Source organism: Cervus canadensis, chromosome 29 (assembly GCF_019320065.1).
Source record: "Cervus canadensis isolate Bull #8, Minnesota chromosome 29, ASM1932006v1, whole genome shotgun sequence".
In the NCBI taxonomy this organism is placed as follows: domain Eukaryota; kingdom Metazoa; phylum Chordata; class Mammalia; order Artiodactyla; family Cervidae; genus Cervus; species Cervus canadensis.
Genome location: NC_057414.1, coordinates 39,065,359 through 39,194,407, shown reverse-complemented (window position 1 = coordinate 39,194,407; position 129,049 = coordinate 39,065,359). Strand labels below are relative to the sequence as shown.

The window sequence follows — 129,049 nt, the reverse complement described above, 5'->3', positions numbered from 1 at the left end:
TTTCCATACAAATTGTAAATTATTTGTTCTAGTTCTGTGAAAATACCATTGGTAGCTCTTTAGGGATTGCATTGAATCTATCGATTGCTTTGGGTAGTATAGTCATTTTGACAATATTGATTCTTCCAGTCCATGAACATGGTATATTTCTCCATCTATTTGTGTCCTCTTTGATTTCTTTCATCAGTGTTTTATAGTTTTCTATGTATAGGTCTTTTGTTTCTTTAGGTAGATATACTCCTAAGTATTTTATTCCTTTTGTTGCAATGGTGAATGGTATTATTTCCTTAATTTCTCTTTCTGTTTTCTCATTGTTAGTGTATAGGAATGCAAGGGATTTCTGTGTGTTAATTTTATATACTGCAACTTTACTATATTCCATTGAATTAGCTGTAGTAATTTCCCTGGATAGAGTCTTTAGGGTTTTCTATGTAAGAGGATCATGTCATCTGCAAACAGTGAGAGTTTCTCTTCTTCTTTTCCTATCTGGATTCCTTTTACTTCTTTTTCTGCTCTGATTGCTGTGGCCAAAACTTCCAACACTATGTTGAATAGTAGTGGTGAGAGTGGGCACCCTTGTCTTGTTCCTGATTTCAGGGGAAATGCTTTCAATTTTTCACCATTGAGGGTGATGCTTGCTGTGGGTTTGTCATATATAGCTTTTATTATGTTGAGGTATGTTCCTTCTATTCCTGCTTTTTGGAGAGTTTTAAGCATAAATGAGTGTTGAATTTTGTCAAAGGCTTTCTCTGCATCTATTGAGATAATCATATGGTTTTTATCTTTCAATTTGTTAATGTGGTGTATTACATTGATTGATTTGCGGATATTAAAGAATCCTTGCATTCCTGGGATAAAGCCCACTTGGTCATGATGTATGATTTTTTTAATATGTTGTTGGATTCTGTTTGCTAGAATTTTGTTAAGGATTTTTGCATCTATGTTCATCAGTGATATTGGCCTGTAGTTTTCTTTTTTTGTGGCATCTTTGTCTGGTTTTGGAATTAGGGTGATGGTGGCCTCATAGATGAAGTTTGGCAATTTAAGTTCTCTGCATTTTGGAAGAGTTGAGTAAGATAGGTATTAGGTCTCTTCTCAAATTTTGGTAGAATTCAGCTGTGAAGCCATCTGGTCCTTGGCCTTTTGTTTGCTGGAAGATTTTGATTACAGTTTTCGATTTCCTTGCTTGTGATGGGTCTGTTAAGATCTTCTATTTCTTCCTGGTTCAGTTTTGGAAAGTTATACTTTTCTAAGAATTTGTCCATTTCATCCAAGTTGTCCATTTTATTGGCATAGAGCTGCTAGTAGTAGTCTCTTATGATCCTTTGTATTTCAGTGTTGTCTGTTGTGATCTCTCCATTTTCATTTCTAATCTTGTTAATTTGGTTCTTCTCTCTTTGCTTCTTAATGAGTCTTGCTAATGGTTTGTCAATTTTGTTTATTAAAAAAAAACAGCTTTTAGCTTTGTTGATTTTTGCTATGGTCTCTTTAGTTTCTTTTGCATTTATTTCTGCCCTAATTTTTAAGATTTCTTTCCTTCTGCTAACCCTGGGGTTCTTCATTTCTTCCTTCTCTAATTGCTTTAGGTGTAGAGTTAGGTTATTTATTTGGCTTTTTTCTGGTTTCTTGATGTAAGCCTGTAATGCTATGAACCTTCCCCTTAGCACTGCTTTTACAATATCCTATAGGTTTTGGGTTGTTGTGTTTTCATTTTCATTCGTTTCTATACATATTTTGATTTCTTTTTTGATTTCTTCTATGATTTGTTGGTTATTCAGAAGCGTGTTATTTAGCCTCCCATATGTTTTGAATTCTTTTTAACATTTTTTTTCTGTATTGAGATTCTAATCTTACTGCACTGTGGTCCAGAAAGATGACTGCAATGATTTCAATTTTTTTGAAATTTTCCAAGACCAGAATTTATTGGCCCAGGATGTGATCTAATTTCGGAGAAGGTTCCGTGTCTTGAGAAGTGAAGTTGATTGTTTGGGGTGATGTCTACTAGATATCAATTAGTCCACTGGATCCTTGTGTCTTCAAGGTTGTGTTTCCTTGTTAATTTTTCTGCTTTATTTGATCTATCCATAAGTTGTGAGTGGTCATTAATCTCCCACATTATTGTGTTAGTATTAATTTCCTCTTTCATACTCATTAGCATTTGCCATACATATTGCGGTGCTCCTATGTTGGGTGCATATATACTTATAATTGTTATATCTTCTTCTTGCATTAATCCTTTGATCATTATGTAGTGTCCTTCTTTGTCTCTTTTCACATCCTTTATTTGAAAGTCTATTTTATCTGATATGAGTATTGCGACTCCTGCTTTCTTTTGGTCTCCGTTTGCATGAAATATTTTTTCCCAGCCTTCACTTTTAGTCTGTATGTGTCTCTTGCTTTGAGGTGGGTCTTTTGTAGACAGCATATATAGGGGTCTTATTTTTGTATCCATTCAGCCAATCTTTGTCTTTTGGTTGGGGCATTCAACCCATTTACATTTAAAGTAATTATTGATAGGTGTGGTCCCATTGCCATTTACTTTGTTGTTTTGGGTTCACGTTTATACAACCTTTCTGCATTTCCTATCTAGAGAAGATCCTTTAGCATTTGTTGAAGAGCTGGTTTGGTGGTGCTGAATTCTCTCAGCTTTTGCTTATCTGTAAAGCTTTTAAATTCTCCTTCATATCTGAATGAGATCCTTGCTGGGTACAGTAATCTAGGTTGTAGGTTATTCTCTTTCATTACTTTCAGTACGTCCTGCCATTCCCTTCTGGCCTGGAGGGTTTCTATTGATAGATCAGCTGTTTTCCTTATGGGAATCCCTTTGTGTGTTATTTGTTGTTTCTCCCTTGCTGCTTTTAATATTTGTTGTGTTTGATCTTTGTTAATTTGATTAATATGTGTCTTGGGGTGTTTCGCCTTGGGTTTATCCTGTTTGGGACTCTCTGGGTTTCTTGGACTTGGGTGGCTATTTCCTTCCCCATTTTAGGGAAGTTTTCAGCTATTATCTCCTCGAGTATTTTCTCATGGCCTTTCTTTTTGTCTTCTTCTTCTGGGATTCCTATGATTCGAATGTTGGGGCATTTCACATTGTCCCAGACTCCCTGAGGTTGTCCTCATGTCTTTTGATCCTTTTTTCTTTTTTCCTCTCTGCTTCATTTATTTCCACCATTTTATCTTCTACCTCACTTATCCTATCTTCTCTCTCCATTATTCTACTCTTGGTTCCCTCCAGAGTGTTTTTGATCTCATTCATTGCATTATTCATTTTTAATTGACTCTTTTTTATTTCTTCTAGGTCTTTATTAAACATTTCTTGCATCTTTTCAGTCTTTGTCTCCAGGCTATTTATCTGTAACTCCATTTTGTTTTCAAGATTTTGGATCATTTTTATTATCATTATTCTAAATTCTTTTTCATGTAGATTCCCTATCTCCTCCTCTTTTGTTTGACTTGGTGGGCATTTTTCATGTTCCTTTACCTGTTGGGTATTTCTCTGCCTTTTCATCTTGTTTAGATTGCTGTGTCTGGAGTGGGCTTTCTGTATTCTGGAGGTCTGTGGTTCCTTTTTATTGTGGAGGTTTTACCCAGTGGGTGGGGTTAGACGATTGGCTTGTCAAGGTTTCCTGGTTAGGAAAGTTTGCGTCGGTGTTCTGGTGTGTGGAACTTGATTTCTTCTCTCTGGAGAGCAATGGAGTGCCCAGTAATGAGTTTTGAGATGGGTCTGTGTGTTAGGTGTCATCCTGGGCAGCCTGTATGTTGACATTTAGGGCTATGTTCCTGCGTTGCTGGAGAATTTGCTTGGTATGTCTTGCTCTAAAACTTATTGGCTCTTGGGTGGTGGTTGGTTTCAGTGTAGGTATGGAGGGTTTTGGACGGTCACTTATTACTTAAAGTTCCATGTAGTCAGGAGTTTTCTGGTGTTCTCCAGTTTTGGGCTTAAGTCTCCTGCCTCTGGATTTTAGTTTTATTCTTCCTGTAGTCTCAGGACTTCTCCAACTATACAGCACTGATAATAAAACTTCTAGGTTAATGGTGAAAAGATTCTCCCCCGTTAGGGACACCCAGAGAGGTTCACAGAGTTACATGAAGAAGAGGAGAGGGAGGAGGGAGATAGTGATGAGCAGGAGGAGAAAAAGGGGGACCCAAGAGGAGAGAGACAGATCTACACAGTTGTCTGTTCCCAGAGTGTTCTCCGTAGCCCAGACACCCACAAAGATTCACAGAATTGGATTGGGAAGAGAAGGGGAAAGGAGGAAATAGAGGTGTTCTGAGGTAGAAAACAGAGAGTCAAGATTGGGAGAGAATAATCAACACACTCCTGAATAAAAATGGGAACTGAATATTGGATTCTTAAATGTTCACAATTTATATCATATATTGAAAAACAAAAATTAAAAATCTAGAGTAGAGATTAGACTCTTAAAAATACTATATTAAAAACAAAAACCAAAACACACACACACAAAAATTTTTAAAATATATATGAAGTTCAGTTTAAAAAATAGGGCTTCTCTCTCTCTCTCTTTTTTTTTTTTTTTTTGGTAAGGTTATAGTGTATTGAAAATGAAAATTAAGGAGTAGTAGAGGAATAATAGAGGACTTTAAAAGAAGTAAGAGAAAAAGAAAAATAGAAAATAGAATAGACAAAGGAGAAAAAAAGAAAAAAAAAAAAGAATTTTCCCTAATTAAAAAAATCATAAAAATCTATGAAAATGAATGTTAAGGAGTAATGGGGGAGTAATAGGGAATTTTAAAGGAAAATAAAAGAGAAAAAATAAAAAAATAAAAAATAAAAAATAAATTTTTTATTTTTTCTTAGTTAAAAAAAAAAAAAGTAAAAATATATCTAGGAATTTCTCTGGAGCTGTTGCGGTCAGTGTCGGTTTGGCTCAGTTTCAGATATCTCCTCCTTCCAGCTTACACTTCTCGATATCTACAGGCCTCTTCCGGTGTAATCGGTGTTTTCAAAGGGATTTCAATCTGTTGCACCGCTCTCTTCTGAAGCGGTTCCCTTTGTTTATTTGGCTTCTGTTTGCCGGTTTCTTCAGAGCCTCATTTCCGCCCTGACACAGGCGGGCGGAGGTGGACTCTTATTCAGGTAGCTAATTCTGTCGCCCTGCTGGGAGGGGCTGGTGCTGTGGGGAGGGGCTGGCGCTGCTTTCTCGGTCTGTGCTGCTCAGGATCCCGGCTGCTCTATATGGAGCCTGCTGTGCGCTGCGTGCAGCTCCAGTCCTCGGGTGTTCCACAAAAGCGCGGAACAAAAGGCTGCGTCCGCTCTTGTGCCTTCCCCGTCAGAGCGGTCCAGGCAGCCAGGAGCTTGGCAGGCGCACTCTCCCCAGGTGCGGCGCGCCCACTACCTTCCGCGGTCCCAATCTCGGTTTCCGCCGGCGCCAGTCGGGTGCGTGCGCCTTCTGCCCTCTGCGTCCCCAGCCCCAGTCCCCGCCCGCGCCGGTCGGGTGCCTGCGCCCTGTGTCTTGCCTGCGACCTGCTCCCGCCTCCGGCGGGTCTGGGCCGCTCCGCAGTCTGCGAGCTCTTCTCTGGACTTTCTCGGTCCCTTAGTTCTGCGAACGGCCGGCAGCATGTTCGGGCCGGTTAATTTTCTCTCTCTTCCCTGCTCTCCCACAGTTCAAGTTGGCAACTCACAAAAGCTCCCTCCGATTGTCCTCAGGGCACTCAGGCCCGGACCCTACCCCAAGCAATGCCGCCCACTCCTCTCCGTGCAGCCCCCACTTGCTGGTGGCGGATGCGGGTGTCTGGGGTACTTTTCTGCTGAGAGTTGCTTTTAGGCACGTAATCTGTGGGTTTTATTTATTGTTTCCCTCCCAGTCAGGTTGCCCTCCTAGATTCAAACATTTCCCCCAGGCCTGCCAGTGCGAGGGTTTCCCGGTGTCTGGAAACGTCCTCTAAAGACTCCCTTCCCGGACGGATCTCCGTCCGTAGCTCTTTTGTCTCACTTTTTATCTTTTATATTTTGTCCTACCTCCTTTCGAAGACAATGGGCTGCTTTTCTGGGCGCCTGATGACCTCAGCTAGCGATCAGAAGTTGTTTTGTGAAGTTTGCTCTGCGTTCAGTTATTCTTTTGATGAATTTGTAGGAGAGAAAGTGGTCTCCCGGTCCTACTCCTCTGCCATCTTGGCTCCTCCCCTTCGACTTTGGCTATTTAAAAACCTTGTATAAGTGGAATTATGCTGTATTTACCTTTCAGTAATCAGATTATTTCAGGTATCATAGTGTCTATATGCTTATACACATTGTCCCAGTGTCAGGATTTACTTCTTTGGTATGCACAGATAATATTGCATCTAAGCAAGACTTAAACACAGACTTGGGACTCTAAAAATCTTCAGAAGAAAAAGATAGGGAAAATCTTCTTTGACATTATTGTTGGCAATGATTTCTAGGATTTGGCATGAACATCACAGGCAACAAGACCAAAAATAGAAAAGTGGGACTACATCAAACTTGAAAACTTCTAAAAAACAAATGAAATAATCAACAAAATGAAAAAGTATACATGCTCTTTGTTAGGGTGAAGTCCCCTTCTACTGCCCATTTCTCATCTATTTTCTAAAAGAGTTTGTGAAGGATTCATGTTAATTCCTTTGAAATGTTTGGTAGAGTTCACCAGTGAAGCTAAATGAGCTTGAGCTTCTCTTTGTGGGGAGTTTTAAAATTACTAACTCACCTTTATAGTCTTATTTAGATTTTCTATTCCTTCTTCATGTCAGTTTTGGTAAATTTTGTCTTTCTAGGAATTTGTCCATTTCATTAAAGTTACCCTTTTCTTCCTTCTGATGAATATTCCTTCCAATCAGTCCTGAATATTCATTGGAAGAACTGATGCTGAAGCGGAAACTGCAATACTTTGGCCACCTGATGCAAAGAACTGACTCATTGGAAAAGACCCTGATGCTGGGAAAGATTGAAGGCAGGAGGAGAAGGGGATGACAGAGGACGAGATGGTTGGATGGCATCACTGACTCAATGGACATGAGTTTGAGTAAACTCTGGGAGTTGGTGATGGACAGGGAGGCCTGGTGTGCCGCAGTCCATGGGGTCACAAAGAGTTGGACACGACTGAGTGACTGAACTGAACTGATTCCACTATTGTTTAGTTATTAGTTTTTACTGATTGTGATTTCTGTCATTTCATTCATCTAAAAATGTTTCACATACTTCTCACACATTTTTTTTTCTTTTGAGGGACATATATGAACCCTTGGTTAATTTAACACTGAGCAGTTAGAGTTTTTGATATTTACCTTAGTGCAGGCTGGCATATGCTAGTTTTTGAGTAGTGACCTCCAAGTTTTGCCTCATGTAAGCATTACGTTCTTAAAAATGAATGTACTTTGCAGCAGATCAAGCATGTTTGTGACTTGCACTGAACCCTTATGGGGCTACCTAGAAGGGTCACTGTAATGAAATTTGAGCTCTCAAGAAATTACTATCAGTTCATTCATCCTGCAATTCATTTATTCAGTAAGTGTTTCTTTTGTTAACTTTGCACCCAGTATTGTAGTAAATAACAAAAATTAAATAGCAATAATGGCTTTCAAAAATTGTGCAAGGCACAAATAAATACTTTTCCTTATTAAAAAAAGAAATTTTAAAGGCAAAAATAAAATATAAGATGAGGGAAGTGAACAGGAAGCAGAGAAACACATACAGTTGGTAGTAAGAAAGAGGAAGAAGATGAAGAGGGAGAAATTGTGAAACCATGTTCCATAGGATTAATGGAAGCTGGCACTTAACAGAACTCATTGAACATGTCTTACAGAGTAGCAGATAAGGGAACAGTTTCTTAGGAAACCCTCTACTTGTAACCTGCCTTTACTAGTTAAGCCTACTTTAGTTTTTTTTTTTTTTTTTTTTGCTTGTCTCTAACTACAAACCCTCCCAGCTTCATGAACCGTATGTAAGTTATCATCAGACTTCTAACCACCCTTATTGACAATACTTCTGATGTATGAATCACCATAGTCATGGGGGCTTAAGTTGTTTTCCAAAAATTTGGAGTCAGCTCCTATCCAATACCCACCTGGCTTCCCAGGTGATGTTAGTAGTAAAGAATCCACCTACCAATGCAGGAGACTGAAGAGACTCGAGGGTTCGATCCCTGGGTCAGGAAGATCCCCTGGAGGAGGGCATGGCAACCCACTCCAGTATTCTTGCCTGGAGAATCCCATGGATAGAGGAGCCTGGAAGGCTTCAGTCCATAGAGTCACACAGAGTTGGACACGACTGAAGTGGCTTGGGCACGCCCTGCCCAATACACCTGCCCAAAACTAGTTGAGCCCACTGACCCTAAACATGGGCCTACAGAGAAATGAATTACCTCACATTTTCCCAACCTCCAATTACCTTTCCAAATGCCTGAGACCACCCCTCTTCTTTGTATCATAAATATCTCAGGTCTCTGGCCTTTGCGGATGCAGATCTGAGGTTTGTTCTGCTGTGTCCTCACTTAGCTACCTCACAAATAACACTTTCTCTGTGGCAAACTTCAGTGACTGAGTGTTTGACTTGTTCTGCAGTGGGCAAACAAGCCTGGACTGATTACAGATTTGGCGAGCAATCCAGGAGATATGTCTAGACAGCCCTTTTGCCCATGGTTCTTTGGCCCCTTGCCAGTATTGATAGCCTATGGATGAGTCCAAGTAGCTGCCTGGTACACACTGCTCAATATTTCCCTCAGGCCCAAAAAGATTGATGTTTTCAAGTGATTTAGGCATATCCCAGACAGCTCGGTGCTTTTAGGAATAAAAAATTATCTAATATCCCAGAAGCTGAGTCACAATGCTCAGCATCCATCGAACATTACCAGGTACGTAAAGTTATAGGAAAATAGGATACATGATGAGGATAGAAACTATAAATGAAGAAAAAAGATAAACTGAATAGACTTACATCTGTTACATAAAATAAACTTACAGTTAAACATCCTCCCACAAAGAAAACTACAGGTATCTTCACTGGAAATTTTACCAATTATTTAAGAAAGATGTATAACCCATTTTACCCAAACTCCTTCAGGAGTAGAAGAGAAAAAAAATGTTTTTCTAACATTCATTCTATGTGGGCACCATTGTTCTGATCACGGAATTATATTCCAAGAAATTGTGTGTGTGTGTGCGTGTATGCTTAGTTGCTCAGTTGTGTCCGACTCTGACTCCATGGACCATAGCCCACCAGGCTCCTCTGTCCATGGGATTTCTCTGGCAAGAATACTGGAGTGGGTAGTCATTCCTTTCTCCAGGGGATTTTCCCAACCCAGGGACTGAACTCATGTCTCCTGTTTAATTGAAAATTAATGCCATGATTGTAAATGGGATTCATTTTAGAGTATATTTTCTTGTTAGTATGTAAAGATAAAGGAAAACTCCCTTTTTTTTTTCTTCATGTTTTTATTTTCCTCACCAGTCATCTCATGAAATCCACTTAAAATTTTGTCACTTTTATGCAGAAATCTTTTTCATTTGCTTCTCTTGAGACTTTTTTGCTGTAAAAACAAAAAACAGAAGCAAATCAACCAACAAATTAGCAAATAGAAAGAAACACTAAAAAACAGAAAAAAATAAGTTGGATGCCCTCCCTGCACAAGTACAAACTGATCCTCTGACCGTCAGCTTCTTATAATCCAGTAAAATCCATGAGAGATTGACACTGATGCTGTAAAGGCTGTTGACAAGAAAGCAAATTTGAAGGATGCTACTCTCACTTGTCTCTTTAGATCTCCGGCCAATGACATCTTTGGAAAGTCAAGAGGCAAATGGGAAATGTTAACCCCATTTGTTATGCATTGAAATGTGTCCCTTCAAAAATTCATATGTTATTTAAAGAGTTGTGTTAATAAAAGAAAAAGTTTCTTAAAAATACATCTGTTGAATGTACAGAACAGACTTTTGGACTCTGTGGGAGAAGGCGAGGGTGGGATGTTTCGAGAGAACAGCATCAAAACATGTATATTATCTAGGGTGAAACAGATCACAGCCCAGGTTGGATGCATGAGACAAGTGCTCGGGCCTGTTGCACTGGGAAGACCCAGAGGGATCGGGTAGGGAGGGAGGTGTGAGGGGGAATCGGGATGGGGAATACATGTAAATCCATGGCTGATTCATGTCAATGTATGACAAAAACCACTACAATATTGTAAAGTAATTAGCCTCCAACTAATAAATGGAAAAAAAAATAAAAAGATAAAAAAAAATATATCTGTTGAATCATCACATTGTACACCTTTTAAAAATCCCACTGTATATCCTAAATAAGCAATTTTAATTTGTCAATTATATGTCAATAAAGCTGGAAATAAAAAAGATCATATATTCAAGTTTTAACTCTCAGTGTCTAAGAATGTGACATTATCATATTTGGAAGCATGGTTCTTGCAGTTACATTTAATTAAGATGAGGTCATCCTGGAGTAGGTTATGTCTCTAAATCAATTTGACTGGTGTCATTATACAAAGAGGATATTTGGACATAGAGGCATACCAGGGAGGTGCCATGTGAAGATTGGAGTTATGGTGCCACGATCCAAGGAACTACCAGAAGCCAGGAGAGACCTGAACCAGACCCTCTCCTAGAGCATTCAGAGGGGGCATGGCCCTGCCAACAACTTGAGCTTGGACTTCCAAGCTCCCAAACTAAGAAAATACATTTCTGTTGTGTGATTCACTCAGTTTGTGGAACTTGATTATAGAAGCCTGATGTCGCAAAGATACCATATTTCTCACATTAAAATACTTTTACTAGCTTCTTTTTCCTCCTATCCTTGATACTTTCCCTGAAGTATAGTGACAAAATTTGCCTGAATCTTAGAGGCTCATAAACAATATTAATTTCTTTATTACTGTTTCTTTTTTTTACTATAGTATGATTCATTTGTTTTAAACTATAATAAATACCAACAATTTCATACCAAGAAAGAAGTATAAATAATCATTGTAATAACATAATTTCTACAGCTTGTTCCATTTTTAATGATAATTAATTTTTCTCTCAAAGTTGTTGAATCTCTCTTGCTCAGAGAAAGAGATCTCATCTAGTTAGTTGAAATGCCTTAATTCAAATTAGGAAAATTGTTTTATAAAACAAAAAATCCAAATTTCTTCATGAGGTTAGAACTCATTAATTGCAAACAATAAAATATATGATGTTGGAAACACATACATTTAAATATGAGTTATTTTCATATCCTGGATCTATTTGACTCTGGGCACTGAATGATACAGCATAGAATGACTAACACCTTGTACTCAAACGAGAAAGGGAAACAATAAAGAAATGACTGAAACCTCAAAGAGTTCAGTTCATTACTTCTAACCAGTAGTGAAACTCTGTGAAATAATGCTTGTTATTATTTTTTTAAGTTGTTGCTTTGGTCCTCTGTCCCCCTCTGACTGTCAGCCATTTCAGATGGTTTTCCTAATCTCAAATGCATACAGTGAGATTTCTCTAAAGTGCTGTTTACACTTACTATTTCTTGTTTTTATTTATTTTTTTAATTTTTTTATTTTTTATTAGTTGGAGGCTAATTACTTCACAACATTTCAGTGGGTTTTGTCTTACTGTTTCTAAAGTGGAAACAGTAAGTGTTTCCACTTCCTCATCTCTCATTATTTATTCAATCTTCTCAGACTTCTGTCCATGTTTTTCCACTGAGATAAGACTTGTCTAGCTAAATAGTTTGGTCAAGTCATTGTTGATATAGCCTGACACTCCCAGTCTTTCTGTATGAGTGATCATGCCTCTTGATTAAAATTTCCTCTTTATATCTCAGGCTCTTGTGGATCCCTGAGTTGGGAAGATCCCCTAGAGAAGGGAATGGCTACTCCAGTATTCTTGCCTGGAGAATGCCATGCACAAAGGAGCCTGGAGGGCTACAGTCGACGGAGTCACAAAGAGTCAGATACAACTGAGCAACTAATATTTTCTTTCTTGTGGATCTGAGTATCATTAAATACCATCATGAGGGCAGGTAGGATATGCCATCACAATAGAGCTAATTATCATCTCTTTAGGACTAAAGCTGCCAATGAGAACAAGGTAGAGGGGATCTCTGCAGTCTAGACTGGAACTTGTAATGGATAGACATCGCACCACTCATGAAGGCAATGGCCCGAGATCGAAGTATTCCAGGCAAGGCTTGCCTTCCCCAGGGATCTGAAGGACCCCTGCGGTGTGTTGCCTTTCTCACCCACAGATCGAAAGCACCCAGTCCCTCCCAGGAGATGGTAGAAGGTTTACTCACGTATTTTCCACATCCTGGATAGTGTCAGACAGAGGCATATTTCTGGTTTCAGGTTGGAAAGGCACAGCAAGACCAGCAATGATGGGAAAGACTCCATAGAAGATCCAGGGCAGGGTGGGTAGATACACCTCTAGGGTCATCAGGAGAGGAGCCAGTGCTGACCCATACCTACTAACCATCGCATCTAATCCAAAAGCTTTTGCCCTAAGGGATAAATAAGAATATATAATAATCCAGTAAAAATCCACATATGTAACTTATGATCTGTTTTTTGATGTGATTATGTAACACAATAAAACATAATTATTATATATGCATGGGCTTTATGAAAAACACTTGATTTTGTGATTTGCTCTGTGATTTTCTGTCCTTGATAAGATCAAGATGTGTTAGACCCATTTTCATCATTTTAAACAAATGCATTGAAATACTGCTTAGTATAGTACATGGCACTAAGTCATCTTTTTCAATAAACTTGATGATAATTATCTTTGGTATATTAAAACATCACTTTTTAGAAAATCCATATCCAAATCAACAGTAATTAAAATTAAATCCACTTTTCGTTTTTATTTCCTAATATTTTTGGTACTTCACATTTCTTTTTTAGGCATTTATTTTGTCTTTATTTTTATGAATATTAAAATATTTACATCTTATATAAAAATTCTGTATCCTATTTTCATTCATTATTATTTTTTTAACTGAAGGAAAATTTCTTTAAAATGTTGTATTGGTTTAGGCCATACAACAACACAAATCAGCTATAATTATACATATATCCTCTCCCTCTTGAGTCTCCTTCCCTTCCCCTCATCCCACCCCTCTAGATAATCAGAGAACACCAGGTCGGGTTCCCTGTGTTATATAGAAGCTTCTCACCAGATACCTATTTTACACACAGTCGTGTATGTATGTTTATGCTATGTTCTCCATTTGTCCCACTCTCTCCTTCCTCTACTGTGTCCACGTCTGTTCTCTTATGTCTGCATCTCCATTCCTTCCATGCAAGGAGGTTTATCAATACCGTTTTTCTAGATTCCATACATATGCCTTAATATATGATATTTGTCTTTCTCTTTCTAACTTAGTTCACTCTGTATAACAGGCTCTAGGTTCATCCACCTCACTAGAACTGGCTGATTCGGTATTTTGTATTTCTGTTTTACACTCATAACTGGAACTTACAGATGGTAAACTAACTACCTTCTTATATGTGGAATTAGAACATTTTCCTGGTCCCTTCCCTAAACCACAAATTTTATTAAACTATAGGACAGTATATATCAAGCTTTAACCAGGCTTCCAGAGGTATATAAAGTCTTATACCTGAGAAGAGTGGGCATGAGTTCATCGCAGTGGACACAGTAGCTGGTGACTGCAGCAGCAACACAGCTGATTCCCACACTTGCCAAAGTCACACGCAGAGTCTGCATTTCTGGAGACGGGAGGATCAGTGAGGTTAAGACAACTGTGTTGAAACAATCAGCAGCCAGCAAGTTTAGCCAAGACCAACAGCTCTATAATAGACTATTTGAATGCTTGAAACAGGTTGTAGAAAATATTACAATAGCAGAGATCATGGAGTCTTTTATAATCTGAGAGATATAAAATTATCAACATAGGTAATAAAATGTACACAAAATGGTCTGGATTAATTATAGCAAATCTCTCTGCATATCTGAGATTTGCCAGTGAACAGGAAGAAAAGGTGAGTCTGGCAGAAATTTGCATCTACTTATTCTGTCCAGTACTTTTTATATTTTTATTGCAGAAGGTAGGACCATCATGTGGACAATTACTGAGTAAAGACTCAGCTCTAAAGTTAAGGACTTAACAATTAAAGTGTAGAATTTAAAGTGACCAGTCATCCTGGGTTCTTTGGGATTTAGGAGGTCTTAGCAATGTGGGATTTTCATTGAAAAAAATCAGAAAACTCTTAGGCAAACCTCAGTGAGTCGGTTGACCTAGTGTAGAAATAGCATTGCCATGGGTATGGCACCGGAGAGTAATAGGAAGACAGAACTGCTCTGTTAGTGGAAAGGCTAAAGAGAACCCCGGTCTACATCAATGTTAGACATGAGGAACCAAGAAAGGAAACTTCTGTTTGGATAATGGGACCACTAAAAAAAACTTTAGAGAAACAGTTCTCTGCACAGTATAAAAAGAAATCTGGTTATGACTTTATAATATTGTAAAGAACGCTCTTGTAAGGGAGTAAGCTCGTGTCATGAGTGACATTCTGAGGAGCAGAGCCTGCCCATCTCTAATGCTGTGCAATACATTCCTGCACTAGGAGACGGTGAAGTATTGTGCCCATTATGGTTCTCCTAATCAACACATATTTTCATTCTATTAACTTATAAAGTAATCTAACACGGAATGGACAGGGATTTTAATCTGCTTAAATCCTGTTCCTGCTGTTTACTCCTTCATTCCTTGGAAAAAGGAGTCTTGTGTGTTGTTTTTTTTTTTCCATTTCCTGGGAGACTACTATAAGCAAGAGCTGTAGTCATGGTGACTTAACAGTCCACTCACATGTGTATACTAGAGATGGGAAAGTGGACCACTCATCAAAGGTGCTAACGAAGAGTACAAACAAAGGGGTGACCGTAATATCTCGTCACCTGGGATATAAGTGCAAACCTCAGCCCTCCCTCTATACTTGTTATTAAAAGTGTGAATGGACAAAGGGCAAGTGAACAAGTGCTTCCTAGGGAAATAATCTGGAATGCTACCAGTTTATAGACACTTCCATGATCTGATGAAGATTGAATATATGCCTTATTTGCCCTTCACTGACCTTTGTTTTTTTTCCCAAAAAAATATTAACAGAAAATCTCATAAATCATCAGATTGGTTTGGGGGAATACTTAGCTCAAAATATGAACCTCTCTTTATTTTTTTATTTTTATTTTTTTTCATTTATTTTTGTTAGTTGGAGGCTAATTACTTTACAATATTGTAGTGGTTTTTGCCATACATTGACATGAATCAGCCATGGATTTACATGTGTTCTCCATCCTGAAACCCCTTCCCACCTCCCTCCCCATCCCATCCCTCTGGGTCATCCCAGTGCACCAGCCCCGAGCATTTGTCTTATGCATCCAACCTGGACTGGCGATCTGTTTCACCTTGATAGTATACTTGTTTCAATGCTATTCTGAACCTCTCTTTAAACCTAATTTCAGACAAGTGTGACCAGTTACAGTCCCTGAAGGATGGGGAAAAGACCCTTCCCTTCCCCAAAGTCCAGTCTCCTCTCACCTTGGGGCACAAACGTGTTGGCCAAAATGGAAAGTCCCACCAGGAACAAGAAAAGCATCTGCGTTGGTCGACGGCCCTTGTAATTCAGTACTACCAGTGCAAGACATCGGGCTAAGGTGGTGAGAGCTCCAAAGATGACCTGGAACAGGAATATATTGCTTCCAAAGTGCTGTAGGTTCATAGAGATGCCATAAAGGGGTACTGTGACAGCAAACCTGCAGTGAGCAAAAGAAGAAAGACACAAGCCATAAGAGTTAGAGCCCAGGTGCTGCAGTTGATGATTATATCCACCCAGGCGGCTACAGAATAGTCTCAACCTAGTTTCTTCAATTTTAGATGGTAAAGTTGCCATAAATAATTACATGGCTATAGATGAAAACAATATTCCTTTTGTCCTTTCTGGAGTCTCTAAGCAAAGAGCTGACAGTAAAAATATAATGTGACTCAATCGCCAAACTGGAGGTACAGAGAATTTGAAAATATAAGCATTAAAATGAAAAATTTAGGGAAATAACTTCTTTTTGAGGGTTATCTGTATGCAGAGAGTCCTCCCTTTCTTTCCCCAAAGCCCATACTGTAAAGCACTTCCCTTTTCTCAACTAGTGACTGAAATTGCAAAGCTACCTGTGTCCCCTTGACTTGGCAGCATAGTATCCTGGTGTCCAAACACAATTCTGGGTAATTTAAAGTTCATATCAAACTTCATGGGGCTAAAAGAAAATGTAAGGATGCAGGAAGGCAAACATGCACCAACTGTACCATCAGAAATGGAATCAAAGATTCCCGGTGAGGATCTACCTTTTCACCAAGGAGCATCTGAGGGAATGGAATCCACTTTAAGGATCTACTTCACCAGAGAGATCTAGACTTAGACATTGCAAGAGAAGAAACCACTAGAGCAATTGCAAACAGGTCTTCTCTTGACCATTATCTGTACTTTTCCCTTCCTTTCTGATCATCTATGATTCAGAAATGTAAGTTCATGTCCTAGCGGATATGAAAAGTTCAAAAAAGCACAAAGTAGTTAAGTGAATCAGCAGTCTACTGAGATATGTCTGGGAAGAGATAAAATATACTTTTCAATAGTCACTTTCTTAAGTTTGGCAGTGGGTATATACTGTCCTGTGTGCTTTTTTTGGTCCATGTGTATACATCTTCAAACATTCAGGATCTAAAATTTCTCCTCCTGACTCTACCAAACCATTCCCTCAAGAGATAACAAACAAGACTTTCACAGAAGGCCATGTGCTAACACACACACAAAAGGTATCCAGATTGTAAACAAAAGTCCATCAATATTGAAGTACATATAAACATTGTAGTGTATTCATGGAATGGAAAACAAAAACACTAGGGAGGAAAATAATCTACTGTTACATGCCACTGAATGCGTGAATCTACATGAGTGAGCATGAGACTCGGGCTGTTCCAGAACCGTTTATAATTTACATTATGTGAAGGTCGAGATCAGGACACACTCGTCTATAGTGAAGGAGAGCAGAACAGCTGCTAAGTTTTGTTTGGCAAAGGAGAGGGTGGTTGAGGAGAGTATAGGAGTAGTGCTGGTGGTGGTGGTGGGGGACTCCATGGGATTTACGATTTTCTATCTTGATCTGTATGTTGGTTACATTTTTACATACTGACGTACTCATTTATTTACATATATATTCCTGATCTCTTCATGTTTCTGTTTGCAACACTTGCATCAATGAAAACTGAAAGAAAAAATAAAGACAATTAAGTAGGCAAATCTGTACTGCAATAGAAGTTCTCAACATCAATCTCCAGTGAGGAGACTGATAGTGTGATATGACATAATGAACTGTTCATAATATAATCAGCTCCATGTGAGTCTTATTTGCTGTGTTTTCCTCATCTTTTTAAAATTTTTTATTAAAGGATAACTGCTTTACAGAATTTTGTCGTTTTCTGTCAAACCTCAACATGAATCAGACATAGGTCTACATATCCCCTCCCTTTTGAACCTCCCTCCCATTTCCCACCACACCCCACCCCACCCATCCAGGTTGATACAGAGCCCTTGTCTGAGTCTCCTGAGCCATACAGCAAATGCCCGTTGGCTATTTTGCATATGGTAATGAAAGTTTCCATGTTACTCTTTCCATACATCTCATCGTCTCCTTCCCTCTCCCACTGTCTATAAGTCTATTCTCTATGTCTGTTTCTCCATTGCTGCCCTGTAAATAAACTGTTCAGTACCATTTTTTTAGATTCTGTATATATGTGTTAGAATATGATATTTATCTTTTTCTTTCTGACTCACTTCACTCTGTATAGTAGGTTCTAAGTTCATCTACCTCATCAGAACTGACTCAAATGCATTCCATTTTATGGCTGAGTAACATTCAATTGTGTATATGTACCACAACTTCTTTATCCATTCGTGATGGACATCTAGGCTGCTTCCATGTTCTAGCTATTGTAAATAGTGCTGCAGTGGACAATGAGATACATGTGTCTTTTTCAATTTTGGTTTCCTCAGGGTATATGCCTAGGAGTGGGATTGCTGGGTCATATGGAGGTTTTATTCCTAGTTTTTTTTAAGGAATCTTCATACCATCTTCCATAGTGGCTGTATCAATTTGCATTCCCACCAACAGTGAAAGAGTGTTCCCTTTTCTCCACACCCTCTCCAGCATCTGTGGTTTGTAGACTTTGTGATGATGGCCGTTCTGATTGATGTGAGGTGATATGATACTTCCTTGTAGTTTTAGTTTACATTTCTCTACTAATGAGCAATGTTGAGGATTTTTCACGTGTTTGTTAGCATCTGTATGTCTTTGGAGAACTGTCTGTTAGGTCTTTTCCCCACTTTTTGATTGGGTTGTTTGTTTTTCTGGCATTGAGTTGTATGAGTTGTGTGTATATTTTGGAAAATAATCTTTTGCTAGTTGTTTTATTACCTATTATTTTCTCCCATTCTAGGCTTGCCTTTTCACCTTGCTTATAGTTTCCTTTGCTGTGAAGAAGCTTTTAATCTTAATCAGGTCCCACTTGTTTACTTTTGTTTTTATTTCCATTACTCTAGGAGATGGGTCATAGAGGATCTTGCTTTGATTTATGTCATCGATTGTTCTGCCTATGTTTTCCTCTAAGAGTTTTATAGTTTCTAGCTCTACATTTAGGTCTTTAATCCATTTTGAGTTTATCTTTGTGTATGGTATTAGGAAGTGTTCTAATTTCATTCTTTTACATGTAGCTGTCCAGTTTTCCCAGCACCATTTATTGAAGAGGTTGTCTTTGCATTCATTGTATATTCTTACCTCTTTTGTAAAAAATAAGGTACCTATAGATGCATGGGTTTATTTATGGGCTTTCTGTCTTGTTCCATTGGTCTAGATTTCTGTTTCTATTCCAGTACCATACTGTCTTGATGATTGTAGCTTTGTAGTATAATCTGAATTCAGGAAGGTTGATTTCCTCCAGCTCCATTCTTCTTTCTCAAGACTGCCTTGGCTATTCAGGGACTTTTGTGTTGAATTGTGTAACTTTTTGTTCTAGTTCTGTGAAAAATGTCATTGATAATTTGATAGGGATGGCATTGAATCTGTAGATTACATTTGGTAGTATAGTCATTTTCACAATATTGATTCTTCCTACCCAGGAACATGGAATATCTCTCCACCTGTTTACATAGTCTTTGATTTCTTTCATTAGTGTCTTATAATTTTCTGTGTACAGTTACTTTGTCTCCTTAGTAAGTTTATTCCTAGATATTTAATTCTTTTTGTTGCAATGGTGAATGGGATTGATTCCTTAATTTCTCTTTCTGGTTTTTCAATGTTAGTATATAGAAGTGCAAGTGATTTATATATCATGCAACTTTGCTAAATTCACTGATTAGCTCTAGTGATTTTCTGATAGGTTTAGGGTTTTTCTTTAGGGTTTTTCTATGTACAGTATCATGTCAGCTGCAAACAGTGAGAGTTTTACTACTTCTTTTCCAATCTGGATTCCTTTTCTTTCTTTTTCTTCTCCGATTGCTGTAGCTAGGGTTTCCAGAACTATTGAATGATAGTGGTGAAAGTGAACTTCTTTGTCTTGTTCCTGATCTTAGGGGGAATGCTGTCAGTTTTTCACCATTGAGAATAATGTTTGCTGTAGGCCTATCATATATAGCCTTTACTATGGTGAGGTAAGTTCCTTCTATGCCCATGTTTTTAAGAGTTTTAATCATAAATGGGTGCTGAATTTTGTCAAAGGCTTTTTCTGCATCTACTGAGGTTGTCATATGGTTTTATCTTTCAATTTGTTAATATAGCATATCATATTGATTGATTTGCATATAGTGAAGAATCCTTGCATTCCTGGAATAAACCCAACGTGACCAAGGTGTATGAGCTTTTTGATGTATTGCTGAATTCTGTTTGCTGAAATTTTTAAAAGGATTTTTGCATCTATGTTCATCAGTGATTTTGGCCTGTAGTTTTCTTTTTTGTGTGTTATCTTTGTCTGGTTTTGGTATCAGGGTGATGTTGGGCTCGTAGTATGACTTCGAAAGTGTTCCTTCCTCTGCAATTTTTTGACAAGAGTTTTAGAAGGATAGGCAGTAGCTCTTCTCTAAATGTTTGATAGAATTGTCCTGTGAAGCCATCTGGCCCTGGGCTTTTGTTTTTTGGGAGATTTTTTATCACAGCTTCAATTTCAGTGCTTGTAATTGGGTTGTTCATAATTTTTATTTCTTCCTGGTTCAGTCTTGGAAGATTGAACTTTTCTAAGAATCTGCCTGTTTCTTCCAGGTTATCCATTTTATTGCCATATAGTTGCTCATAATAATTTCTTATAATCCTTTGTATTTCTGCACTGTCTGTTGTAACCTCTTCTTTTTCATTTCTAATTTTATTGATTTGATTATCCTCTCTTTTTTTCCTGATGAGGCTAGCTAAAGCCTTGTCAATCTTGTTTATCTTCTTAAAGAGCAAGCTTTTAATTTTATTATTCTTTACTATTGTTTCCTTCATTTCTTTTTCGTTTATTTCTGCTCTGATCTTTGTGATTTCTTTTCTTCTACTAATTTTGGGGTTTTGTTCTTCTTTTTCCAGTTGTTCTAGGTGTAAAGTTAGATTGTCTATTCAATTTTTTTCTTGTTTCTTGAGTGAGGATTGTATTGCTATAAACTTCCCTCTTAGCAGTGCTTTTGCTGTATCCCATAGGTTTTAAGTTGTCATGTTTTCATTGTCATTTGTTTCCAGAAATTTTTTGATTTCCCTTTTGATTTATTCAGTAACCTGTTGGTTATTTAGAAACATGTTGTTTAATCTCCATGTGTTTGTGTTTCTTACCGTTTTTTCTTTTTTTTCTGGTAATTGATATCTAGTCTCACAGCATTGTCATCAGAGAAGATGCTTGATACAATTTCAATCTTCTTAAATTTACTGAGATTTGATTTGTGACAGAAGATGTGGTCCATCCTGGAGAATGTTCTGTGTGCACTTGAGAAGAAGGTGTATTCTTCTGCACTTGGATGGAATGTCCTGAAGATATCCAAAAGAATCTACAGAACAAGTCAAAATGTAAGAACAATAAACGTTTTTCTTGAGTAACTGCTGTCAGAGTCCTTTCCCTCGCTGGGAGTCACAGTCCACCTCAGCTCCCTAGGATGTCCTCCAACACTGTGCTGATCTCTTGACCTGCTGTGGGGGCAGCTCAGATTCTAATCTGGTCCTACTTCTATGTGTTCCTACTTCCAAGGTCCACAGCTATCAGAACTAGAGCATTTTCTTTGGTGAGAGCTCTCAACAACCTTTTATATACTCCATAGGCACAGAGTCCACCTAGTTGATCGTGTGGATTTAATCTGCAGCTTGTACAGCTGGTGGGAAGGTTTGGGGGCTTCTTCCTTAGCCACACTGCCCCTGGGTTTCGTTTGTGGTTTCATTTCCACCTCTACATGTGGGTCATCCACCGGGGTTTGCTTCCGAGGTTGCCCTGAAGGACTTGGGTTTGTCCCGGTGAGGGCTAGGTGTGGAGGTGGTGCAGCTGCTTGGATCACAGGGCTTCAGGCAGCACCAGGTACTCAGGGAAGTTGGCAGCTAGGGCAGCAGGAAATATAATGATCTGGAAGGGTATGGCAACCAGTATTGGCCAATATGCTCCAGTATTCTTGCCTGGAGAACCACCCTCCCTGACAGGGAAGCCTGGCAGGCCACAGTCTACAGGGTCATAAAGAGTTGGAGTGATCTTGTGTGCATAGACGCAAGACTTTTTTTGCCTGTGGCGGCTCTGCCCCAGTGAGAGTTGAGCGTGAAGGTTGCGCAGCTGCTTGGCTTTCAGGGACCCTGATGGCACCAAATGTGCAGGGACACGGACTGCCTCTGCTGCAGGAGTTATGGCCCTATCAGAGTCTTTCTTCGAGCCTCTTGTAGCTGGCGATCAGCAGGCCACTTTGGTCATTCTTTCTTCGTAGCTCCGCCCATTCAGGCCCTTGGAGGGCTACCTTGCCTGGGTCCTTCTCTCTTGTTCTGTGCATCAGGCACATAGAGGGGCCCCCCTGGCTGGAGTCCTACTCTGTAGATCGGCACATCAGTCACTGAAAGGAGAACCCTGGGTGAGGTCCTGCTCTAGTTCAGTGCGTCAGGCATTTGATGGGCAGCCTCTCTATTGTTCAGCTGCCTGGTGTGTGGGGAGAGAGAGGCTATGGTGATGGCTCCACCCCCTACGCGTGACTCAGCATTATTGCCTTGCTTCCATGGCTTTCCGGCGTTCCTCCACAGGCATTTCCCACCACAATCCACCCCCTGCCTCACCTCCTCTCAATCTGTTTCTCCACAGTCAACAGCAGCCCTCGCCCTGGGATCTCTCCACAATCCCCAAACTCCAGCTCCCAGCCACTATGCCTTCCAGGGGACCTACATCCCTGTCCAGAGTATGTATGGCTGCAGCAAGGACTGTCTGATTCCCATTCTATTTAGGCGGCCACAGATCAGCTGTTTCACTCTCAGCCTTAAATGTTTCTCCTCTGACTCAGACAATGGCCCCCTTGTGGGGACTGGACCCCTGCTTTAGTTTCCCCTCCCACAAAGGGAGGGCAGGTCCAGTCCTACTAATACTCCTATTTTTCCCCCTAGTTCCTTCATCCTACCGAGTTTTGCATGGTTCTATATATTCTTTTCCTCTGGTCAGGTACTCCTGCCTGCTCTTAACTGGTATTCTGCATGCAGTTCTATGTCTGAAGGTGTATTCCTGATGTATCCATGGAGAGAGATGTACTCCACGTCCACCTACTCGTTCAACATCTTGTTCTCTCTTCCTCATCTTTTAACCACAAATAAGCCCTCCCTTTCACAACACTGTCATAACCTTTTGTAATAAACAGATTCATGTTCCCATTCAAGTTGTCATACATTGTGGGTAGCCCACCTCACAAAGAGGAGGAGACAGGTCCTTTTACGCAGGTTGGGTGTGCGGAACAAGTCAAACACAGTAGTTTTGGTCTGTGCTCCCTCCAGTTCCTCCTGCATGGTCGTTCTCAAACCCTTGAACAAAAGCAATCAAGTATCATTTGCTAGCATAGTGCCAGGTATTGTGATGAGTGCCAGGAGGATAGGAGAGACGCGAGTCCTTTCTTTCTAGTGTAGCATATTCAGGTATGACCTAAATCAAATCCCTTATGATTATATAGTGGAGGTGACAGATAGATTCAAGGGATTAGATCTGATATACAGCATGCCTGAAGAATTATGGATGGAGGTTCATAATATTGTAAGGAGGTGGTGACCAAAACCATCCCAAAGAAAAAGAAATGCAAGAAGACAAAGTGGTTGTCTGAGGAGGCTTCACAAATAGCTGAGAAAAGAAGAGAAGTGAAAGGCAAAGGAGAAAGGGAACGATATACCCATCTGAATGCAAAGCTCCAGAGAATAGCATAGAGTGATAAGGAAGCCTTTTTAAGTGAACAATGCAAAGAAACAGAGGAAAATGGAATGGGAAGGATTAGAGATCTCTTCAGGAAAATTGGAGATACCAAGGGAACATTTCTTGCAAAGATGGGTGCAGTAAAGGACAGAAATGGCAAGGACCTAACAGAAGCAGAAGAAACTAAGAAGAGGTGGCATGACTACACAGAACTACACAAAAAATGTCTGAAGGACCCAGATAACCATGATGGTGTGTTTACTCACCTAGAGTGAGACGTCCTGAAGTGTGAAGTCAAGTGGACCTTAGGAGCATTATTACAAACAAAGCTGGTGGAGGTGATGGAATTCCAGTTGAGCTGTTTAAAATCCTAAAAGATGATGTTGCTAAAATGCCTCACTCAATATGTCAGTAAATTTGTAAAACTCAACAGTGACCATGGGACTGGAAAAGGTCAGTTTTCATTCCAATCCCAAAGAAAGGCAATGCCAAAGAATGTTCAAGCTACTGCACAATTACACTCATTTCACATGCTACAAGGTGATTCTCAAAATCCTTCAAGCTAGGCTTCAAAATACACAAACTGAGAACTTCCAGATGTACAAACTGGATTTAGAAAAGGCAGAGGAACCAGAGATCAAATTGCCAACATGGGCTGGATCATAGAAAAGGCGAGGAAATTCCAGAAAAACACCTGCTTCTGCTTCATTTACTATGCTAAAGCCTTTGACTGTGTGGATCACAACAAATTGTGGAAAATTCTTCAAGAAATGGGTATACCATTCCACTTTACTGGCCTCCTGAGAAACCTACAGGCAGGGCAAGAAGCAACGGAATGGACATGGAACTAAGAACTGGTTCAAAACTGGGAAAGGAGTACATCAAGGCTATACATTGTGACCCTGCTTATTTAAATTACATGCAGAGTACATCATGCAAACACCAGGCTATAAGGCTCACAAGCTGGAATCAAGATAGCCAGGAGAAATATCAACAACCTCAGATATGCAGAAGATACAACTCTAATGGCAGAAAGTGAAGAGGAACTAAAAAGCCTCTTGATGAGGGTGAAAGGGGAGAGTGAAAAAGCTGGCTTAAAACTCATCATTCAAAAAACTAAGATCATGGCATCCAGTCCCATCACTTCATGACAAATAGTTGGGGAAAAGGGGGAAAAGTGGAAACAGTGGCAAATTTTATTCTCTTGGCTCTAAAATCACTATAGATGGTGACTGCAGCCATGAAATTAAAAGACACTTGCTCCTTGGATGAAAAGCTATGACAAACCTCGACAGTCCATTAAAAAGCAGAGATATCACTTTGCTGACAAAGGTCCGTATAGTCAAAGCTATGGTTTTGTAGTTGTGTATAGATGTGAAAGTTGGATCATAAAGAAGGCTGCACACCAAAAAATTGATGTTTTTGAATTGCATGCTAGAGACTCTTGAGAGTCCCTTGGGCAGCAAGGAGATCAAACCAGTCAGTCCTAAAGGAAATCAACCCTGAATATTCATTGGAAGGACTGATGCTGAAGTTCCAATACTTGGCCACCTGCTGCAAAGAGCTGACTCATTGGAAAACACCCTGATGCTGGGAAAGACTGAGGGCAGGAGGAGAAGGGGGCTATAGAAAATGAGATGATTGGATGGCATGACTCAATGGAGATGGGTTTGAGCAAACTCCGGGAGATAGTGAGGGATAGGGAAGACTGGCGAGGTGCAGTCCATGGGGTCACAAAGAGTTGAACATGACTTAGCAACTGAACAATATTACACATGCAATCACAGGTGTTGATATGATGGAGTAGGTAAGGAGTTAAGGGATATTCCAGGAAATTAAATGGCAACCATTAAATTTTGAAAATGAGAGCCACCTAGGGGTTAGGGCATCCTGGAGAGTACATAGGATATACTGTCAGATCAGGAAGTGAGCTAAAGGAAGAAGTTTTGTACAGTGCTCAAAGCTTCTTTTCTATGAGCTATATGGCCTTTATGGCCATAAAGAACCAGGGAATTTGTATTCTCAACTACTGCCCTTGTTAGGAAAGCAGCTTGCTTATCTCATTAGGAGAAGGCAGGTGTCAGTTTATGACTCCCATTCAGCCCGGTAACCACCTTCCCTTTCTGCTCACCTCCATGTTCAGGGTTGCCTCGGCATTCTTCATTTCATTTCTGCGTGCAACTTTCTTAAGTTCCCTTAATCCTTCATCTATTTTATTGGTGATAATCAGCCACCGTGCAGATTCCACCAGCCACCTAATGAAAGAAGGGCCCACAAGTGCAGTCAGTTCTCTCTTGCTTATTTGTCATATGGTTAATTACTTCATATGCTTTTTGCCTTCAATCCAATATTCACCACTTCAAGTATTGGGTTAGGAAAAGGAGCTCATGTTTTGTTACAGACTGCTAGGAAAATACAAGAATGACCACTTTATGTAGTACATCTAAGAGATGTTCTACATGCAAAGGATCATAGAGTTTGCAGTAAAATTGCCTCTCTGCTTACCCAGCAGAAGGTTTTCCAAGAGGCCTATGAAGCTTAAGTCTGAGAGTCCCTCACTTGCATAATTCCCTTCAAAACTAAGCATGAGATCCAGCACATTTGTGCATATAGTATATATTCATAATATATATTATCTTGAAAAAAGAAGCCCCCAAATGCGTTTCAGTTCAGTTCAGTCGCTCAGTCAAGTCCGACACTTTGCAACCCCATGGACTGCAGCATGCTAGGCTTCCCTGTCCATCACCAACTCCCAGAACCTGCTCAAACTCACGTCCATCGAGTTGGTGATGCCATCCAACCATGTACGCTTTTAGGCCAACAAATATTGTCAATACTCCTGCCACTTCCAGCAATGTCGGTGGAATGCAAATGTAGGGAAGCCTGGTGTGCTGCAGTCCATGAGGTCATAAAGAGTTGGACACCACTGAGTGACTGAACAACAACAGCTACATAAGTGGGGGTCACTTATTTACATCTGCCCCAGTTTCCTTATCAATAAACAGAGACAATAAACACACCTTCCTGGTTAAGAGGATAGAATGCCTTAGCAGATGAGTCTGATGTGGATTATCCTTTTTATTTCTCTCTCTTTGTACTCATGTCACCTTACTAAATCCATAGCAATCTTTCTGGGATCTACTGAATATGACTCTCCCTAGAATGGTCTTAAGTGTAGGGATGAGATTATCCATAAATAAAAGTTCATTAAAATTACTTAAGGAAAGACAGAGTGATGAACACATATGTAAATCATCCAATCTGCATGTCATTTTCTCTTCTGGAGAAATTAAACTGCTATTTTGTTAAATTGCTCTATGAATATATTTTCTGCCTCATAGAAAATCATCAAGAACTTGATTGTATCATATTCATTCCAAAGCCAAAAAATTGAAGCTTTATCTTTCAAAAATATTTAAGTATATATTTTATATTAAAAAAATAATGGAATAACTCAATGACTCAACACTAGATAACACTTAGGAAGCAAAATGGCAGAAAATACCTGGAACTCCCAGGCAGAAAGCTCATTGTTATTCTGTGTTCTGCTTCTCAAATCTCAAATTGAACAAAGTAAGCAGATGAAAGACCCTGGTTTAGGCAGAAACAATAAGAAAGGGTTCAGGGAATAAGAAAATCAATATATCCCAATTCAGCAAGCATTTTCACCCCAGGTTCCCTTAAAACACAGTGAGAGAGATGCTCATACCTTGAGGAGAAAGAGAAGACAAAGAAAGGTACAGACACCACCAGCTGCAGGGTGCGCCACTCTCGAAAGACAAAAGCCAGTCCTCCCAGCATCATCTGTCCAATACTAACAGCACAAGTTATCAGCATTATTACCATGGCTTTAGACTGGGACCTTGTCCACTCTGCAACTAAAGGAAAATCCAATTCGAATATTAATGTCATCTAAGGGTGAAATTTCAAGATCAAATTCAAAGCTTGGAAAATGAAGAAGAACAAAACTGTTGACTTACTGAGCATCCAGTTATTTGTTATGATGGCCACAGCAGAGCAGCCTGACCAGAAGCGTAGCAAGCAGTAAATGAGGAAGGTGGGAGCAAAGGCTGTGCAGGTCCCAGAGATGGCGAACTGGAGCAAACTGCACCTGAGAATCAACTTCCGCCCAAACCTAAGAAACAGAGAGTCAGCTTAGATTATGGAGGTAGTGATAATTTGTGGTGAAAAATTAAAAAGACATACTCTGAAGTTTAGAGAATGTTTTAATAAGTGATTCTTTGTATCTGGAAGCTTGAGTACACAAAAACCAGGTCAACAATGGGAATTGCTTCAAGGTGACACTCCTTGTTACCTAAATAAGTAGGTATAATGTTATAACACATAAACAAGTGTTATAATGTTTTGTACATTACCAAAACTTCATCGCCCAGTCACCAGGAGACCCAACCTAGGGATCAAACCCAGATTTCCTGCAATGCAGGTAGATTCTTTACCATCTGAGCCAGCAGGGAAGCCCATAAAAAAAACTACAGCGTTGGAAATTATAATATACTATAAGCACTCATTGTACTAACTTATGTGTTTAGCAGAGTAGAGAATCTCTGTAGTGTGTAGTGCTGCGGCCAGCACAGCAGGTAGGGATGGAAAGTGGATGCACAGTTTGGAAAAAAGAAACTAGAGATAGAATTAAAGTTTTAAAGATGGGACTGGGGGACTCAAGACCTCTTGGGTCAAGAGCCCTGTTCTTCAGAGTCACATCACTTTTATTTAGTGTCTTGGCAAGCAGAAAGTATCTATTGTGTTACAATGAAGTCAGCTTCCTGTGTTCCTGGTCACATCTCCCATTTTATTGATTACTATAAACTATCTTTGTTATTTTCTTGTACAAGGGCTACCACCTAGCTGGAGGTCATAGACTCGCATATGCCTTGGGAAAACATCTTAGTGTGTGCACAAGCAGTGTTCTGAACTTGCGGTGATCCGGTGTTCCAAGGTCCACACTATGTTTTTCCTTAGTGTAGCAGGGTATGACAGCCCCAACTGATCAACCCGATGTACTTTAATTTGGGTTATACTATACTGCTATATTTTGCTTTTATTCTTTTCCCATGGTGATTTTCTCATGGCTTAGCCAGAGCAACAGGCAGCTGGCTGTTAACCCCTGCAGTGTAGGACACAAGAGGGCTAAAAGTTACTTTGGTCTCTAGCACCAGACAGGTTAAGATGCAACTGATGCAAAAGATCAGTGAAACAATGCATCGAAGTTGTTCAGGTTTATGTAAGAGTCACACTAAATTTCCATGTATTTGTAAAAATTCCGGTTTTCCTTCTGCTTCTGTTTTCTAATTTCACTCTGTTGTAATCACAGAAAATATTTTTTTAAAAGGTTTTTAAAATAACATTTGTTTCTTAAAAGTTAACACGTGCAAAAGAAGTGAAAAAAACTAAGTCATTCATATTCACAAGCAGTTTACCATTTAATGTGTTCTTCTAGGTCTCATTTGTGTATTTTCACAACTAAGCATCCGTTTTTATGTGATTAAGATCATACAGTTATGTATCATGCTATTTCACACATCTTGAATATTTGTCATTAACCAAAAATACACTGTGCTTAGTCGCTCAGTCATGCCCAACTCTTTGCAACCCCATGGACTGTAGCCCAATAGGCTCCTCTGTCCATGGGGATTCTCCAGGCAAGAATACTGGAGTGGGTTGCCATGCCCTCCTTCAGGGGATCTTCCTAACCTAGGGATCAAACCCAGGTCTCCCACATTGCAAGCGGGTTCTTTACCGTCTGAGCCACCACTCAATCTTTAAGGAAAAAAGCATAATCCTGCCTTTCTTGGTGACAAAAATTTCAGAGAAGACAAAAATGGTGACAGGCCTCTAGACAAAGATATTGGCAGAGCTATGATTGAAATACTACATTCATTTCATGTTCAGTTAAAAATGAGACATAAAGCAACAGAGTACACAAAGTATAGTGCTTTCTAAGAGGATTCATTCTCCAAACTCAGCTATTAAATTATTAGCAAGGAGGTGTGTTTTCATTGAATTAGTTACTTAACAATGCTTTCCTGTAGTACAGCCAGGAGACACACACATCAGTGGTTATCATCAAAATACAAATATGAACACATCCATAAACAGCCTTCCCTCTGTATTTCCTTCTGCCCCTCTGCTGCCAACCTAAATTAATAAGTCGTGACTCGCATTTCTCAGAGATGGTTTAGCAATTCCACGTCTAAGATGTTGCCTTTTATTTTTATGAATTAGAACAAAAATATTTACAGATTGGTTAACTCACTAGTCCTACTTTTTATCATACATGGTCACCTCAGGATATCTAAAAAGCCTAGAAATCTTGCAAAATTTTCTGATTTTTGGCTTTGAGCCCCATACATGATCAAGTCCGGAGAATGCTCCATGAACTGAATGTGTATTCTTTCATCAAGAAGGGATGAAAGAATCCATGTCTGTTAGCTCTAGTAGTTTGTAGTGCTGCTCAAGTCTTGTATTTCCTTACTATTCTTTGGCTTAGATGTTTAATCCATTACTAAAACTGAAGTATTGACATTCTCAGCTATGAATAGAGAATTACTTTGCCCTTCAGTTATGTCAGTGATTGTTTTATATATTCCAAGGTTCTTTTCTTTAATGCATTGCTATGATTCAGTCTGTAAGATGTGTCTGACTCTTCTCAACTGCAGCATGAACTGCAGCATGCCAAGTTGCCTTGCGCTTCACTATCTCCTAGAGTTTTCTCAAAGTACTCAAAGCAACCTACAGATTCAATGCAATCCCTATCAAATTATCAGTGGCATTTTTCACAGAACAAGAACCTCCTGTCTTGGAGCACCTTCCTCTTCTTCCACTTGGTAACTCCTTCTCAACTTTATAAATGAAGTTTATGGTAGTTCACCTCTAAGTATTATTCTGAAATTCCCCTCAGATGTTATGGAGATGACATTTCTGTGTTGAGTACAGAGAGCCCAGTGGCAGCAAAATGGCATCCATCAGAATGAGTCTAATTCTACATTTCCATCTGTAACTTCCTGGGAACCATGGCAACCCACAGTGTGAATTGCGCATTGGAACTCAGGAGTGACTTCCCTATGAAACAATCATAAACTGTGAAAACACACACTGGAAGGGCAGCAGTGATTGGGAGACACTCACCTGTCTGAGAGATGGCCGTATATGAAGGCTCCCAGCTGCATTCCAGCCATGAACACAAACTGAACCACTGATTTCTGTGACTGGTGATCACATACGAGGTCCCACTGGAAGAGAAGGAGACCAGAACAGAGGAGCTTCTCAGCATTTTAAAGCCCTCAGTGAGTACATTCTGCTTTGCTTTCCTACATTTACTCACCTATACTATTTAAGTCCCAGTTTAAGTATGGCTTTTCTAGAAATTCTCAACTCAATCTTTCAGATTTTATCAGAACCAATCTTTATATTCATTTAGCACTGCATACCTCAGTGATTCTCAATCTTTTCCATACACTGAAAATAGCTGAGTTTTTTTTTTTTTTTTTTTTTATCACTGATATCTGGATCACATCTAGAGTGAAATACAGATTTGTTTCTCTGACAATTAGTCAGGAAATGGAATTTTTAAAAGTTAATAGAAGTACTTCCAATTACAATTAGACTGAGAACATGCAACTAAAAATAATTTTTCACACATTATATCAAACATGTACTTATCTAAACATCAACCTCTTCATTAAATTTTGTTTGGTGACAGTAAAATTCATATCCAGTTTGCTGATTTCCTCACTCTCAATTGTAATTAAAAATGAAGTGAAAGTGTTAGTCACTTAGTTGTGTCCAACTATTTGTGACCCCATGCACCAGGTTCCACTGTCTGTGGAATTTTCCAGGCAAGCATACTGGAGTGGGTAGCCATTCCCTTCTCCAGGGGGCCTTCCTGACCCAGGGATCAAACCCAGGTCTCCTGCATTACAGGCAGATTCTTTACCGTCTGAGCCACAAGGGAAGCTGTGATTGTAATGTAAGTTCTTGGCAATTTAAAAAGATAAACAACCACTGAAAGAATAAAAGAGAACTCATTACATTATCTTCTCAGTAACTGAAGATTTGAATAGAGTCTATTTTATGTTATTATAAACACCCACACCAAGTACTCAGAAGAGGAAAATGGGGCCTTACCTCACTCACGACGGTGGAGGAGAACAAGCTGTGGTCATACACCCAGCCATCCACACAGGGCTCCGTGTCCAGGTCAGTCATGTTGGGGAAGGTCCCATTCAGGTGAAGGAGCTGCCACTGCGGGTGGAGGAAGCGACGACACTTCTCTGGCTGTAAGTTCGAATCCACTGGGATGGAGATTCTCAGGAGGACATCAGGGCTGAGGATTCCAGTGGCATTGTCCAGGATGTAGACCCAGCAGCGATGACCAGGAATGGCGGCAGTGAAGTTCTCCAACAGTATATGACAGGCTGCTATCCCAACAAGAGGAAGAGCTAAAACCATCTGAAGGATCTGGAATTTTCCCAGGCCACCAACTTCATTAAGGAGCTCCTCAAAAGCCATCGTGAAGAGGCAAAGGGAGGGAAATTTTTCCTTTCATTAATTCACATGGAATCCATGTGACCTCACACCAGTTTGTCATCAACGGTTCTCGTCACTTCGCCGCTGTAAGAGAGCATGGAAGCAGTTTCCTCAGACCTTCTGGAATCACGAGGTATTGGCTTTTTAGTAACGTCATAAAGAAAATTATTTACCAAAGATTCCTCTATCTGATGAACACTAAATCTGTTTAAAGGTTTACTCACTTAATGTGCTTGTCCTCAGTGATTCTGTAAAATCAACACTGGACTTTGACATGAACATGGTTTTAAATAATCTAAAGTAAACCTGCTACACAGTCTTCAGTCATTTCTGGAAAATAAAATTTGAGAGATACAGAAGGGAACTGCTCTATGGATTTTCCGTGGAAAGTACAGAAAGTCAGTGTTTTTCTTGTTTATACTGACTTTAGGCTATAATAATTAACAAAATATAATGCCTTGTTTCTAATTAAAGCAAAGTGAGTTGTGATACAATTGCTACCTTTTGGCCACTGCTATTGTGCTTCAGTTTCAATCACACTAGGAATGCACAATGATTTTTTAAATCCTTCAAATAAAGATACAGAAGAAAGACAGTGCTAAGATCACCTAAGGGTTTATCTTCTGAGGTTTTCACTTACAGGATATATTAAGGGTCTTTTGTGTGCTACCGGTCAGAACCCTGATGAACTGATTATTTTATCAAAATGTGCCTGGCCTCGTTATCTCTAGTAATGCTCCACTATACCTACATGAGTATATATTTACTCACTTTAATATAACAATTCCAAGTTTCGTATACTTACAGTTTACAAGCTACAACTTTCCAATCCTTTATGTTTTAAAATGTTTTTATTCATTTATTTATTTTTGGCTGTGCTGGGTCTTCACTGCTGCCCTTGGGCTTTCTCTAAGCTGTGGTGAGCAGGGGCTACTCTTCAGAGTGATGTGTGGGCTTTTCACTGTGGTGGCTTCTCTAGGAGCACAGTCTCTAGGGCTTCAGCAGTCTCAGCACAGGAGTTCAGTCGTTGTGGTGCTTGGGCTTGCTCCACAGCATGTGGAAACTTCTTGGCCCAGGGATTGAATCCATGCCCCCCTGTATTGGCAGACGGCTTCCAATCCACTGTACCACTAGGGAAGTTCCCCATTTATACTTTTTTTTTTTTTTTAAATTTTTATTTATTTTATATTTTTTGGTTGTGCTGTGTCTTCATTGCTGCGTGCTGGCTTTCTCTGGTTGCAGCAAGCAGGAGCTATTCTTCATTGAGGTGCATGGGCTTCTCGTTGTGGAGGCTTTTCTTGTTGGGGAGCACAGGCTCTAGGCTCAAGGGCTTCAGTAGTTGCAACACTCGGGCAGGCTCAGTAGTTGCGGCACACAGATTTAGTTGTTCTGCGGCATGTGGAATCTTCCCGGATCAGGGATCGAACTCGCGTCCTTTGCATTGGCAGGTGAATTCTTATCCACTGTACAACCAGGGAAGCCCCCCATTTATACTTTTAATTGAAATGTTTATTGATATTATTGAAGATTCATTGCAGGAGCAAGAAAAATATAATGTACGTGCACTTCACTCAGTTTCCCCCAATAAATATATTTATAAAATGATAATATGATAATCACAGCTAACATATTGACAGGTACACTGTCTCCTGATCTTATTCAGGTTTTCCCAGTTTTTCCTGTACTTATATTTGTGTGTTCTTGTACTTAGTACCATAGCTTTATCATCTGTATATCTTCCTGTGCCCATCACCACAGTCAGGATACTAAAGAATTCCCTCTCCACAGGAATCCTGAATTTTGTACTATTAGAAATATGCCTCCTCCCCTTGCTCCCGTCATTCCCTTTCCTCCCTTTGTCATCTAGTAATCTCTTTTCTGTTATTTTACCTCTGTCATTTTAAAGTTGTTATGTACATTACCGGAGAAGGCAATGGCACCCCACTCCAGTGCTCTTGCCTGAAAAATCCCATGGACGGAGGAGCCTGATAGGCTGCGGTCTATGGGGTCGCTAAGAGTCGGACACGACTGAGTGACTTCACTTTCACTTTTCACTTTCATGCATTGGAGAAGGAAATGGCAACCCACTCCAGTGTTCTTGCCTGGAGAATCCCAGGGATGGGGGAGCCTGGTGGGCTGTCGTCTATGGGGTCGCACAGAGTCAGACACGACTGAAGCAACTTAGCAGCAGCAGCAGCAGGTGTACATTACCACTCTCTCTTTCTTTTCCCTAACGGTAATGTATATAACAGCTTTCAAAGGAGAAGAGGGTGACAGAGGATGAGATAGTTGGATGGCATCACCAACCCAATGGACATGAACTTGGGCAAACTCTGGGAGATGGTGAGGGACAGGAAGGCTTGGTGTGCTGCAGTCCATGGAGTCACGAAGAGTCAGCCACAACTTGGTGACTAAACAGCAACATATACATTACCATATGCAAAATAGATAGCCAGTGGGAACTTGCTATATGATGCAGGGAGCTCAAACTGGTGCTCCATGACAACCTAGTGAGATGGGATGGGGTGGGAGGTGGGAGAGAGGCTCCAAAGGGAGGGGACATATGTATGCCTATGGCTGATTCATGTTGATGTATGGCAGGAACCAACACAATTTTGTAAAGCAATTATCCTCCAGTTAAAAATAAATAAATTTAAAAATGATAATAAAAACTCAGAAGTATAAGAGATTAAATGTCATCAAAGGAGAAGTTATTGGATTAATAATAATATTTCTTTCTAATAAAATGAAGTTATTGAAAAAATTTTTTAAATGCAAAACAAATTTTTTTAATAAATAAAAGTTGTTATATAGAAGGGAGGGATCAAAGTGGAATAGTAGGAGGAGGTGGAGCTCAGCTGTCCTTATAAACGCGTGAAAAATACATCAACATGTGGGACAATTCTTACAAAATATTAACGGGAAATTGTCAGACGAACTCCTATACAACCAAAGATACAAGACAGATTTCCACATGACAGAGGAGGACAGAGGAAAGGCGTAAGGTCAGGATCCCAGCCCTGGAAAGGAGTCTTAAAGTAAAAGAAGTTCTTCAGGGACAGGCCCTCACTCTGGGGATCTAGCTGGCTGAGTCACAGCCTGGAAATCCCAGTCCAGGGGCCCTGCATGGATGGCACAAGCCCCCTTGGTTGCTGGGAGAATGACTGGGACAAAGAGATGGGCTGGAGGTGTCTTGATGCAAGGGAGCACACATTTTGGCTCCAACAGTGAGGATGGACAGAGAGCTTTGCCCTGGCAGCTGCCTCCTCACCACCCTCCCCAGGCTGAGCGGGGCCAAGGCCCCAGCCCCAGTTACTCCACAGCACGGTTTAGTTCTGGATCTGGGGCAGAGAGATCCCAGGGGAAAACACCCAGGGAGGCAGCCCATATAACGGAAAGCAGTGCAGCCACCACAGTACCATGACTCCAAGCCCAGCCTAGCAAACGCGCCGGCCTGCACACGCCATATCACAGCCTTGCGCTAAGCTCTGAGATGGACACGTCAGGGAAAAGGATGCAGCCTTGGGCGGCATCTGAGCAGAGCTGTGGACGCCAGCATAAGCAGTGCCTTCTCTGTGAGCAGATGGGCCTCTGTCGCGTCAGTGCTCCCCTCTTCTGGGCAGGCACGCACTCGTGGGGAAAGGAACCGGATTCAACATGACTTTCAGGGCTTCTACTCCAAAAACTGGGGACATGTCAGACTTGTCCATGAGAGCATGTTGACAGGCATGGAGCAGACAGAATTCCTGCCTCACTTGGGACAGGCTTTAGGTCACCCCCAAACAAATTCAACACCCTGAGGGAAGACAGGCTAGCATCCATTATAAACCTCTCCTTCACACAGTCTTCCCAGGGATGCCGCCACCTAAAACACCCCTTCAATGTAAATCCATGGCTGATTCATGTCAATATATGGCAAAAACCACTACAATATTGTAAAGTAATTAGCCTCCAACAAATAAAAATAAATGAAAAAAAAAAACACCCCTTCAACAGCACAATAGATAACTGCTTCTCCTAAATTCAGAGAAAGAGAAAGTTAAGTAGAATGAAAATTCAGAGGAAACTTCCGAAAGAATGAAAACAAAACAGACCTCACCAGTCTACTATAATCCAAGTTCTGAAAGAAAGTAATAAAAATGCTAAAGAAATTAAGAAAGAGTATCAATAGAAACACAGATCATTGTAACAAGGAACTAGAAACTATATAGTAACCCTTGTATGTTATTACAGAATATTGAATATAGTTCCCTGTGCCTGTACTATGCTTGTTGGTTATCTATTTTATATATAGTAGTGTGTACATGTTAGTCCCAACCTCCTAGTTTATTCCTCTCTCCACCCTCCCTCCCCTTTGATAACTGTAAGTTTGTTTTTTATGTCTGTGAATCTCTTTCTGTTTTGAAAACCAGTTCATCAGTATCAGTTTTGATTCGGCATTTAAGTAATATCCTACAATATTTGTCTTTCTCTGCCTTATTTACCTCACTTAGTATGATAATCTCCAGGTCCATCCGTGTTCCTGCAAATGGAATTATTGCATTCTTTTTATGGATCAGCAGTATTCCATTGTTTATATGTATTAATATCACATCTTCTTCATCCATTCTTCTGTCAATGAACACTTAGTTTGCTTCCATAAATGTTGCTCGTTATTACAAATGCCCTGATGACTCAGTGGTAAAGAATCCACCTGCCAATGCAGGAGACACAGCTTCAGTCCTTGGGTTGGGAAGATCCCCTCTGGAGAGGGAAATGGTAACCCACTCCAGTGTTCTTGCCTGTGAAATCCCATGGACAGAGGAGTCTGGTGGGCTAGAGTCTATAGAGTTGCAAAAGAGTCAGACACAACTTTGCGACTAAACAAGGACAACAACTTTGTAAGGAGAGCTGTTATGAACACTGGGCATGTATCTTTGAATTAGAATTTTTATCTTTTCTGGATGTATGCCCAGGAGTGAGATTGCTGGACCATATATGGTAACTCTATTTTCAGTTTTTGAAGGAACCTCCATACGGGTCTCCATAGTGGCTGCATGAATTTACATTCCTACCAACAGCGTAGGAGGGTTCCCTTTTCTGCACATCCTCTCCAGCATTTATTATTTATAGACATTTTGATAATGGCCATTTGGACAAGTGTGGGATGATACTTCATTGTAGTTTTTCTTTTTAATTTTTATTGAAATATAGTCTATTTACAATGTTGTGCTATTTTCTGCTGTATAGCAATGTGAGTCAGTTATACATATACATATATTCACCTTTTTTTAGATTCTTTTCCCATATAGGCCATTACAGAGTATTGAGTAGAGTTCCCTGTGCTATACAACAGCTTCTTATTAGTCATCTATTTTACATACAGTAGTGTGTGGTTTTAATCAAGCATCATTTCTTAAAGACTTCTTGTTCCTTTTGTTGAAAATCAATGGACCATAACTTTAGAGTTTATTTCTGTGTTCTCAATTTTATTCCTTTATCTCTCAGTCTGTTATTATGCCTCAACCACACAGTGCTATAGCTTTGCAATAACCTTTGAAACTGAAAAAATGAAAGTTCTGTAAACTTATTCTTCTTTTTCAGTATTGTTTTGGCAATCTGGGTTCTTGGATTTTCATATGAATGCTAATGACAGCTTGTCAATTTCTGCCAAAAGGAAAAAAAGCCAGCTGAGATGTGGATAGATAAGGCATCCAATCTATAGATTGATTTGAGTAATATTGCATTATTGCAAATGTTTGTCTCAATAAAAAATATGAGATATCTTTTCCTGTATTAAGATCCACTTTATTTTCTAACACTGTTTTGTGGTTAAAAATGGACAGATCTTGCATTCCTTCTATTAATTTTTTCTATGTATTTTATTCTCTGTAATACTATCATAAATTGATTTGGTTTTTATAGATTTAATTTTGTGTTGTCTATTGCTAATCTAGGGAAATAAGGGGCCTCCCAAGGTGGCCCAGTGGTTAAAAAAAAAAATCTGCCTGCAATGCAGGAGACACAGGAGACACGGGTTCAATATCTGGGTTGGGAATATTCCCTGGAGGAGGAAATGGCAACCCACTCCAGTACACTTGCCAGGATAATCCCATGGACAGAGGAGCCTCATGAGCTACAATCTGTGGGATCCCAAAGAGTCAGATGCAACTGAATACTCACCATCATCATCAGAGATATAAAACTGATTTTGCAATTTATTATTTATTTTATTTTTTTTCCATTTATTTTTATTAGTTGGAGGCTAATTACTTTACAATATTGTAGCGGTTTTTGCAATTTATCTTTTAACATGAACATTTGGTAAACTCATTTATTACTTCTAATAGGTATTTAGTGGATGTTTGGTATTTTTTACATATAAAGTTATGCTATTTGCAAATAAAAATAGCTTTGTTTCTTCTTTTCCAAAATGGATGTATATCTTTAGTTTCTTTTTCTTATCTAACTATTCTCACTAAAACTTTCAATAAATTGTTGAATATATGTGGTGATAGTTGACATTATATTGTACCTGAATTCATTTTGAATAAATTGACCTTTCATCATTTAGGATGACAATTTCTATATGTTCTTAGTATCTGCTCTTTTATAGGTTAATTAAAGTATAATAGATATATAACTATCACACACATTTAGGATATACACTTTGAGTTTGTAGATATATATCCATTTAAGATATCATCATTATATTAAGGTACTAACCATACGGATCACATCCAAAAATTCCCTTTTGCTCTTTTGTAGTTTTTTAAGTCAACATTTAACATGAGATCCATTCCTTTGACACATTTTTGATGCATAATATGGTATTATTTTTACAAAGTTATTCATCTAGAAACTTCATACTACTGAGAAACTATTTCCCACTCCCCACCCCCCAGGCCCTGACAAATACCATCCATTCTACTCTGCTTCTATAAGTTTGAATAATTTAAAAATGTCATAATCATTCAGTATTTATCCTTCTGTAACTGGCTTATTTCACTTATCTTAATATCTGTATGCTTATCCATGTTGTCCCAAATGGCAGGACTGGCTTCTATTTTAAGACCAAATAATATTCCATTTGTAAGAGAGATTTGAACACAGAATTGGGTCTGCAAAACACCTCAAAGAAATCAGGGGAAAACTTTTGTGACATTGGTCTTGGTAATGATTTCATAGATATGACCAAAATCACAGGCAACAAAATTAGAATAGAAAACTGGGACTATATCAAACTCAAAAGCTTCTACATAGCAAAGAAAATAATCAACAAAATGAAACAACATATATTCTCTTTATCAGGGTGAAGTCCCATTCTATCATGTGTTTATTCAGCTTTTTTACTATGAAAGAGTTCAACTTGTTGACCAATGCTTTTTCTCTAATGACATAATTTTGTGATTTTAAACTTTCTATTTTTAATATACTATATTTTATTATTTAATCATATGTATTAGATTGATTCTGTATTTATGGGGTTAATAATACTTGGTTGTGTTTATAATCATTTTATATGTTGGTATATTTAGTTTGTTGGAGTTTCCCAGGTGATGTTAGTGGTAAAGAACCTGCCTGCCAATGCAGGAGATGTAAGAGATGAAGGTTTGATCCCTGGATCAGGAAGATCCCCTGGAGGAGGGCACAGCAATTCACTCTAGTATTCTTGCCTGGTGAATCCCATAGACAGAGAAGCCTGGTGGGCTACATCCACAGGATTGTAAAGAGTGGGACACAATTGAAATGATTTAGCACATATGCATGCATATTTAGTTTGTTAGTATTTTACTGAGGATTTTTGCATCCACATCCCAAATGAAATTGATCTGAAACAATCAACAAAATGAAAAGGCAGCAAAATTAAATGGGAAAAAATATTTGCACATCATACACCAGACTAGAAGTTACTGCCCAAAATATACAAAAACTCATACAACTCTGTAACAAAACAAACAAAAAAATCCAGCTTAAAAAATGGCAGAGGAGCAAAAAAAACTTTTTAAAGAAGTCATCAAGACTGACAATAGATATACGAAAAGATGCTCAACATCACTAATTATCAAGGAAATGTAAATTTAAAAACCACTATTAGATGTCACCACACATCATTTACAACAATGATTATCAAGTGGACAAAAAATAATAAGTATTGTTAAGGATATGGAAAAAGGGAACCCTTTACATTGGTGGTGGGAATGCAATTGGTGCAGCCACTATGAAAAACAGTGTAGAGATTCCTCAACAAAATTTAAGATAGGACTATCATATGATTCAGTAACCCCACATCTATGTATACATCTGAAGAAAATTAAAACTGTATATTGAGGAGATAAATGCACTCCCATTTTGACTGTAGCATTATCAAAATAGCCAAGATATGGAAACAAACTAAGTGGGTGTTAATGGATAAATGGATTTTAAAAAATGGTCTATATGTACAAAGGATTATTAGTCAGCTAAGAAAAAAGAAAATCCTGCTATTTGTGACAACACGAATGGACCTGGAGGACATTATGCGAAGTCACCAGACATAAAAATAAAATACTATATGATGTCACATGCATGTAACATTTCACAGAGCCAAACTCATAAAAATAGAGAGTTTCATGTCATAACCAGGCTTGTGAAAAAGATGTTCAAAGGCACAAACATGCAACTATAGAAAAATAAGTTCTGGAGATCTAATGTATAGCATTGTGATTATGACCAATAATAGTGTATTATAAAATTGAAATTTATATTAAAAAGTTTATTATTCTCTTTTCATGAAGAAATAAAAAAGCTGAATGGTCCTTTACCTATTACATAAAATAAATGCGTATGCATAGTTATACATCATCCTACAAAGAAAATTGCAGGTACTTTCACTGGAAACTTTCACCAAATATTTAAGGAAGACTAAATTTCCTGTTTTACACAAATTTCTTCAGGAATAGAAGAGGAGAGAAGGCGTCCTAACACTCTACGTGAGTAGCATTATTCTGATACCAAAAGCAGATGAAAGTAGAAGAAAAGTGATGTGGAGACCAATAGCTTTCCTTAACATAGATGCAAAACTTCTTGCTAAAGTATTTGAAAATCAATTAAAAGAATACTTTATTTTTTATTTTTCTTAGAGTACCATTGTTTCACATTGTTGTGTTAGTTAAACTGTACAGCAAAGTGAATCAATGTTACATATACATATATCCCCTCTTTTTTGGATTTCCTTCCCATCAGGTTACCACAGTGCACTGGATAGGGTTCCCTGAGCTATAGAGTCTGTTCTCAACAGCTCTCCGCTTCATACACAGTATCAGTAGTGTACATGTCAATCTCCCCTTTATACACAGTACCGGTAGTGTACATGTCAATCTCCGCTTTATACATAGTATCAGTAGTATACATGTCAATCTCCACCTTATACATAGCATCAGTAGTGTACATGTCAATCTCCACTTTATACATAGTATCAAGTATACATGTCAATCTCCACTTTATACATAGTATCAATAGTGTACCTATGTCAATTCCCACTATGGTGTTTTTAAAAGGTCATCATACCCTGAACAAGCAGGCTTATTCTAGTGGAAGGTTTGTTTAACACTTTAAAATGTATCCATTTTAACACTGGTCAGAATGGCTATTGTGGAGAAAAGGGAACCCTCTTGCACTGTTGGTGGGAGTGTAAATCAGTATAGCCACTATGGAGAACAGTATGGAGATTCCTTAAAAAACTAGAAGTAAAACTACCATCAGCCAGTTCAGTCGCTCAGTCGTGTCTGACTCTTTGTGACCCCATAGACTGCAGCATGCCAGGCTTCCCTGTCCATCACCAACTCCCAGAGCCTGCTCAAACTCATGTCCATCAAGTCAGTGATGCCATCCAACGATCTCATCCTCTGTTGTCCCATTGTCCTCCTGCCTTCAGTCTTTCCCAGCATCAGGGTCTTTTCCAATGAGTCGGTTCTTTGCATCAGGTAGTCAAAGTATTAGAGCTTCAGCTTCAGCATCAGTCCTTCCAATGAATATTCAGGACTGATTTCCTTTAGGATGGACTGGCTGGATCTCCTAGCAGTCCAAGGGACTCTCAAGAGTCTTCTCCAACTTGGTGTTGGAGAAGACTCTTGAGAGTCCCTTGGACTGCTAGGAGATCCAGCTGGTGTAAAACTCAGAATTCAGAAAACTAGGATCATGGCATCCGGTCCCATCACTTCATGATGAGGAGATGGGGAAAAAATGGAAACAGTGGCAGACTTCACTTTCTTGGGCTCCAAAATCACTGCAGACAGTAACTGCAGCTATGAAATTAGAAGACACTTCAGTTCAGTCCAGTTGCTCAGTCGTGTCCAACTCTTCGTGACCCCCTGGGATTTTCCAGGTAAGAGTACTGGAGTGGGGTGCCATTGCCTTCTCCCAAACCACCTCTTACTCATGGGTAATTGCATGACCATCTTCTGATTCCTTTCATCTCAAAATATGCAAGTTGTCTTCTCTTTGTCTCACAAACACTACATTTAGTTTGTATCAACTTGTGTTGACTCCACTGTAGAAGTGTCTTGTTGCGTGGGTCATACACTTTTGTCTTTCCACACTGTTACCTTTTCATACTGTTTCATACTGTTGAGATGAGATGCTTGGGTGGCATCACCAACGTGATGGACATGAGTTTGGGCGGGCTCTGGGAGTTGGTGATGGACAGGGAAGCCTGACGTGCTGTGGTCCATGGGGTCGCTAAGGGTCAGACAGGACTGAGTGACTGAACTGAACTGAACTGACCTTGCGTGGGTACACTGTTGTTGATTCCAGATGCCACTCTCTTTGTTTCTGGTCATCTTGTGTCTTATCTAGATTATTTCTGATGGATCATCCTTCCTACAGATTCTCTTCCTCTCTCATCTATCCTGTAGACAAATACTGGGACTTGCTTTCCTGATACTGAATCCTGACCCTTATCTTCCTGACTGTGTTTGCTCTTCGCTCCATATTTATGATCTAGCCACATCAGATAACTTGCCATTTCCTCTCCTCGGTCACGGGCACACATCTTGGCCAGGCTAACAGATACCACTGTTTGGAGTGTATTTTCTCCTCCCCGCCCCCCACCCCCGTCACTGAAATCTATCAGTTTTTCACTGTTGCTGGTCAATCAGTAAGTCATGTCTCTGACTCTTTGTGACCCCCATGGACTACAGCACCCTGGCCCTCCCTGTCCATCACCAACTCCCGGAGCTTGCTCAAACTCATGTCCATCAAGTTGGTGATGCCATCCAACCATCTCATCCTCTGTCATCTCCTTCGCCTCCTGCCCTCAATCTTTCCCAGCATCAGGGTCTTTTCAAATGAGTTCGTTCTTCACATTAGGTGGCTAAATTATTGGAGTTTCGGCTTCAGCATCAGTCCTTCCAATGGATATTCAGGGTTGATTTCCTTTAGGGTTAACCAGTTTGATCAGTTTTCTAATCCTGTCATAAAAATGAATACAAATGTAGCTGCTTTGAACTGTTTATTTTCTCCCAGGAATGTAGGTCAGAGGTTTACAATGTGTCTTTGATTTTTTTGCTCTGCATTCCCTAAGGCTAAACTCATGGTTATGGATGGCCAGAGATCTGATCCGGAGACTCAGAGGAAGAAACTCCTTCCTGGTGATTGGCAGAATTCGGCTCCTTCTGGCTGTAGGACAGAGTTCCCCATTTCCTTGCTGACTGTCAGCCAGCAGCCACACCCTTCTGAGCTCCTCATAGCCCTCTGTGTGTGGCTTACTATGTTGCCCCCTCTGTTTTCAAACCAACAGCCAGAAGGACCCTGAGTCCTTTTCATGCTTCTGATCTCTCTGGCTTCTGCCATGTCTCTCCCACTTTCGAGCTAGAAAAAGGTGGGATTGGGTCAGCCTATGTAATGCAGGAGTATCTCCATACCTTAAGGTCTGTAGCATTAAGTTATGTAACTGTCATGTGAGTGAGATTCACTCATTTGTGTCTGACTCTTTGCAACCCCATGGAGTCCACGGGGTTCTCCAGGCCAGAATACTGGAGTGGGTGGCCTTTCCCTTCTCCAGGGCATCTTCCCAGCCCAGGGATTGAACCCAGGTCTTTTGCATTGCAGGCGGATTCTTTACCAGCTGAGCCACAAGGGAAGCCCTAACTTGACATATTCATCAGTACAAGGGATCAGGGTGTGGACATCTCTGGGTGGGGGGCATTCAACTTATGACAAAAAGCCCTAGTGATTTTTCAGAATACAGAGTCTATCTCTGCAAAGTGGCATTAGCTTTGTGGCTTCCTTCAAGGTATAATTGTGATGTAGTGTTTACAAATGTCCTTTTCGTGCAGCAATGTACTTTGTGGAATATTTAATTATAGAAGCTTATTTGCGAGTCTGCCTCCCACCACCAATGATGAATTACAGGAGCTCAGAAACCAAACCTCAATCACCTTGATATTCATATGCAGAATCTAACGCAAAGACTTACATGTGTTTGTGAAATAAAATGAGTATGTTCTCCCAATAATTTGCTGCAAGTTTCACTAAGTACTTGCTATGTCTGAGACACTTTGATGTCCAGATCATGAGCAATTATAACATATCAGTTAGGGAACCTCCAGGTGGTTTGGCGGCTCAGATTCAGAACTGCCAGTGCAGGGGCCCTGGGTTCAATCCCCGGTTAGGGAACTAGACCCCATATGACACAACTAAGAATTCATATACTGCAAACAAAGTTCCTATGTGGAAAAACTAAGACCTGGTCCAGGGAGATAAAATAAATATTTAAAAAATAAAGAGCTGCTTTAAAAAAATTTTTTAAAAAAAGCATCAATTCGTAGGTGCTCAGTTTTTGTTTTGTTTTGTTTTTTTTCATTTATTTTTATTAGTTGGAAGCTAATTACTTTACAATATTGTAGTGGTTTTTGCCATACATTGACATGAATCAGCCATGGATTTACATGTGTTCCCTTTATGGTCCAGTTCTCACATCCATACATGACTACTGTAAAAACCATAGCTTTAACTATGCGGACTTCTGTTGGCAAAGTAATGTCTCTGCTTTTTAATATGCTGTCTAGGTTGATAATAACTTTTCTTCCAAGGAGCAAATGTCCTTTAATTTCATGCCTGCAGTGACCCAACAATCCCACTATTGGAGATACACTTTGAGAAAAGCGTAATTGAAAAAGACACATGTACCCCAATGTTCATTGCAGCATGATTTATAGCATCCAGGACATGGAAGTGACAGATGAATGAACAAAGAAACTGTGGTACTTATATGCAATGGAATATTACTTAGCCATAGAAGGGATGAATCTGAGTCAGTTCTCATGAGGTGGATGAACCTAGAGCTTATACAGAATGAAAGAAAGAAGTGAAGTCGCTCAGTCGTGTCTGACTCTTTGCGACCCCATGGACTGTAGCCCACCAGGCTCCTCCATCCATGGAATTTTCTAGGCAAGAGTACTGGAGTGGGTTGCCACTTCCTTCTCCAGGGGATCTTCCCGACCCAGGGATTGAACCCGGGTCTCCTGCATTGTGGGCAGACGCTTTACTGACTGAGCCACCAGGGAGTCCCATACAGAGTGAAGTAAGTAAAAAAGAGAAAAACAAATATCAGATATTAATGACATATATGGAATCTAGGGGAAACGGTACTGATGAGCATATTTACAGGGCAGGAATAGAGACACAGACAGAGAGAACAGACTTGTGGACCCAGCGGGCAAAGGAGAGGGTGGGGCAAATCGAGAGTCGCACTGGAGCATATACATGACCATAAGAAATAGATAGCTAATGGGAAGTTGCAGTATAACACAAGGAGCTCAACCCGGTGCTCTGTGACAACCCAGAGAGACGGGGTGGTGAGGGAGTAGGAGGGATGTTCAACAGGGAGGGGACATGGGTATATGTACGGCTAAATCACCTTGTACACAGAAACCAACACAGCATTCTAAAGCAATTATACTCCAATTAAAAAGAAATTTTATCTTTCTGGCTTACTTCACTCTGTATAATGGGCTCCAGTTTCATCCATCTCATTAGAACTGATTCAAATGAATTCTTTTTAATGGCTGAGTAATATTCCATGGTGTATATGTACCACAGCTTCCTTATCCATTCGTCTGCTGATGGGCATCTAGGTTGCTTCCATGTCCTGGCTATTATAAACAGTGCTGCGATGAACACTGGGATGCACGTGTCTCTTTCAGATCTGGTTTCCTCGGTGTGTATGCCCAGAAGTGGTATTGCTGGGTCATATGACAGTTCTATTTCCAGTTTTTTAAGAAATCTCCACACTATTCTCCATAGTGGCTGTACTAGTTTGCATTCCCACCAACAATGTAAGAGGGATTGGGTAGAGAGGGAGGTGGGACGGGTGATCGGGATGGGGAATACATGTAAATCCATGGCTGATTCATGTCAATGTATGACAAAACCCACTACAATATTGTAAAGTAATTAGCCTCCAACTAATAAAAATAAATGAAAAAAAGAATTTCTTCAAAAATTCATGTAACTTTAGCACTCTCATTATTTGTGGGGCTATGGTTTTAAATAAATAAATGAACAAAAAAAATAAATTTTAAAAAAGAGCCATTATAATTCACCAATTACAGAGACTAAACAAGAAAATAACTTATTTATTTCATTTCATTCATACAACAAATAACTTGTTGTATGTTCATTTCAACATATTTGACAAAGTCTATTGGAACAGGCAAGGGGCTATAGACTGTGAAGTGGACATGGACAAAGGGTGCACTGCTGGAGACCTAGAAATCTGTTTAAATAGATAAGTGAAAAGTCCTTCTTTGATATCTAACTCATAATCTTGGTTTTGTATGAAGATGCTAGTATCTTGATCCCTCAGATGGGGAGACTTTGAGGTACATGGACCCAAAATGATTCTGGAATCCTGCCAAGTGACAGAGACTTGAGCCTCCAAGGTAAAAATCAAATGGACTAGTAGAGAATGACAACCTGACAATGAAACTGCATTTGTGGACTATCTGTTATATCTGATTTCATACTTTTTCTCATTAAATCTCTGTACATGGTAATAAGCCAAGTCCTTTGTAAGTTATATGTGCCCAACAAGTATTTTCAGAACTAATAATTGAATAAAACTCTTTATTAAAAAATTAATTTATTTATTTTCATTGGATGTTAATTACCTTACAATATTGTAGTGGTTTTTGCCATACTTTGAAAAGAATCAGCCATGGGTGTACATGTGTCCTCCATCCTGAGCCCCCCTCCCACCTCCCTTCCCACCCCATCCCTCAGGGTCATCCCAGTGCACTGGCCCTGAGCATCCTGTCTCATGCATCGAACCTGGACTGGCGATCTCTTTCACATATGGTGATATACATGTTTCAATGCTATTCTCTCAAATCATCCCACCCTCGCCTTCTCCCACAGAGTCCAAAAGTCCATTCTTTACATCTGTGTCTCTTTTGCTCTCTCACATACAAGGTCATCATTACCATCTTTCTAAATTCCATATATATGCATTAATATACTGTATTGGTGTTTTTCTTTCTGACTCACTTCACTCTGTATAATAGGCTCCAGTTTCATCCACCTCAATAGAACTGATTCAAATGCATTCTTTTTAATAGCTGAGTAATATTCCATTGTGCATATGTACCACAGTTTTCTTATCCATTCATCTGCTGATGGACATTTAGGTTGCTTGCATGTCATAGCTATTGTAAACAGTGCTGTGATGAACACTGGGGTACGTGTGTCTCTTTCAACTCTGGTTTCCTCTGTGTATGCCCAGCAGTGGGATTGCTGGGTCTGGCAGTTCTGTTTCCAGTTTTTTAAGGAATTTCCACACTGTTCTCCATAGGGGTTGTTCTAGTTTGCATTCCCACCAACAGTGTACCCTCTCCAGCATTTATTGTTTGTAGACTTTTTTTTTCCATTTATTTTTATTAGTTGGAGGCTAATTACTTTACAATATTGTAGTGGTTTTTGTCATACATTGACATGAATCAGCCATGGATTTACATGTGTTTGCCATCCTGATCCCCCCTCCCACCTCCCTCTCCACCCGATCCCTCTGGGTCTTCCCAGTGCACCTGGCCCGAGCACTTGTCTCATGCATCTGGTACATATACACCATGGAATGTTACTCAGCCATTAAAAAGAATTCATTTGAATCAGTTCTAATGAGATGGATGAAACTGAAGCCCATTATACAGAGTGAAGTAAGCCAGAAAGATAAAAGACCAACACAGTATACTAACACATATATATGGAATTTAGAAAGATGGTAACGATAACCCTACATGCAAAACAGAAAAAGAGACACATATGTACAGAACAGACTTTTGGACTCTGTGGGAGAAGGCGAGGGTGGGATGTTTCGAGAGAACAGCATCAAAACATGTATATTATCTAGGGTGTTTGTAGACTTTTTGATGGCAGCCATTCTGACTGGTGTGTAATGGTATCTCATTGTGGTTTTGATTTGCATTTCTCTGATAATGAGTGATGTTGAGCATCTTTTCATGTGTTTGTTAGCCATCTGTATGTCTTCTTTGGAGAAATGTCTGTTTAGTTCTTTGGCCCATTTTTTGATTGAGTCATTTATTTTTCTGGAATTGAGCTACAGGAGCTGCTTGTATGTTTTTGAGATTAATTCTTTGTCACTTGCTTCATTTGCTATTATTTTCTCCAATTCTGAAGGCTGTCTTTTCACCTTGCTTGTAGTCTCCTTCATTGTGCAAAAGCTTTTAAGTTTAATTAGGTCCCATTTGTTTATTTTTGCTTTTATTTCCATTACTCTTGGAGGTGGGTCATAGAGGATCCTGCTGTGGTTTATGTCAGAGAGTGTTTTGCCTATGTTCTCCTCTAGGAGTTTTATAGTTTCTGGTCTTACGTTTAGACCTTTAATCCATTTTGAGTTTATTTTTGTGTATGGTGTTAGAAAGTGTTCTAGTTTCATTCTTTTACAAGTGGTTGACCAGTTTTCCCAGCACCACTTGTTAAAGAAATTGTCTTTTCTCCATTGTATATCCTTGCCTCCTTTGTCAAAGATAAGGTGTCCATAGGTGTGTGGATTTGTCTCTGGGCTTTCTATTTTGTTCCACTGATCTATATTTCTGTCTTTGTGCCAGTACCATACAGTCTTGATGACTGCAGCTTTGTAGTATAGTCTAAAGTCAGGCAGGTTGATTTCTCCAGTTCCATTCTTCTTTCTCAAGATTGCATTGGCTATTCGAGGTCTTTTGTATTTCCATACAAATTGTGAAATTATTTGTTCTAGTTCTTTGAAAAATACTGTTGATAGTTTAATAGGGATTGCACTGAATCTATAGATTGCTTTGGGCACTATACACATTTTCACTGTGTTGATTCTTCTGATCCATGAACATGGTATATTTCTCCATGTATTTGTGTCATCTTTGATTTCTTTCATCAGTGTTTTATAGTTGTTTTTATAAATAGGTATTTTGTTTCTTTAGGTAGATTTACTCCTAAATATTTTATTCTTTTCATTGCAATGGTGAATGGAATTGTTTCCTTAATTTCTCTTTCTCTTTTCTCATTGTTGGTATATGGGTATGCAAGGGGTTTCTGTGTGTTAATTTTATGTCCTGCAACTTTACTATATTCATTGATTAGCTCTAGCAATTTTCTGGTGGTGTCTTTAGGGTTTTCTATGTAGAGGATCATGTCATCTGCAAACAGTGAGAGTTTTACTTCTTCTTTTCCAATCTGGATTCCTTTTATTTCTTTTTCTTCTCTGATTGTTGTGGCTAAAACTTCCAAAACTATGTTGAATAGTAGTGGTGAGAGTGGGCACCCTTGTCTTGTTCCTGACTTCAGGGGAAATGCTTTCAATGTTTCACCATTGAGGATAATGTTTGCTGTGAGTTTATCATATATGGCTTTTATTATGTTCAGGTATGTTCTTTCTATGCCTGCTTTCTGGAGGTTTTTTTTTAACCATAAATGGATATTGAATTTGTCAAAGACTTTCTCTGCATCTATTGAGATAATCATATGGTTTTTAATTTTAAATTTGTTAATGTGATGTATCACACTGATTGATTTGTGAATATTGGAGAATCCTTGCACCCTGGGATAAAGCCCACTTGGTCATGATGTATGATCTTTTTAATATGTTGTTGGATTCCGTTTGCTAGAATTTTGTTAAGGATTTTTGCATCTATGTTCATCAGTGATATTGGCCTGTAATTTTCTTTTTTTGTGGCATCTTTGTCTGGTTTTGGTATTACGATGATGGTGGCCTCATAGAATGAGTTTGGCAGTTTATGTTCCTCTGCAATTTTCTGGAAGAGTTTGAGTAGGATAGGTGTTAGCTCTTCTCTAAATTTTTGGTAGAATTCACCTGTGAAGCCATCTGGTTCTGGGCTTTTGTTTGTTGGAAGATTTTTTATTACAGTTTTGATTTCTGTGCTTGTGATGGGTCTGTTAAGATTTTCTATTTCTTCCTGGTTCAGTTTTGGAATAAAACTCTTAATAAAATGCCAATTGTCTTCAACAGCCTATAAAATGTTTGATTTCTTAAATTATAGCATGTTTTCACATTTATGAATGCCCACCACAGTGTGCCCTCACCCAAAATGATACTATAATTAGTTAAATCTGCTGTTTTTAAAATGAAAACTTATATTTCAAACTGGTTTGTCTTTTATTAATTACTATTTGTCTTTTAGTAATTACTATTAAATAGAAAAGCTTTTCTTATTAATTAGCCATGACACTAAGAATCTAATTTTTAATTTGCAATGATTATATTTAATACATATACATTTAAAAAAATTGCTTATACTATATTTGTCATTCAATGTTGATAACTTAAAAGAATTTTAAATTATATATGCTAACTATTGAAAATATGAAGAGAGAAAATTGCAAAAAGAAAGTAATAATCATTTAAAATTTCACCATTAGAAGGTCAACATTCTTATTTCAATGAATGTATTTCCACATATCACATAATCCTTCTATTTGCAGAGATTTATGATGTCAAATGTATCATGTCTTAAGTATATATATATATATATATATATATATATATATATATATATTAGTATCTGTTTCTGGATTTCTTTTGATGTTTGGTTTCATATCCTATATTTTTCTGTACATTTATGAACAGTTCACCATATGCTGTCCCACACATCAAGCAGTCACATAGTAATTCCATGACATTCCTCTGCTTCTGAATTATCTTGTCTATTAATAATGTATTGTTAGATCTTAAACTTTTTCAACTACCTTCCCTAAATATTGAACTGTTCATGGACCGTGTACCAAGAAATTATATGTTTAAGTGAATACTAAGGCAATAACTATAAATTAGATTCAACTTTCCAGTATATTTACTTGCTACTTTGTAGACATAAAGGAAATCTCCAAGTTTTGTTCTTCATATTTTTCCTTTCCTCTCTGGTCAGTCATATAATCTCCTTAAAATTTTGTCACTTTCATGAAGAAATCTTTCTCATTTACTTTTCTTGAGAATTGTTTCCTGGAGAAACAAAATGGAAACAACAAATCAACCAGCCAATTAGCAAATAACAATAAACATTAAAAAAGAGAAAAACATGAAAATAAGTTCAGTTGCCCTCCCTGCACAAGTACAAACTGAACTTCTAACCATCAACTTCTTATAATCCAATAAAATCCATAGGGTTGACACTCATGATGGAAAAAGCTCTGCAGACTGTGCAGACCCAAGAAAGCAGTTTGAAAATTGCTACTCTCACTTGGGTCTCTTTAGACCTCTGACCAACACCACCTTTGGAAAGCCAAGAGGTGAACTGAAAATCTAAGGGCACTCCCCATCTGTTGTGGGTTGAATTATGTCTTTCCCAAAATTCATACACTGAAGTCATAACTCTCAGTATCTCAGAATGTGAGATTGCCACATTTGGAAACAAGAATGTTGCATATAAAATTAATTAAGATGAGGTTTTATTGGACTAGAATGGGCCCCTAATCCAATTTTATTGGTGTCTTTATTCAAAGGGAACATTTGGGCACAGAAGTGTGCCAGGAAGGTGTCATGTATAGATTGGAGTTATGCTGCCACAAGCAAAGGAGCTACCAGAAACCAGGAGAGACCTGGAATAGACCCTTCCCTAGAGTCTACAGATGGGGCATGACCATGCTAACAACTTGAACTCAGACTTACAAGCTAGATAACTGTGAGGCAATCACTTCTGTTAAGTCACCGACTTTGTGAACCATGGTTATGGGTGCCAGGTCACTAATACACCATTTTTCTTATTTTAAAATATATTTTGTCAATTTCTATTTTCCTTGTACCAATCTTTCCATTACTTGTGGCAGCAAATTGTCTGACTCTTACAGGCACATACATAATATTAATTATCTTTTCAAAGAGAATCATTAACTCTATGTGATCTTCCTAACATTATCCTTTCATGTTTGTTTCCCTTTCCTATACTAGGCTTTTGTGGATCTGAGGACCATGAAACACCATCAGGAATGTGTGTCCCTCATGAGGGCAGGTAGGATGTGCCCTCACAACAGAGATAATTACCATCACGTCAGCACCAAAACTACCCATAAGAACAGGGCAGAGGGAATCTCTGCAGTCTAGACTGGGACACACAGTGGGTAGCAATGACCCTGCCTCTCATGAAGGCAATAACCCAACAAGGAAGTATCCCTGGCAAGGCTCAGTGATCTGAAGGACCCACGCAGTGTGTTGCCTTTCTCACCTATGGATTCAAAGCACACAGTCCCTCCCAGGGGTTGGTAGCAGGTTACTCACTTATCTTCCACATCCTGGATCGTGTCAGGCAGAGGCAGATGTCTGGTTTCAGGCTGGAGGAGGACGAGGAGACCAGCAATGATGGGACACACTCCATAGATGATCCAGGGCAGGGCGGGTAGGTACACCGCTAAGGTCATCAGCAGGGGAGCCAGTGTTGCCCCACACCTACTAGCCATCGTATCTACACCTGAAGCTTTTGCTCTAAATAATGATAAGGAATAATTTTTGTAATAATTCAGTAAAAATCTGCACTTGTAATTTATGATCTATTATTTTGACATGATTATGGAAGACAATAAAAGACAATTATTAAATACTTGGGTTCGATGACAAACACTTATTTTTACAATTTGCTCTGTGATTTTTTCAGCTGTCTTTGTCAGGGTCAAAGTATGAAAGACCCATTGTCATAACTAAACAGAATGGTACACACTAGACCTATTCTAACAAATGGCCCAAAAGGTTAATGAAATGAAGCCCTGAAGTATTGCTTAGGACAGTGCATGACCCCAAATCAGCTTTTTCAATAAACTGTGGTTATAATTGCTGTTAGCTTATCATTAGTACAGTTAAAAACAATTGCTTTATAGTTAACATTTCCTATTATGCTTATTCCTGCAACAACCATCAGTTAGCTGGGAAAGTTTTTTGGGGGGTGGTGGCAGAACATTCATAAACTCATATACCTGACAAGAGTGGGTAGGAGTTCAGCAAAGTGGACAGATATACTGGTGTTAGAGGCAGCAACACAGCCGATTTCCACACTTGCCAAAGTCACACGCACAGTCTGCATTTCTGGAGACAAGATCAGAGAGATTAAAATAACTATGTGGAAGAAATCAGCATCAACCAAATTTAGTCAGGGGGTTAAAAAAAAACCCTACTGCTTTACCTGTATATTTGAAATATATTGTAGAAAATTGTACAGTGGCAGTGATCATGGAGTGGCTGAACAAATGAAAAATGTAAAATCATAAATATAGGTGGTAAAAAGTACATAAAGGTATCTGGATTAATTGCAGCAAATCTCTTCACATAGGTGAGATTTACTGGAGAAACAGAAGAAAAAATGAATCTGGCAGAAATTTGCTTTTATTTATTCAGTCCAGTACTTGTTATATCCTTATGGTAGAAGGTAGGACCATCATGCAGTCAATTCCTGAATCTAAGGCTCATCTCTAACCTTGAGGACTTTATGATTAAAGTGCAGAACTTAAAGTTATCAGTCATTCTGGTGTACCTGGGAATTAGCAGATTTTAATAAGTTGAGACTTTCATTGATAAAATCAGAAAAGTCCCAGGTAAACCCAAATGAGTCAGGCAACCTAGAGCAGATTCAGCATTGCCAGTAAGCATGACACCAGAAAGTACTAGAAAGACAGGATTAATCTCTGAAAGGACAGGCAGAAGATCTAGATCTAGATCAAATTTAGTTTTGAATGGAAGGAAAGCTACTAGGAAAAATGGAAGAATGGACAGCTACTAGGAAAAAAAAATAAGTCAAAATTTGTTGCTGTTGTTGTTTAGTTGCAACGTCATGTCTGACTCTTTTGTAACCCCAAGAACTGTAGCTCCCCCTGCACCCCCTCCCCGCCCCGCCCAGGTTCCTCCATCCATGGGATTTTCCACGCAAGAATACTGGAGTGAGTTGCCATCTGCTTCTCCAGGGGATGTTCCTGATCCAGGGATAGAACCCACATCTTCTGCATTGGCAAGTGGGTTCTTTACCACTGAGCCATCAGAGAAGTCCCAATTCAAAATTAGGGAAACAATTGTTCCCTATGTTCAAATGTTCAAAGAATCAATTTTCTGAGCAATATAAAAAGAAACCTAATTATAGCTATTTAATATTGGAAACAAACTTTACTGTAAGGCAGTAAGCCTGCATCATTAATGATATTCTGAGGAGCAGAGTTCACCAGTCTATGAGTGTGTAAAGCACATTTCTGCATTGGGAGATGGCAAAACATTGTGCCCACTAAGTTTCTCCTAGTCATTATATAACATCATTCTATTAACATATGAAGTAATCTAACAGGGAATTGACAAGGGTTTTAACATACTTAAACTCTTCTTCCTGCTGTACACTCTTTCACTATTTGAAGAACTGGAAACTTTTTTTTTCATTTCCTGAAAGACTTCCATAAGCAAGAGATGTAGTTATGGTGACTTAACCCCACAGTCACATATGAATACATAGATATGGGGAAGTAGACCAGTCATCAAAGCTGGCAATGAGGAGCCCAGAGGGGGTGACCATATCGTGTCCTCTCCTGGAATATAATTGCAAGACCTTGCTCCTCCATGTTTGTTATTAAAAGAGTGAATGAGTGTATGTGTGCTCAGTTATGTCTGACTCCTTGTGACCCCACAGATCTGTAGACTGCTGGGCTCCTCTGTACATGGGATTTCCCAGGAAAGAATATTGGAATGGGTTGCCATTTCCTCCTCCAGGGGATCTTCCCAACCCAGGGATTGAACCTGTATCTCCTGTGGCTCCTGCTTTGTGAGACAGATTCTTTACCACTGAGCCACCAGGGAAGCCCAAAAGAGTGAAGGGGTGAAGAGAAAGTGAACGAATGCTGTTCTGGAGAAATTGTCTGAAATAAATGGCACTAGTTTCCAACATTTCCATAATGGAGCAAATATAAACATGTGCCTGATTTGTCCCTCGCCGACATGTGACTCATTTCTCAACAACTTATTTGCAGAATTTCCCATTAACAGTCATATTGGTTTGGGGGAATACTTAGCCCTTAGTTAGGATCTCTCTTTAATCCTGGCTTCCAACAAGTGTGATCAGTTGCAGACCCTGACATTCTTTGTTAAATCTTCAAAAATTTAGAATTATATTTAAAATTTCTCCTCTTGACTCTACCAAAATACAAGTACTTATATACTCTCATGACATAATGAATGAGATTTTCACAGGAACCATTGTGCTAACACTCAAATAAAGTGTTAGTCACTCAGTTGTGTCCAACTCTTTGTTATCCCATGGACTGTAGCCCACCAGGCTCCTCTGTCCATGGGATTCTCCAGGCAAGAATACTGGAGTGGGTTGACATGCCCTCTTCCAGGGGATCTTCCCGACCCAGGGATCCAACCCAGGTCTCCTGCATTGCAGACAGATACTTCACCATCTGAGTCACCTGGGAAGCCCCAACACTCAAATAAGCTGAATCCAAATTGAAAACAAGTAACAGTTCACCAACACTGGAGTACATGTAGACATTGTAGCTTAATCATCTAGCAGAAACTAAAGCCCTAGGGAGGAGAACAGCCTACTGTTATACGCAACAGAATGGGTGAATCTTCGTGAATGAGCATAAAGAAAGGGGGCTGTCTCTGAACCCATCTGTCATTTACATTAGGTAAAAGAATCAGACAACACTCATCTGTAGTGAAGAAGATGAGAACAGTTGTTAATTTTTATTTTTCACAGGAGAGGGTAGTGAGGAGAGAAGAGTCAGGAAGTGGTGCTTGTGGTGGTTGTGCAACTGGATAGTTGACAGGAACTCCTGGGAAATTTGAATTTTCTGTCTTGATCTGGAGGTTGGTTATATTTTTACATATTGACATATTCATTGATTTGTATATATTCTTAATCTCTTCAGGTTTATGTTTTATTTTTTAATTAAAAATATTTTATTATAAAAGTATTTCTTGCACACAGGAAAAATAAAGAGAATAATATGTGTCCACCATTTCAATACGTTGTCTAATTGCTTTACTTATTTACTCACTTAATAGCATTAAAGTTTTATAGATACAATTGAAGCTCCCTGTATGTTCCTTCTTGATCTCATTCTCCTTCAATCTTCCCAAAGGGGCTGATACTTACCATTGACATACTTGCTCTTCTACTCTTGTTACATATGTGTATATCCTATGCACACTTGTATAGTATTGTATATAAGGTTGTTTTACCTTTTTTCAATGTAAAACAATTGGCATCATGCTGATAAATCACAAATCATTCTGAAGTTTTCTTTTTCATTACGTTTTTACAGTTGCATCTATGTTGGTGCAGTTAGCCCTAGTTCAATCATTTTAACAGCTGTAAGATATTACATTTGTACAAATATACAAATTTGTACAAATTACATTGTACAAATATACTACAAATTATAAATTAGTTTTCTATTAGCAGATTAGAATTTTCTATCTTGATCTGGAGGCTGGTTAAATTTTTACATATTGACATATTCATTGATTCAGATATATTCTTGATTTCTTTGTGTTTCTGTTTTAAAAATTTGCTTCAATTAAATTGAAAGATAAATATAAAAAATAAGTGCTAAGATCTGCTCTTAATGGAAGTTCTCAAAATCAGTCTCCAGTGAAGAGACAGATAGAGTGATAAAATCTAACTAACTCTTTTTTTTTTTCCTAACTCTTCATCATATAATCAGTTTCCTGTGAGTCTTAGTTGGTGTTTCCCTCATCTTTTATTTTCAAATCACCATCTCCCTCTCACAACACTTTTGCAATCTTTGAAATAAATAGTTTTATGCCCCAACTCTTTGAATGTTGCCATGCACTGTGAGGAAGCTCACCTCACAAAGAACAGAAGACAGATCCTTTTTCGCAGGTTGGGTGTGCGGAACAAGTCAAACACAGTAGTTTTCATCTGTGCTGTCTCCAGCTCCTCCTGCATGATCACTCTCAAACCCTTCAAAAACAAACACATATCATTTGCCAACATAGTTCGAGGCATAGTGGTTAGCATTGGATCCCAAAAGGACAGAAATGATGTATTGCCTTTCTTTCTGCGTGTGTGTGCTAAATCATTTCAGTTGTGTGCGATTCTTTGCGACCCTCTGGACAATTCCCCACCAGGCTCCTCTGTTCATGGGATTCTCCAGACAGGAATACTGGAGTGGGTTGCCGTGCCCTCCTCCAGGGGATCTTCCCAACCCAGGTATCAAACCCACGTCTTTTACGTCTACCTCCATTGACAGGCAGGTTCTTTACCACTAGCACCACCCGGAAAGCCCCTCCTTCCTTCTAGTGTAACATATTATACATAAAACCACAAGTGTGAATGTGATATGAAGGAGTATGTAAGGAGTTAAGGGAAACTCCAGGAAATTAAATGGCAACAACAAAATTTTGAAAATGAGGTCATGGTATTCAAGGGAGTACAGAGCCTATAGATTCAATTCAGGAAATGAACTAAAGGAAGTAGTTGCACAGCAAGCAAAGCTTCTTTTCTCTGAAATAGACATGAAAGATGAGAGAACTGAGCTTGTCTTCTCAATTAACTGCCCCTGTTAGAAAATCAGCTTGTCTATCTCAAGAAGAAGGCAGGTGTCAGTTTATTTCTTCTCTACAACCCGTAACCACCTTCCCTTTCCTGCTCACCTCCATGTTCAGGGTTGCTTCAGCATTCTTCATTCCATTTCTGTGTGCAACTTTCTTAAGTTCCTTTAAGCCCTCATCTGGTTTATTGGTGATAATCAGCCACCGAGCAGATTCCACCAGCCACCTGAAGAAAGGCACACAAGTGCAGTCAGCTCTCTTTTTTATGTGTTGTATGATTCTTGACAGCAGATACTTTTTGCCTTCCATCTATATCCACTGTTTCACTTGTTGGATTCACAGATCTTAGAGTCAAATTTCCTCTCTGCTTACTCAGGAAGAGAATTTCCAAGAAGCTTATGAAGTTTAAGGTGGAGAGTCCTTCATATGCATATTCTCTTTGGAAGCTTTGCATGGGATCTAACAACTTTGTGAATATAGTATATATTTATAATACATATTCTTAAAAAAAGAAGCCCCTAAATGATGTAAGCTTATAACCCAGCAAATATTGCAAATACTCTTGCTGCTACCAACAATGTTGGTACCTAGCTACACAAGTGAGTCACCTGTCTACATCTGCCTCAGTTTTCTCATCAATAAAATGGGGACTGTAGTGCCATCTTCCTTGTAGAACTGAAAAGAGGATAAAATAACTTGGGAGATGATTCCGACAAGGACTACACTCTGCTCCTTCTTTGAACTCATCTCAGTGTATTAAATCTATAGTCATCCTTCTGTGATCACTTAGGCTGATTCTCCCTAGACTGGTTTTAAGAGTAAGGGTGGAACTACCCATAAGCAAATGTTTGTTAAAACTATTTAAGAGAAAAGGAAGTGCTGAACACATAACAGAAATCACCCTATCTACATGCCATTTTTAGTAATGGAGAAATTATGCCACTACTTTGTCAACTGGCTATATGAGCAAATTTGCTGCCTCTTCCTTTATCCAAAATCAACAACAACATAGAAAATCGCTGAGTTTTTACCATATTGGATTCACTCCAGAGCTCCAAAAACAGTATTTTTAAAATACGTCTGTGCCTATATTTTATACTAAGGAAAATATTAGCCTAACTCTGACCACTATACTGGGTAAAACTTATAAAGATGGCAGAAAATATCTAGAAATCCCCAGACAGAAAGGTCATTGTTACTCTGCATTCTGCTTCTCAGATCTCGAATCCCACAGAATGAACAGATGAGAGACATGGGTTTTAGGTCCAAACAATAAAAAATGGTCTGTGGAATAAGAAAATCAATATATCTCAATTCAATATGCATTTTCATCCCAGGTTCCCATAAGACCGAGTGAGAGAGATGCTCATACCTTGAGGAGAGAAAGAAGACAAAGAAAGGTACAGACACCACCAGCTGCAGGGTGCGCCACTCTCGAAAGACAAAAGCCAGTCCTCCCAGCATCATCTGTCCCATACTAAAGGTACAGGCTATCAGTGTTAATATCACAGCTTTTGACTGGGATCTTGTCCACTCTATAACTGGAAGAAAATCCAAGTGGGATATTAATGTCACATAAAGATGAAATTTCAATGTGATTTTTAAGGCTTGTGAAATGGGAGGAGACAAAAATTGTTGACTTACTCAGCATACTGTTGTTTGTCACGATGGCCACAGCAGAACAGCCTGACCAGAAGCGTAGGGAGCAGTAAATGAGGAAGGTGGGGGCAAAGGCTGCACAGGTCCCAGAGATGGCGAGCTGTAGCAAACAGCACCTGAGAATCAACTTCCGCCCAAACCTAAGAAACAGAATCTGCTTAGATGATGGGACTAATGATAATTTGTGGTAAAAACCTAAGAAACCAAAAGAATACTCTGAAATTTAGAGAATGTTTTAACAAGTGATTCTTTGTACATGAAAGCTTTAAAAAGAAGAAGAAGAAGAAGGGCTAAATCAACACTAGGAATCTCCTTAAATAACACTCTTTTTCTATAGACTAACAAGACCAAAACCTCATCCTCCAATCACCAGGTGGCCTCTGACACCAAGTGACACCATACAAAATAAACTATAATGTTGGAACTTGGAAAATACCATAAGAACTCACCATACTAACATAGGTATTTAGCAAAGTAGAGAGTCTGTACAGTGTCCAAAACACAAGAGAGCTAAAAGTGTACTTGGGTCTCTAGGACAAGACAGGTTAAGGTTAAACTGATGCAAAAGATCAGTGGATCAATGCATCAGAGTTGTTGAAGGTTTATGTAAGAGCCACTCTTTGATAAATCTGGATTTATAGGCTTCAAGCAGTGTGCTTTTCTAGAAGAGAATATAAAAGTATCATAACCCAGACAGCAGACATTATATAAATTTCTCAGAGGAAAGAATTATGTAAGATGAAGAATGAAGTGAAAAGTAAGGTGAAGGACAAATAAGAAAAAGTGAATTTTGTGTTCCATGAGCATCAAGAAAATAGGGCCTTAGTGGAGGCAACCTGGATTAAACAGGATCTGCTAACATATATGCCAGTAATAAAAACAGATATACAATCTGGAATTAAAAATTCCTCTGCAATATTTATTTATTAAAAAAAATTTTTTTATTAGTTGGAGGCTAATTACTTCACAACATTTCAGTGGGTTTTGTCATACATTGATATGAATCAGCCATAGATTTACACGTATTTAAAACAGAATTCTTTTTAGTTCTCTGGCCCATTTTTTGATTGGGTCATTTATTTTTCTGGAATTGAGCTGCAGGAGTTGCTTGTATATTTTTGAGATTAATCCTTTGTCTGTTTCTTCATTTGCTATTATTTTCTCCCAATCTGACGGCTGTCTTTTCACCTTACTTATAGTTTCCCTTTGTAGTGCAAAAGCTTTTAAGTTTCATTAGATCCCATTTGTTTAGTTTTGCTTTTATTTCCAATATTCTGGGAGGTGGGTCATAGAGGATCTTGCTGTGATTTATGTCGGAGAGTGTTTTGCCTATGTTCTCCTCTAGGAGTTTTATAGTTTCTGGTCTTACATTTAGATCTTTAATCCATTTTGAGTTTATTTTTGTGTATGGTGTTAGAAAGTGTTCTAGTTTCATTCTTTTGCAAGTGGTTGACTAGTTTTCCCAGCACCACTTGTTAAAGAGGTTGTCTTTTTTCCATTGTATATCCTTGCCTCCTTTGTCAAAGATAAGGTGTCCATAGTTTAGTGGATTTATCTCTGGCTAGAGAACTAAAACAGACATTTCTCCAAAGAAGACATACAGATGGCTAACAAACACATGAAAAGATGCTCAACATCACTCATTATCAGAGAAATGCAAATCAAAACCACAATGAGGTACCATTACACACAGTCAGAATGGCTGCTATCCAAAAGTCTACAAGCAATAAATGCTGGAGAGGGTGTGGAGAAAAGGGAACCCTCTTACACTGTTGGTGGGAATGCAAACTAGTACAGCCGCTATGGAGAACAGTGTGGAGATTTCTTAAAAAACTGGAAATAGAACTGCCATATGACCCAGCAATCCCACTTCTGGGCATACACACTGAGGAAACCAGATCTGAAAGAGACACGTGCACCCCAATGTTCATCGCAGCACTGTTTATAATAGCCAGGACATGGAAGCAACCTAGATGCCCATCAGCAGATGAATGGATAAGGAAGCTGTGGTACATATACACCATGGAATATTACTCAGCCGTTAAAAAGAATTCATTTGAATCAGTCCTAATGAGATGGATGAAACTGGAGCCCCTTATACAGAGTGAAGTAAGCCAGAAAGATAAAGAACATTACAGCATACTAACACATATATATGGAATTTAGAAAGATGGTAACGATAACCCTATATGCAAAACAGAAAAAGAGACACAGAAATACAGAACAGACTTTTGAACTCTGTGGGAGAAGGTGAGGGTGGGATGTTTCAAAAGAACAGCATGTATACTATCTATGGTGAAACAGATCACCAGCCCAGGTGGGATGCATGAGACAAGTGCTCGGGCCTGGTACACTGGGAAGACCCAGAGGAATCGGGTGGAGAGGGAGGTGGGAGGGGGGATCGGGATGGGGAATAAGTGTAAATCTATGGCTGATTCATATCAATGTATGACAAAACCCACTGAAACATTGTGAAGTAATTAGCCTCCAACTAATAAAAAAATTAAAAAAAAAATAAATTAAAAAAAAATAAATAAATAAAAAAAAATAAAAAAAATAAAAAAATAAAACAGAATTCTTAAAATGCTCAAATAATTCACCCTAAAAATAGAAAATGTGAACCATAGGAATAAGCACCACCAAAAAATAATAATTATCATCACCATCAAGAAAATAATGCAGAAACAAAAATGAAATGTTAGAATGAAAAAAATAAAACAACCACCACATCTTGAGTTTCAGTGCCATGCACAGTGCTTTGGCACACGCCCTAACTGCATGGGGCAGTCTCGGCCCTTCATACTTGTAACTCTGGTCTGAGTGCAGGGTGGAGGTCACTGCATGCAGCATGTTATGAGCAAGTGAAATGAGATGAAGCACAAAGGAAAAGGGTGGGGGGGGATCCAAAGATACCAGAGGCTGGGGATGTTGAGTATTGGTCCAAGTTCTCAAGGTGGTAGACAGAACCACAGCAGAAGCCTTGGTAATCCCCACCACATGCTCTTCTGGGCATTGTCAGAGCCTAAGAGCTGGAGTTAGAAGAGACAACAGTTCAAATCCTGGTGACACCATGTCAAATCTGGGAAGCTAGTGAAGAGAGATTTCTGGGATGCTGACAAGAGCAATAGATGATTGATTTTGAATTGTAATCTTCCCATGGACAGTTGCCTAGACCCAGTTCTATGAGGCCTTTGTTCATCAGAAGGCCACACATAGTGCTGCCCTTAGAACCTGGGTAAAAATTCATTGCTCAGCCACAGCCTCCCAGCTCCATCCCTTCCAGGTATCCTCTTCCCAGCAGATCAGCCCTGAGCCTTTGGAGTGGGAACACTGACTCCAAGACCCTACACTACCAGAGAATTAACCCTAGGGAGTATCAAATAGTGAGAACTCACACAAAGGAAACCACTTGAATACAAGACCCAGCATCATCCAACCACCAGCAGCACCTTGTGCAAACCGTCTCATCCAAACAACAAACAAAACAAAAATACAAACCCAATCATCAGAAGACAGGATTACCACCTCACTCAGCCTTGCCCATCAGGGGAAAATCAAGCAAACAAACAAAAACTCAGCATGAATTTCACTGTATATGAAGCTCACACAAAGCACTGGACCAACCATAGGAGGGAAGAAACCAAAATGAAGAAAGAATTCAATCTTGAATTCTGGGAAAAGGAGACCTCAAACACAATGATTTAAAAATAATAATAATGTAAAGGCAGAGAAGTGCTACACAAATGAAGGAACAAACTAGAAACACAGAAGTCCAAATAAATGAAGAGGAAACAGGCAAACTACCTGAAAAAGAATTCAGAATAAAGATAGTAAAGATAATCAAAAACCTTGAAAACAAAATGGAGAAAATGCAAGAATCAGTTAACAAAGACCTAGAAGAATTAAAGAATAAACATATAGAGACAAACAGCACAATTACTGAAATTAAAAATACTCTAGAAGGAATCAATAACAGACTATCTGAAGCAGAAGAACGAATCAGGGAGCTGGAAGATAAAATGGTGGAAATAACTTCTGAAGAGCAGAATAAAGTACAGGAATGAAAAGAGCTGAGGACAGTCTCAGAGACCTCTGGGACCAGAGCAAATGCACTAGCATTCCAATTATAGGGCTCCCAGAAGTAGAAGAGAAAAAGAAAGGGTATGAGAAAATTTTTGAAGTGATTATAGTTGAAAATTTCCCCAATATGGAAAAGGAAATAGTCAATCAAGTCCAAGAGGCACAAAGAGTCCCATATAGAATAAACTCAAGGAGAAACACACCAAGACACATACTAAACAAACCAACAAAGACTAAACACAAAGAAAGAATATTAAAAGCAGCAAGGGAGATGTAACAAGTAACATACAAGACAAACCCCATACACCTAACAGCTGATCTTTCAGCAGAAACTCTGCAGGCCAGAAGGGAATGGCAGGATATATTTACAGTACTGAAAGGGAAAAACCTACAACCAAGATTACAGTACCTGCAAGGATCTCATTCAAAATTAATGGAGAAATAAAAAGCTTTTCAGACAAGCAAAAGTTAAGAGAATTCAGTACCTCTAAACCAGCTTTACAGCAAATGTTAGAGGGACCTATATAGTCAAGAAATACAAGAGAAGAAAAAAGATCTACAAAATCAACCCCAAACAAGGAAATGACAATAGGAACATACATATCAATAATTACTTTAAATGTAAATGGATTAAATTCTCCAACCAAAAGACAGGCTGGCTGAATGAATACAAAAACAAGACCCATATATATATGCTGTCTACAAGAAACTGACTTCAGACCTCAAGACACATATAGACTGAAAGTCAGGGGATGGAAAAATATATTCCATGCAAATGGGAAGCAAAAGAAAGCTGGAGTAGCAATCCTCATATCAGACAAAATGGACCTTAAAGAATACTACAGAAGGACACTACATAATGATCAAGGGCTCAATCCAAGAGGAAGACATAACAATTGTAAATATCTATGCACCCAACATAGGAGCACCTCAATACAAAAGACAAACACTAACAGACATAAATGGAGAAATTGACAGAAACACAATAATAGTAGGAGACTTTCACACCCCCACTCACATCAATGGAGAGATCATCAAAACAGAAAATTAATGAGGAAACACAAGTCTTAAATAATGCATTAGAAGAGATGGATCTCATTGATATCTTCAGGGCATTCCATCCAAATGCAGAAGAATACACCTTCTTCTCAAGTGCACATGGAACATTCTCCAGGATGAACCACATCTTGTGTCACAAATCAAACCTCAGTAAGTTAGAGAAAATTGAAATCATATCAAGCATCTTCTCTGATAACAATGCTGTGAGACTAGATATCAATTACAAAAAAAAAAACGGTAAGAAACTCAAACACATGGAGATAAATAACACGTTTTTAAATAACCAACAGGTTACTAAAGAAATCAAAATGGAAATCAAAGAATTTCTAGAAATAAATGACAATGCAAACACAACTCAAAACCTATGGGATGCAGCAAAAGCAGTTCTAAGAGGGAAATTTATAGCAGTACAATCCTACCTTGAGAAACAAGAAAAACATCGAATAGACAACCAAACTTTACACCTAAAAAAACTAGAAAAAGAACAAAAAGCCCCAAAATTAGTGGAAGGAAAGAAATCATAAAGATCCAAGAAGAAATAAATGAAAGAAACAATAGTAAGATTAATAAAACTAAAAGCTGGTTCTTTGAGAAGATAAACAAAATTGACAAGCCTTTAGCCAGACTCATAAGGAAGAAAATAGGGAAGAATCAAATCAACAAAATTAGAAATGAAAAAGGAGAGGCTGCAACAGACAGTGCAGAAATACAAAGGATTATAAGAGATTATTATGAACAACTATATGGCAATAAAATGGATGACCTGGAAGAAGTGGACAGATTCTTGGAAAAATTCAATCTTCCAAGACTAACCAGGAAGTAATAGAAATTATGAACAACCCAATTACAAGCATTGAAATTGAAGCTGTGATAAAAAATCTCCCAAAAAAACAAAAGTGCAGGACCAGATGATGTCACAGGAGAAAACTATCAAACATTTAGAGAAGAGCTAACACCTATCCTTCTAAAACTCTTTCAAAAAATTGCAGAGGAAGGAACACTTCCAAACTTACTCTAAGAGGCCACCATCACCCTGATACCAAAACCAGACAAAGACAACACATACAAAAAAAGAAAACTACAGGCCAATATCACCGATGAACATAGATGCAAAAATCCTCAACAAAATTTTAGCAAACAATTCAGCAATATATCAGAAAGCTCATACACGATGATCAGGTTGGGTTTATTCCAGGAATGCAAGGATTCTTCAATATATGCAAATCAATCAGTGTCATACACTATATTAACAAATTGAAAGATAAAAACATACAATAATCTCAATAGATGAAGAAAAAGCCTTTGACAAAATTCAGCACCCATTTATGATTAAAACTATTCAAAACATGGGCATTGGAACTTACCCAAGGTTCCGATGTTCCAACCCAACCTGCTTATGTTGAGGAACCTGTCTCAACATAGTAAAGGCCATGTATGATAGGTCTACAGCAAACACTATGGTCAATGGTGAAAAACTGCAAACATTCCCCCCAAGATCAGGAAGAAGAAAAGGATGTCCACTTTCACCACTATTATTCAATGTAGTTCTGGAAGTCCTAGCTACAGCAATCAGAGAAGAAAGAGAAAGAAAAGGAATCCAAATTGGAAAAGAAGAAGTAAAGCTCTCACTGTTTGCAGATAACATGATACTGTACAAAGAAAACCCTAAAGATACTATCAGAAAACTACTAGAGCTAATCAGTGAATTTAGTAAAGTTTTAGGATATGAAATCAAAACACAGAAATTACTTGCATTTCTATATAACAATGAGAAATCAGAAAGAGAAATTAAGAAATCAATCCCACTCACCATTGCAATACAAAGAATTAAATATCTAGGAATAAACTTACCTGAGGGGACAAAAGAACTGTATACAGAAAATTATAAGATACTGATGAAAGAAATCAAAGACGACATAAACAGATGGAGAGATAGTCCATGTTCCTGGGTAGAAATAATCAATATTGTGAAAATGACTTACTATCAAACACAATCTATAGATTCAATGTGATCCCTATCAAATTGCCAATGGCATTTTTTTAAGAACTAGAACAAAAAATTTCACAATTCATATGTAAACACAAAAGACCCCAAATAACCAAAGCAGTCTTCCCATTGGTCTTTTTTTTCCCATTTATTTTTATTAGTTGGAGGCTAATTACTTTACAATATTGTAGTGGGTTTTGTCATACATTGACATGAATCAGCCATGGAGTTACATGTATTCCCCATCCATCCCGATCCCCCCTCCCACCTCCCTCTCCACCCAATTCCTCTGGGTCTTCCCAGTGCACCAGGCCTGAGCACTTGTCTCATGCATCCAACCTGGGCTGGTGATCTGTTTCACTATAGATAATATACATGTTTCGATGCTGTTCTTTCAAAACATCCCACCCTCAGAGAAAGAAGAACGGAGCTGGAGGAAATCAACCTTCCTGAATTCAGATTATACTACAAAGCTACAGTCATCAAGACAGTATGGTCTGGAACAGAAACAGAAATCTAGACCAACGGAACAAGATAGAAAGCCCAGAAATAAACCCATGCACCTTTGGGTAACTTATTTTTTAAAAAGAAGGCAAGAATATACAATGGGGCAAAGACAGCCTCTTCAATAAATGGTGCTGGGAAAACTGGACAGCTACATGCAAAAGAATGAAATTAGAACACTTCCTAATACCATACACAAAGGTAAACTCAAAATGGATTAAAGACCTAAATGTAAGACCAGAAACTATAAAACTTTTAGAGGAAAACATAAGCAGAACACTCGATGACATAAATCAAAGCAAGATCCTCTATGACCCACCTCCTAGAGTAATGGAAATAAAAACAAAAGTATACAAGTGGGACCTGATTAAATTTAAAAGCTTTTGCACAGCAAAGGAAACTATAAGCAAGGTGAAAGACAACCCTCAGAATGGGAGAAAACAATAGCCCGTGAATCAACTGACAAAGGATTAATTTCCTAAATATGCAAGCAGCTCATACAACTCAATGCCAGAAAAGCAAACAACCCAATCAAAAAGAGGGAAAAAGACCTGAACAAACATTTCTCCAAAGAAGACATACAGATGGCTAACAAACACATGACAAGATGCTCAACATCATTCATTATTAGAGAAATGCAAATCAAAACTACAATGAGATATCATCTCACACTGGCCAGAATGGCCATCATCAAAAAGTGTACAAACAGTAAATGCTGTAGAGAGTGTGGAGAAAGGGAACCCTCTTGCTCTGTTGGTGGGAATGTAAATTGATACAGCCACTATGGAAGATGGTATGGAGATTCCTTAAAAAACTAGGAATAAAACCAGCATATGACCTAGCAATCCCACTCCTAGGCATATACCCTGAGGAAACCAAAATTGAAAGAGACACATGTACCCCAGTGCTCACTGCAACACTGTACAATAGCTAAAACATGGAAGCAACCTAGATGTCCATCGACAGATGAATGGATAAAGAAGTTGTGGTACACATACACAATGGAATATTAAGAAGTGCATTTGAGTCAGTTCTGATGAGGTGGATGAACCTAGAATCTATTATACAGACTGAAGTGAGTCAGAAAGAGAAAGATAAATATCATATTCTAACACACATATACAGAATCTAGAAGAATGGTACTGAAGAACTATTTACAGGTCAGTGTTGGAGAAACAGACATGGAGAATAGACTTATGGACACAAGGAGAAGGGAGGAAAGGGTGAGATGTATGGAGAGAGTAATGTGGAAATTTACATTACCATATGTAAAATAGATAGCCAACAGGAATTTGCTGTATGGCTCAGGAAACTCAAACAGAGGCCTTGTATCAACCTAGAGGGGTGGAGTGGGGAGAGAGATAGGAGGGAAGTTCAAAAAGGAGGGGATATATGTATACCTATGTCATCTTGAGTTTGACAGAAAACAACAAAATTCTGTAAAGCAATTATCCTTCAATAAAAAAATATATTAAAAAGAAAACAACAACAACAACAACTGCATGAACTAATTGCTATCTCTATCAAATGATAGAGATTACCATATGGGTTTAAAAAGAGACAGAATTTTATGCTGCCCACTATAGTACTTAAAATATTATAGATTGAAAGTAAATTGACAGGAAAAAATACAATTAAGGTAGTAATAATAAGATGACTAGAGTCTTTATATCATCATCAAAGGAAAAAATTTCAAAACAAAATTTGTTTACAGACACAATAATGCTGAAAACATCAAATGTATCTTTACTCAGCAAAGGTGAACAACATGAAGCAAAACTGACAGAATTAGATAGCAGAATTTATGATAGTTGGAGATATATTCATTGATATATATTCATTGAGATATATTCATTGATACCTTTAATTTTGATACAACTGACACTATATATACTTTTCATTTTAATCTTTTTAGAAGTACAAGTCAGTAATTAATTATACTCATCATATTGTGGAACCATCAACATTGTCTTTTTCTAAAACATTTTCATCAATCCAAGACAAATTCTCACAATTAAGCAATAACTCTCCATCCCTGACCTTTATCCTTTTGAAAATTTTAAACTCTCTCTTCATTCATTTGCTTATTCTGGATATTTCATATAATTGGTTGCCTACAATTTCCTTTTGTGCCTGGCTTATTTCACTTAGCATAATTTTTTGAGGTTCTGTCATGTTTTGGAAAGATGGGCACAATAAAGGACAGAAACAGCAAGAACCTAACAGAAGCAGAAGAGATTAAGAAGAGGTGGCAAGAATACACAGAACTATTTTTTAAAAGGTCCTAATGACCAAGATAATGACCACGGTGTGATCACTCACCTAGGTCACTCAGCAATGGTTATAGGACTGGAAAAAGTCAGTTTTAATTCCAATCTCAAAGAAGGGCAATGCCAAAGAATGTTCAAACTACCATACAATTGAGATCATTTCACATGCTAGCAAGATAATGCTTAAAATCCTTCAAGCTGGCTTCACAAGTACAGGAACCAAGAACTCCCAGATGTGCAAACTGGATTTAGAAAAGACAGAGGAATCAGAGACCAAATTGCCAATATCTATTGGATCATAGGGGAAAAAAAAAGGAAATTCCAGAATGAATGTAAATTGATATAGCCACTGTGAAGAACAGTATGGAGATTCCTTAGAAAACTAAAAATGGAACTACCATATGACTCAGCAATCTCATTTCTGGGCATATACCCAGAGAAAACCATAATTCAGAAAGATGCTTTCAGTGTTCTTGTAGCACTATTTACAATAACCAGGACATGGAAGCAGCCTAAAAGTCCATCAACAGAGGGATGGTTAAAGAAGATGTGGTACCTATATGCAATGGAACGTTACTCAGCCAGAAAAAGGAGCAAAACTGCAATCTGCAGAGATGCAGCTGGGCCTAGAGACTCATACAGAGTGAAGAAAGTCCAAAAGAGGAAAAAAAGTCATATAATAACTTTTATATGTGGAATGTAGAAAATGATGTAGGTGAACTTATTTGCAAAGCAGAACTATAGACACACACAGAAGAATAGACATATGGATACCAGTGGGAGGAGGAGGAGTGGGATGAACTGGGGGACTGGGCTTGACATAAACACACGACTATGGATAACTAAGGAGAACCTACTGTGTAGCACGGGGAACTCTACTCAGCCCTCTGTGGTGAGCTGCATGGGAAGGAAATTCAAAAAAGAAGGGATAAATGTATACAAACAGCTTATTCACTTTGCGGTACAACAGAAACTAATAAAGTAACTATACTCCAATAAAAATTAATTTAAAAAATAATTTCAAATTGAACATTCCTTCTATAGCAACTCTTTCAGTTCCAATAAAGCAGTTTCATAATAATAATAAGCTATTCTGAAATGCTCCTAGGTCTTATGGTGATATCATTTCTGTGCCCAGTACAGAGATCTCCGTGGCAACAAAATTGCATTCTTCACAATGAGTCTAATCCCACATTTCCATCTGTAGCTCCTTGGGAACTAAGGAGACCCCCAACAGTATAAACGGTCTATCAGAACTGAATAAAGACTTATTTATGAAGGAATTAATCATAAACTCTGAAAACAACACAGAGTAGGGCAGCAATGACCTGGAGACATACCTGTCTGAGAGATGGCCATATATGAAGCCTCCCACCAGCATTCCAGCCATGAATATGAATTGAGCCACTGGTTTCTGTGACTGATGATCACATACGAAGTCCCACTGGAAGAGAAGGAAACCAGCACAGAGGAGCTTCACAGCATCTCGTCGTCTTATAGCCCTCAACGCTCACTCAGTCAAAAAGCCATCAGTGAAATTCATGTCTACTGGCTTCTCTTTACCACATTTACTGATCTATATCATTCATGTCTCAGCTTATGCATTGTTTTTTTCTAATAATCATCAACTAAATCTTCTAGGTTATATTAGGGCCAATCTTCATATTCACTTAGGACTGCATACCTCAGTGGTTCTCAATCATTTCCACACACTGAAAACTTTAAGGTTGCTTTTTCAACAACTTAGATTTTTCAACAGCGCTAGATTTCACACCTAGAGTGAAATGCACTCTGATTTGCTTGTATGACAAGTATCCAGGAAAGGACTTAAAAATATATTAATACAAATATCTATAATTTGCAACTAGACTGAGAGCAAATGACCAAGAATAATCTTCCACAATTTATTTCAAATACTTCTCACATTATGTGAGAACTGATGGTTAGGAAATTAAACTCAAAGCTTTGTGATACTAAAATTCACATCCAGTTATTGATTTCACTGTCATCAATTGTGCTTGACAATTAAATAAATAAGTAATCAGTTTTCTTAAAAGAATGAAAGAGAGCTGGCTACACTATCTACTCAGTGAGTGAAGACATGAATCTTCAGATATAACTTTGTGTTATCCTAAACACCCAGACCATATACTTAGAAGAGGTAAATGGGGCCTTACCTCAGTCACGATGGTTGAGGAGAACAAGCTGTGGTCATACACCCAGCCGTCCACACAGGGCTCCGTGTCCAGGTCAGTCATGTTGGGGAAGGTCCCATTCAGGTGAAGGAGTTGCCATTGGGGGTGGAGGAAACGATGACATTTCTCTGGCTTCAAGTTTGAATCCAGTGGGATGGAGATTCTCAGGAGAACATCATGACTGAGGAGTCCAGTGTCATTATCAGAGACAGTGGCATTATCAAGAATGTGGACCCAGCAACGATGATGAGGAACGGCCACAGTGAAGTTCTCCAAAAGTATTTGACAAACTATTATCATGAGGGAAGGAAGAATTAAAACAATCTGAAGGATCTGGAATTTTCCCAGGCCACCGACTTCATCCAGGAACTCCTCAAAGGCCATTGGTAAAGGCAATCTTCAAGAAGAGTCAGGATGACCTCAGTTCTAGCTTCAAAGGGAGAAAAAGCTTTCCTTTCATTAATTCATGTTAGATCTGTGTGAATCACAACAGTATCTCATCAATGTGTCCCATCCCTTCTCTACTGCAACAGAACAATGGGAGCAGTTTCCTCAGTCGTTCTGGAATCAGGAGGTATCACTGTTTTAGTAAAGTTATAAAGAAAATTATTTACCAAAGACACTTCTGTGTGATTACCATTTAATCTGTTTAAAGATTTACTCTCTGAAAACACTTCCCCTTGGTTACTCTGTAAAATCAATATTGGACTTCAACATGTACATATTCTCTAAATGTGTTAATATAAGACTGCCTCACAGTCTTCAGTCATTTCCAGAAAACACAATTTGAGACACATAGAAGTGAACTGCTTTATGATTTTCCTGGGGAAAGAAGATAAAACAAGTGTTTTTTCTTGTTTTTTTTTTCATTGAATTTAGAGTAAAATAATTAAGAAAATATAATCCTTTGCTTTTAATTAAAGCAAGGTGGAATGTGGTGCAATAACCACATTTTTAAAAAATTTATTTATATTTTAACTGAAGAATAATTGCTTTACAGAATTTTGTTGTTTTCTGTCACACCTCAACATGAACCAGTCATAGGTATACTTATGTTCCCTCCCTCTTGAACCTCCTTCCCATCTCCCTCCCCATCCCACCCCTCTAGGGTGACACAAGCCCCTGCTTGAGTTCCCTGAGACATACAGCAAATTCCCATTGGCTCTCTACTTTACATATGGTAACATAAGTTTCCATGTTACTCTCTCCATACATTTCACCCTCTCCTCTCCTCTCTTTGTGTCCATAAGTCTATTCTGTATGTCTGTTTCTCCATTGCTGCCCTGTCAATAAGTTCTTCTAGATTCTGTATATGTGTGTTAGAATATGATATTTATCTTTCTCTTTCTGACTCACTTCAGTCTGTATAATAGGTTCTAGGTTCATCCACCTCATTAGAGCTGACTCAGATGCATTCCTTTTAATGGCTGAGTAATATTCCATTGTGTATATGTACCACAACGTCTTTATCCATTCATCTGTCGATGGACATCTAGGTTGCTTCCATGTTCTAGCTATTGGAAATAGTGCTGCAATGAGCATTGGAGTACTTGTGTCTTTTTCAGTTTTGGTTTCCTTGGGGTATATGCCTAGGAGTGGGATTGCTAGGTCATATGCTGATTTTGTTCCTAGTTTTTTAAGGAATCTCCATACCATCTTCCATAGTGGCTGTATCAATTTACATTCCCACCAACAGAGCAAGAGGGTTCCCTTTCTCCACACTCTCTACAGCATTTACTGTTTGTACACTTTTTGATGATAGCCATTCTGACCGGTGTGAGTTGATGTCTCATTGTCATTTTGATTTGCATTTCTCTAATAATGAGCGATATTGAGTATCTTTCCATGTGTTTGTTAGCCATCTGTATGTCTTCTTTGGAGAAATGCCTGTTTAGGTCTTTTTCCCACTCTTTTATTGGGTTGTTTGCTTTTCTGGTATTCAGTTGTATGAGCTGCTTGCAATATTTTGAAAATTAATCATTTGTCAGTTGATTCATGGGCTATTATTTTCTCCCATTCTGACGATTGTCTTTTCACCTTGCCTATAGTTTCCTTTGCTGTGCAAAAGCTTTTAAGTTTAATCAGGTCCCACTTGTTTACTTTTGTTTTTATTTCCATTACTCTAGAAGGTGGGTCATAGAGGATCTTGCTTTGATTTATGTCATCGAGTGTTCTGCTTATGTTTTCCTCTAAAAGTTTTATAGTTTCTGGTCTTACATTTAGGTCTTTAATCCATTTTGAGTTTATCATTGTGTATGGTATTAGGAAGTATTCTAATTTCATTCTTTTGCACGTAGCTGTCCAGTTTTCCCAGTATCACTTATTGAAGAGGCTGTCTTTGCCCCATTGTATATTCTTGCCTTCTTTTTAAAAAAATAAGTTACCCAAAGGTGCATGGGTTTATTTCCGGGCTTTCTATCTTGTTCCATTGGTCTAGATTTCTGTTTTTGTGCCAGGAACAAGACAAGTGTGTCCACTCACACCACTATTATTCAACATAGTTTTGGAAGTCCTAGCTACAGCAATCAGAGAAAAAGAAAAAGAAAGAAAAGTAATCCAGATTGGAAAAGAAGAAATAAACCTCTCACTGCTTGCAGATGACATGATACTTTACATAAAAAACCCTACAGATACTATCAGAAAATTGCTAGAGCTAATCAGTGAGTTTGGCAAAGTCGCAGGATACAAAATCAATATCCAGAAATCACTTGCATTCCTATATACTAACAATGAAAAATCAAAAAGATAAATCAAGGAATCAATCCCATTCACCATTGCAACAAAAAGAATAAAATATCTAGGAATAAACCTACCTAAGGAGATGAAAGAACTGTATACATAAAATTATAAGACACTGATTAAAGAAATCAAAGATGACATAAACAGATGGAGAGCTATTCCATGTTCCTGGGAAGGAAGAACCAATATCGTGAAAATGACTATACTACCAAATGCAATCTACAGATTCAATGTGATCCCTATCAAATTACCAATGGCATTTTTCACAGAACTAGAACAAAAAAAATGTCACAATTCATATGGAAATGGAGAAGACACCAAACTGCCAAAGCAGTCTTGAGAAAGAAGGGTGGAGCTGGAGGAATCAACCTTCCTGACTTCAGATTATACTACAAAGCTACAGTCATCAAGATAGTATGGTAGTGGCACAATTACTACATTTTGGTAACTGACATCAATTTAAATCACACCAGGACTTCACAATAACTTTAAATTCTTCCAAATAAAGATACAGGAGAAAAGTAGTGATAGATAAGCTATGTAAGGGTTTATTTTCTCAGGTTTATTTATTTATTTAACAGATTATATTAAGGATCTTTTATGTGGGGATGCTCAGAATCCTGATGATCATTTTCTCATTATGAACTTGGCCTCTTTATCTCTAGTAATGGTCCTCAATTTCAACTGTGTATTTTCTTATATTAATATAACCATTCCAGATTTCTTACAATTTACATGCTATAACATTCATAAACATTTTTAATTGATGTGTTTTAGGAAATTATTATAGATTCACATGCAACTGCAGGAAATAATATGAGAAACTGCATGCACTTCACCCAGCTTCCCCCATTTATAATACTTGTAAAATTATAGTATAATGTTACTATTAGTTTTTTGAGAGTGATACAATATACTGATCTTATCCAGATTTCCCAATCAGTTTTACCTGTATTTGTGTGTGGTGTGTCACACTTAGTACCATATAGATTTATCAGCTGTGTAGCTTCCTGTGCCCATCACCACAGTCAAAATACTAAAGAATTCCTAACTGAAGTATTCTTCTTGTTGTACTGATATAAATATACCATCTGCCCTTGCTCTTATTATTCCCTTTCCAATTTTGGCAAGTATTAGTCAATTTTCCATTTTTTAAACTCTGTCGCTTACAGCTGTTTTATTTTTTTTTTCCATTTATTTTTATTAGTTGGAGGCTAGTTACTTTACAGTATTGAGGTGAGGGATCAAGATGGTGTGTAAGAGGACATGAATCTCACCTACCTCCATAATAATATAAAAAATAAAAAGAACTTCTCAGACAAGCAAGAGCTAAAAGAATTCAACAATACTAAGCCTAAATTAAATGAAATGCTGAAGGGTCTTCTCTAAATAGAGAAGAAGCAAGAATATAAAGAAAAGAGAGAAGCAAAATAGGAAAGACAAATATATAGAAATGATTGAAGATTAATAAAATAAGCCAGTATGTAGATTTAAAGAGATATAAACTTATAAAGACAATTGTAAACACAATACACAGTAAAAAGGATAAGCGTGAAGATATAAATAAGACATCAAAAAATGTAGGGGGAAGTACAAAAATGTAGATCTTTTAGAATGTTAACTTAAATGAATCTAGGTTACAGAAAGAAAATATAGTGATGAACTTTATGAACTTCTTGGTAACCACAAATCAAAAATAAACAACAGATCCACAAAAACTAGAAAGAGAGAAAGCATACTAAAAAAGAAAATCATCAAACTATAAAAGGAAAAACAAAAAGAAGAAATGAAAAGGAAGAACTACAAAAACAATCAGAAAACAAAAATTAAGATGGTCATAAGTACATGCTATCAATAATTACTTAAAATGTCAACATACTAAATAGTCAGATCAAAAGTCAAAGTGGCAAAGCTGGTGCACTGGGACAACTCAGAGGGATGGGATGGGGAGGGAGGTGGGAAGGGGGTTCTGAATGGGGGAACACATGTACATCTGTGGCTGATTCATGTCAATGTATGGCAAAAACCTCCACAATATTGTAAAGTAATTAGCCTCCAATTAAAATAAATAAATTAATCTTTAAAAAAAGTCAGAGTGGTTAATTGGATTAAAAAAATAAGAACCTGCAGTATGCTGTCCACCAGAGATTCACATCAAGACAGAAGACACAGACTGAAGGTGTGGAAAAAGAGATCTCATTCAAATGGAAACAAGAGATCAGGAGTAGCAATCATGCCAGACAAAACAGACTGTAAAACAAAGAGATAAAGAAAGACAGAGAAGGGCATAAATAATAAAGAGATCAGTACAAGAAGAGGGTATTACATTCATTAAAATACACGCACCCAGAGGGAGGTGGGAGGGGGTTTCAGGATGGGGAACACACATAAATACATGGCTGATTCATATCAATGTATGGCAAAAACCACTACAATATGGTAAAGCAATTAACCTCCAACTAATATAAATAAATGAAAAAATAAAATAAAAGGAAAAAAGAATACACTAAAAAAAATAAAGTTATTATAAAATAAAATAAAATACACACAGTAGAGAACATGGCCTCAGGGAATGGGGGTGGTGCTTATAGCAGAACAGAAGCAAATATAAAATAAAATAAAATATACACACCCAATATAGGAGCACTTACATATATAAATACTAATAGACATAAAGGGAGAAAGTGACAATAATACAGAAATTGTGGGATACTGTAAACCCCTCTGACATCAGTGGAGAGAATATTCAGAAAGAAAAGCAATAAAGCAAAAGAGGTCCTAAATGACACAATGTTGGACTTACTTGATATCTAATGGATGCTACATCCAAAACAAAAACAAACAAATGAAACAAAATACACATTCTTTAAATTGTGCATAGAACGTTCTCCAGAACAGACTACATACTAGGTAACCAAATGAGTGTCAACAAATTTAAGAAGATAGAAATTATATCAAGCATATTTTCTGACCACGATGTTATGAAGCTAGAAATCAATTTCAGAAAAGAAAAAAACAGAAATGAATGAATACGTGAAGACTATACAACATACTACTAAAAACCCAATGAGTTAATGATCAAATCAAAGAGGAGACCCAATGAGCTAATGATGCAAAAAAGCCAATTCTAAGATGGAAGTTTGGAGCTGTACATACCTTCACCGAGGAACAAGAAAAATCTTAGATAAAAGACCTAATGTACTATCTAAAATAATCACAAAAAAGAAGCCCAAAGTCAGCAGAAGAAGGAAATAGTAAAGATCAGTGAGGAGATAAATAAATGAGAGCTTTAAAAATCAGTGGTAAAGATCAAAGGAACCAAGAGCTAATATTTTGAAAAGATAAACAAAATTGATAAACCTCTAGACTCAGAGGTTTGACAAACTTTCAGACTCACCAAAAGTAAATGACAGAGGTCTCAAATAAGCAAAATGAGAAAGGAGAGAAATAATAATAACCGATGCCATAGAAATACAGACGGAAAAAAAAAAACCCAACCAGAATTGAATACTATGAACAAATACATGCCAACAAATTGGACAACTTAGAAAAAATAAACAAAGTTCTAGAAACATACTGCCTGCCAAAAATAAGTCAAGATGAAACAGACAATTTGAACAGACCAATCACTATGTGTGACGTAGGGTCTGTATTTTTTTTTTTTTTAATCCCTGACAAAAAAGGTCCAGGACTGAACAGCTTCACTGAGGAATTCTACCAAACATATAAAGAAGAAATTAAACCTTTTTTCCTCAAAACTTTACCAGAAAATGAAGATGAAGTAACACTCCCAACTTCATTCTACAAGACTGCTCTTATTACCCTGATACCAAAAGCAGACAACACAAGAGACGAAAGAAAATCGCATGCTCACATCTTTGATGAATATAGATGCAACAATCCTCAACAAAAAATATTACCAAGCTAAATCCAACAGTATATAAAAAGGATCATTTACCATGATCAAATTGGATTTATTTCAGGGTCACAAGAAAGACCAAAAAAAAATCACATAATTACCTCAATGGACCAAGAAGACACATTTGACAAAATTCAACATTCATTCATTATAAAAACTTTCATCAAAGTAGTTATAGCAGGAACATAACTCAACATAATAAAGGCTTCTTAACAAAACCACCTACAGCCAATGTAACACTCAAAGGTAAAATGTTGAAAGACTTCTGGTAAATTCAGGAACAAGAAAAGGATGCCTGCTTTCACCACTTCTATTTAATAAAATACTGAAAGTCCTGTGTGCAGCAGTCAGACAAGGAAAAGAACTAAAATGTATCCAAATGAGAAGGGAAGAGATAAAACTATCACTATTTGTAGATGACATGATACTCTACAGAAAATCCTAAAGTCACCACCAACAAACTGTTAGAGGTAATGAATGAAGTTAGCAAGGCTATAGGACACAAGATTAATACAGAGACCTATTGCATTTCTATGCACTTATAATGGAATATCTGAAAGAAAAGATAAAAAAAAAAACTATCGTGTTAAAAATTGTATCGAGATGCAAATAAAATGAAAAGTGGAAGTGTTAGTCACTCAGTCACCTCCGATCCTTTGCCACCCCATGGACTGTAGCCTGCCAGGCTCCTCTGTCCATGGGATTCTCCAGGTAAGAGTACTGGAGTGGATTGCCATGCCCTCCTCTAGGGGATCTTCCCAACCCAGGGATCAAATCCAGCTCTCATACATGGCAGGCTGATTCTTTACCCAGTGAGTCATCTGGGAAGCCTATTCTATGTGTGAAAGTCACTCAGTCCTGTCCAACACTTTGCCACCCCATGGAATAGTCTATGGAATTCTCCAGGCCAGAATATTGGAGTGGGTAGCCATTCCCTTCTATAGGGCATCTTCCCAACCCAGGGATTGAACCAAGGTTTCCTGCATTGCAGGTGAATTCTTTACCAGCTGAGCTGCCAGGGAAGCCCAAGAATGCTGAAGTGGGTAGCCTATTTCTTCTCCAGCAGATCTTCCCGACCCAGGAATCAAACCGGGGTCTCCTGCATTGCAGGTGGATTCTCTGCCTGCTGAGCTACCAGGGAAGCCCCATTCTATGTGTTTCTATAGCTTATTTCTTTTCACTATTGAATACATGAACTGTATATACATTGTTAGTTTAACTGGTGAAACCCAACAAGATTGTTTCAAGTTTTTATTTGTCTGTTTGTTCTTTATTGAAATATGATGGACATAAAAGATTGTATAAGGTTAAGATAAGGGGCTTCCCAGGTGGTGCTAGTGGTAAAGAATCCCCCGGCCACTGCAGGAGATGGAGGAGATGCAGGTTTGGTCCCTAGGATGGAAAGATCCCCTAGAGAAGGGCAAGACAACCCACTCCAGTATTCTTGGTTGGGAAATCCCATGGACAGAGAAGCCTGGCGGGCTATATTCCATGTGGTCGCAAAAATCAGACATGACTGAAGTGACTTAGCTCATACACAAAAGATATACAGTGGGGGCTTCCCTGGTGGCTTAGCGGTAAAGAATCTGCTGCCAATGCAGGAGACTGGTGGGTTCGATCCCTGGGTAGGGAAGACCCTCTGGCGAAGAAAATGGCAACCAACTCCAGTATTCTTGCCTGGGAAATCCATGACAGAGTGGCCTGGTGGGCTATAGTCCATGAGGTTGCAAAGAGTTGGACATGACTGAGCAACTAAACAACAACAAGATAAACAGCAGTGCTGATTTGATACATTTAAATACTTCAGTATGATTATTATCATAGTGTTAACTACAAGCTAACACTCTAATCATGCCACAAAATTGTCATTTCTTTTTTGTGTGGAGAATAATTAAGATCCAGACTAACAACTTTTGAAATTTGCAATATAGTATTGTTGACTATGGACTTTCCTGGTAGCTCAGATGGGAAAGAATCTGCCTGCAATGCGGGAGACCCAGGATTGATCCCTGGTTTGGGAAGATCACGTGGAGAAGGAAATGGCAACCCACTCCAGCGTTCTTGCCAGGAGACTTCCATAGACAGAGGAGCCTGGCAAGCTACAGTCCATGGGATTGCAAAGTGCCAGACACGACTGAGCAACTAACACACACACACATACACACATACACACACACACACATACACACACCTATGTTGTTGACTATAATCACAAATTATGCATTACATCTTATCTACTAGTTGCAAATTTGTACCATTAAACATTTCCCCAATTCCGCAATCTCCCAGCTCCTGATAACCACCATCCTACTTATACCATCTTACACAAATTTGACTTTTTTACATTTGACGTCTAGCTTATTTACAGTATCTATTATTCTCTGTCTGATTTATCTTACTTAGCACAGTGCTGTCAAGGTCTATTCATGTTTTCACAAATAACACTTCTATTTTTCTCATGACTGAATAATATCCCATTGTTTAAACTTAATCATTCACTTTCAGATGGACACTTATGTTGCTTCTTGGTTATTGTAAAAAATAATCATGGGACTGTAAATATCTTTTCATTTTCCTGTTTTCATTCCTTTTGCATATAAAATAAGAAATAGGATTGCTGGATTATATGCTATTTAAAAAAATTTTTGTGGAATTTTTACGCTGTTTTCCATAGTGACTGCACCAATTCATATTATCACCAAGTATTGCCTTTACTCCACATATTAACGTCCCTGGTGGCTCAGTGGTAAAGAATCCGCCTGCAATGCAGGAGAGGGAGGCTTGATCCTTAGGTCGAGAAGATCCCCTGGAGAAGGAAATGGCAACCCACTCCAGTATTCTTGCCTGGAAAATTCCAAGGACAGAGGATCCTGGCAAGATGTAGCCCATGGCATCACAAAAGTGTCGGACAAGACTCAGCAACTAAATAACAACCATAACCACATACTCACCAACACTTATTATCTCTTGTCTTCTTGATGCTAGCTGTCAATGAAAAATTAATCAATAGTCAATCCAAAGGAGAAATAGAGAATTTTATTTGAACCAGGCTGAGGATTGTAATCCAGGAGACAGCCTTTCAGAAAACTCTGAGGACTGTTCTATTTGTTAGAAGTTGAAGACACAGTCATACATATTTTTGAGACAAAGACACTTTCGTCACAAATGACACACTGGCATTTTGCATCAAGTTCACCAAAGACACATAGTCCAGGTCTGCGCACACCAAGCAAGCAGCAGGTCGCCATTACTTGTTACAGTTGAGCCAACAGTCTCATCCTTTAGGAGCTCTGATTAACGTATAATGCAGATACACATTGCACATGAAGGAGGGATCGGTATGAGCAGGGAATATGTCATACTTAAAGTTTCTTGTCCTGCCTTAAAGTACAAATTTTATTCCATCATAGCCATTCTAAGAGGTGTGAGGCAATTCTCCATTGTAGTTTTGATTTTCCTTTCCATGATGATCAGTGATGTTGAGCAACTGTCCAAAATCTGATGCCCATTTGTATGTCTTCTTTAGGAAAATGTCTATTAGGGTTCTTTGTCTATTTTTAAATTGGGTTACTTGGTATTTTGTTATTGAATTGTAAGAGTTACTTATAAATTTTGGATATTAACCCTTTTTCAGATATCTAACTTGAAGGTATTTTCAAATCCATACTATGTAATACTTTACGGCAATAAAAAGGAATGAAATACCGATACAAACAAAAACAGGTATAAATTTCAAGTACAATATACCAAGCAAATGTCAATACAAAAAAAAGCATAAATCTGTAATAAACTTATGTGATGTTCTAGGAGAAACATAGTTAACACCTAGTGAAATACATAGTGGAAGAAGATTGAAGGCTAAGGGGCAATTCTGACTGAGGAATGAGCACAAAAGTAATTTCTGGGTGATGGAATTAATCTCCCTGTTGATCGGATTGCGTTTGACCCTGGTATATGAATTTATGCAAATACACTGAATTTTGGCCGTGGGAGTTGTACTTTTTACCCTGTGTAAATTATACCAAAAATAAGGGAACCATAGACAACAGCAAGATAAGACAGCACCAAGCAGAGCTCACACGGGGTCGCAGAGTCAGACACAACTTAGCGACCAAATAACAATAACAACACGCCCTCTCAGCCCCTTGCCCTCCGGGCTTGTGATTGGAGTGGCAGCTCTGAAGATCTCTGAATTGACTTCACGGTCATTCTTCCATGACCTTGAAGAATAGCTTTGCTTCTGTTGAGATGGCTGATCCATAACAATTTCCTTATCAAGCAGTCACTTGGTCATCCCCTTATAGTATTTTAAATTATGTATGCTTACTTTTTAAAAACATGAACATAAAAAATCACAAAGAAAAAGTAATCACTTGAAATTTGACCACTTAAAGTTCACCATTGTTACCATTTCAATGAATGTATTTCCAAAAAGAACATAATTTTCTATTTGCCAGTGATTTATGACATCAAAAGTATCATGCACTAAGTTTACAGATATATTGGTGTCTGCTTCTGGATTTCTTTTGATGTCCAGTTGCTTATGCTATAATGCTCTGACTTTTGAAAATTTATTTAGAGTTCATCACATGGTGCTCCTTACATGAACCTGCCATGGTATTCCTCTGTTTCTGAATCATCTTGTCTATTAATAATTTATTGATAAATTTGAAACTTTTTTGACTCCTTCCCCCCAAAATGGGATTGTTCATGGAATTACATATTCTCATTTATTATATGTTTAATTACCAATTAATGCAATAATAGTAAATGAGATATATTTCTCAAGTGTATTTTCTTGCCATTTTGTAGATATAAAGGAGAGATCTACTCCTGGAGACATTTTTTCTTCATGTTTTTTTCTTCCTCACCAGCAAGGCCATGAAGAGCCTTAAAATTTTGTCACTTTTATGTAAGAATCTTTTTCATTTATTTTTCTTGAGAATCTTTGCCTGAAAAACCAAAGGAGAAACAACAAATTAACCAACTGATCAGAAAATAAGAATAGACATTATGAAAGAGAAAAAATAAGTTTGGATGCTCTCCTTGTACAAGTGCAAACTGATCCCTAAGCATCAGCTCCTTTCATTGTTGCTGTTGAGTCACTAAGTTGCAGATTCCTTACTGCTGAATCAGGGTGTCTCAGTGGTGACTCAGTGGTAAAGAACTCTCCTGCCAATGCAAGAGACACGGGTTTGATCCCAGGGTCAGAAGGATCCCCTGGAGAAGGGAATGGCAGTCCACTCCAATACTCTTGCCTGAGAAGTTCCATGAACAGAGGAGCCTTGTGGGCTACAGTCCATGGGGTCTCAAAAGAATCAGACATGACTTGGTGACTGAATGACACCAACTGTGCAGGCACAAAGAAGCACTTGAAAGTGCTGCTCACATTTGGTCTTTTTGGATTCTCACCTTGTCATTTGGATCTCTGGCCAATGACACCTCTGATAAGTCAAGAACTGGGTTAAAAATCTAAAGGAATTCCCGACTTGTTATAGGTTCAATTGTGTACCTTCCAAAGTATATATATTGAAGTCTTAACCATCTACCTCAGAATATGCAATTATCATATTTGAGAACAGGGTTGTTGCTGATTAATTAAGATGAGATCAAACTGGAGTAGAAAGAGCCCCTTATCCAGTATGATGATGTTCTTATAAAAAGGGGGAACTTGAGACATAGAGACATGCCAGGGGGATGTGATGTGAAGATTGGAGCTATTTTCCACTAGCCAAGGAACTACCAGAATCCAGGAGAGACCTGGAACAGACCCTTCTCTAGAGCCTTCAGAGGATGTAGAGTCCTGCCAACAACTTGAGCTCAGACTTTCAGCCACCTGAAATTTGAGACAGTAAATTTATTTTGCTTAAGTCACTCAGTTTGTCAGATTCTACTGTAGAAGCCCTATGAAACTGACACAATGTTATAGTTTTAAAATGCCCTTTTCAGTTTCTTATTATCCTCAATCTTTGCATAATTTGTGGCAGCAAAACTGACTGAATCTTATAGCCACATGCAAACAAATAACTTTTTTTTTACTACCTTTCCACAGAAAGTCCTTAACTAAATGTGATTTTCCTAACAATGCTCCTTCACTGGTCATCCCATTTCTTTCCCCTCTATCCCAAGCTCTTATGGATCTGAGGATCATGATCCCAATATGAATGTGTGTTTTTCATGAGGACAGGTAGTACGTAAAATCATAACAGAGCTAATTACCGTCACGTCAGCACTAAAACTACCATTGAGAACAGGGCAGAGGGGATCTCTGCAGTCCAGACTAGAATTCACAATGGATGGAAATGACCTTGCCTGTCATGAAGATAATGGCCCAAGATGGGAGTATCCCAGGCAAGGATCTGCCTCCCGAGTGATCTGAGGGACTCATGTGGTGTGTTGCCTTTCTCACCCACAGATCCAAAGCACGCAGTCCCTCCCAGGGGATGGTAGAAGGTTTACTCACTTATTTTCCACATCCTGGATGGTGTCAGGAATGGGCAGAGTTTTGGTTTCAGGTAGGAGAAGAATGAGAAGGCCAGCAACGATGGGAAAGGCTCCATAGAAGATCCAGGGCAGGGTGGGTAGATACACCACTAGGGTCATCAAGAGGGGAGCCAGGGTTGCCCCACACCTACTAACTAGCATATCTAATCCTACAGCTTTTGCCCTGAAGGAGTAAATGACATGATGTAGCAATTCAGTAAATGCCTGCACATAAAATTTGTGAGATATTATTCTGACTGGGTTATGAAATGCAACAAAACACAATTACTATATTCATAGTCATGAGCTTGATGATAAACCCTTGTTATTGAGATTTGCTCCCTGGTTTTCTAGCTGTCTTTGTCAAAGTGTATTGATACATTTTCATCATTTTGTATGGAATGTTACACATTGCCCCTATAATAATAAGAGATCCAAAAGATTAATGAGAAGATACATTGAATTACTGCTAAGAACAATACACAGAGCAAAGTCAGGTTTTTCAATTAACTTTGGCTATAGTTGCTATTGATATATTATTACTATTACAAATGATTAATTTATAAATTAAAGATCTTATTGTGTTCATTCCTGAAATAAGCATCAGTTAGACTGGAAAGTCATACTTTGGATCCTGGCAGAGCATCCATAAACTCTTACCTGAGGAGAGTGGGGATGAGTTCAGCAGAGTGGACAGAAAGAGCAGACCCAGACGCAGCAACACAGCCAATTCCCACACTTGCCAAGGCCACACGCAGGGTCTGCATTTCTGGAGACAGGAAGACCAGCAACACTAAGAAATCTGGGCTGGAGGAATTGGCATCCACCAAATTTACTCAGGAAAAAAAGAAAACTATGGCTTATTGATAAGTTTGAAATATACCATAGAATATATATATCTATATATGTTGATAAACTGAGAAATGTAAAATCATCAATATATGTGGTAAAATTACACAAAACTATCCAGATTAACTGCAACAAATCCATCTGCATACCTGAGATTTGCAAGGAAAAAAAAAAAGGAAAGAGTGTAGCAGAAATTTGCTTTCACTAATTTGGTCCAGTATTTGCAATATCCTTATTGTTGAAGTTAAGACTGTGACATGGATGATTACTGAGTCTAATGTTTAGCTCCAATCTTGAGAAGTTTACAGTTAAAGTGCAGGTTTTAAAGTGACCAGTCATCCTGGTTTTTCTGGGAATTTGAAGATTTTGATAATGTGAGGTTTTCATTGATAAAATCAGAAAAGTCCCAGGTAAACCCAAATAAGTCAATCAACCTAGTGTAGATACAGCATTGCCTTGGGGTAAGTATGACACCAGAGAGTAACAAGACAGTACTGCTCTACTAGTGGACAGACTGAGGAGAAGCTAGATCTACATCAATGTTAGACATGAAGAACCTAAAATCGAAGCCTCTAGTTGGGAAAAATTGTCAAAATTAGGGAACAATTAAGAAAATTTAGGGGAATCAGTTTTCTGCACAGGATAAAAAGAAATGTAATTATAACTGGATAATATTGGAAAGAACTCCTTGGTAAAGCAGTATTATTAATGCATTATTGATGATCTTCTGAGGAGCAATAAAAATACCTATCTGTAATGCTGTGAGTCACATTTGTGCATTGGAGACAGTGAAGCAAATCGCCTACTAAGTTTCTCCGAATTATTACATATCATTATTCTATTAACTTATAAAGTAATCTGATAGGGAATGGACAAGGATTTTTCTCAGCTTCAATTCTTGTTTCTACTTCACCCTCTTTCCCTACTTGAAAAAGAGGATTCTTTTTTCATTTCCTGGGAGACTCTCTTCAGCAAGAACTATAGTCATAGTGACTCAAGCTCACAGTCATATGCGGATACATAGAAATGGGGAAGTAGACCAGTCATCAAAGATGGTAATGAAGAGCCCAAACAGAGGGCGTGGCCATAGTATGCTCTCATGTGGGATATAACTGCAAGGCCTCATCCCTCTCTACTTGTTATTTAATGTGTGAATGGGAAAACCACAAGTGAATGATTGCTGTCCTAGAGAGACTACCTGGAATGAATGGGACCATTTTCCAGACGTTTCCACTATGTGATGAAAGTAAATATATGTTTGAGCTGCCCGTTACTGACCTTTAGCTCTTTTCTCAAAAACTTATTAGCAGAGTTTTTCATCAGTTTGATTTGGGGGAATACTTAACCTTTCACTAGGACCTCTTTTTACTCCTGGCTTCAGACAAGTATGACCAAACAAACCTTGAAGAATGAGAAAAAGACCCTTCCTTTTCCCAAAGTCCAGTCTTCTCTCACCTTGGGGCACAAATGTGTTGACCAAAATGGAAATCCCCACCATGAACGTGAGAAACATCTGGGTTGGTCGACGGCCCATGTGATTCAGGGGTAAAACAGCAAGACTTCGGACTGAGACAGTGAGAACTCCAAAGATTACCTGGAACAGGAAAATATTGCTCCCAAAGTGCTGTAGATTCATAAAGATGCCAAAATAGGGTATTGTGGTTGCAAATCTGTAGTGAAAAAAAAAAAAAAAAGAAAGACATAAGCCATAAGACTTACAGCAAAGGTACTATAATTGGTGATTATATTCACCCAGGCAGCCAATGATCAACGTTAAACAATAAAGGCCCTATCTGACTTGTGTAATTCTTCATTTTAAGGTGAAAAGTCACCATATAAATTACATGGCTGTATATGAAAATAACACTTTTTCTGACATTCTTTTGTCTGATTTATTAAACACAAATATGACAGCAACAGGAAACATAATGTGACTCAGTCTCCAAACAGGATGGTATATAATATTTGACAATAGAAGCATTAATAGTAAAACTTAGAAATGAGGGAAATAATTTTTTTTTGAGGGTTGTCTATATTCTGTGAGTCCTCCCTCTCCTCGCCCAATCCCAATACTGCAAAGAATTTCTATTTTCTCAACTAGTGGTTGAAACTGGAAAATACTGTCTGTGTCCCCTTGACTTGACAGCATAGTGTCCTGGGGATTAACACAGTTCTATGAAACTTAAAGTTCATCCTGATTTTTTAGGGCTAAGAGACAGTGTAAGAATACAGGAAAGCAAACATACACCAACAGTAACATCAGAAATGGAATCAAAGTATCTCACTTCAGATTTTACCCAGAAAACATTTAAAGGAAAGAAGCCCACTTTAATGATCTACTATACCTAGAGAGAGCTAGACTTAGTACAACTGCTGCTGCTGCTAAGCCAGTTCAACTGTGTCCAACTCTGTGCGATCCCACAGACGGCAGCCCACCAGGCTCCCCTGTCCCTGGGATTCTCCAGGCAAAAACACTGGAGTGGGTTGCCATTTCCTTCTCCAATGCATGAAAGTGAAAAGTGAAAGTGATGTCGCTCAGTCATGTCCAACTCTTAGTGACCCCATGGACCACAGCCTACCAGACTCCTCCATCTATGGGATTTTCCAGGCAAGAGTGGGTTGCCATTTCCAGGCAACTGGAGTGGGTTGCCATTGCCTTCTCCTAGACTTAGACATTAAAATAGAAGAAACATCACAGATCACAGTATTCCAAGAAAGGTGTCTGATGACTGTCATCTTTACTTTTTCCTTCCACTCTGATTTCCTAGGATTTAGAAACACAAGTCTATGTCCTAGTGAATATGGAAAAGTAGAAAATGCATGTGTTGTGAACTTAGTTGCTCAGTCATGTCAGACTCTGTGTGACCCCATGGACTGTAGCCCACCAGGCTCCTCTGTCATGGGGATTCTCCAGGCAAGAACACTGGAGAGGGTTGCCATGCCCTATTCCAGGGGATCTTCCCAACCCAGGTCTCCCATATTGCAGGCAGATTCTTTACCATCTGAGCCACCAGGGAAGCCCCCCAAAAACGGGAGGCACTAATTTCCATGTGAGTATTATTTGGTGTGTTTTCCTCATCTTCTATCTCCCATTTAGTGCCTCAGTGCTTCCATTATGAAAAAGCATAATGAAGTTAAATGCAGAAATGGTCTGCTAGGATATGCCTGGGAAGAGATCAATTATGAAATGCAATAGTCACTTACCTAAGCTTGTCAGTGAGTCTTTGTTGTCCTGTATGCTTCTTGTGCATGAGCATTCAGTATTCAAAAATTAAGAATTAAATTTAAAATTTCTCCTCCTGACTCTACCAAAGTAAGTACTTATATCCCCTCAAGAGACAATGACCAAGATCTCCTTACAGAAGCCCTTGTGCTAACACACAAATAAAATGTATCCAAATTGGAAACCAATAAAAGTCCACCAACATTGAAGTACATAAAGAAATTGTAGTGTATTCATCTAATGAAAACTGAAGCACTAGGGAGGAGAACCACCCAATGTTACATGCAGCAGAATGGGTGAATCTTCAGGAATGAGCATGAGAAAAGGGGGCCTGTCACAGAATCCTCGCATCATTTACATTATGTGAAGGTCAGGATCAGGCAAGACTCTTCTGCAATGAAAGAGATCAGAGCAGTTGGACAGGTGAGGGCCGTGAGGAGAGAACAAGAATGAGGCAGTGGCGGAGGTGGTGGTGTTTATTATTGTACTGGATAAGTGAAGGGAATCCTGGGGTATCAGGATTTTCCTGCTTTGATCTGGAGGTTGCTACATTTTTACATATTGAAATATTCATTGATCTGTAGATATTCATAATATCTTCAGGTATCTATTGGCAAAAATTGCTTCAATTAAAATTTAAAGAAAAAATAAGCCCCCAAATCTACACTGTGACAGAAATTCTCAATGTAAACCTTCACTGAAGAGACTTACAGAATGATATAACCAACTCTACTTCATATGCTAATTTCCATGGCAGTATTATTTGGTGTGTTTTCCTCATCTTTTATCTTCAAATCAGTGCCTCCCTCTTACAACACTGTTGTAATTAATGAAATAGCTTCATGTCCCCACTCTTTGAATGTTGCTATGTAAAGCTATGTTTTATCCAGTAGTCGTGTATGGATGTGAGAGTTGGATCATAAAGAAGACTGACTGCCAAAGAATTGATGCTTTCAAACTGTGGTGCTGGAGAAGACTTTTGAGAGTTCCTTGGATAGCAAGGAGATCAAATCAGTTGATAATAAAGGAAGTCAGTCCCAAATATTCACTGGAAGGACTACTGCTGAAGCTGAAGCTCCAATATTTTGGCCAGCTGATGTGAAGAGCCAGCTTGTTTGAAAAGACTCCGATGTTTGTTGGAAAAGATTGAAAGCAAAAGGACAAGGAGGGTGCAGAGGATGAGATGGTTAGATAACATCACCGACTCAGTGGACATGAGTTTAAGCAAACTCCAGGAGATAGTGGAGGACAGAGGAACCTCGCATGCTATAGTCCCTGGGGTCACAAAGAGTTGGACACAACTTAGCAACTGAACAATAGCAACAACCACATGCATTCTGTAAAGCTCACCTCACAAAGTAGAGAATACAGATGTTTTTACGCAGGTTGGGTGTGCGGAACAAGTCAAACACAGTAGGTTTGGTCTGTGCTGCCTCCAGCTCCTCCTGCATGGTCGCTTTCAAGCCCTTCAACAACAACAAATACATATCACTTGCTGACATAGTGCCAGGTATTGTGATGAACACTGGCACCCAATAGGATAGGAGAGATACATTCTCTTTCTTTGTCGTACAACAGATGACACATACAATCACATATGTGAACGTGATATGAAGGAGGATCTAGGGAGTTAAGGGTGACTCCAGGAAATTACACAGCAACAAAGATTTTTTTAAAATGAGGCCATGGCGGAGGGAAGTGGGCAGGGTATCCATGAGAGCACGTAGGCTGCATGTTCAAATCAGGAGATGAACTAAAAGAAGAAGTCTTGTCCAGTGTTCAAAGCTCCTTTTATAAGAAATGGGCATGAAAGACCAGGAAATTGAGCTTGCATTCTCAATTAGATGGCCTTGTTAGAAAAGCAGTTTGTCTATCTCAATAAGGAGGAGGCAGGTATTAGTTCACAACTTCCTTCCAACCCAGTAACCACCTTGCCTTTCCAGCTTACCTCCATACTCAGGATTTCTTCAGCGTTCTTTATTCCATTTCTGTGTGCAACTTTTTTAAGTTCCTTTAAGCCCTCATCTGGTTTATTGGTGACAATCAGCCACCGTGAAGATTCCACCAGCCACCTGATGAAAGAAGAGCAGACAGGTATAGTCAACCCTTCTTTGCTTATTTGCTATATGATTATTGACAACATGTTTTATGTCTCCCACCTACTATCCACAACATCAACTAGATGTTCATGTTGTGTTAAACTAATTCTGGGAAAATATGAGAGTGATACTCCATGCCAGGATGACAGACTTGGAGACAAATTGCCTTTATGCTTATTCAGCAGGAGTTTTTCCTAGAAGTTGATGAAAGTTAAACTAGAGAGTGCCTCACATACATAATTCCCTCTCAAAGCCTGACATAGGATCTAGCAACTTTGTGCACATAATGTGTATTCTTTAAAAAAAAATGCCCCAGGCTTCCCTAGTATCTCAGTGGTAAATAATCCACCTGCCAATGCAGGAGACCTGGGTTTAATCCCTGTTCTGGGAAGATCCTACATGCCAGGGAGCAACTAAGCCCATGCACCAAAACTATTGAGCTTTTGCTCTAGACCCTAGAAACCACAACTGCTTAGCCCATGTGCCACAACTACTGAAGTCTGTGTGCTCCAGATCGCCTGCTCCGCAACAAGAGAAACCACCTCAGTGAGAACCCATGCCCTACAATGAAGAGTAGCCCCTGCTGGCCGCAACTAGAGAAAAGCCCACATAGCAATGAGGACGCAGCATAACAAAAATAAATAAACAAATAAGTTAAAAAAAAGAAGAAGCCCCAGTTATGTATGGTAGAGGTCAAAAAATATTTTAAACACATGTACACCCATGGCTGATTCATGTGAATGTATGGCAAAAACCACGACAATATTGTAAAGTAATTAGCCTCCAATTAAAATAAATAAAATAAAATAACTACCTCCTCCAAAAAAATAAATAAATACTTCTGCCACTACCAACAGTGTTGATATCTAACTACACATGTGAGTCACGTATTACATGTGCCTCAATTTTCTCATCAGTAAAATGGGAACCGGAGGCCCAGCTTCCTTTTATGGTTTTTAAGAGGATAGAATGACTGAGCATGTGATTCTGACATGGATTACACTGTCCCCCTCTCTCTGAACTCATCTCACTGTTAAATCTATAGTCATCTTTCTGTGATCTATTAAATCTGATTCTTCCTAGAATGGTTTTAAGTGTAGGAATGAATTTGTCCATTTAAAAACTGTTTGTTGGGGCTTTCCAAGATGGTAGGGGAGTGGGTGGATATGGAGTGCATCTCTCTTCACGGATGCATCAGGAATACCTCTGCAGATGCAAAAGTTCTCACAGAACACTGGCTGAACACTACTAGCAGGAGACCTTAGTCACCAGAAAGGACCATACGGAGCCACACATAACTGGTTAAGATGAAAGAAAGAAGGGAGAAGGAGAAGGAGAGCAAGGAGGACCAGATCTACACCCCATGGTGGGGTAGTGGAAAGAGAGATTCCCACATCCAGGGAAATCAGTTGGGACAGAAGGGAAGAACTTGAGGCTGTCAGAAAAGGATGAACCAGCTGATCTGTGACAGTCTGGATAGAGTGAGAACCACACAGACAATCTGTGCCACAGTCCTACATACCCTAGACTGGAAGGCACGTCCATGGGTATGCAGGGAGTCTGAGAGCTGGAGCCTAGGGATTGGAGAGCAAACCCAGTCAAGGACTGCTATTGGCTAGGGGAGATGTCTTAAGGGAATAGAAGGGAGAAAATCCACAACAGGGAATGCCTTTGGAGGAAAATTGGACTGCCGTGGAAGCAGGGTGCTACTGCTGAGTCAAATGCACGGAGTAGAGTCACCACTGGAGCGTCTCTCTCCCCACACACCAGCCTGGGCTACCTAGCAATAGAGAAGAACCAGCCATGGCTGCCCATTGCCTGCCTGCCTCTGGAGGTTAGGGAAAGCAACCAATAGAGTCTTATCTCTTGCATCCATGGCCGCTGGCTTCCCTGTACCCCGGGCACCACCAGCCTCCCTCAACTCAAGCAGCTATGGCACCTCCATGCCTAGTCCCCACTGCAGCAGACCTGAGTCCTCCAGGGCAACCTTAGGAGCAGACTTCTGTGAGTGGACCACATGCAGAGTTGGTGATAAAACCACAAGTGAGCACCAGGGGCAGGGCAATTAAGGAAGAGGATCAAAAACTTTTTCACCAGCTGCTCAAGCTGCAGATTAAATACCCAACATCAACTAAAGACTCTGCATCTATGGAATATATGAGAGTATAAGGAATGCTCCCACAAAAGAAAATGCTCTAGCTCTGGCAGCTGTGGATACTGATGGCAAGCATACATGGGAGGAGGGCCAAATTAGAGTCTCAGCTGTCCTCACAGGGTCCACAGCAAGTCTAGAGATTAGCCCTCCCAGCATTGGGGGGTCTTTTGGGAAAGCGGTGGTGGGCTATGCCTCATGGTGGGGCAAAGGACACCAATGGCTGAGACCCTAGGAAAACATTTATTATTGTTTTTGTGTTTTGATTTGTTCCATTATCACTGGGTCAGGAAGATCTCCTGGAGAAGGAAATGGCAACCCACTCCAATATTCTTGCCTGGAAAATCCCATGGACAGAGGAGCCTGGTAGGCTACAGTCCACGGGGTCACAAGGAGTCAGACACGACTGAGCAACTTCACTTTCACTTTCACTTTGGCTATTTTTGAAATTTCTTTGTTCTCTGCTGTAGTGGTTGCTGTCTTTATTATTATTATTTATTTTTTTGGATTCTTTTTTAACCATACTTTTAATTTTTAAAATCTATCTCTACTTTTACTTTGGGTTTTTGTTTTTTGTCACTTTTTTCTCCTTTTATTTATTTATTTTTTTCCATTTATTTTTATTAGTTGGAGGTTAATTACTTTACAATATTGTAGTGGTTTTTGTCATACATTGACATGAATCAGCCATGGATTTACTTTGGTTTTCTGTTCTGTCTTGGGGGGTTGGTTCTTTTCATTTTGTGGGGATTTCTTTTTATTTTTTAAATATATATATATACATACATATATATCTTTTATATACTTCTATATTAACTTTGCTTTTCTGTTGTTCTTTTTTTAAAATCATTTTTCCATGCTTGTTTTGTTTTCTTTGCTTTATTCCTCAGCTGGTGCTCTGCTTTGGTTTTATTTTCTGTTCTGTATTTTTGTTAGTTTTGTTTTTAATTAGTTGATCTCATTTCGGGTTTCCCTTGTTTGTCTGGTTGCTCTCTTGTACTTTGCTTTCTTGGTTTTGTTTTGGTTTCTGGTGTGTGTGTGTGTGTGCGTGTGCATGCATGTGTGTGCATGTGCTGACGCACGTGCATGCACATGCTTATATTTCCTCTGCTCTCGTTTCTGCTTTTTAGATTTTGCTTTAATATTTTTCAGGGTTTCTTTTTTGTGCATCGTGGTTTTTTTTTTTTCTTTTCTTTTTTTCTTTTTTATCTTTTATTACCATGATGAATGGCTTGTGGGGTATTGATTCCCTGACTGGAAGTCTGGCCTGAGCCTCTAGGGTGGAAGCACCGAGTCCAGGACACTGAACAAAGGATTCCTTGCCCCAGGGACTATTAATCAGTGAGAACTCCCATAAAGGCCTCTATCCAAATCCAAGACCTAGTTCCACCCAACTGCCTGTAGTACCTAGCGCTGCACGCCTCATGCCAAACAGCAAGCAAGATAGGAACACAAACCAAGTCATCAGCAGACAAGCTACCTAAAGTCATACTAAGCCCACAGACACCCCAAAACACACCACTTTACACAACCCTCCCATCAGAGGGAAAAGATTCAGCTCCACCCATCAGAATGCAGACACTTGTCCCTCTCTACACAAGGCACTAGACCAACCTCACCCACTTAGGGGAAAGACCAGAAGCAAGAAGAATTATAACCCTGCAGCCTGGGGAAAGGAAAACTTAAACACAGAAAGTCAGACAAAATAAAAAAGACAGAGAAATATTGTGCAGATGAAGAAGGTAAAAACCCACAAGACCAAATAAACAAACAGGAAATAGAAAATCTACAAGAAAAAGAATTCAGAGTAAGCCTAAGGATACTGGAGTGGGTAGCCTGTCTCTTCTCCAGGGGAACTTCCCAACCCAAGAATTGAACCAGGGTCTCCTGCATTGCAGGCAGATTCTTTACCAGCTGAGCTACCAGGGAAGCCCAGTGATAGTAAAGATGATACAAAATCTCAGAAATGGAATGGAGCAAATGCAAGAAACACTTAGTAAGGACCTAGAAGAAATAAAGAATTAAAAAAAAAAACAGTGATGAACAACACAAAAACTGAATTTAAAATACTCTAGAAGGAATTAACAGCAGAATAACCGAATCAGAAGAATGAATAAGTGAGCTGGAAGATAGTTTGCTGGAAATAACTGAAGCAGACTAGAATAAAAAAGAGAGTTAAAATAATTGAGGACAATCTCAGACACCTCTCAGACAATATTAAATGCACACATTCAAATTATAGGGATCCCAGAAAAGAAAAAAAAAGAGAAAGAGAAAGGGGTAAGAAAATATTTGAAGAGATTATAGTTGAAAACTACCCTAACGAGAAAGGAAATAGCCAATCAAGTCCAAGAAGCACAGAGAATCTGATACAGGATAAACTCAGTGGAGAAACATGACAGACACATATTAATCAAATTTGAAAAAAATTAAACACACAGAAAAATATTAAAAGCAGCAAGGGTAAAGCAACAAATACTATACAAAGGAATCCCCGTAAGGTTAAATCTGATCTTTTTGCAGAAACTCTGCAGGCCAGAATATAATTAAAGTAATGAAAGGAAAAAAAAACTACAACCAAAAATACTCTACCCAGCAAGGATCTCATTCAAATTCAATGGAGAAAACAAAAATTTTACAGACACGCAAAAGTTAAGAGAATTCAGCAACACCAAACCAGCTTTACAACATATGATAAAGGAACTCCTCTAGGCAGGAAATCTAAGAGAAGGAAAAGACCTACAAAAACATACCCAAAACAATTAAGAAAATGGTAATAAGGATATAAATATTAATAATTACCTTAAATGTACTTAGATTAAAAGCTCCAACCAAAAAATACAGATTGACTGAATGAATAAAAAAACAAGACCCATATATAAGCTATCTACAAGAGACCCACTTTAGACCTAGAGACGTGTATAGCCTGAAAGTGAGGGGATGGAAAAAGATAATGCAAACAAAAATCACAGGGAAGCTGGAGTAGCAATACTCATAACAGACAAAATAGACTTTAGAATAAGGACTGTTATAAGAGGCAAGGAAGGACAGTACATAATGACCAAGGGATCAATCCAAGAAGATATATGCACCCATATATCTTTATGCACCCAACAAAGGAGCACCTCAATATATAAAGTAAATGCTAACAGCCATGAAAGGGGAAATCAACAATAACACAATAACAGTGGGGGATTTTAACACCCTACTTACACCAATGAACAAATTACACAGAAAAAAAATTTATAAGAAAATGCAAGCCTTAGGTGACATATGAGAACAAATGACTTAATTGATATTTACATGACATTCCATCCAAAATCAGCAGAATACACTTTCTTCTCAATAGCATATGGCTCTCCAGGATAGATCAGATCTTGGGTCACAAACCAAGCTTCCATAAATTTAAGAAAATTGAAATCATATCAAGCATCTTTTCTGACCACAATGCTGAGATTAGATATCAATTACAGGGAAAAACTGCAAAAAACACAAACACATGGAAACTAAGCAATACGCTTCTAAACAACCAAAAGATCACTAAAGGAACCAAAGAGAAAATAAAAAATACCTGGAAACAAATGACAGCAAAAACACAGTGATCCAAAACCTATTGGGCCACCCAAAACCTATTGGGTGGTTTTGTTCAGTTGCTCAGTCATGTCTGACTCTTTGCAACCCCATGGACTGCAGCATGCCAGGCTTCCCTGTCCTTCTCTGTCTCCCAGAGCTTGCTCAAACTCATGTCCATTAAGTCAGTGATGCTATCCAACCATCTCATCTTCTGTCTTCCACTTTCAATCTTTCCCGGCATCAGGGCCTTTTCTAATGAGTCAACTCTTTGTATCAGGTTGCCAAAGTATTAGAGCTTCAGCGTCAGCATCACTCCTTCCACTGGATATTCAGCACTGATTTCCTTTAGGATTGACTGGTTTGATCTCCTTGCAGTCCAAGGGACTCTCAAGAGTCTTCTCCAGCACCACAATTTAAAGGCATCAATTCTTTGGTGCGCAGCCTTTTATGGTCCAACTCTCACACCTATACATGACTGCTGGAAAAACCATAGCTTTGATTAGATGGACCTTTGTCGGTAAAGTGCTATCTCTGCTTTTTAATACACTGTCTAGGTTTGTCATAGCTTTTCTTCCAAGGAGCAAGCCTCTTTTAATTTTATGGCTGCAGTCACCATCCACAGTGATTTTGGAGCCCAAGAAAGTAAAGTTTGTCACTGTTTCCATTTTTTCCCCATCTATTTGCCATGAAGTGATGGGATCAGATGCCATGATCTTAGTTTTTGTATGTTGAGGTACTATGTTTCTTTGGGGGTGGGGTGGAAGGATGTTTAATACTGTTGAGAGTTTTTAGGGAGGGTTCCAGATGGAAAAACAAGCACCATTTCAGCAATGTCAAATTAAGGGCCAAGTCTAGCAATTCTCAAATTATAGTGAGCAGACATTTCATAATGCAAGCTTGTTAAAAATGCAGATTTCTGGGCTCATCGCTCTTAATCTAACTTGTCAGCTATAGTGTAGGCCCTAAGAATGTTGAGTTTTAAACCAGCTTTTAACTCTTCCCTTTCAAGAGGTTCTTTAGTTCCTCTTCACTTTCTGCCATTAGAGTGGTGTCTTCTGAATATCTAAGGTACTTGATATTTCTCCTGGCAATCTTGATTCTAGCTTGAGCTTCATCCAGTCCAGCATTTTGAATGATGTCCTCTGCATATAAGTAAAATAAGTAGTGTGACAATATATAGTCTTGATGTATTCCTTTCACAATTTGGAACCAGTCTGGTCTGGTCCTAACTGTTGCTTCTTGACCTTCAAACAGGTTTCTCAGGAGGTAGTAAGGTGGTCTTTAAGAATTTTCCGCAGTATGTTGTGATCCACACAGTCAAAGGGTTTAGCCTTTGAAGTCAATGAAGTAGATGCTTTTCTGGAATTCTATTGCTTTTTCTATGATCCAATGGATGTTTTCAATTTGATCTCTGGTTCCTCTGCCTTTTCTAAATCCAACTTGAACATCTGGAAGTTCTTGGTTCATGTACTGCTGTAGCCTAACTTGGAGAATTTTGAGCATTACTTTGCTACTGTGTGAGATGAGTGCAATTGTGCAGTAGTTTGAGCATTCTTTGGCATTGCCTTTCTTTGGGATTGGAATGAAAGCTGATCTTTTCCAGTCCTGTGGCCACTGCAGAGTTTTCCAAACTTGCTAGCATATTGAGTGCAACACATTCACAGCATCATCTTTTAGGATTTGAAACAGCTCAACTGGAATTCCATCACCCCCACTAACTTTGTTCATAGTCATGCTTTGTAAGGCCTGCTTGACTTTGGGCTCCAGGATGTCTGACTGGACAGACACTCATTCCAGCAGGTGGGTGATCACACCATCATGGTTATCTGGGTCAATAAGATCTTTTTTGTATAGTTCTTCTGTGTATTCTTGCTACCTCCTTTTAATATCTTCTGCTTCTTTTAGGTCCATACTCTTTCTGTCCTTTTTTGTGCTCATCTTTCCATGAAATGTTCCCCTGATGTCTCTAATTTTCTTGAAGTGTCTCTAGTTTTTCCCATTCTATTGTTTTCCTCTATTTCTTTGCACTGATCACTTAGAAAGGCTTTCTCACCTCTCCTTGCTATTCTTTGGTACTCTGCATTCAGATGGATATATCTTTCCTTTTCTCCTTTGCCTTTGCTTCTCTTCTTTTCTCAGTTATTTGTAAGGCCTCCTCAGATAACCATTTTGCATTATTGCATTTCTTTTTCTTGGGGATGATTTTGATCATTGCCTCCCTACAGTGTTACAAACCTCCATCCATAGATCTTCTGGAACTCTGTCTATCAGATCTAATCCCTGTAATCTATTTGTCACTTCCACTGTATAATTGAAAGGGATTTGATTTAGTTCATACATAAATGGCCTAGGGGTTTTCCCTACTTTCTTCTATTTAAGTCTGAATTTTGCAATAAGTTCATGATCTGAGTCACAGTCAGCTCCCAGTCTTGTTTTTGCTGATTGTATAGAGCTTCTCCATCTTTGCCTGCAAAGAATATAATCAATCTGATTTTGGTATTAACCATTGTGATGTCCATGTGTAGAGTCATCTCTTGTGTTGTTGGAAGAGGGTGTTTGCTATGACCAGTTCATTCTCTTGGCCAAACTCTGTTAGCCTTTGCCCTGCTTCATTTTGTACTCCAAGGCCAAACTTACATGTTACTCCAGGTATCTCTTAACTTCCTATTTTTGCATTCTAGTCCCCTATGATGAAAAGGAAATCTTTTTTGGTATTAGTTCTGGAAGGTCTTGTAGCTCTTCATAGAATTGTTCAACCTCAGCTTCTTCAGCACTAGTGGTTGAGACATAGACTTGGATTACTGTGATATTGAATGGTTTGCCTTAGAAACGAACAGAGATCATTCTGTCATTTTTGAGATTGCACCCAAGTACTGCATTTTGGACTCTTTCGTTGACTATGAGGGTTACTCCATTTTTTCTAAGGAATTATTGCCCACAGTAGGAGATATAATGGTCATCTGAGTTAAATTTGCCCATTCTGGTCCATTTTGGTTCACTGATTCCTAAAATTTTGATGTTCACTCTTGCCGTCTCCTGTTTAACCACTTCCAATTTACCTTGACTCATGGACCTAGCATTCCAGGTTCCTATGCAATATTGTTCTTTATAACATAAGACTTTACTTTCACCACCAGACACATCCACAACCAGGCACTGTTTCCACTTTGGCTCAACCTCTTCATTCCTTCTGGAGCTATTTCTCCACTCTTCTCCAGCAGCATATTGTTCACCTACCGAGTTGGGGAGTTCAACTTTCAGTGTTGTATCTTTTGCCTTTTCATGCTGTTCATGGGGTTCTCAAGGCAAGAATGCTGAAGTGCTTTGCCACTCCCTTCTCAGTGGACCACATTTTGTCAGAACTCTCCACCATGACTTGCCCACCGTAAGCGACCCTACATGGCATGACTCGTAGTTTCACTGAGTTAGACAAGGCTGTGATCCATGTGATCAATTTATGTTAGTTTTCTGAGACTGTGGCTTTCATTTTGTCTGCACTCTGATGGATGAGGATAAGAGGCTTGTGGAAGCTTCCTGATGGGAGGGACTGGCTGTGGGGAAATCTGGGTCTTGCATTCAAAACCGATAGAATGCAGCAAAAACAGTTCTGAGAGTGAAGTTTATAACAGTACAATTCTACCTCAAGAAACAAGAAAAATCTCAAATAAAGAACCTAATCTTACACCTAAAGCAATTAGAAAAAGAAGAATAAAAAGGGGCCAAATTTAGTAGAAGGAAAGAAATCATAAAAATCAGAGCATAAATAAATGAAGAAAATAATAGTGATGATCAATAAAACTAAAAGCTGCTTTTTGAGAAAATAAACAAAATGGATAAACCATTATCCAGACTCATCAAGCAAACATGAAGAAGACTCAAAGCAATAAAATTAGAAATGAAAAATGAGAAGTTACAAAAGATACCACAAATATACAAAGGATCAAAAGAGACTACTATGAGCAACTATATGCCAATAAAATGGACAACCTGGAAGACATGGAAAAACTCTTAGAAAAGTACAACTTTCCAAGACTGAACTAGGAAGAAATAGAAAATATGAACAGACCAATCACAAGCACTGAAATTGAAACTGTGATCAAAAATCTTCCAACAAACCAAAGTCCAGGGCCAGATGGTTTCACAGGTGATTTCTATTATAACATATGTCTAGAGAAAAGCCAACTGTCTATCCTTCTCAAACACTTTCAAAAAAATTGCAGAGAGGGGAACACTCCCAAACTCATTCTACAAGGCCATCATCACCCAGATACCAAAACCAGACAAAGATATCACACACAAAAAAGAAAATTACAGGGAAATATCACTGGTGAACATAGATGCAAAAATCCTCAATAGAATACTAGCAAAATGAATCTAACAGCACATTAAAAGGATCATACACTATGATCAAGTGGGGATACAATAATGCTTATACAGAAATCAATCAATGTGATGCACCATAGTCACAAATTAAAAGATAAAAGCCATAAGACAATTTCCATAGAAGCAGAAAAGTTTTTGACAAAATTCAACACCCATTTATGATTAACTTCCCAGAAAATGAGCATAGAAGGAAACTACCTCAACATAATAAAGGCCGTATAGGAGAAATCCACAACACACATTATTTTCAGTGGTGAAAAACTGAAAGTCTTTCCTCTAAGACCAGGAACAAAATAAGGATGTCCACTCTAGACATTACTGTTCAACATAATTTTGGAAGTCCTAGCCACAGCAAGGACATCATGTGAAATGCCTGGCTAGATGAATCACAAGCTGGAATCAAGATTGCCAGGAGAAATATCAATAACCTCAGATATGCAGACACCACCACCCTAATGGCAGAAAGTGAAGAGGAACTATAGAGCCTCTTGATGAAGGTGAAAGAGGAGAGTGAAAAAGCTGGCTTAAAACTCAACATTTAAAAAGTGAAGATCATAGCATCTGGTCCCATCACCAGTCCCATTCTAAGAGAATAGAAAAAAAAAAATATTGTAAATAGGTCAGGTAGTTAATTAAATTTTTAAAAATGTTTTGTTCATTAAAAAAATGTTTGTTAAAATTACTTAAGGAAAGAGAGACTGCTCAACACGTAATGTAAAACACCAAATATGCATGCCATTTTCACACTGGAGAAATCATGCTACTATTTCGGCAAACTTCTCTCTGAATATATTTGCTGTCTTTTTATTCAATTTCATCTGCAACATAGAAAATCACTGAAAATCTACTGTAACCATATTAATTTCAAAGCCAAAAAACTGATAGTATATCTTTTTAAAATATTTGAGACAATATTTGATATTAAGGAAAATACTTTTCAAATAACTCTATTAGCTCTATACTAATAAGACGTATGAAGAAGGATGGCAAGAAAATACCTAAAACCCCCTAGCCAAAAGTTCATTGTTATTCCCTATTCTTTCCACCAGTCAGTTTTCATTCCAATCCCGAAGGAGGGCAGTGTCAAAGAATGTTCAAACTATGATACAATTGCACTCATTTCACATGCTAGCAAGGTAATGCTCAAAGTCCTTCAACCTAGGCTTCAGCAGTACATGAATTGAAAACTTCAAAATGTATTTACAAGTTGGGTTTAGAAAAGGCAGAGGAAGCAGAGATCAAATTGCCAACATCCACTGGATCATAGAGAAAGCAAGGGAGTTCCAGAAAAACATCTATTTCTGCTTCATTTATGCTAAAGCCTTTGACTGTGTGGATCACAACAAACTGTGGAAATTTTTTAAAGAGATAGGAGTACCAGACCACCTTACCTGTTCCTGAACCTGTATGCAGATCAAGAAGCAACAATTAGAACTGGACATGGAACAATGGACTGATTCAAAATTGGGAAAGGAGTATGTCAAGGCTGTATATTGTCACCCTGCTTATTTAACTTATATGCTGAGTGCATCATGCAAAATGCCAGGGTGGGTGAAGCACAAGTTGAAATCAAGATTGCCAGGAGAGATAGCAAAACCTCACATGTGCAGATGATACCACACTAAGGGCAGAAAGTGAAGAGGAACGAAAGAGCCTCTTGTTGAGGGTGAAAGAGGAAAGTGAAAAACCTGGCTTGAAACTCAAGTTTCAAAAACTCTTGGTATAGGGTTTGCTTAGGCGACACATGATGCCTGCCTTACTTTAAAGCTATTTACCACAGTTCTGTTAAATAGTGTGGAAGTCCTTTTGCAGTCTGATGTGCATGTCTTATGATCAGGATAGTTTTTCCACCTTACCTAGTTACCTACAAGCAGGTAGGAAATACAATGGATTTACCCTAAAATGCCCAATCTGTATTGACGTATCTTGTCAGTGTTTTGATGTTGGTTTTCTAAAACAACCTGATCAATAAATCTTATCTAGATCTTACAAAAATACTAAAATCATGGCATCTTGTCCCATCACTTCATGACAAATAGAAGGGGGAAAAGTGGAAGCAGTGACAGATTTTATTTTCCTGGGTTCCAAAATCACTGTGGACTTTTAACTGCAGCCATGAAATTAAAAGATACTAGCTACTTGAAAGGAAAGCTATGACAAACCTAGATAGCATATTAAAAAGCAGAGACATCACTTTGCTGACAGAGGTCCATACAGTCAAAGTTATAGTTTTTCCAGTAATCAGGTGCGCATGTGAGAGTTGGACTATAAAGAAGGCTGAGCACCAAAGGAATTGATGCTTTTGAACCGTGGTGCTGGAGAAGACTCTTGAGAGTCCCTTGGACAGCAAGATCAAACAAGTCAATCCTAAAGGAAGTCAACCTTACATATTCATTGAAAGGACTGATGCTGAAGCTGAAGCTCCAATTCCTTGGCCACCTGATGTGGAGAAATGATTCATTGGAAAAGACTTGATACTCAGAAAGACTGAAGGCAAAAGGAGAAGGGGGAGGCAGAGGATAAGATGGTTAGATAGCATCACTGAGTCAATAGACATGAATTGGAGGAAACCCTGGAAGTCAGTGGAAGGCAAAGGATCCTAGCATGCTACAGTCTTTGAGGCTGAAAAGAGTCAGCCGTGACTTAGCAAGTGAATGACAACAACAAAGCTGCTCCTGGAATCTCAAAGTGTATAGAATGAACAGATGAGAAACATGGGTTTTATAGCCAAACAATAAGAAAGGGTCCAGGGAATAAGGAAGTCAATATATTGCAATTCAATATGCATTTTCACCCCAGTTCCCTTAAGTCAGAGTGAGAGAGAAGATTTTACCTTGAGGAGAGAAAGAAGACAAAGAAAGGTACAGACACCACCAGCTGCAGGGTGCGCCACTCTCGAAAGACAAAAGCCAGTCCTCCCAGCATCATCTGTCCAATACTAAGGGCACAGGATACCAGTGTTATTACCATGGCTTTTGACTGGGATCTGGTCCACTCTGTAACTGAAAGAAACACAATTGAGGTAGTAATGTTAGATGAAGAAATTTCAAGATCAAATTTAAGGTTTGGAAAGTGGAAGAGATCGAAATTGTCAACTTACCAAGCATACTGTTATTTGATATGATGACCACAGCAGAACAGCCTGACCAGAAGCGTAAGGAGCAGTAAATGAGGAAGGTGGGGGCAAAGGCTGCACAGGTCCCAGAGATGGCGAGCTGGAGCAAACAGCACCTGAGAATCAACCTCCGCCCAAACCTAAGAAACAGAAGGCAGTTAGAATACGAAAGCAATGATAATTTGGGGCAAAACATTAAGAAAGCAAAACCATACACTGAAATGTAAAGAATGCATTAACAAATGATTCTTTGTACCTGAACGCTTGAAAAATCAAGAGCTAAATCAACAATGGAAATCTCCTCAAATAACATTCCTTGTCTACAATGTACACTAGCAATACCAAAACTTCATACTCCAATCACGAATGGACTCTGTCATCTAGCATATAAAGAGAACTACAGTGTTGGAAATTGTAACATACTGTAAGCACATATTTTACTAACTTACATATTTAACAAACTAGATAGTCTATCCAGTGTGTAGACCACAAAAGAGCTAAAAGTGTACTTGGGTCTCTAGGATCAGACAGATTAAGGCTACACTGATACAAAAGATTGGTGGGGAATGCAACAAAGTTGTAGGAGGTTTATGTAAGGATCACTCTATGTTGAATCTGGATTTATTGGTCTCAAGCAATATGCTTTGCTAGAACAGAATGTAAAAGCACTACAACACAGATAGAGGATATTATATAAATCTCTCAGAGAAAAAAACTATGTAAGATGGAGAATGAACAGGAAAAGATGAAGGACAAAAGAAGGAAAAATAAATTTTCTGTTTCATTGAGAGTCATGAAAACAGAGTCTTAGTGGAGACATCTAGGACTTAATAGGATGTGCAAATCTATATAACCAGTAATAAAAACAGATAAACATGTTTGGGATCAGGAATTTCTCTGCAATACTTAAATGGAATTCTTAAAGTATTCATACAGTTCCTCCGAAAACAGAAAATGAGAAACATAGGAATAAACACATCAATAATCATATACATAATCATTATCATAAAGAAAATAATTTAGAAAACACAAAATGATTTGATAGACAAAAATTGTAGCAATCATATCAAACTAATTTCAACTGATAGAAATTACCAGAATGGATTTCTTTGAAAACTTAATTTTTTGCTTTTCCTGCATCACAGGCATATTCTTTACCATCTGAGCCACTAGGGAAGACCACGCTTCCCACAATAGTACTTAAATTATTATAGGTTAAAACTAAATTGACAAAAAAGATATACAACACAAATAGTAATAATAATAAGCTGGAATATTTATATCAACATCAAACAAAATAAATTTCAAAGCAAAATACATTTCCAGAAATAATAATGCTAAAGATGTCAAACGTATCTCTTTTTTTAAAAAGAGGTTTTCTTTGATATGGACCATCTTTTAAAGTCTTTAATTGAGTTTGTTAAAATATTGCTTCTGCTTTAGGTTTTGGTTTTTAGGCCTCAAAGTATATGGGATCTTAATTTCCTGACCCAGGGATCAAACTGACAAGCCCTGAACTGGAAGATGACGTCTTAACCACTGGGCTGCCAGGGAAGTCCTTATGCTACTTTCCCAGTGGTGCTCACTGAGGGTCATTCCATGTATGGATGTAGTTTTTTATGTGTTCAGGTGGGAGGGTGAGCTACACATCCTCTTGAACTGCCATCGCACTCATTTCTGATTTTTACTTCTTGTTATTCTGGTCATCCTAGTGTGTTTGAACTGGTTTCAATTCAGATTTTTTAAGCTGGAGTACACTTGATTTAATGTTGTGCTAGTTTCTGCTGTACATCAACACGAGTCAGTTATACATATATATGTTGTCGTTGTTCAGTTACTAAGTCGAATTCAACTCTGTGACCCCATGGACTGCAGCACACCAGGTTTTCCTGTCTTTCATTATCTCCCAGAATTTGCTCAAACTCATGTCCATTGCTTCACTGATGCCATCCAACCATCTCATCCTCTGTTACTCCCTTCTCCTCCTGCCCTCAATCTTTTCTAGCATGAAGGTCTTTTCCAAAGAGTCAGCTCTTCACATCAGGTGGCCAGTGTTGGAGCTTCAGCTTCAGCATTAGTCCTTCCAATGAATATTTCCTTTACGATTGACTGGTTTGATCTCCTTGCTGTCCAAGGGGCTCTACTCTTTCTAGACTCTTTTCCCACATAGGTCATTACAGAGTATGGAGTAGAGGTCCCTCTGCTATGTGTGTACAGGTGTGTTAGTCACTCAGTTGTGTCCAATTCTTTTCGACCCCATGGATTGTAGCCCACCAAGCTCCTCTGTCCGTGGGATTCTCCAGGCAAGAATACTGGAATGGGTTGCCATTCCCTTATCCAACTCCCTCTGCTATACAGTAAGTCTTTCAGTTCAGTTCAGTTCAGTCACTCGGTCATGTCTGATTCCTTGTGACCCCATGGACCAGAGCATGCCAGGCCTCCCTGTCCATCACCAACTCCCAGAATTTACTCAAACTCATGCCCATTGAGTCTGTGATGCCATCCAACCATCTCATCCTCTGTCATCCCCTTCTCCTCCTGCCTTCAACCTTTTCCAGCATCAGGGTCTTTTCAAATGAGTCAGCTCTTCGCATCAGGTGGCAAAGTATTGGAGTTTCAGCTTCAACATCAGTCCTTTCAATGAACACCCAGGACTGATCTCCTTCAGGATGGACTGGTTGGATCTCCTTGCAGTCCAAGGGACTCTCAAGAGTCTTCTCCAACACCACAGTTCAAAAACATCAATTCTTCAGTGTTCAGCCTTCTTTATAGTCCAACTCTCACATCCACACATGACCACTGGAAAAACCATAGCCTTGACTAGATGGACCTTTGTTGACAAAGTAATGTCTCTACTTTGTAATATGCTGTCTAGGTTGGTCATAACTTTTCTTCCAAGGAGTAAGTGTCTTTTAATTTCATGACTGTGGTCACCATCTGAAGTGATTTTGGAGCCCAAAAAAATAAAGTCAGCCACTATTTCCACTGTTTCCCCATCTATTTGCCATGAAGTGATGGGACCAGATGCCATGATCTTAGCTTTCTGAATGTTGAGCTTTAAGCCAACTTTTTCACTCTCCTCTTTCACTTTCATCAAGAGGCTCTTTAGTTCTTCTTCACTTCCTGCCATAATGGTGGTGTCATCTGCATATCTGAGGTTATTGACATTTCTCCTGGCAATCTTGATTACAGCTTGTGCTTCATCCAGCCCAGCGTTTCTCATGATGTACTCTGCATATAAGTTAAATAAGTAGGGTGACAATATACAGCCTTGATGTACTCCTTTTCCTGTTGGGAACCAGTCTGTTGTTCCATGTCCAGTTCTAGCTGTTGCTTCCTGACCTGCATACAGGTTTCTCAAGAGGCAGGTCAGGTGGTCTGGTATTCCCATCTCTTTCAGAACTTTCCACAGTTTATTGTGATCCACACAGTCAAAGGCTTTGGCATAGTCAATAAAGCAGAAATAGATGTTTTTCTGGAACTCTCTTGTTTTTTTGATGAGTAGGTCTTTATTAATTATCTATTTTATATATTGGGGTTTCAATATAGTTTTGATTGGCATGGCTTAATAAGTGATGCTGTTGTGCTTCTTTTCATGTGCTTCTTACAAGTTGTATATCTTCTTTGTAAACAAATGTATCTATTCAAATCCATTGGTAATTTGTCCACTTTATTGAGGTATAATTGACAAAAGCAAATAAATTGCATATATGTAAGATGTTCAGTGTGATGATTTGATATATGTATATTGTGAAGCGACCACTTAAACCAAGCTTATTAACATACCCATCATGTCACAGATACAATTTTTGTGTGTGAGAGAGCACTTGTGATCTAGACTCGTGCAAGTTTTGAGTATACAGTAAGTTACCATTAACTATACCTACTTACTGAAAAAGACCCTGATGCTGAGAAAGATGGAAGGCAGAAGGAAAAGGAGAGGGAAAGGATGAGATGGTTAGATAGCATCATCTACTCAGTGGACATGAATTTGAGCAAACTCTGGGAGAGAGGAAGGATGTGGGAGCCAAGCATGTTGCAGTCCATGGGGTCGCAAAGAGTTGGACACGACTTAGGGACTGAAAAACAACAACTGTGCCATACATGACCAGGATATATTCATCTTGCAAGACTGAAACTTTATACCCTTTGACCAACATCTCCCCATTTCTCTCACCCCCAAAATCTTGACAATCACTTCTCTACATTATCTTCCTCTGATTCAAGTATTTCATAATCCACATGTAAGTTAGTCATGCAGTATGTGTCTTGTGTCAAGCTTATTCATGTAGTATAATAATACATTCATAGTATAATAATTTATTTATTCGTGTTACTGCAATTGATAAGATTTCCAATGAATCACAGCCTTGTTATGGTGAAGGTGTTTGTGTAACTCAATGGAACTAGGAGCCACATCATGCAGGGCCACCAAAGACTGGTGGGTCATAGTAAAGAGTTCTGGCAAAACATGGTCCACTGGAGGAGGAAATGGCAAACCACTCTAGTATTCTTGTGGCAAGAACCCCATGAGCATTATGAAAACATAAAATGATATGACCCCAGAAGACCAGCCCCCCAGGTCAGAAGATGTCCAATATGCTACTAGGAAAGAATGAAAGGCAATAACAAAGAGCTCCAGAAAGAAATAACTGGACCAAAGCTCAAATGAAGCTCAGTTGCGGATGTGTCTGGTGGTAAAAACAAAGTCCGATGCCCTAAAAAACAATATAATGTAAGAACCTGGAATGTTAGGTCCATGAATCAAGGTAAATTGGATGTGGTCAAACAGAAGATGGCATCAGTGAACTAAAATGGATGGAAATGGGGGAATTTAATTCAGATGGCCATTATATGCACTACTGTGGACAAGAATCCCTTAGAAGGTATGGAGTAGCCCTCATATCTAAAGAGTCCAAAATACAGTATGTGTGTGCAATTTCAAAAGCAATGAAATGACCTCAGTTGTTGCCAAGACAAACCATTCAACATCACAGTAATCCAAGTCTATGCCCTAACTACTGATGCTGCAGAAACTGAAGTTGACTGGTTCTATGAAAACCTACAGCATCTTGTAGAACAAACACAGAAAAAGATGTCCTTTCCATTATAGGGGATTGGAATGCAAATGTAGGAAGTCAAGAGATACCTGGAGTAACAGGCAAGTTTGGCTTTGGAGTACAAAATGAGGCAGGTAAAGGGCTAACAGAGTTTGGTTGAGAGAACATACTGGTCATAGCAAATATCTCATCAAGCAAGATGCTGAATATTTTCAATTTTTTTAACTATCCATTGATATGATCCTTTATTCTGTTAATATGCTATATCATGTTGAGTGACTTGCATGTTTTGAACCATTCTTTTTTATTTTTATTTTTTGAACCATTTCTTGCATGCTTGGGGTAAAAACCACTTGTTCATGGTATAAAATGCTTTTACTGTGTCACTGAATTTGGTTTACTAGTATTTTAATAAGGATCATTGCATCTATGTTTACCATCGATATTGTCCTATAGCTTTAGTTCCCTGTTTTTTCATTGCTATGGTATTAGTACGATGTTGGCCTAGTAAATGAATTTTAAAATATTATCCCATCTTCTATTTATATGGATAAATTTAAGATGGGTCGGTATTGATTCTACTTTAAATGTTTGGTAGGACCACAGGACAGGAAAAGGTCAGTTTTCATTTCAATCCCAAAGAAGAGCAGTGCCAAAGAATGTTCAGTGTGCATGCTAAATCACTTCAATCATGTCCAACTCTTTGCAACCCTGTGGACTGTAGACCACCATGATCCTCTGTCCATGTGATTCTCCAGGCAAGAATGCTAGAGTGAGTTGCCATGCCCTCCTCCAGAGAATCTTTCCAACACAGAAATCGAACCTGCATATCCTGTGGCTCCTGATTTGCAGGTGAATTCTTTACCACTGAGCTACCAGGGAAGCCCAAGAATGTTCAGACTACTGAACAGTTGTGCTCTTTTCTCATGCTAGTAAGGCTATGTTCAAAATCCTTCAAGTTAGGATTCAGCAATATGTGAACCAAGAACTTCCAGATGTACAAGCTGAGTTTAGAAAAGGCAGAGGAATCAGATCAAATTGCCAACATTCATTGAATCATAGGGAAAGCAAGGCAGTCCCAGAAGAACATCTACTTCTGCTCTACTGACTATTCTAAAGCTTCTGACTGTATGGATCACAACAAACTGTGGAAAAATGTTAAAGAGATGGGAACACCAGACCACCCTACCTGTCTCCTGAGAAACCTATGTGCAAGTTAAGAAGCAACAGTTAGAACAAGACATGGAACAATGAACTGGTTCAAAATTGAGAAAGGAGTCCATCAAGGCTGTATATTGTCACCCTGTCTATTTAAGTTTATGCAGGGTACATCATGTGAAAGCCAGGCTGGATGAATCACAACCTGGAATCAAGACTGCTGGAAGAAATATCAACAACTTCAGATATGCAGATGATAGCACTCTAATGGCAGAAAGTGAAGAGGAACTAAGGAGCTTCTTGATGAGGGTGAAAGAAGAGAGTGAAAAAGGTGGCTTAAAACTCAATATTCACAAAACCAAGATCATGACATCTGGTCCTATCACTTCATAGCAAATAGATGGGGAAGAAGTAGAAACAGTGACAGATTGTATCATCTTGGGCTCCAAAATCACAGCAGACTGTCCCTGAGGCCGTGAAATTAAAAGAAGGTTGCACCTTTTAAAGAAAGTTATGACAAACCTAGAGAGCACATTAAAAGGCAGAAACTTCACTTTGCTGACAAAGGTCCATATAGTCAAAGCTGTGGTTTTTGCAGTAGTCATGTGTGGATGTGACATTTGGACCATTAAGAAGACTGAGAGCCAAAGAATGGATGCTTTCAAATTGTGGTGTTGGAGAAGACTCTTGAGAGTCCCTTGGATAGCAAGGAGATCAAACCAGTCAATCCTAAAGGAAAACAGTCCTGAATATTCATTGGAAGGACTGATGCTGAAACTGAAGATCCAATACTTTGGCCACCTGACACAAAGAGCCAACTCATTGGAAAAGACTCCAGTGCTGGGAAAGATTGAGGACAGGAGGAGAAGAGGGCAACAGAAGATGAGATTGTTGGATGGCATCATTGACATAATGGACACAAGTTTGTGCAACCCCAGAAAATAGTGAAGGACACGGAAGCCTGGCATGCTGCAATCCATGGGGTCACAGTCAGATATGACTTAGTGACGATACAATGAACAACAACATATATGAAGGGAGAAATAGACAATACAACAATAGGAGGGAAATTCTATACCATGTTTTTGACAATGGAAAGAGATGATCCAGACTGCAAGTCAATAAAAACACAATAAACTTGGATTACACTTTAGAGCAAACAGTCCTAACAGATACAAAGAACATTTCATCCAACAGCAGCAGAATACACATGCTTCAGTGCACAGTGAATACTTTCTGAAATAGATTACATACTATGTCACAAAAAAAGTCTTAGTAAAGTTAGGAAGATTGAAATTTTGTCAAGTATCTTTGTAACTAGCTACAATAAGATGAAGCTAGAAATAAATAATGGATGGAAAGTTGGAAACCTTCAAATACATAAAAATTAACTAAAAAACCAATGGGACATAAAATAATTCAAAAGAGAAATCCCCAACATCTTGAAACAAACAAAAATGGTAATACAACACATCAAAACTTGTGAAATGCTGCAAAATCAGCTCTAAGAATGAACTTTATAGCAATAGATGGGGCAGTTATGAAAAAGAAGCCTCTCAAATCACATTACTTTAACCTCAAGGAACAAAAAAAAAGAGAGAGAGAGAGAGAAAGAAACAAGCCCACAGTTAGCAGAAAGAATTAAATAACAAAGAGAAGACCAAAAATGAAATAAATGGAAACCAGAAAATCGATAAAAACATCAACAATCCCAAGAGATTTTTTTTAAGAAATGAACAAAATTGACAAACTTTATCTAAACTAAATAAATGAAAGAAGACTCAAAATTTTTTTAAAAAGGAGACATTTCAGCTAATATCACAGAAATACAGAGGATTGCAAGAGACTGCTACTGACATTTATAAAGAATAAAGTTGATAAGCTAGAATAAATTCCTATTTATCTAAGTCATAAAAACAGAAAACCTGAACTACCAACAATGACTAAAATTTTGCCCCATGCAAAATGTATTGTTACTGTCAAAACTATTTAAACAGATCATGTAATTCAGTATCAAAAAGTAAATAACTGAAATTTTAAAATGGTCAGAAGACCTAAATAGACATTTTTCCAGCTAGGACATACTGACAGCCCATGGACAGATGACAAAATGCTCAGCATCATTAATTGCTAGAAAAATGAAAATCAAAAGCACACTGAAATATCACCTTATATATATCAGGATCACTATTAAGGAAAAGACAACAAATAACATCTGTTGGAAAAAGTGTGGAGAAAAGGGAACCTTCATGAAATATTGGTGGGAATGTAAATTGGTGAAAAAACTGTATAAAAGAATATGGAGGTGCCTCAAAAAATTAAAATAGAACTACCACATGATCTAGCAATACCACTCCTAGGTACATACCAGGAAAATAAAGCAATAATTCAAAAAGATACATGCATCCCAGTGTTCATTGAAACATTATTTATAATAGCCAAGATATGGAAGCAATCTAAGTGGCCATTAACAGATGAATGAACAAACAAGATATGGTGCATATATACAATGGGATATCATTCAGCTATAGAGAAGAAGGAAATTCTGTCATTTGCAACAACGTGGATGGACCTGTATGCTTAGTGAAATGAGGGAGACAGAGAAAAACAAGTACTCTATCACTTATATGTGAAATCAAAAACTAATAGAAAAGAATGGATGTAACAATAAAGAAACAGCCTCACAGATACAGAAAACAAACTAGTATGGGATTAAAAGATACAGATGTATCTCTTATGTATAAACATGCCTTTATGTATAAAATAAATAAACCACAAGGATCTACTGTACAGCACAGAAAAATGTAACCATTAATTCATAATAACTTTAAATGGAGCATAATCTATAAAATATTGAAATATAATTTTATGTACCTGAAGATAATATAATGCTACAAATCAACTATATTTAAATTAAAAAAGATAGGACAAGCTGGTTTCACAGGTGAATACTCCCACACATTCAAATTACAATTAACACCAATTCTTCTCAAACATTTCCAAAAAATTAAAGAAGAGAGTACACTCTCAAACTCACAGGAAAAGACCACCATTTTCATGCTAGATAAGGACATTACAAGAAAACTAAAGACCAATATCTCTGCTAAATATAGATGCAAAAATTTCTTAACAAGATATTAGAAACCAAATTTAACAGCACACTAAAAAGATTATACACTATGATCAAGTGGGATTTATCCTTAGGATGCCTGGAGTTCAACATACACAATTCCATGTATGCAATATACAACATTAATAGAATGAAAAATAAAAATAATATGATCATCTCAAAAGATGCAGGAAAAGCCATTTGACATAATACAGTATCTTTTCACGATAAAAATACTCAGTTAGAAAAAAAAATACTCAATTAGTTAGGGATAGAAGAAATGCACATCAACATAATAAAGGTAATATATGACAAGTCTTCAGACAATAGCATACTTAGTATGGACAGGTTGAAAGATTTTCCTCTCAGTTCAGGAGGGAAAAGGAGGTGCCAGCTCACCCCTCCTATCAACATAATCCTGGAAGTCCTATAAGTGCTATGAGTCCTGGAAGAGCTATGAGGCAAGAAAAAGAAAAAACAAAAAGCATCCACTGGAAAGGAGGAATTACATTGACTTTGCATATGATATGAAATTCTATATAGAAAATTCTGAAAACTTACAAAAATTTTTTTAATTTACTAAAAGTGGATTAAAGACTTAAACATTACCCCCAAATAGTAAAACTCCTGGAAGAAAGCAAAAGGAAAATCTCATTGACATTGATCTTGGCAACAATATCTTAGATATAATAGCCATCAGAACCAGCATGAGGATATATCTCACCATTATTTTGATTTCTATTTCTCTGGTTATTGGTGATGTTAAGAGTCTTCTCATATACTGATTGACTATTTCTATATGTTCTTTGGAGAAATGTCGACTGAGGTTCTATGCCATTTTAAAACTCAGGGTATTTGAGAGCTTTTGTTATTTGTTGTAATAGTTTCTTTGGATATTAACTCTTTATCAGACATATGCCTTTCAAATATTTTGTCTTACTCTGTAGGTTTCCATTTCATTTTGCCTTGTCTATTTTTGCTTTTGATACCAATGTCCAGAGCTTTTTATCTATTTTTAGTTCAAAATCTTTGACTGAACTATAAGTTTCCTGCTTCTTCACTGAATTTTCTTCTCTCATCTTCATAACATACTGCCACACACTAACACACACATATCTATAAGCATCTCCACACATCAGTATTATCTAAATTGATCAATCAGCTTTGGTTGTGAATCATCATAAAAGGCTCAGTTAGAAGACTGGCCAATATGAGCACTTTGGCTGTGAAATCTCTTATGAATTACACGGAGGTGACACAGTCAGAGTTCACAATTTTCAGATGTAAGAGGAAATGATATTAGGCTTACAGACAAGGGGTGTTTTAAGCCTCCCACTTCCCCTACAGAGGACTCGATGTGTGGCTGCCACCGTTGTTCTCTTACTTTTGGATGACCACCGCCAGGTACAAGATAACCCAAACGTCCTACAACACAAATTATATAACCTGAGGTTTACAGATTAGTTAACTCAGGTGGCTGGAAACATTACCAAGCAAAATCAAACATCCCCGTTATAGTCATAATTATTTCTTAATTCAGATTCAGAAACGTCCCACCAAACACCACAGTTTTCTAGAAATGAATACAGTGGGTACCAAGACAGCAGGACCAATATGAGAACCCACAGGCATTTAGCTCACAGAGTCAAGGAGTGAATTAACATAGAGCCATAACATATAAACCCGCAATGTTGTTTCTCCAAAAAGATTGAACCTGCTGTCTTGAAGCACCTTACTCTCACTTCTCATTGGTAATTTCTGCTCATTTTTACAAATGAAGTTTATGGTAACCCTCCTCTACTGTTCTGAAATGCCCCCTGACCTAATAGAGATGTTATTTCTGTGTCCAGTACAATGAGCTCTGTGACCAAAAAAAAAAAAAAATTGCATTTGTAACAATAAGTCTAATTCTCCATTTCCATCTATAGCTCCCTAGAAACCAACAGTATAAACTACCTATGGGAACTCAATAAAGAATTCTTTATGAAAGAGTTAATAGAAAACTGTGAAACTACCCAGAGGAAGGGCAGCAGTGATGTGGAGATACTCACCTGTCTGAGAGAAGGCCGTATATGAGGCCTCCCACCAGCATTCCAGCCATGAATAGGGACTGACCCACTGATTTCTGTGACTGATGGTCACAAATGAGGTCCCACTGGAAGAGAAGGAAACCATCACAGAGGAGCTTCACAGCTTCTGATATCCCTCAACGAACATTCACTCACTCTAACAACCCTCAGGGAACACACCCTCTGATTTCCTTGGAACATTTACTCACATACATTACTCAAGTCTCAGCTTAAGCATGGAATCCTCTAAATCCTCGACTAAATCCTCTGAGTTCTATCATGACAAATCATATTCACTTAGCACTGTGTGCCTCACTGGTCCTCAAACTTTGCCACACATTGAAAATATTGAGGGCATTTTTTTTTTCATTACTGATACCTGGATTTTACACATGGAATAAAGTGTATTTGGTTTGTTTCTTTGATAAGAATCCAGGTCACGGAATTTTTTAAATTAATATAAATATTTCTGATTTGCACATAGGCTAAGAGCATGTGACCAAGAATAATTTTCCACAATTTATATCAAGTACTAACTTGGCTAAACATAAAACTTCACACAAAACTTAAGTTTTGTGATAGTAAAATCCATAACCAGTTTGTTAATTTCAGTGTCCTCAAATTGTAAGTGACTGACAATTTTTAAAAAATCAGCAATCACTGTTTGCTAAAAGAATGAATGAAAGCTGGCTACCTGAATATTGAACCTGTGTTTATTTTACATTATTCTAAACACAGAGAACAAGTACTCACAAGAGGTAAGTGAGGCCTTTACCTCAGTCACGACGGTGGAGGAGAACAAGCTGTGGTCAAACACCCAGCCGTCCACACAGGGCTCCGTGTCCAGGTCAGTCATGTTGGGGAAAGTCCCATTCAGGTGAAGGAGTTGCCACTGGGGGTGAAGGAAACGATGACACTTCTCTGGCTCCAAGTTCGAATCCAGTGGGATGGAAATTCTCAGGAGGACATCAGGGCTGAGGATCCCTGTGTCATTACCAGAGACAGTGGCATTATCAAGAATGTGGACCCAGCAGCGATGACCAGGAACGGCTGCAGTGAAGTTCTCCAACAGTGAGTGACAGGCTACCACCATGTAAACGGGGAGAACAAAAACCATCTGAAGGATCTGGAATTTCCCCAGGCCACCAGCTTTATCCAGGAGCTCCTCAAAGGCCATTGTGAACAGGGGATCCTCAAGAAGAGTCACAATGACTTCAAAGCTGCAACTTCAAAGGGAGAAAACAGCATCCTTTCATTAATTCACATTAAATCTATGTGACCTCATATCAGGTTCTCCTCACTATCGAGTGGATCCAACTCACCTCACTACTGCAACAGAGAAATGGAAACAGTTTCCCTAGTCCTTTTGGAAGCATAGGATGTTCACTTTTTAATAGTCATAGGGAAAATTATTTACCAAAGATACTTGTATCTGATGAACATTAAATCTGTTTAAAGATTTACTCTCTGATGTGCTTGTCCCCAGGGATTCTGTATCAGCAACAGTGAACTTTGGCCTGTACATGGTCTCTAAACAAGTTAAAATAAACCTGCTACCAGTATTCAGTCATTTTCAGAAGATGGAAAGGACAGAATTGAACTGCTTTATGATTTTTCTGTGGAAAGAACAAAAAAGGAAGGGTTTTACTTGTTTATATGTACTTCGCTGTTGTTGTTCACTTGCTAAGTCATGTCCAACTCTTTGTGACCACATGGACTGCAGCACACTGGCTCTGTCCTCCGCTAATTCCCAGAGTTTGCTGAAACTCATGTCCACTGAGTCAGTGATGCTATCTAACCTTCCATCCTCTGCCACCCCCTGCTGCTTTTGCCTTCAATCTTTCCCAGCATCAGGGTCTTTTCCAGTGAGTCAGCTTTTGCCATCAGGTATTCATAATATTGGAGCTTCAGTTTCAGCATCCGTCCTTCCAATGAATATTCAGGGTTGATTTCCATAAAGATTTACTGGTTTGATCCTATTACTGTCCAAGGGACTCTCATGACTCTTCACCAGCACCATGATTCAAAAGCATAAATTCTTTGGTGCTCAGCCTACTTTATGGTCCAACTATCACATCCATACATGACTACTGGAAAAACCATAGCTTTGACTAAATGGACCTTTGTCAGCAAAGTGATGTCTCTGCTTTTTAATACACTGTCTAAATTTGTCATGGCTTTCCTTCCCAGGAGCAAATGCCTTTTAATTTCATGGTTGCAGTTCTTGTCTGCAGTGATTTTGAAGCCTAAGAAAATAAAATCTCTCACTGCTTCCACTTTTTGCCTCCTGTTTGCCATGAAGTGATGGGACAAGATGCCATGATCTTAGTTTTTGAATGCTGAGTTTCAAGCCAGCTTTCTCACCCTCCTCTTTCACCACCATCAAGAAGCTCTTTAGTTCTGCTCTTTAGCTCTTTACTTTCTGCCATTAGAATGCTATCATCCGCATATCTGAGGTTGATATTTTTCCTGACAATCTTGATTCCAGCTTGTAATTCATCCAGCCCAGAAGCTCACATGATGTATTCTGCACAGAAGTTAAATAAGCAGGATGACAATATGCAACCTTGTCATACTCTTCTCTCAATTTTGAACCAGTCAGTTGCTCCATGTAAGGTTCTAACTGTTGCTTCTGGACCTGCATACAGGTTTCCCAGGAGACAGGTAAGGTGGTCTGATACTATCATCTCTTTAAGAATTTTCTACAGTTTGTTGTGATCCACACAGTTAAAGACTTTAGCTTAGTCAGTGAAGCAGAAATAGGTGTGGTTTTTTTTTTTTTTTGGAACTCCCTTCTTTCTCCATAATAAAACAAATGTTGGCAATTTGATCTCTGGTTCCTCTGCCTTTTCTAAATCCAGCTCATACATCTTTAAGTTCTTGGTTTACATACCATTGAAGCCTAACTTGAAGGATTTTGAACATTACCTTGCTAGCATGTGAAATGAGTGCAATTGTACAGTGTTTGAGCATTCTTTGGCAATGCCTTTCTATGGAACCGGAATGAAAATCGACATTTTCCCTGTGGCCACTGCTGAGTTTTCCAAATTTACTGACATATTGAGTGCAGCATTAACAGCATTATCTTTTAGGATTTGAAATAGCTCAGCTAGAATTCCATCACCTCCACTAGCTTTGTTTGTAGTAATGCTTTCTAAAACACACTTGACTTCAAACTCCAGGATGTCCAGCTCTAGTTGAGTGATGGCTCCATCATGGTTATCCAGGTCATTAACACCTTTCTTGTATAGTTCTTCTGTGTATTCTTGCCATCTCTTTTCAATCTCTTCTGCTTCTGTTAGGTGCTCACCATTTCTATCCTTTATCAAGCCCATCCTTGCATGAAATGTTCCCTTGATATCTACAATTTTCTTGGAGAGATCTCATCTTTCTCATTCTATTGTTTTCCTCCATTTCTTTGCATTGTGAGTGAGATGTGGCTTCAATCCCTAGTTCAGGAAGATCCCTTAGAGGAGGAAAATGGCAACCCATTCCGATATTCTTGCCTGAAAAATTCCATGGACAGAAGAACCTGGGAGGCTACAGTCCAAAGTGTCCCAAAGAGCCAGACACCACTCAGTAGCCAAGCACTTGTACTATTACTGCTTCTTGTTATTCTCTGGAATGCTGCATTCAGTTGGGTATATCTTTCTCTTTCTCCTTTGCCTTTCACTTCTCTTCTCTACTCAGATATTTGTAAAGCCTCCTCAGACAACCACTTTGCCTACTTGCATTGCTTTTCTTTAGGGATGTCTGCCTCCTGCATAGTGTTACAAATTTCTGTCTGTAATTCTATAGGCACTCTGTCTCCCAGATCTAAACCTTTGAATCTGTTCATCACTGCTACTATATAGTCATAAGGTATTTGATTTAAGTCATACCTGATTGGTCTAGTGGTTTTCCCTACTTTTTTCAATTTAAACCTGAATTTTGTAATAAGACGTTCATGATCTGAGCCACAGTCTTGTTTTTGCTGACTGTATACAGCTTCTCCATCTTTGGTTGCAAAGAACATAATCAGTCTGATTTTGGTATTGAGTATCTGGTGGTGTCCTTGTGTAGAGTCATCTCCTGGATTGTTGGAAAAAGGTGTTTGCTATGACTAGCATGTTCTCTTGACAAAACTGTTAGCCTTTGTCCTGCTTCATTTTGTACTCCAAGGCCAAACTTCCTGTTAATCCAGGTTTCTCTTGACTTCCTACTTTCGCATTCCAATCCCCTATGATGAAAATGACATCTTTCTTTCTTTCTTTTTTTGGTGTTAGTTTTAGAAGGTGTTGTAGAATCAGTCAACATCAGCTTTCTTGGCATCAATGGTTGGGACATAGACCTGTATTACTATGATGTTGAGGTGGTTTGCTTTGAAAATGAACTGAGATCATTCTGTGTTTTTTGAGATTGCACCCAGTTACTGCATTTCAGACTATTTTGTTGGCTATGAGGGCTACTCAATTTCTTCTAAGGGATTCTTGTTCATAGTAGTAGATACAGTGGTCATCTAAATAAAAATCACCCATTCCCATCCATTTTAGTTCACTGATTCCTAAAATTTTGATGTTCACTCTTGCCATTTCCTGCTTGACTACATCCAGCTTATCTTGATTCCTGAACCTAATGTTCCAGGTTCCTACACAGTATTGTTTTTTACAGCTTTGGACTTTACTTTCACCCCCAGACACATCCACAGCTGAGCATTGTTTCTGCTTTGGCCCAGCCACTTCATTCTTTCTGCAGCTATTTGTAATTGCCCTCCACTCTTCCCCAGTAACATATTGGACACCTTCCAACATGCAGTGGGGGGTATGGAGGGGGAAGAGAAGAGGCAGCATTGTAAATTTGATAACAGAGTGCAGGGTACATAAACTGGAAGACTGATCCCCCTCTGAAGTCAGAGTTAAATGAAGTTGGGCTGCCAGGAAATTCCAAGGATTTGCTTGGTAGTTACAGTCTCACATATTCTGGAAAAGTGACTAACCACATTCAGTGACTTGAGTCCAAAGTGCAAAACAGGGAGAAGTTACTTCCAACCACACATCTAAGTGCACAGACTTGTGTAGGTGACAAATGGCAGTTTCCAGGAGCACAGGTAGGATGGGACTGGCTCTTGTTCAGCACCCTCCCCCAGCCGCCGGCCCAACTCTATGCACTTCCCGATCTCACAGAGAAGGACCTTGCATAAGGAAAGGCCAGTCTATTCAGAATACTTTTTCCTGGAGGAAGGCTATTTAAGAAACCTTTGAGTGATCCTTGGCCTTAGAGTTGGTGTCCCCAGAGGGTCTCCATGGCAGGATAAGGTGTGGGAGCTTGATTCAAGGAGGGTTCTGATGAGTGCCTAAAGAAGAGGGGCTGGAATTAGGAGGGGCTGCTGGGCTTCCACAGGCTGAAGTGAGGAGCCCTCGGAAGGAATGGACCTGGCCAGCTTGGCTAGGTCTTACTGTAAACTGGGGCCTAGAGGGTCCCAGCTTTAGCTTCATGGAGATAGGAAGGGGTGGTGAGATGAGGCCCCTGTAAGTCCCACTGCCCCAAAGCCGTTGCCATGGAAAGCTACTTCTTCCTTCCTGGTAGGACAAGGAAATTTGCAAATGTACACAAATAATTTTCTCCTATAGACAAATATTTCCCCTCACTATAGAATATTTTATGTTTTATGTACCCTAGTTGATTTCTTTCTTTTTTTTTTTTTTTTAATCTCTGAGTTATTTTATTTTCCTAAGAGTTTGTTTCTTTTTTTTAATTTTATTTATTTTTTATTGAAGGGTAATTGCTTTACAGAATTTTGCTGTTTTCTATCAAACCTCAACATGAATCAGCCATAGGTATACATATACCCTCCGTTTTAAACCTCCCTCCCATCTCCCGCCCCATCCCACCCCTACAGGTTGACACAAAACCCCTGTTTGAGTTTCCTGAACCACACAGCAAGTTCCTGTTGCCTATCTATTTTACATATGGTAGTGTAAGTTTCCATGTTACTCTTTCCGTATATCTCACCCTCTACTCCCCAGTCCTCATGTCCATAAGTCTATTTTCTATGTGCATCCCCATTGTTGCCTTGTAAATAAATTCTTCAGTACCTTCAGAATCTTCCATTTCTCTAGATTCTGTATACATGCATTAGAATATAATATTTATCTTTCTCTTTCTGACTTACTTCATTCTGTATAATAGGTTCTGGGTTCACCCACCTCATTAGAACTGATTCAGATGCATTCTTTTTTATAGTTGAATAATATTCCATTGTGTATATGTACCACAACTTCTTTATCCATTCATCTGTCGATGGACATCTGGGTTGCTTCCATGTTCTGGCTATTGTAAATAGTGCTACAATGAACAATGGGATACCCGTGCCTCTTTCAATTTTGGTTTCCTCAGGGTATATGCCTAGGAGTGGGATTGCTAGGTCATATGGTAGTTTTGTTCCTAGTTTAAGTTCCTGGTTTAAAGAATCTCCATACCATCTTCCATAGTAGCTGTATCAAATTAAATTTCAACCAACAGTGCAAGAGCTTTCCCTTTTCTCCACACCCTCTGCAGCATTTATTGTTTGTAGACTTTTTGATGAGGGCCATTCTGATTGGTGTGAGGTGATACCTTATTGTAGTTTTGATTTGCATTTCACTAATAATGAGCGATGCTGGGCATCTTGTCTTGTGTTTGTTAGCCATCTGTATGTCTTCTTTGAAGAAATGTCTGTGTAGGTCTTTTTCCCAGTTTTTGATTGGGTTGTTTGTTTTTCTGGCATTGAGTTGTATGAGTTGCTTGTATATATTTTGGAAATTAATCCTTTATCAGTTGTTTCATATGCTATCATTTTCTCCCATTCTGAGGGTTGCCTTTTCACCTTGCTTATAGTTTCCTTTGCTGTGGAAAAGCTTTTAAGTTTAATCAGGTCCACTGTTTACTTTTGTTTTTATTTCCATTACTCTAGGAGGTGGGTCATAGAGGATTTTGCTTTGATTTATGTCATCGAGTGTTCTGCCTATGTTGTCCTCTAAGAGTTTTATAGTTTCTAGTTCTACATTTAGGTCTTTAATCCATTTTGAGTTTATCTTTGTGTATGGTGTTAGGAAGTGTTCTAATTTCATTCTTTTGTATGTAGCTGTCCAGTTTTCCCAGCACCATTTATTGAAGAGGCTGTCTTTGCACCATTGTATATTGTTGCCTCCTTTGTCAAAAATAAGGTAGCCACAGGTGCATGGGTTTATTTCAGGGCTTTCTATCCTGTCACATTGGTCTAGATTTCTGTTTTTGTGCCAGTACCATACTGTCTTGATGACTGTAGCTTTGTAGTATAATCTGAAGTCAAGAAGGTTGATTTCCTCCAGCTCCATTCTTCTTTCTCAAGACCGCTTTGGCTATTTGGGGTCTTTTGTATTTCCATATGAATTGTGAAATTTTTTGTTCTAGTTCTGTGAAAAATTCCATTGGTAATTTGATAGGGATCACACTGAATCTGTAGGTGACATTTGGTAGTATAGTCATTGTTACAATATTGATTCTTTATACCCAGGAACATGGACTATCTCTCCATCTGTTTATATCTTCTTTGATTTCTTTCATCAGTGTCTTACAATTTTCTATGCATAGTTCTTTTGTCTCCTTAGGTAAGTTTATTCCTAGATATCTAATTCTTTCTGTTGCCATGGTGAATGGGATTGATTCCTTAATTTCTCTTTCTGAATTTTCATTGTTAATATATAGAAATGCAAGTGATTTCTGTGTACTGATTTTGTATCCTGCAACTTTGCTAAATTTATTGATTAGCTCTAGTAATTTTCTGATACTATTTTTAGGGTTTTCTATGTACAGTATCATGTCATCTGCAAATGGAGCTTTACTTCTTCTTTTCTGATCTGGATTCCTTTTATTAATTTTTCTTCTCTGATTGCTGTAGCTAGGTCTTCCAGAACTATGTTGAATAATAGTGGTGAAAGTGGACAACCTTTTCTTTTTCCTGATCTTAGGGGGAATGTTTTCAGTTTTTCATCATTATGGTGTATGAGCTTTTTTGATGTGTTGCTGAATTCTGCTTGCTAAAATTTTGTTGAGGATTTTTACATCTGCATTCATCAGTGATATTGGCCTGTACTTTTCCTTTTTTGTGTTGTCTTTGTCTGGTTTTGGTACCAGGGTAATGGTGGCCTCATAGAATGAGTTTGGAAGTGTTCCCTCCTCTGCAATTTTTTGAAAGATTTTTAGAAGGATAGGCATTAACTCTTCTCTAAATGTTTGATAGAATTCTCTCCTGTGAAGCCATCTGGTCCTGGCCTTTTTTTTTTTTTTTGTCTGCATTGTCTGTTGTAACATCTCCTTTTTTCATTTCTAATTTTGTTGATTTGATTCTTTTCTCTTTTTTTCTTGATGAGTCTGGCAAAAGGGTTGTCAATTTTGTTTATCTTCTCAAAGAACCAGCTTTTAGTTTTATTATTCTTTCATTTCTTTTTCTTTTTCATTTTCATTTATTTCTGCTCAGATATTTATGATTTCTTTCCTTCTACTAATTTTGGGATGCTTTTGTTCTTCTTTTTCCCATTGTTTTAGTTGTAAAGTCAGGTTGTTTATTTGATGTTTTTCTTGTTTCTTGAGGGAGGATTGTATTGCTATAAACTTCCCTCTTAGAAGTGCTTTTGCTGCATCCCATAGATTTTGAGTTTTCATACTTTCATTGTCATTTGTTTCTAGAAATTTTTTTATTTCTTCAGTAACCTGTTGGTTATTTAGAAACACATTGTTTAATCTCCATGTGTTTGTGTTTCTAACCATTTTTTTTCTTGTATTGATATCTAGTCTCATAGCTTTGTCATCAGAGAAGATGCTTGATACAATTTCAATTATCTTAAATTCACTTAGATTTGATTTGTGACTCAAGATGTGGTCTATCCTGTAGAATGTTTCATGTGCACTTGAGAAGAAGGTGTATTCTTCTGAATTTGAATGGAATGTCCTGAAGATACCAGTGAGTTCCATCTCATCTAATGTATCATTTAAGATCTTTTTTCTTCTCTTGCATTTCCTGACTATATAAGTCCCTTTAACATTTGCTGTAAAGCTGGTTTGGTGGTACTGAATTCTCTTAACTTTTGCCTGTCTGAAAAGCTTTTTATTTCTCCATCAATTTTGAATGAGATCCTTGCTGGATACAGTAATCTTGGTTGTAGATTTTTCCCTTTCAGTAATGTAAATATATCCTGCCATTCCCTTCTGGCCTGCAAAGTTTCTGCTGAAAGATCAATTCTTAAGCATATGTGGTTTCCCTTGTATGTTACTTGTTGCTTCTCCCTCGCTGCTTTTAATATTCTTTGTGTTTAGTCTTTGTTAATTTGATTAGTATGTGTCTTGGCATGTTTCTCCTTGGGTTTATCCTGTATGGGGCTCTGTGCCTCTTGGACTTGATTGACTATTTCCTTTTCCATGTTGGGGAAATTTTCAACTATAATCTCTTCAAAAATTTTCTCATACCCTTTCTTTTTCTCTTCTTCTTCTGAGACCCCTATCATTGGAATGTTGGTGCATTTGATGTGATCCTAAAGGTCTCTGAGACTGTCCTCAGCTTTTTCCATTCTTTTTGCTTATTCTGTTCTTCAGAAGTTATTTCCATCATTTTATCTTCCAGCTCACTGATTCATTCTTCTGCTTTAGGTATTCTGCTACAGAAACAAATAATTACTGAAATAAAAAAAATACTCTGATTTCTTCTAGAGTATTTTTGATTTCAGTAATTGTGTTGTTTGTCTCTGTATGTTTATTCTTTAATTCTTCTTGGTCTTTGTTAATTGATCCTTGCATTGTCCCCATTTTGTTTTCAAGGTTTGTTGTTTTTTTTTTTTTTTATCATCTTTACTATCATTATTCTGAATTCTTTTTCAGGTAGTTTGCCTGTTTCCTCTTCATTTATTTGGACTTCTGTGTTTCTAGTTTGTTCCTTCATCTGTGTAGTATTTCTCTGCCTTTTCATTTTTTTTTTTATAACTTACTGTGTTTGAGGTCTCCTTTTCCCAGGCTTCAAGGAAAACTGAATACTTTCCTTGAAGAAGGTTGAATTCTTTCTTACTTTTGGTTTCTGCCCCCCTAGGGTTGATCCAGTGTTTTGTGTAAGCTTTGTGTAGGGTGAGATTTGTGCTGAGTTTTTGTTTGTTTTTCCTCTGATGGACAAGGCTGAGTGAGGTGGTAATTCTGTCTGCTGATGATTGGGTTTGTATTTTTGTTTTGTTAGTTGTTTAGATGAGGTGTCCTGCACAGGGTGCTACTGGTGGTTGGGTGATGCCAGGTCTTTTATTCAAGTAGTTTCTTTTGAGTGAGTTCTCACTATTTGATACTCCCTAGGGTTAGTTCCTGGCATGCTGCAATTCATGGGGTCACAAAGAGTTGGACACAACTGAGCGACTGAGCTGAACTGAACTGAACTGAGGGTTAGTTCTCTGGTAGTCTAGGCTCTTGGAATCAGTGCTCCCACTCCAAACACCTAGGGCTTGATCACTGGTTTACCCTTCTTAAAAATCCAACCCTTGCTGTCTACCATGCAAAACTCTTGACCACTGAGTGAAATCCAAACTGGGTAGTAGATCAAGATAATTCCAACACATCACGGGCAGCAGCATCTCTCAGAGTCCCACATGTCTTCTCCTTGAAACAAACCTTGAAAGCTGCGTTTTGCTTCTCTCATCTCACCAGTTTGACTCGTCAGTCTCCTCATGCTGGGACGCTTTTCTAGTTAATTTCTAATTAGATGTTTTCTCCTTAAAATATTTAAAAGTTAAAGCTTTTAAAAGTGAAGAGTTAAGCAGAAGCTTTACATATCTGATCACTTAAATTGCATTTATAATGTGAAAACCCTTCACATTCTGAACATTTGATGTTCATCTGTATTTTCTCATCATCTTTTTGTGGCTTGCCTTTTAAAAATTTTTTTAACTTTTAAATTAATCAGAATTTATTCTAATGTAATATAAAACTGTAATGTTATTTCCCCAAAGTATTTCAATATTTTTTTAGAACTATACCACTTTCCACATTGTTTATAACTTGACTTATATCATAAGTTCTCTTGTATACACTAGGAATTTTTTTTCTGAACTATTTGTACAATTAACTTTCTTAGAAATTATTTTGATCCTCAGATCTGCAGCAAGACTCCATTAAGCATTAGGCAGAGATTCCCAGCAAATGTTTAGTCAGACATTCATTCATGTTAAAAAGAAAAAAAAAGTACAAAGATAGAGAAAGACCCATCCTAGATAATTAGAGGTAAAGTGTCCTGAATTTTATACCAGGGTGGAAATAATGGAAATAGTGTTGACTCCTATCATCCACCATAGAAAGCCTCCTAATTTTCATGAAGTGTTTGGTAGTATTATCAGAAAGTTTTGAATCAGTAGGGGAAAAATTAACCCTAGGCTAAATGTTGCTCTTGTATCACCTAAATCTATTTAAAAAGAGGATCCCCAAAAGATCAGTGTTTCTAGTAACTTAAGCATATCCCATGCAGCTCAATAACATTTTTTGGATTACAAAAATATCCAGCACCCAACAAGTAAAAAGTCTTGACTTTTTAAAGTCAGTAAAAAATGCCTGACTTCCATCAAAAATTACTGGGCAAGCAAAGAAATAAGATCTATGGTGAGGAGGAAAATTATTCAAGAAGAAATAGCTAAACTGAAGTGCCTTATATCTATTATATAAAATAAATTGATAACTGAACATTCTCCTACAAAGAAAACTACAGGTATCTTCACTATAAACTTTCACTAAATATTTAAGGAAGATGTCATTTCAATTTCATACAAACTCTTCCAGGAGTAGAAAAGGAGAGGAGGTTTCCTAATATTCCATGTGAGTAACACTCTTATGATATCAAAAGCAGAGGAAGGTAGGGAAAAAGTAATCTACAGTCCAATTACACTCATTTATGTAGATGCAACACTTCTCATTAAAAAATTTAGCAAATTTAATGAAAACAATGTGGTTTTTCAAAGGTTACAACATTCTGAACAAGTAGGCTTATCCTAGTGGAAATTTAATTTAACATTTTAAAACATATCCGTGTAACCCATCATTTAGACTAAACAAGAAAAAAAAATAAATGTTCATCTCAATATACTTGACAAACTCTGTTGGGAAGGGCAAACAGTAGCAGAGTTGCAAAGTGGACACAGACAAAGGGTGCTCTTTCAGACACCTGGTATTCTTTTTGAGCAGAAATGTAAAAGGTCCCTTCCTTGTTCTCTCAGCCATTATTTTAGCTTTGTATAAAGATGCTGGAGTCTTGATACTTCAGGTGGGGAGATTTTGAAGTATATGCACCCAAAATAATTCTGGAAACCTGCCAACTTAGAGCCTTGAGCCCCCAAGCTAAAATCACATAATCTTCTACAAAAGCACAATGTGGAAGAAGAACCACATTTGTGGACTACCTGATACCTTTGATTTTATGATGTTTGTCTCATAAATCTTTGTACTCATCAGAACAATCCAAGTCTTTTGTAGGCTAAACATACTCAACAAGTGTTTGCTGAACTTAAAATTGAGTAAAACTCCTTAAAGCTACCAACTGTTTTTAATAAGTTATATTATGTTTATCATTTTATTATAGCATTTGTTAACCTTTATGAATGTCCACAGCAGTATGCCCTTGCCCACAATGAGAACTATTAGCACTTTTAAAACTGCTGTTTTGATTTTTTTCCCATAAACTTCGGTAAACTACACATTACATAAAAGAACATACAAATGGACCTTTAAATATATTCATCTTAAATTTACATAGAAACTTATTTACACTTCTGCATTATATACTTAAATTATTTTTTCAAGCTTCCTACCAATAAAATGTAATAGAATGATCATGTGCCCACAAAAGATGCATACAAATTGTCCATGGAGCTAAGCAAGACACCACATCTCAGGTAACTCAGCTTATTAGATTTCAAAGCAACAATTCATTAAGAAGTGCTTTCATCTGAGCAGCCCTCTATGTGAGATCTCTTCTGTAAAGATGCTGGGGGTTCATTCTGAAAGCTGATCCCAGAGCAGAGATGGGCTCTTGTTTGTTCATGATGACTTGGACTCTTGGAGTTAGAAGGACCCTTGAAGGCATGAGAGAGGCCATGTCCCCACTTCTGCAGACTGGGAAACAGAGGAATAAGGAGAGGGAGTGACTGGCTAAAGCCACACAGCATCGGTAATAAAAACAGGGACTCGGGCCCTTGTTTCTAGGCTCCCACCAAAGGGTCATGATCTTGGCACTACCCTCAAATCCACAAACTTTAACCTCTTTTACAAATGTGTTTTGAACATTATTGCCTGTATTGTTAAGTACATGGCTTTCTACAATTTTTGAGATGGGAAAAAATGGCTCAGGTTTCTCATAACCATCTTTGTGGAGTCCTGGAAATACATACTTGGACTA

At 38.4% G+C, this 129,049-nt stretch overlaps 3 protein-coding genes and 1 pseudogene across 7 annotated transcripts; all 4 read right to left on the bottom strand.

Annotated features, from left to right (window-relative positions):
* Positions 1–9,391: 9,391 nt before the first annotated feature.
* On the bottom strand, positions 9,392–32,072 carry LOC122431299 (solute carrier family 22 member 10-like). Its single transcript, XM_043452551.1, has 10 exons — positions 31,547–32,072; positions 30,548–30,651; positions 27,382–27,536; positions 27,111–27,279; positions 25,533–25,656; positions 22,907–23,022; positions 15,527–15,741; positions 13,589–13,697; positions 12,260–12,463; positions 9,392–9,506 (listed from the first exon to the last, which is right to left on the bottom strand). Exons 1-10 carry the CDS (start codon positions 31,928–31,930, stop codon positions 9,446–9,448), a joined length of 1,641 nt encoding a protein of 546 aa, XP_043308486.1. The 5' UTR covers positions 31,931–32,072; the 3' UTR covers positions 9,392–9,445.
* Positions 32,073–51,355: 19,283 nt separating this feature from the next.
* Positions 51,356–72,492, bottom strand: LOC122430744 (steroid transmembrane transporter SLC22A24-like). The gene is made up of 10 exons (XM_043451563.1): positions 71,693–72,492; positions 70,856–70,959; positions 59,601–59,755; positions 59,329–59,497; positions 58,059–58,182; positions 57,251–57,366; positions 53,584–53,639; positions 53,378–53,486; positions 52,689–52,892; positions 51,356–51,416 (listed from the first exon to the last, which is right to left on the bottom strand). The coding sequence occupies exons 1-10, from the start codon at positions 72,092–72,094 to the stop codon at positions 51,356–51,358; spliced, it is 1,500 nt and encodes a 499-aa protein (XP_043307498.1). The 5' UTR covers positions 72,095–72,492.
* Positions 72,493–81,382: 8,890 nt separating this feature from the next.
* LOC122431298 (solute carrier family 22 member 10-like) lies at positions 81,383–117,019 on the bottom strand. Of its 5 annotated transcripts, XM_043452546.1 has the most exons (11): positions 116,964–117,019; positions 116,417–116,867; positions 115,624–115,727; positions 104,231–104,385; positions 103,964–104,132; positions 90,872–90,995; positions 90,274–90,389; positions 87,156–87,370; positions 85,512–85,620; positions 84,832–85,035; positions 81,383–83,320 (listed from the first exon to the last, which is right to left on the bottom strand). In XM_043452546.1, exons 2-11 carry the CDS (start codon positions 116,816–116,818, stop codon positions 83,260–83,262), a joined length of 1,659 nt encoding a protein of 552 aa, XP_043308481.1. In that variant the 5' UTR covers positions 116,819–116,867; positions 116,964–117,019; the 3' UTR covers positions 81,383–83,259. The 5 variants fall into 5 exon arrangements, with proteins under 5 accessions (XP_043308481.1, XP_043308482.1, XP_043308485.1 ...); XM_043452547.1 differs by lacking the exon at positions 84,832–85,035 and having other exon boundaries at positions 116,417–117,000; XM_043452550.1 differs by lacking the exons at positions 84,832–85,035; positions 90,274–90,389 and having other exon boundaries at positions 116,417–117,000.
* An 11,563-nt stretch (positions 117,020–128,582) lies between these two features.
* LOC122430743 overlaps positions 128,583–129,049 on the bottom strand; it is a 3,766-nt pseudogene continuing 3,299 nt past the window's right edge.

Excerpts from the sequence above, each read along its gene's own strand:
- LOC122430744 (XM_043451563.1), bottom strand. The coding sequence starts at position 72,094 with ATGGCCTTTGAGGAGTTCCTGGATGAAGTCGGTGGCCTGGGAAAATTC. Across the intron at positions 70,960-71,692 it reads CCTCAACCATCGTGACTGAG|TGGGACTTCGTATGTGATCA; the intron begins GTAAGGCCCCAT and ends CTTCTCTTCCAG. Across the intron at positions 59,498-59,600 it reads GACAAACAACAGTATGCTGA|TTATAGAGTGGACAAGATCC; the intron begins GTAAGTCAACAA and ends ATTTTCTTCCAG.
- LOC122431298 (XM_043452546.1), bottom strand. The coding sequence starts at position 116,818 with ATGGCCTTTGAGGAGCTCCTGGATAAAGCTGGTGGCCTGGGGAAATTC. Across the intron at positions 90,390-90,871 it reads AAGAAATCCTGAGTATGGAG|GGCTTGAAAGCGACCATGCA; the intron begins GTAAGCTGGAAA and ends TTGTTGTTGAAG. Across the intron at positions 83,321-84,831 it reads ATCCAGGATGTGGAAAATAA|GCAAAGATTCTCAAGAAAAA; the intron begins GTGAGTAAACCT and ends TTGGTTTTTCAG.
- LOC122431299 (XM_043452551.1), bottom strand. The coding sequence starts at position 31,930 with ATGGCTTTTGAGGAGCTCCTTAATGAAGTTGGTGGCCTGGGAAAATTC. Across the intron at positions 30,652-31,546 it reads CCTCCACCGTCGTGAGTGAG|TGGGACCTCGTATGTGATCA; the intron begins GTAAGGCCCCAT and ends CTTCTCTTCCAG. Across the intron at positions 27,280-27,381 it reads AACAAATAACTGGATGCTCA|TTGCAGAGTGGACAAGGTCC; the intron begins GTAAGTCAACAG and ends ATTTTCCTTTAG.